Source organism: Athene noctua, chromosome 3, assembly GCF_965140245.1.
Source record: "Athene noctua chromosome 3, bAthNoc1.hap1.1, whole genome shotgun sequence".
In the NCBI taxonomy this organism is placed as follows: Eukaryota; Metazoa; Chordata; class Aves; order Strigiformes; family Strigidae; genus Athene; species Athene noctua.
Genome location: NC_134039.1, coordinates 52,416,064 through 52,560,242, shown reverse-complemented (window position 1 = coordinate 52,560,242; position 144,179 = coordinate 52,416,064). Strand labels below are relative to the sequence as shown.

The 144,179-nt window shown below is 38.8% G+C and overlaps 1 protein-coding gene across 1 annotated transcript; it reads right to left on the bottom strand.

Moving 5' to 3' along the window:
* Positions 1 to 92,089: 92,089 nt before the first annotated feature.
* LRIG3 (leucine rich repeats and immunoglobulin like domains 3) lies at positions 92,090 to 136,209 on the bottom strand. Its single transcript, XM_074901534.1, has 19 exons — positions 136,028 to 136,209; positions 128,671 to 128,742; positions 128,334 to 128,408; positions 113,044 to 113,178; positions 112,268 to 112,411; positions 109,922 to 110,065; positions 109,455 to 109,598; positions 108,898 to 109,041; positions 107,475 to 107,555; positions 106,738 to 106,809; positions 106,297 to 106,368; positions 103,541 to 103,704; positions 99,719 to 100,039; positions 98,905 to 99,186; positions 97,836 to 98,288; positions 97,471 to 97,629; positions 96,239 to 96,382; positions 95,874 to 96,149; positions 92,090 to 92,782 (listed from the first exon to the last, which is right to left on the bottom strand). Exons 1-19 carry the CDS (start codon positions 136,207 to 136,209, stop codon positions 92,538 to 92,540), a joined length of 3,309 nt encoding a protein of 1,102 aa, XP_074757635.1. The 3' UTR covers positions 92,090 to 92,537.
* Between the last annotated feature and the right edge of the window lie 7,970 nt (positions 136,210 to 144,179).

The window sequence follows — 144,179 nt, the reverse complement described above, 5'->3', positions numbered from 1 at the left end:
CATCTAAGACAAAACTAACAAAATCAGAAAAGAGCATATGTTGGTGCAGCTCTGTTTTCTGATGTGAAGTTTTCTACTGAAAATTTTCCAAGCAGCTCTAGATAAGGATCAGACTATGCAAGAGGGTGATCCTACAGAACTACATTTTCTTTAAAAATACCGTCTCTTAAAATACTACCTTTAAATGGTTCAATAAGTTTAATATGAAAGACCAGGTACAGAAAAGAGTGTTCTACTCCTTACATACTTCCTGCTGCTCTGCTCTCAGTTCTCTCTCTCCCTGTTTGCAGGCAACTAAAATGTTCATCTGGACCAACTATGGGCAGAAGCAAACAAACTGAAGAGAAGAAAGCAGCAGAAAAGCCACTAGAGAAATAACTGATCATCAACTAAAGAGCCTGAAAGCAAATATTAACGTCCATAAAGACTGAATTATAAAAAATAAATACATAATAAAGTATTTGTTAAAATTGAAAAGGCAAATTAAAGTTATTTTAGCTTCTTTTGTCCCATAAAACAGATTTTATTACTCTTGTATAGTAAATAAATCTGGATCACATAGCATTATTTACATTCTGAAGAGCCATAAGAAGCATAAGAGCCTAAATGTTAATCTCATAGACTGCTTCTCAGATAACTGGTATTATTTCTAGTGTTCAATTTCCCTGTAAAATGTTCATTCCTTTATTTTTGCCTCACTGATTAATGTATTGCTTCAGAACTTAATAGAATTTCCTAAATCATATAAAAGAACCATAAGCAATTAAGGGTGTTATTTTAAAAAAAACCTGGAGTTTAAAATATGCTTTTCTCAGTATATCTGTAATGGAATAGCATTCAAGAATAAAAATTCTTACTAACCTGCAAACTTTAGTAATTACCTGTCAAAATTCGTTCTAATTTCATAGAATCAAAGAATGGTTTGGGTTAGAAAGGACCTTTAAAGATCGTCTAGCTCACACCCTCTGATAAGAGGCACCTCTCACTAGATCAGCTTGCTCAAAGCCCCATCCAACTTGCATTACCCCCAATGCATTCTCTGCTCTCAGTCCATTCCATGATGATTCCCCCAGTCTATATTGATATCGGGGTTTGCCCCAACCCGGGTGCAGGGGCACTTCCACTTCGCCTTGTTTAAATTCATGAGGTTTGCAAAGGCCCACTTCTCAAGCCTGTCAATTTCATACTATTGATTTAAGTTCTGAATTTGAGAATTTAATGAGTTTTCTGAATGTTAGTTTAGAAAGTAAGGGCATTAATCATGGATTATGGTCTTGAGCTATTCTGGTGATAGTTCACCTGTCTACTATAGCTGCTTAGCTGCCTAACTCATGCAAATTTAGAGGACATAACCCTGCAGGCCCTGTCTAGGAAGAAAACTAGTGCAGGTAGGAAGAAAACTAGTGCAGGTTTACAAAACTGAACTTAGACTCTTGTCTCTTAGACTTTCAGCATTAATATAAGTGCCAAATATACTTGCTTAAACCAGAAGCTTAAGCAGAAAACACACAGAGACAAAATTGTATTCAGAACAGCACAAATAACTTTTTTGACCAACTCTTCTAGCCCTATAAAAATTACAGAAGCCATGTGGGGAGGAATTAGGAACTCCCTAAGGAGAGCTTGGTAGCTGGAGCTGTCTTGGTCTCTGTGAGCCATAATTCCCAATTTCTTTTTTACTCCAGGCATTATCTTAATGACATGCTTTTGCACATGCTATTAAGCCTTGACCAAGCCATTGGCCTTTGCATGTTAATGTCATGCTAGTTTGCACAACTATGTATATGATATGCATATTTAAAACTAGATATTTGAGAGGTGCAAAATCATCTATCACATATAGCCTTCTTCACTTTCCTGGGTTTGAGTCGTACCCACTCCTGACTGATTGGACTGCATGTGACCTTCAGGATACACACAGAATGTGGGAGAGCTGAGCACGCACACGACCAATGTGATCAAGCAATGCCCGTTTATTACAACTAAGAAAGCCCTTTTATAATGTTCTCCCGCACACGTGAGTAACATGCAGTACAAGTCCTCAAGACTGGACAGTTAACTTAGCCCGCGCTTTAAACCTTCTTATGATTGGATAAAAAGTGCCACATCAGCCTTGCCAGGCTTCCTGCCTTGTGGAACTTCCTATTCCGCCCCAACCCCTTCCGGGGGTTTTTTGTCTCGTCGAGTTTCTCCCCCCTCATTCAGGATCACATCCTTATCTCATTCTTGCTCGGCTGAGGCTCTTATCAGTCTTGTTCTCATGCAGGATTGCTCACATGTCCATTCTCTCGCAGAAAGCCCTCTAGAATCCCGACAACAGAAGACTCAAAGTCATGTCTCTAGCTCAACAGCAAGAAGTCCTAGGGCCTCTGTCAACTGCAACATTTGTTCTACTCTCTGTTATTGTAAAATTACCAGACACTCCAGCATGGAGCTCTTTACCTACTGGTTAAGATTCATCCCACCTAACCTTCAGCATCCATCTGAGTGCCCAAAGCTTGGAACACTGTAATCCAAAAGTTACCATCTATTCAGTGAGAAGAGATACTTCTAGGTATGAATTCAACATGCCCAGCTTCTGAGTAGCGGTCTTTAAGAGGCTACCTGCCTGTGTATAGGGAATCACAGCCAGTTACGGTCCTGATTTAAACATTTTAATGGTAGTCCCCAAATTACATGGTATTAATCTGGGCCATTGTAAGAGAATTGACCCATAATAAAATAACTACCAGCTGTTGACATCTGGAGAACCTGTTATGAAACTTTCAAATTGAATTCAGCAATCATGTGAGCTGTATGGCAATGGTAAAGAAAACTTCCACTCTAGTGGCAAATTAGTCTAAGAAAACAGTGGAAGTTCTTGTGAGAGAGGAAAGCAATTGTATTAAGCAACATCTTTAAGCAAGTTGATTTCATAGATGTGCACTCAAATGTTCACAAGCATCAAGACATGTCCAAGCAGCCTGGTCAGGATCACTGTTGTGTGCAACACAAGAGGAAAAGAGACAGCAGTTCCTTTTGATTGGCAACAGTGAACTAGTCTTCACATTATTGATTTCCAAAGACTAAAATAGACTTGTCCAAAGGCAAGTAGTCCATTATGCTGCTGGGAACAGTGTCCTGGAAGCAGTTTTTTTGGAAGGATATTCTTTGTTACCAGTACAGGCCTTTCTTTTAATCCTTTGTTTTACAGTTTCTTCCAGTGCTTACACATTCAATCATAGTATCTCTATTAAAAAGCTCTACAAGTGGCTGTGTATGAAAAGTACATCCCATCCAAAACTCAAACCATTATTTTTCTCCCTTCAGATCAACAATCAAACAATGTTTCCCACCCCCAAAATATCCCCAGCCATGCAGTAGAAGACATTATCTTAAGAAATTAATGTCATATTCTGGCTTCACTGAAACTCAGTGTTTTCCAACTAATCGCAACCATGCCTGAAAGTAAAGAAGGGTCAGTGATTTGACTTCTTCCCTTTGCCTAGAGAAATTTTTCCCAGTCTCCTGTTGCTCTTCCTCTGTGATCTCCAAAAAGGGTCATGAGCTTGTAGGTTCATGAGCTGAGTATGCTGCTCCTATATGGGGATCAAGAAATGTACATTTTTCTCCCAGAAGCAGTATCTGGTGCCTTCTCCAAATTGATCCTGAATGTATCGTCAGTGAGAAAACATAATCAGTGGTTATGGCATCCCAAAATGTATTCACCTGAAATGTAAGCATCCTCCACCTGCTGCTATTCCCATTGCCTTTGTGAAATGGCAACCAAATGGGATGACCAGAGGACCTGGTTTGCATAAGAACCAGTGTTGTGACTCCTGGCAGAAAGGTAAATGGACTCTGTGGGCCACTGAGCTCAGCCTGAGTGCAACCTGTTTGTAAAAGCTGTACGTGTACTCAACGCTGTGCCCTGTCAGGGACCTGGGGGATTCACAGCTCCTTTGGAAGTGGGGTGGGTATTTTTGAAGCTAAAATCTAGGAGCAGTCTTTCTGCTTCATATCCTCACCTGTAAAAAAGCAATACTTACTCTGTCTCAGAAAGACTGCATAGAAAGACACCGCAAACCAAGACCAGGGTACCTCTACTGTAAGTTAGACATTTAAATGGTCAGATCAGTCATTCCCTGGCAGAGCCTATTTCTTTCCACTGAGTATAAAGGGATCATAGCATGACTCACTCAGGCTTATACATCTATCTTTCTGACGTTTAACTTAGGCAAGTGACTCCTGCGCCAAGGATGTTAAAAAATCATGGTAATGAGTCACAGCAAGTAAGTGGGAAAGAGAAATTGCATCCAAGTTCCACCAAAGGGCACATTTTGACCCAAATAATTTATTTCAGATTTGAGCTGCAACTTCTGTTCTGTTTGGTCAGAATAGACCATCATCAGAGTAGAGAAGCAGGCACTGAACAAATGGAGGGAATTAAGAACAGATTCAATGCCATGTTCATTAAAGTCTCTGAATTATGAAAAAGAATATCCATCTCTGTTTGCTTTCCTTTTTTTTTTTTTTCATATATTTTTCTCTTTCCTATACTGTATCTTATAATAAATGTTTTTACTTAGTTACAAGACATTCTGTATTGTTCTTTGAAAAGTAAAGTCAAGAAGCTAATAATAATTGCATTATTCAGAGCAAAACAGTGGTTTGAAAATTCTGTGAGAAAAAACACATGTAAAGGTTATTTGTAGACATAGTATGGATCACTGAAGAACCTGCATGCTTTTCTATATATTATATTTCCCAATAGCACAAACTGAAAAAATTTTACTTACTAATTGTGTAAGTCATAAGTTATTTTGGAAATGTTGTCAGTCATGATGTATTAGATAGCTGAGGTGAAAACTGCACGCTGATTGAGCTCAACATGTTCCTCATCAGACTGTTCTTATTCTTTAATGTTTAATTGCTTTGTATTATGAGAATGAGGAAGCAGCTGTGGAAACAAAATGGGTCACAGAAGTTTTTCAACTGGAGACAAGGGAACATAATGTCTCACATCCAGTGAGAACCTCCAGGCTGTGGGTGGGGAGGTAGTAACATTTTCCTGGATTTTTTTTTTCTTGTGTAGAAGTAGGAGGCCCATTAAACTTCTGCAAAGATTAAAGGAGTGGGGTGTTCAGTGTCTTAAGTGGAAAGAAAGAACCGGGGCAATAAAGACAGAATCTAGTAAAAATTTCATATAATTCCCAAGTACTTCAAGGTTTCATTGAATGGAATGTCCTGTCAAATCCAAACTCTTGATAGGCTTCAATTTAAGGATCACATTCATGATTTAATGTAAAAATGATTTTTAAGTAAAGTACTCCCTATTTTTATCACATATATAAAATGACCAGAGAGGTTTAGTGAAGCTGGGGAAAAAAAAAAAAAAAGCTATTTAAGCTAGAGGACAATGTTGTCACAAAAAAGAAATTGATGTAAACTAGATAGAAATCAATTTAAGCTAAAAATGAGATGGCTTCTATCCATCAAAGTAGTTACACTCTAAGCTAGCCTTCTGGGAGAACAGAGGCGAAATTCCTAGCCAGTTTAAAGATAATGTTTTTTAAAAAGGATTACATGATGCCATTGTCTATGATGGAGATTAGACTAAACGACCCAAGAGGCCCTATACCTCCCCTGTTGTCTGATATTCTTAAATCCAATAGTGCATGCATGCTCAGTTCCAAGTGGAGCTGCTCTTTTTCAACCAGTGGTACAATGAAAATTTTTCTTTTTTTTTCTATTTCCAAGGAAAAGCTAAAGGACTTACTTTGGGGAGCCAAGTGAAACAACAAGGAAAAAGTCTGGTGTGATGATATGATGACATATGCATGTGGTTTCACACAGTAACATATAGTTCTAGGTGGTAGAAGGCTGTAGGTTGTCATGTTAAGTGTGATGGTATTGATTAAAGATAACAAGTGGAAAAATGTACTTCAGACTTCATATGTTCAGGATGCTGGTTTCCTGCTGCTATAAAACAAATGAAAGATTTGGCTAGTTCTTGTAGACCTGAAATATTAGAGAGGAGAGACGTTTTCCAGTGTTAATTGATGGATTCTACCTCTGGACTCCAGTCCCTCTCATTAAGTCATCTATCACTGTATGTCATGGACGTGACTTCCTACAACACTTTAAATGCCAGCCTTGTAATCATTTCCCCTATTCCCCTGACATACCTGATCTGCCAGCTGTAGCTTTCCTTTTGCACTTCACTAAGGTTGTGAACCAGTACTAAGAGGAACATGGCTGGGTCCTGTGAAGCCTTAACTGCCAACTGGAGCACCTTACACATACCATGACTTCAAACCTTACTGATGGTATCCCAAGCAGTATTTGATTGCTGTGCAAAATTTAGCTGGGTTGAGACAGGAAAGCTAATCAAAATAACAGCGTTGGAAGTAAAATGTCTCCTCCCATCTTTGACATTCCCTTGACAGATGATACAAGTGAGCGAATCTGTGCAAACGATGAAAATTCAGAGTGGCTTCTGAACTGCAGAGTAACTCATTAGCAGCCCCAGATGGCATTGTTTGTGTGTACAGTGCTGCATGTTGTGCTGTTTCAGCTTATGGTCTCAGAGTAAAATTCTACACGGAAGGCACATAGTTGTATTGAAAAATATGTAGTGCCCTGACTAAAAGTGTAACAGCTTCTCTCTGAACACTGGATAATTTAGATAATTAATAGGAGTTAAAAGTTAATAAAATTTCTCCTCTAAGAAACAGCATAGCTCCTGGCAGATGATTTATTTTTCTTGAATAATATTTAATAACAGGATAGTGCATATACTTCAACCTTTACTTACAATTAAAACCCACTGACTTGTAGAATACAAGCTACATCTGGACCATATTTTTAGTATTACTTTTTTTTTTTTTCCTGCTACTTTTCATAATAGAAATTTCTGAAATTTTATAATCTTTCCAGCTACTAGGTTGAAAATACTAATACAAATATTAAATTTACAACCTTCATTTTTTTAAGTACTTATCTGGTCATTCTTCTTTCTACCTTTGGATTTTGAAAATGTCATGATTCTTTTTTTCTCTACAAACATGAAGCATGAGAAATATATTTTTTTTAAATGAGAGCACAGATCCTCATAAATTTATAAATACCATTAAATATCATGAGTCTTACTCTAAAATTACTCAGATACACTTCAACTAGTTTGGGAGCAAAACCACTAACACATCTCAGTCACAAACTTATTGCACAAACTTCTTCTACAAGGTGGCCACTAAAATACAGTAAAATAACCTTTCATACAGTTACCAACCTCAGTAGAACTGTATAAGTTTAGTAAGTTATATGTGTAAAATTGCCTCAGTATTTCAACATAGCTAGTGTACAAATCTGTGAAAAATAAATATTCTGAATAAAATTGCAAAACTTAAACACATTCTTGTATTGTAAGGCTATCTTGAGAAGACTTCTATTGAGAAAAGCATTTGATGCAAAGTTGGCTTCCTTCTACATTTTTTTTTAGATTTCTTCATAAGATACAGGACCTCCCCAACACTCTCCCTCTGCTGGTTAGGCACTCATGGCAGTCCAAGCATGGATTTTACAATCTACTTTTCCAACATTATGGGTGCATGATGTAACCAGGAGAATATCTGGATTGCATTTCAGCGTTTTCTCTACCCATAAAAACCCTTCTGAATTCAAATATCCTTTTCAGAACAGTTTCAGACAAAAAATTGATGTTTTCTGATTAAAAAAAAAGTGACAAGCCTGATGTGATTGTTCCACAGACAGCACAAATGTTCTAAATTATGCAGCCATAGAAAATATACTTTTGGTGACATATTTTAATCCAGTTTGTAAGTTGTTAAAAAATTAAAAGGAAAATGTTGATCAGATAATAACTGCTTTAAAAAATATAAAACCCATAAATGCATACAAATGCATTAAATATTATACATTTTTATAGATACAAGTATTCTACTGTAATGTAAATTTAGACTTCCTAGACATCCTACACTGCACAGTTTCCCCACTAGCAAGATGATGCTAAAAAACACATGACAGATTTTTAGACATTATCACTGAGTACATGTAACCTTTCATAGCACTGAAGGAGTCAGTTACAGTGAGGCTGAAAAGTGATATAGAATTTGATACAGAAGTAATTCATTCTCAAGTATCTGTAATTGTAAATTTACCCTCTTGTAATTGCAACTGGGAAATTCAGATTAGCATCACTTATTTAACTATAAATTTCAATAAATATGTCATGTTTGATTTTTTTTTTTTTAGATCTTTTTTACTGTAATGAAAAAAAAGGATATAAACCTTATATTTCCTTATGAATCAAGACATGGAAGAGAGTTTTGCCATGAAAAAAAAAAAATCCATGGATCAGGGTTACATCACTTGCTGATTTACGGTCAGATTTGGTAAACCTAAATTTCTTCTAAGAAAAAGATGCTACTGTGCTAAATTGCAGGTCTTGGCAAATGTATGCTTTTTGCGAAAAAACACCCTGATTTCATATAAATGCTTTGCCTTAAACTTTTACTGTTCCAAGTTTCTAATACTGCTTAGCAAGCAAAAAGCAATTATTTTAATATACAGTTATTAGACTTAATATAAGCACAGTAAGAAAGTACACGATGATAAATATTTTAGCTCTTTGTATTTTCTGTGGAATATTAAATGTTACATTATTTATTGGGGGAAAAAGAAAAGAAGCTCCAGTTGTTTAAATGAAACCTGAGAAAATCCCAAAGATATTTGGTGTGCTTAAGTGCTTTATTTCTTGAAAATGTTCTTGAGTTTGTTTCTATAAATTCTTATCATGAACATCTGCTTCTGTGAAGTTGCAAACTATATTTTAACTTGCAAATGTCTGGCAGTGTGACATCTAATATTTGGGGTGTGGGTGGAAGTGCCCTTGCAGACTTGCAGTGCTCTGAAATATTGATAATAGCTCTTCTGGCCTAGCTAGTAAAAGTATCAATAGCAGCAACTGTGTTTTTAAATGAAGCATTAAAAAATTGGTTCAGTTTAAATCATTCTTACAGCATCTTGAACCCAAAGTACCTATCAGGATTAAACATTCTGAAGGTGAAGATGCACGAGATGGCTAAACCCACCTGAAAGTTTGTCCAACCAAACTTTGTTCATCCTCCCTTCACCTGTGCTCATGTCCCTCCTCTGCCAACTTGTTCCCTCTGTTACACTGGCTTTAGTGGATCAGTGGTCCTTTCTTCACTGAACACATTCAGCTCATTAATCCTAAAGAAAACTGATCCTTTTTATTTTTTTGTGTATCACTGAGGCAGTTTTCTACTGGGTTGCTGAAATGAGAATTAACTGACCACTTAACAGTTAATTTTAAGTCAGGGTCTCCAGGCTATGAAGTGCCCTTATGAGTGCTTCTTATGCTACTTATAAGTGCACTTACGAAGTGCCACAACAATGATATCCTAAATTAGAGCATTATATCTTCAGGTATCTGGGCTAATTGAACCCTTCCCTAAGAGCTGAGATGTTGAGTGAAAGGGTAAACAAGGATGAAACAAACAGCTATCCTTCCCCTCCTCTTCAGGTTACATCTCTCATGTCAAGTAAGTCTGAACCAGTTTAGGTACCAAGTTCTGACCTGAAGCAGTTCACAGGCAAGCAGGTAAACTTTTAATTAAATATGCAAGGCTGCAAGCTGCAGTGGCTCAGGAGCAGCTCCTTCTTCTGTACAATGTTGTTCTTCCAGAGTAGCAGTGAGGAAGATGACTGGGAAATACCCATTTCATCTAATCCAGGTCGGTTCACAAGAATATATCAACTGACACTGTTTGCTCTAAACATATGGTGCTTATTTGCCATCTGGGGTTAAACCACGATAATCTAAGATCCCTTTGTAACATAAAATAATAGTACCTCGTTCTGCTCATCAACAAAGTGATGAAAAATGGAAAATAATTATTGGGAAAACAATACCTAATTTGTCACAAATAGCAGGCTTTTCTTAGAAGAGGCTTTGGAAATAGAATGTCAAAAGCTCTGCAGTAAGCACTGCTATCAGCTTGCATTTGATAGTTATTTCCATTTTACAGCACTCAAAGAACTGTATTTATATATAGTACAAAGGGAACGTGGTAATTGTCTAAAGGTGCTCTACAGTCTCGAGATAGCAATAAAATCATCAAGCAAAATTTAATTAAATTTTACTCTAGTCCTATATTTTGAATTGTGTAGGATGGATTTTTGGGAAGGAGGCATGTCTGCAGACTCTCATTACCACCACTTGTTATATGATGCATATTTTGGGGGGTTGTATGATAAGGGAATTGCCATTGCCTTGAGCAACTCCTTCCCCATTCATATCATTACCTGCCACAAGTGATGTTATGGGAATCACAGACACTTCCTGACCGTGCCTGGCAAACATCATTTGATGCTGAAGAAATAAACACAATGCTGAGTAGCTGCTTTCAGGAGCAAGAAGTACATTTCAAACTGTAAAAGATGAGATGTTATTTTGTTCTGAATATAAAAATCACTATCAGTATTGTTTGTATCACAATGACCGTAAAGAGATCCCTGCAGAGATCTGAATTGCAGAATGTGTGGAGGACAGTGCCTACAAAGGCAAGAACCACCCTACAGAAACACATAAATACATAGGGTAGGTAAAATCCACATTCTCATGAAACACAGAAGAGCAAAGGTGGGATTCATGTCCTTTAGCTATGTAAGAATTAGGTGTCTTCCCTGAGGCAGTTACTTGAATTCTCTTCACAGTCGGGAGAGATGAGTGGAATCCCTCTGAGGGTAAGTTGGTCCATTGTAGAATGGATGTCCAATGCAAGTGAAGTATTTCATCCTAGGGAGGAACCTGCTCTTTGCACTGTTCGTAAAGAAGTCTAGTTTGCTAGTTTAGGCTAGACAATTTCTAGGCAACCAAGTGAGCTGTAAAAATACAAGGTCAGGGAGCAAGTTCCTGCAGGAACACAACCACATGCTGGGCCATGTCCAGTATGTCAGATACATACACAGGAGAGTTTTTCAAAGTAAAAAAAAATAAATATATGTAAAATAAAACATTGCTAGGTACTCTTTCAGCTAACATGATGTGATAAACAACAAAAATAGGTTTTGTAATACAAAGCCATATAAAAAGAAATTTCTAAGCTCTAGTACTTCTGTTGCTGTCTTCACTGAGCTTGCTCATGTTCACTGTTATTATATGCATGAGGAATCTCACCTCGCAATTAAGCCTCCTCAATTGCAAACTATTGATCAGAGTCACTGCAGAATAAATGTGCAAGAGATAATTTCTTTAGCCCTAGTAAATGCCTTTGGGACATTTTTGGTCTGTCTTCCTTTCTCAAGGCATTTTGTGTGTGGATAAGGGCGATGCTGCAGTGCTGATTCACAGTATGGACACTGAATGAAGAACCAGGTAGGTTTGTCCCAAGACTGCCTACAATCAGAGAGAACATGGACCTGGCCCTGAGAATTATGAATGAAATTGATGTAGATGGAACCTTCTGACTTATTCCTCAGCTAAAACTATGTGGATCACTGGCCTTTAATTCCCAAACTTCTTGGAAAAATCTAAAAATCCCACTATGTTTGGTCAAGCTGCTAAATCCATAGCAACTGTTCAGTGAACTGAAAAGGAAAAAAATTCTAGAGTGGATCAAGTCTTTTAATTGTCTCAAGACAAAAAAAAATGAATTGCAGATTCCAATCTTTTTTTACAAAAGATGGCAGGACAAATGGAAGGCCACAGAAAAATGCTGAATCTGCACTCTTCATTGGTGCAGAGGGAAAGCTGTATTCACATCTTCCTGCAGGCTCCCCCGATCCATGGATTGTTGCACTGAAGACTGCACATCCTTTATCTTAACTATGTATGCTATGCAGTTACTAACAGAATGCATTACTGATGCCCACCAAATGTTCTGCACTAAGTTTATCCTTGCGGAAAAAAAAAGAATACAAAGCCAATATCCTTCCTTTCAAGAATCATTAAATTTCTCTATGGAACCGGGTAAAAGAAATACTGTAGGTCTCCAGTCAAAACTCAGCTGAAAGCCACTGATCTATAAAAGGACATCTATGAAGGTGTTCAAGGTTTTAAACTGAATAGACAGAGGACTGACTGTCTGAGGAACAGAATGAAAAAGTACTGTCTCACACAATGAAGTCCCAAAATCCCAACAGTGACAAAGAGACAAAAAAACTGCAAAAAGCATAAGACTGTGTTTGTGAGAAATCAAGACAAAAACTTTAAAGTGCCAACAGAAAGGGGGTTGGAACTGTAAGAAAATATGTTATCCTCTGCTGCAATTTCCTCTTGAGTTCTAGGGAATATAATTTATGTGTTCTTAGTAAATAAAGAAAGATTATGCCCCAAAGAAATAACTATCAATTTTTCCTCCTAGAGGAAATATCTCATAGAACCCTAAATTCTGGCTAACCACATGGGTTAGACAAAACAAACAGAAAAACCTCTGAAGAACTCACATAAAAATGAATTATTATTGTTCTTATGTACATATAATGTAGTAATAATATAGATCCGTACATGTGGGTATCTTTGCTAAAAGACAAGCTGTCAGTGAACTGAAGTATAAGATGTAGAGTGAATAGGATTTAGAAAATTGCTTGCTTTATTCTTGCTCTGTGCTGAAAAGTAGGTAACTGGAGTATTAGAGGACAAAATCCACTTGCTGTGGAAGACAGCGTTTTAAGTAGGAACACTGTGTGGTCCTAAAGGCATTGACAGACAAATCACTGGAAAACACATTTGAAAAACCACCAAAATCTGAAAGAATGAAACCACTATCCCACCAGAAAGCTAAATAATAAATGTTAGTCATGCAAAATACGGGACACTTTTTCAAAACAGGCCATTTTCGCTGTCATAAGACAAAAAGAAAATGGAACCATGACAGTATTATTTCTGATAGTCCTAAAAGTAAAAGAAGCATAACAAATTGAACCGTTGTTATCCAGGGAAAATGGGCATCTGGGCTATCAAACTGTATAACATCTTTCAATGACACTATCATCAAAATTAATCTCTGAATGATCAGCTGCATCTAAGTAATTTTTCCTCTTATATTTGTATTTTAACTCTTTGCAGTATGGGCATGAAATTAGAGGATGCACAATAATTAACTGAAATAATTTGTGTGCCTCTCTAATAAGACAGGAGAGTAGCTGTCTGTATTACAGCAGTTTTGAGTACCAATCCAGTATTTCTGTGAAAAGTTTTCCAGGACATAGGAACCATTTAACAAAGCTTCAATCCAGAGTCTTCAATTTTGGTTATGAACAGACGTGCCACTGGTCTTCTCCAGCACATACTGCTTTCAAACTTATTTCAGGAAGGCTTTATAGTCAATAAAGCAATGTTCTTCTTATTACTGTGAGGTTTGTAGGACGCCTGTCCTTGGTAAGATCTCTAACAGGATAAAGCTGCAAAAAAGGACCATCTGCCTTCAACAGTCCTTCTGATGATAATGCTGGTAAAGTATGCTGTTATCATTAGTGACCAGCTGGCCTCTTACATCATTATATGTTGCAAATGTTTTACACCAAGACAATATAACATCAAATGACATTTTTAAAAAACCATAGCATGCTTTGAATTGTAAAAACATCCTTATAGAGCAGGACTGGCTATGATCCTCAAGGTAGCTTATCCAGGTTCATATTTATTTATGCAAGCCTTTTAATTCTAAATTTGGGTATATATCCTCTTTCCAAAAATGTGATAGTTCCTTTCATGCATGGGAAAAAAATGCTGATGGAAGAAAAATGTCTAACAGAAGTTACATTTTGGATTAGAATATAGAATTACTGCTAACAGAATTTGGCTCTTTGGGTCTTATTTTTGCTTAATGAAATGTGACTCTTTCATTATGTGTCCTGATAGGATAAACCTGTATACAACAAAGAAGAAGTAATCCTTGTGACATGAGAGATTGAGAGACACTGTCTTACACTATCTACTAAAAAAATCACATCTATCTCAAATAAAAAGGAAATATAATGTAATTTTTATTTTTCACTTTATAACACCAGACAGAAAATCTGTAATCACATCAAAGAAAGCCCTATCAGATACGCAATGAAAAACTGGCCTTTGGGAAATTCTATATGGAAACTTTACATAAAAGAAGAAATACAAGGAATATGCTAATTTATCTTCCCCCCCCCCCAAAAAAAAAAACCCAACAAAAAAACACACCCTTTTTTGCTTTTCAACAAAGATATTTTCAAGAAAACAGTGCCTTTGAAATCAGCTGATCTGCAACCATGCCAATAAACTATGAGAGAAAGAAAACTCCATAAAATGAGAGAGATAATTCCCCTCAAAAAGTATAAACAAAAAGTGGTTTTACATTGTTCTGGAAGAAATGATAAATTAATCTTGGGATACTATAATTTCTTTCAAATTTTAGCATTGCTGCCCTAGGGAGAAAAGAAGACAATGGTTAAAGAGACAAAAAAGATAACTGAACTTATTGAATTTATTTTCTAAGTTATTGAATTTATTTTGTAATTATTGACAAAACAGAAAAAAATTGATGTTTCCAAAAAAACCACTTGACTGGAAAACAAACCAAGATTTCTTAATATTCAAGAAAAAAATCCTACTTTGCACTAAAGAAATACTAGATTTGTGCTGAGATGAGACACAGACTTAATATTTTAGCAAAGCCCAGTTTACATTCTGAATAGGTGGCTCATCACACGTTTGTGATCAATGTTATTTTTAATAAAAGACACTCATTTGTGGCTACTCAAACAACTGAGCCATCCTTGAGTGTCCCAGTGTCCCGTAAGTACATGAATCATTATGCTGCCATTTACTTTGGATATCGGAGGCTGCTCTCCCTTTTTAAATGACACTGAAGTGCCTTGAGGAACAGTGTCTATGTAAGATATTCATGGGCAAATAAATACAAACAAACCAATGGGCCTTGATATTATCCACCAGAGGATGTTAAGAGAGCTGGCTGATGTTGTTGCGAGGCCACACTCCATAATTTTCAGAAGTCATAGTGATCAGAGGACATCCCAGAAGATTGGAAGAAGGCTAATGTCAACCCCATCTACAAAAAAGGGTTTAAAGGAGGATCCAGGAAATTATTGACACATCAGTTCAACAACTGATCAACATCAACATCAACATCAACAACTTCAGTTCCTGGGAAAGTCATGAAACAAATCCTCCTGGGGGCTATCACAAGTCAAATGAAGCATCTGACTAGGAAAAGCCAGCACAGATTCACTAAGGGCAAATTGTGCTTGACAAACCTGATCACCCTCTAGGACAAAGTAACCTCATTGGTTGATGTGGGGCAAGCGGCGGACGTTGTCTATCTGGATTTCTCCAAAGCTTTTGATACAGTTCCTCACAGCCTCCTCCTAGAGAAACTGATACATTATGACCTAGACAAGTGGTCTGTGCAGTGGGTGGGGAACTGGTTGATAGGTGGTGGTAAAGAGCTCTTTTTCAAACTGGCAACCTGTCACAAGTGGGGTCCCCCAGGGACCGATACTGGGCCCAACACTGTTTAATATCTTCATAAGTGATCTGCATGATGGGACCAAGTGTACCCTGATGAAGTTTGCTGACTACCAAGCTGAGTGGGGAAGTGGACACTTCGGAAGGAGAGCCATCCTGCACAAAGACCTGGATAGGCTGGAAGAGTGGGCTAACAAGAACCTTATGAAGTTCAACAAAGGCAGGTGTTGGGTCTTGTACCTGAGAAAACATAATCCAGGAGTGCAGCACAGGCTGGGATCTACCTGGCTGGGGAGCAGCTCTGTGGAAAGGGACCTGAGGGTCCTGGTGAACAACAAGCTCAATATGAGCGAAGACTCTGCTGCAGCGGCAAAGAAAGCCAACGGGATGCTGGGTGGCATCAACAAGGGCATCTCCAGCAGAAATAAAGAAGTCATTATCCCACTCTACTCAGCGCTTGTCAGGCCACACCTGGAATACTGTGTTTGATTTTGGTCCCTGATCTACCAAAAAAGATGTGGACAGGCTGGAGAGCATCCAGAGGAGGGCCACAGAGATGATCAAGGGACTGGGAAGGCTGCTTTGTGAAGAAAGGCTGAGAGAACTGGGTTTGTTCAGCCTTGAGAAGAGAAGGCTTAGGGGAGACCTTATCCCCATGCTCCAGTGTTTAAAGGGTGGCTACAAGTAAGATGGAGACTCCATTTTTACAAGGGGTCACATGGAAAAGACAAGGGGTAATGGGTACAAGTTATTCGTGGGGAGATTCTGATTGGGCACAAGAGGAAAATTTTTCACAGTGAAAACAATCAGACATTGGAAAAATCTCCCCAGGGAAGTGGTGGATTCCCCAACATTGGACGCTTCTAAGATTCAGCTGGACAGTGTTGGGCCACCTTGTCTAGACAGTGCTTTTGCCAGCAAGGTTGGATCAGACGATCCTTGAGGTCCCTTCCAACCTGGTATTACATGATTCTGTGACTCTGTGGTATATGCAGCCTCTTTACTCCATTGTGTGGAAGGTAATTGTTATTTATTTATTTTCAGAAGAGCCTATAATGCTGTAGGTACCCTTGAAATTTTTTAAAAGTCACATTCACAGTTTGTTTGGTTTTATATTCTAAAAAATTCTACAGTTCTATGCCTGGAAATAATGGCAGATGTAATGAAGCCAGCTTTACTCTGAAAAAATATTCTGGTTGGGCAGAGATTTCATTTTATTTTTACTTTGTTGTTTAAATATTGCCCTCACTGCTAAAGAGAAAAACAGATGTTGAAACGGAAGGAGGCATACCTCTGATGAGAAGAAATTTACCAAGAAATACTAATATCCCAGATTTTTCCTGAAAAGTCTTCACAACTATTATTTACAGGGGCACAGAAAAATATAGTCCATTAAGAGTCAAACAACTAATTCATACCAAAGTGTTCCGGAAATGCTGTGAAATTAAGGTGGGTTTTTTGCCATTTTTGATACAGTATATCTGATGGGAAATTGAGGACTTACACTATGCTTGCTCCAGACCCTAGAGTGTGGCATGCCAGACAAAACTAGACCCCAAGCCTGGGCTCTGCCACACCCTTGTTGCAGCATCTGTGTAACTTTCTTTTTTAATTGATAATTTTTCAGTCCTTCAGGCATGTGTTTAACCTTACATTCAAAGTAAATGCACTTTTGTTTTGTGGGAAACGTGGAAGACCCATTAAAAGCTATGAAACTGTGGCAATCCTGAGGAAATGCCCCACTTTTGCTTTTTTGTGATCCTAATCAATGGTGATAGGAGTGCAAACTGCTACCTGTGCTCCTGTTGCACTGTAATAGGAAGGGGGTTGAGGATTAATAGTCCCTTGTATGCTTTTGTTCTCCAAAAAGTTTATTTTCATTGGAGTATACGACTAGTGATTCAGTTTCGTAATACATGCACCATGAGAAACTGTCCTCCTCTGATACGTTTTGCTCCTAATCCCCATAATTTGATTTTTTTCTTTTCTAATTTATTTGTTATTACTGAACTGAATCAGCTCACGTATAGGGAACAGAAAAGGTCCAGTGCTGTATGTGAGTAAGCAGACGCAAAGAAGGGGGGTGAGGGGTTGGGATCACTTATTTCTCCTGTTCATATTCATCATTCTACTTATTCTCTAGGTTTCTAGACTTTAAATCAAAGAGGAGTTTGGCCTTTCTTCTGTGTCATACAAACTGCAGATTATAGAAGCTGACCTAAAAGTTTCTGAATCAGGTATTAGTTTCTTACTGATTTGATGCATGTGCAAGTGAAATGTATGCCAAATATATCTAATATTGATTAAAATATATCAAGTGTCAGACTTAAATTATTGTGGCATTAAGTGTATGTTCCCTATTCCTGGTGTGAATTTACCATCAGCTTTCAGCATTAGACTTTAGGTTCTTTGCCTTATTAGATTGTAGTAGTCTATACTTTTCACATAACTATATATCACGCAGTGATGTAGATTTCTGTCTAAAACTGACCTGTTCATGTGAGCATTCAACTATCTGTGGAAAGTTAGTTGTCTTCACATATTTTACAAGGGATATTTTGATACTTTCTGCAGACCTTTAACAAAGATACTCGTTACATTTGAACCAGTTACAGATCCAAACACAACTGATTAGAAAGCTGCCATATTGGTGATTACTTTTTGTGAGATCTCCAGACAGTATAATTTGTCTAAATATGATATTTTCATGTTAATATTCAGTGGAAGGCTGTGTTGTATTAATGAAAATTTCTCACTAGTTTGTTATTTCAAAACAGTTGTCTAGCAACTGAACTCATAATCTCATAAACATATATTTAAAAGCTATTTATAATACAAAAATAAAGAATCCTAATCCTTGTCCAACTTAATTCTGTAAGGTATTCATCCAGTTTATGAGCATGCTAACAGAAAACAGTAAATGCTTTTGATTTCTGGGAAGGCACATAACCATCTCAGATCAGAAGCGTTTAGAAAGCGTGCTTGTTTGCTTATGCTCACATAAGATTCTGCTTGCAAGCTTCTGTGCTGCAAACCAACTCTAAGCATAAATGGTGCATGTGCTTGCCATGCCAAATGGCAACGGTTTGCTGTTTTTTCAATTCTAATGAAAATCTTGCAAATAAATCCAAGGTACCACCAGCAACTCTTAAATAGATCAGAATACATTTCTGCAGGGTTAAATGTCTCTGCAACACACTACAGAAGAAATGGAGGAGAAAAGCTACTTTTCTTGAAGGTAAGAGTGACTTCAGCATAGCTTTTTGCTAAACTTTGGTTTTAGTTACATTTTCAATGACAATGCTGCACTTCAATATGTGTGTATTCCCTTTATACTTGTACCCCTTTATGTCATATAAGAGAAGAGACTGACACAACTTGACAGAAGGACATTCAGCACTATATGGAAACTGAGGTGTTTGTTGTTTTTTTTTTAATTCAGGGAAGCAAAAACAATGTGGAGTGCTGACAAAAATGAAGTAAAAAATAGAAGTACCAGATTCACTCCAGATAATCTATATTCACCAGCTGAAACTTTTTAGATGTGAGTTTGCAATAAGTCATATACCCATCAAAAGCCTGTCTTGAAGCATTTATGAACATATTGGTACAATATGTACCAATATGAACATATTGATACAATATTAAATGTAACTAGACAGATAAGTAGAATATGAAAAATTAAACCCTCCAGATTTAAGAAGCTGTTCTTTCCAGGAGACATGGGTCACCCATTGCAAGTACAGAACAGTAAACCTGGTAAAGTCTCTAAGAAGGGGATGATCTCTTCCACCACTGGAAGACAGCAGGATTTGCAAATTCCCTGGTTTTTCAGAAAATATTGAAATTAATTGATTTCATTGAGAGTCAAAAACTGTCAGAAGCAAGAGAAGAACAGGTACAAGGCAGAAGACATAGAGAAGCATCTATGGAGGAAAAAGAGGAGAAAGAATATCCCATGAAGAGCAATGGCAAATATAGCTGGAGCCTTAAGGTCTAGGAGAAGGCTAGAATTGAAAAGATCCTTTTATTTCAGGACATGTTTTTCCAAAGATAGAAAAGCATCTAGGACATGCTGGATGATTTCATGTGAGCTCTTCAAAGCTCTGGGTTATAACCCTCTGCTTTTTCTCTTACTTTTCACACATGAACACAAACATTTCTTTGCATTTCAGAAGAATACAAAGGCAGATAGTCCCTCAAACGCCTTCCAGACAGCTTGCATCTCAGTCGTTACAGGTTATCAGCCACATCCAGTGCATCACCCCAAGTTTCTTGTTCCACACAGGTATGGTAATTTGCAGTGGTATTCATGCACCACACTTTTATACAAGTTATAATGTAGGTAGGGTAGGTATCTCCTTTATGTGACAGCTTCAGGTACACAGGCACAAACCCAGATCACTAAGCAGTGGATGGGGAAATTATGGCTGATGTCTGTGCTAGTAAATCAAACAAGCTGAGGCAAATTATCATGCCTTCATGACAGCTGCCTCGGCAGGGCTGTTGCCATACAGCCACAATCTCTTACATTTCCCTTGAAAATCTGTAGACATCCAAATGGCCCCACTGTTCCTCAACCCCAAGTTGTGCTGAAAAATTTCTCACTCTAAAACAGTGACAAGGTTTATGCTAACTGGGTCACTGTAAGGATGGTTTGGGGACATTAGTCAGCTCTATCCCTAGCCCTGTTTAGATTAGAGCAGATATGACTGTAGGATACTTTGAGGTCACTCAGGAAAACCCTGAATCAAATTTTAAAACCAAGGTGTCACAGTATTAAAGTGAAAATAAACAGATAAAAGATGAGGCTACTTGTGAGGGAAGAAGAGAGATTTGTACACATCACTTAGTCTGGCTGTTAGCACCACTAGTTTAGATCAATAAAATCTATTCTCCTATTACATCTGGGGCTAGCCTTAGATCTTTCCTTTCCAGAGGAGAAAAAATACACCATCTGTTATACTGTCTGTCAGCTCTCTCTCAGTTCCTAGTCTGGTTTTCTTGCCTTGTAGATCTCTGAAGAGACATAGTTGTAGACTTTGGTTACTCTAGCACTCTAGTCAGTACCTTCCCACAATGTTGTCTGGGTCTGCGACTCCTCTGCAGCCATCGTTTCCTGTCTGCTTCTGGAGGAAGTTCAGGGCATCATCTATTATTTTATCTACAGGATAGCTCTTGTCCGGCCACAACCTTACAGAAAAAATATCATCATTAAAGATGACAATTTTGTTGCCTGTGTTCTGTCATTATGCTTACAGACATTGTTTTGTGACTATGAAGGCACTGAAGTAATGTGATCCTTTATCAGAATATACATTTTGCATTTGCTGTCTCAATTTGTTTACATCAGTTCACACTTGCCTTGTTTTCAGCATGGTGTGCCAGGTCCGCAGGCAGTCCAACTTTCAGTCTCTACTGCTAGCTCCTCTTACCTAATACTGCTTTTGGCACTTGCCTCATCATGATATTTAAGTCAATTTATTAACCTGTCAAGGTATTATCTCTGTTTTTCTTTGTTAGATTAGTTTGCCAATCAGAAGAATGCCAGGTCAGGCACTACAACGGTGGAAGGAGTGTAGATCAGTGAAGAGCAGGGAAGAGAAGAAGGATTAGAAAGGATGGGAGGTGCAAAATAGGAACAAGATCTCCCCCTTTTGGTTGTGGGGAATTGTTAATTCAGTCTTATGTGTTATACTGTGTTATGAAATTGCATTTCTTGGTTTAGGGGAGGACCACTATTCCTTGACTATGAGGTTATTCTGCATTTCTAGGGATCTTTTTGAAAATTTCAACAACTTTTTTTCATAATACCGAAAGACTTTGAGTGTCCTAGGTTCTACATAATATGCCTAAATCACACATTTTTTCAGAATATTTAATCTAGTGGAAATCTAATTGTAACCCTTTACCTGTCATTATCATAATAGCGATGTCATATCTAACAAATACAGATCTTCTGAGATTACGTCAGAGAGTCTTTTTCTGTGATAATGATGTTTCCTGATGGTGAGAATAAGAAGGCAAAAACAATATATATATTTTTTTCTCCAGTGTATAGAAAAAATGTGTGCCAGTCCTGGACAGGAGAATCACAGTTTCATTAAACTTACCTACCTGCATAATACTGGACTAGTATTTTTTTACCATTTCATTCATGTTCTTTAACATGATTCTAATGTTCTAATGTTTTTAGCTTGTAATTTTCTGTATGACACCATTCATCTTCAGGAAATGTTTCTTTTCGTTGTTATGACTTAAGTTGTTTTTTGCTTTAAATTCTATTTTTCTACCTTTTTTCTTTTCATGGTTTCCTCACATCTTACACACGGCACCTCTTTAAGTGACTCAGGGAGGTAAATACACTTTACCCCACTATATCACTATATCTCCAATACAGACATTTTCATCTGAACTGGTCCTCTAGAATCCATTTATAGTTAATAGAGAGAAACAGATATATCCATTAATATAACCTCAGCCTTTGTTATACCTGCAGTGCTAATACCCATATCACAAGTAATCAAGATTTCAGCTGTGTTCCAGTTTGTATCCCAGCTAATGATATACCCGTCAGGTGTTCTTAGAAAAAGTTTCTTTTCTTTCACAAATCTGTTTGTTTGTTTGTTTCTTGAGCATTGTCTAAATTCTGGACAATGCTTAGTATGTGTTTTCTTCCACGCCTGCTGCTGTCTTCCATGTTGCCTCCCCTTGTAGTCTTCTAGTTTGTTTTGTTGACTATTCCTGTGATTTTGCTGTTTGGTAACACAGATGTGTCATACAATCTGCTCTGCCTCTCTTCTGTAGTCTGGCAAACTCTCGTGGGATTTTCTGCTTTTAAGTCATAATTTTCTAACAGTATTTTTTCAGTTGCTGATCTTCATTATACCTGATGGTAGATTCCACAAGACTCTACAGACTGCACATTTGACTTTACAGACAGAAGTCTGTTATAAATATCCTCAGAGTTGCTCTATCATTTTTTACACAAAGCTAAAAGCTTCCAGAATTTCATTATTGTAGGTATGCAATATGCTTTGGATATTACGCCATTTAGTGCCATCCTAGCTTGCTATTTCTGTACGCTTTATTATTGAAGAAGTCTAGAGTATCTGTATCAGCAATATTAAAATAAAGACCTAAAATCTAAAAGCTTCCAAAAGTTCATTGGTTTAGGTGTGCAATATGCTTTGGATATTATGCTATTTAGTGCCACCCTAGGTTGCTATTTGTGTATCCTTTATTATTAAAGAAATCTAAAGTCTCTGTATTAGAAATGTTAAAATAAAAATCTTCTGGCAGCATTCAATTTCCTGAAGAAACAGAGCTCTCTTTTGAATCTCTTTCAGTTTTACAGAAGAGTTTTGTTATTGATACCAGGTGTTCTTGTATCTGGTTAAGAAAAGCTCTGGACTGGCATTAAAACTCTGAGGTATCTTCCTTGCAATGGAAGATAAACAAAGCAGCGATTAAGGAGACAAAGGCAGGGAGAGTGACCTCTGTGTTGTTTAACACCTACCGTCTCAAACTGCAGCTGCTTCAAACCAATATGTTCCATTTCCCCCAGAGAAAACTACTCAGGATACCTTTACCATAGTGGTGTTTCTTACACCAGTTTGGCTACTGTGCAAAATGAGAAAAAAAAAAGACACAAACTCTATCACATCTCCAATACAACGTTCAAATTTCAGTAGTGTTGAAATGGTTGCCTGAGCCAGAATTCATCCATACAGCTTCCTGGAGATGCTGCCTGCTGCCTGTCCTAAATCCCTGTGTTGTGGACATAGTGTATGTACACCACCAAAAGCTCGCAGTTTTGGAAGAGAATAAAAATTTTAGACACCTGCCCAGAATGCCCCACAGGGGTGTCACTGCCCCTTCTCTTTGCAACAAAAAAATGCAACTTGAATATTCTGGTTGACTTACCTGAAGGTCAGATTTTTGAAGGGAGCTAGGAAGAGTAGGGGTCTTGCCACCTAACACCACACATTAGGCCTCTCCTACCCCCTTTCCATTACCCTTTGATCATCCAGCTGTTTTCAGTCTTGGGATGACATCAGACATGTGGCCCTTGAGAGAGGCCAGCTCCAGTGTATCATAGTGTGCAGTAAACTAAATGTGTTCTCTCAATTTGTGTCCTTTCTGTGCTGCAGAGTCCCTGCATGATGTGCTGTCCTTGAAATGCAATGTGAAATTAGCTCTCGATGGTGCAACGTGGCAGAAATCAATAACAGAATTATGCCAGTGCGTAGGACAGGCTGTTAAACCCTGGCAGCCTCAGCAGCATCTCAATGCACTTCATGATGGATGCTGAACCCTTGAAAAGAGAGGTGTCTCTCTTGTTAACTGCTATGGTTCTGGCTGATGTGTTCCCAGAACGGCTGAGATATTGGAAAAGTACTGAAATACATCACTTGGTGATTTCTAGCTTTTATAAATACATTTCCTGACTATGTAAGCAGACTTTAACTCACTGAGAATACAAACCTCTGCTTTATTACTACACTAAAAATGATCAGATAAAAGCTTCCAGAGATAAATATTTTGGAGTATGTTGGCGTGTTCCTTCAAGGAAGCAGAATAATTTGTCACAGTAGATGAAACTTCAATTAGATTTGATGACTTTTACATCAATTTACTAAGTAATCTGATTAAAGCCTCAAAATCTTCTTATTATGACACTTAATGACTTGCCCTGGGAAGAATGTAACACTGTCTAAAAAGATGTGATTAGGACTTCTGGTTCTTTCCAGCTTCAAAATCCTTGATGTGTATGAATAAAGATGAATTTTAGTGATATAGGTAATAGAAAATAATGATTAAATTATTGGATACTTCTGTGTTACTCTAAGAGAGATACAAAACTTAGCAAACAGGTTGTTTTCAGGGGAATGAACTCTCTAAAAAAGAAACAAATATTTAATCATAATGCAGTGGGCTAAATCCTGTCCTGGAAAGAATCCTTTGAGACAGATCCCTTACCCTTCTCCAGTAATTTTGTGCCATAAAAAGTGCACAAATCATTTAAACAAGCCTAGGGGATTTTCAAACTACTGCAAAGATTGCAAAAGTGAAACTGAAGACTAAACTGTTGGAGGGAAGGGGTTGCTTTGAACAAATTACTTCAGTATATTACATTGTCAGATGTTGCACAACTTTAAGAATGTTATTTCTTAAGCTAGTCTTGTCTTCAAGGAGATGAAGACAGACATTTGCATTTTCTCCATTTCTGGTTTCATCAAGGATTCCAGTTTGATAGAGCATTTATTTGTGGGTGATTATATATCTGAGGACCACCTTCAAAGTGTAGTAAAAATAAAACCCTAGGCTGCCTGCAGGAGACTCATTTGTTAACATGTTAAACAGCCATGGTAAGAAGAAGAAAAGGAGAAGATTTCTTCCCCCATTCCCCTGTCTCTTCCCTACCCTCTGTTCCTACACACAGTTCCGTATCACACTTTTGGCTGATGTAGTATAGCCCTACATTGTATTGTAGCAGAAGAAAACACAAGAAAACAAGCAGATTCACCAGCAAATGTCCACTGGAAGGCAGGAGGCCACCTCCTCAGCCTTGTCACCGAAGAGCCGGGATAAAAACTTATCAACACCAATTTGATGCAGATAAGCAGACACTTCTTTATTGGCGGCCAGGTGCACGGGTGAGGGCTCTCACTGACAACGCATACCAGTCACAAGAATCATTCAGTTTATATATTATTCAACCATACATATTCATTAGGTATTCATACATAAGCACAAGAATTCCTGGAAATCATTATCATACTTCCCTCCTACTTCCGATTCTGTGCACTAAAGCTTAGAAATCTCTAGAAATGAGTCTGGGGTGTAATTTGGGTCGGTGGTCCATGAGTCGATGGTTGCGATCTCCCCCTGCTGGAATTACCTATTACCTAGTTTCACTGTTCCTTGGCAGAGGTCTGTAAGCTGTTACAGTTCATTCTCCCCAGTTCTCATTAATTTCAGGTTGTGGTACATCTAAGACCTTATCAAATGTGTTCTAGGTAATAAATTACTTCTGTGTCTAGACATCTCTAATAACTTAAAACAGAATTATTTTCAATTATAAATTTAATTACTTAAGCAGTATCTAGGTGTACCTAGTAAATGATTACTGACCAATTCTTCAGCCTTGTTACAGGGCTATACAGAGGAATTCATAGCAGCATTGGTTTCTGGTTAGATGTACAAAATGCAAGATAAATGTAAAAATGTAACCCTACTAAAATATATCTCATAATTCTGTATTCATACTGGAATCAAACATCATTAATTCTGATTGGTGGCAAATCAGTGACAGCCTGACTTCTGTAGGTGCCAGGTTTCTCGAGTAACATGTCCTGTAAACGTAAAAGATACGAGCAACTTTGTTGGGGTCAGGCAACAGTCAGAAATCCTCTTCAGGAAAAGTATAATATACCCTTACTCCTAATTACAACATTTTTTGGTCAGTTTCCCTGAATACTGTCATGTTAAACTGAGCCCTCCAGTGCTACAATCAACCTTTCTAATCTTCCCTCCCATTTTTCTTCTTCTTCCTGACCTGAGTGCCATAAGGCACTCTGAAATAGTTTCTGATGGGTCTCTGTTCCCTGTTGATTCTCTCCTGCCAAGGCAGTCAGTGGGAGAGAAGGAGGAGAGGAAAGAAGGCAATGTTCCCACGCCTGCAGCCCCATGGCATTGGGGCTAGCCATGGCAAGAGCTCTGCTGGCCTCTGAGACCTGCACTCACACACACACACCTTCCCACAGAGCTGCCAAAATGCTTCAGCACAGAGCCAATGTCTTAGGGAGAAGGCAGGGATTTATCTAAACTATTTCCCTCAGAAAATATACAAGATACTTAACTGCAGCAAATCAATACTGATTGCCACCAGGTGGGTTTCAGATGGAAATTTGCTCAGCTTTGTGCCAGTCTATCCACCCAAGTCAACCCTGCCAGAAATCCCACCTCCTGGGAAGCCTGCCAGGCACATAGCCAAAGAAGCCCCTTTGACTCTGGCTTCCAGATTTTCATGCTCTTCAGTTCCCCAGACATTAAGGCTCCTGTGCCACCCACCAAGAAACCTTTTATTGGCACAAGGGATTCACAGCCCTGTTGGTGGGCCGCCAGGGAGATAAAATTGCTAAATACATTTCAATTTACACTTTTGTATTTTTTTTTCCTCTCCCCTCAATCTTCTTGGTTCAATTTGAATTAAAAAATAGTTGGAAATGCACATTTCCCAGGGCTTGGATATTCCAATTTTTTGCAAAAATTGTTAAAAGCTTAGTTTTGGGATGGCACTTCAAGATATGCATTAGGTTAGTTGCTGATCAGTTTGGCAGGTGGAGTGGTGTGAAATCCCCAGCATTGAGGTTTTCCAGGGAAAGGAAATACTATAGAAGGACTAGAGAGACAGACAAGAAAAACAGAGAATCAGAGACAGGAAGATGAGGAGTTAGAAGGCAGAAGAAAAATTCGAGGTGAGAATGGGGCATAGTTTTCGGAAAGTATTATGAACCTTTGGTTTTGTTCTTATTTTCCTACTATTAGACTTGTTATTTTTTCAGTTAGGAAAAAAAAATCTGAAAAAGAAGCCTAAATACATTTAAGACAGATTTGCAAAAGTTTTACTATATTAAATCAGCTCTAATTAATGTCCCAGGGTGAGTCTGAATGAGCCAATAAAGCCTGAACAATAAAAATAAAAAAGCTATTTCAGCTGCTACTCAAAGACAATGGCCTTGTTTGTTATACAAGGCTCCTTTTGCTATCACTGGGAGAGAAGCAGCAGTAGATTCACTGTATTCTAGCATGTTGAGTTTATATCCTTCCTCCTGGGTAATAATTGAGGCAAGAATCTTGCCTTTATATAAAGTAATTTTGACTTTGCCCACATAAATGAATCAAAGGGAAGAAAAGGCTTTTAAACAGAGACTTTATTTGTGCTTGAAAATGAAAGTGTGAAAAATGAGGCTGTGCTTTAAAAATCTGTCTTTGTGCAGTCTCAGGGCCAAATTACAAATTGATTTACATTCTCTCTTAACCTCGTGTCAGGAAATCACTTATAATTTGTGCAACTCTTTTTTTCTCTCTGAACAGTTCCAAGTGCTGTCTCTGATGATGTCACCCTGATCCCAGTTCTCCAGCTGGAGTTCCAGGCATAAAGAAGCAGATTCAAAATAAATATAAAAAATAAAGTGCTCAGGCTTTTTTCATTCATCAAAAATCAAGGTAGAGTAGGCTTAAGGGGCCAGCAGATGCAAGTGTAAACTATTTCTCTTTGAATATCTTTTAGATCTGGTATATTCTACCTAAATACTTTAAAAATTTGTAGTTCTCAGTACAGAGCTAAGCGGTACTAAATAGGAAATGAATTTAATCAATTAGTTTTAAGGTACTTGCAGCTCTTTGATATGCATTTGAAAATTTGAAAGTTGGCCAGATCCCAAGTTCGACTATTTAAAGGAAGTTTCATTGATTTCAGCAGAGCTGCACACATTTACACCAAATGAAGATTTGAACTATAATTCCTCGTATGTTTTCTGAAAAGTGCTGCAAAGAAAGGTCTGGATTTGTCTAAGTAACTGTTCTCTTTTCTTGGCTTAATATTGCACACATGTTTTCTCACTTAAACTTTGCCTCATTTGGCTTAGTTTTTTTATGTAGCCTTTGAAACCATTTCTAATGGAAAAATGCAGCTGTTAGCAAGATTTCCTAAAATGTACATGGAACTCATTTTCCAGGCATTTCTCTCAAGGACGCTGATATGTCTACAGAAGACATTCCCAAAAAAATATTTTTAATGTAACTAAATGATGAAAAAAAAAAACCAAGAAAAAAAAAAAAGAAAAAACAGTAGAGAAATAACACTCTAATAGTCACTAACAAGAAGGAAAAAATGACTTTTAGTACTTCACATTTACATACCTGGTTTAAAGTAAATCCTGAAATTCTCTCACCAGCAAGGTTATTTTGCAGAAAACCAGTGAATTTTTAGTGTGAATTAAAATAACCGGAGATAAAAGGGTGTAGTAATGTGACGTGATGTAAAATTGGATAAATATCATCACCACAGAATCTGATTTTATACGTTGTCTCTCTGCCTCATGTCTTTAAAGGCACAAATGACACAGACTATGCATTCCTGAGCATATGACTCACTAAGAGTCACAAGCATGTCAAATTGCATCTCAGGTGCAATGGCAACCAGAGAAGTTGGTCTGGGGAGGAACAGGTTCTCAAGATAAGAAGAAATAAGATGCAGCTCATGTATCTTTCCTGTCGCAGTCTCTTCTCTGAGACAGTGTAATAAACTCTTGTAACTAATTTGCTAAGTTAAGCAAGGTGGGTATGATAGGTTTGAATGATCTGTAAATGTTAAACCTCACTATCCTGCTGTCTAAAGTATTGTAAAAATAGAATATGGTACCCTGTGTGGGTTTTGAAATGATTTGCAGTTACTATAACCTATATTACAATAATGTTTGAATATATATGGATAAAATATAAAGTATGCCATTTGGTTGGAAAAATGTAACTACTTCTCGGAAACCTCATCACCTAGAGCTGATAGGTAAACTGCTTCTTGGAAACCCCATCACCTAGAGCTAATATGTAACCGCTTCTCGGAACACCCCCCTCCCCACCTAGAGATAACCTGTAACTGCTGCTTGAAGAAAAGCCCGCCAAAAGATGGAATCATGAGGCTTTTAAAAGATCAATAGGAGAAAAGCACGCCAAGAGACCAAGGCTTCGAGACTTCCAAAAGACCCCATAGGAGGAGGACAAAGACCCAAGCATCTCAAAGGACTCAATGAAGAAAAAGCAGGACAATCATCTGACGAGAGAGGATTGGTTAAAGACGGTGGCACAGAAGTATAAAAAACCTCTGTTTTTTTGGAACTCGGTGTGCGTGTGGCAGAGTTGCGGCTCTCCATGCACCCAGCGCTGCTTTGCCTATTGCTTCCCACCCTAAATAGATTGAACCAAAATAAAAATATATATATTTTTATAAAAATTGGCTTTGTCTGATTATAACAACAGCAATGCTGCAAATTTATCCGTGTCCACCTCCACGAAAATCATAATACGAAACTCAGTTATCACAGATGAACTTAAATAACAAAGTTATTAGCAGAAATAGATATATTTTTAAACAATCCCATAAGAAAGAGACAGCCATGCAGTTAAATTTTAAAACATCAGTTTATTCTTGGCTCTGAACTAGCTCACTACCATTTGGGAATGTCTCTTAAATTCTTTGTGATTGATTCTTTGTTGACCTTAATCTATATGTCATTTATAGCTGCTAAAATTTCCAGCAGTTGCACCATGAAGTACCAAATTTCAGAGTGTCAGAATTTAATTTTTGTATTAATCCCAGCAGTAAAATATATCTAAGGTACTGTCTGACCCCTATAACTGATATATAGATATAGATATAAGCACTTAATGAATTTTAATATGTTTATCCTCATAACAACAGAGAAAGGATTATTCTTCCCATTTTACTGATGAGTAACTGAGAGCAGAGTTTCATGTCAATGGAAAGCCAATTTGATGTGGTCACTGCCAAAAGGTGTGGTCCTACTCTGCCTTCTGCACCAGGTCGCTGTTTCTGCCGCTTCTTTTGAGCAATCCCCTGCCCGCCTTCCGCGCGGGCCGGAGGTAACTCCCGCCGCGGGACACGGGCGGGCGGGCTCTCTCGGGCACGCGCCGCTTTCAGGTTCCGGCCGGTGCCGTGTTGCTGGGGGGGGGGGGGGGGGGGGGGGCGGTCGCCGCTCTCGGTAAGGCACTGCTGCATTTTACCCGTTTCTTTTTGGACTCACTATTGTTACTGTTGTTCTCTTGTTATATTTTGTGGGAGTTTTTTTGTTTGGTTGGGTTTTTTGGGGTTTTTTATTCGACCTACGAATTCTCTCCTTCTGTCCCGCCCCTATTCCACCGGGGCGGGGGAGGTGAAGGGCCGGCCGCGTGGCGTCGGGCCGCCGGCGGACTTCAAACCTCAGCAGTCCTTTATACAGATAAAGCTGCAGGAATCTTGCACAGCAACGTCGGAAGACTGAATCACAGAATCATGTAATACCAGGTTGGAAGGGACCTCAAGGATCATCTGATCCAACCTTGCTGGCAAAAGCACTGTCTAGACAAGGTGGCCCAACACTGTCCAGCTGAATCTTAGAAGCGTCCAATGTTGGGGAATCCACCACTTCCCTGGGGAGATTTTTCCAATGTCTGATTGTTTTCACTGTGAAAAATTTTCCTCTTGTGCCCAATCAGAATCTCCCCACGAATAAATTGTACCCATTACCCCTTGTCTTTTCCATGTGACCCCTTGTAAAAATGGAGTCTCCGTCTTACTTGTAGCCACCCTTTAAACACTGGAGCATGGGGATAAGGTCTCCCCTAAGCCTTCTCTTCTCAAGGCTGAACAAACCCAGTTCTCTCAGCCTTTCTTCACAAAGCAGCCTTCCCAGTCCCTTGATCATCTCTGTGGCCCTCCTCTGGATGCTCTCCAGCCTGTCCACATCTTTTTTGGTAGATCAGGGACCAAAATCAAACACAGTATTCCAGGTGTGGCCTGACAAGCGCTGAGTAGAGTGGGATAATGACTTCTTTATTTCTGCTGGAGATGCCCTTGTTGATGCCACCCAGCATCCCGTTGGCTTTCTTTGCCGCTGCAGCAGAGTCTTCGCTCATATTGAGCTTGTTGTTCACCAGGACCCTCAGGTCCCTTTCCACAGAGCTGCTCCCCAGCCAGGTAGATCCCAGCCTGTGCTGCACTCCTGGATTATGTTTTCTCAGGTACAAGACCCAACACCTGCCTTTGTTGAACTTCATAAGGTTCTTGTTAGCCCACTCTTCCAGCCTATCCAGGTCTTTGTGCAGGATGGCTCTCCTTCCGAAGTGTCCACTTCCCCACTCAGCTTGGTAGTCAGCAAACTTCATCAGGGTACACTTGGTCCCATCATGCAGATCACTTATGAAGATATTAAACAGTGTTGGGCCCAGTATCAGTCCCTGGGGGACCCCACTTGTGACAGGTTGCCAGTTTGAAAAAGAGCTCTTTACCACCACCTATCAACCAGTTCCCCACCCACTGCACAGACCACTTGTCTAGGTCATAATGTATCAGTTTCTCTAGGAGGAGGCTGTGAGGAACTGTATCAAAAGCTTTGGAGAAATCCAGATAGACAACGTCCGCCGCTCACCTGGCATCAACTGTGCAGGTTACCAGGTTTGTCAAGCACTGAAGAAATTCTCCTTTCACCATCATCTTGTCAGTAGATCAGTTTAGCACCATCCTAAATGCACCTCACCCAGTGGCATGAAACTATTTTGAAATTAATGAGCCAATTTCAGCTTGTCTCAAAATGAGTGGGACATATGTGACAGAGCAAAAAATTAAACTTTAGCTTTCATCTTTCATCTTCTATGCCACTTTTTTGTGACTTGGTTCCTTGTGTTTACTATATCTACTTTAGGAATGATATGATGGGCTTAAAGAGAGGACAAAACATGACAGTGAAAATCAGAATTATAATGTTTAATATACTTTGTAACAAGCAGGAACAATTCCACTTACCTCAGGAGTTAGCGATCATAGTTTGATGATACTGGCAGTCAAATTAATAAGACCAGTTCATGGATTTCATGCCTCCTTTCTGCCTCTGTGACCTTTATTCAACAGCTCTTTACTATTCTGTTTTACCACTGCAACTGTTTGAGGGGTCAAGCAGCAAATGGAATCAATGAAGTGATCCTGGTTAAAGACAGACCTTTTTCTATTTTTTAGGTCAGGAAGATGTTACTTTTAAATTACTGCGTTTACTGCGTAGTCCACAGTCATCTGTGTCAAAATAACCTGGAGGTAGGAAGAATAGCAACAGCGATCAGGTTAGTAGTTGGAAGGCAGTGGGGTAGAAACCCTGCAAGTCATATTTCCATTGAAACCAGAATATTGTCAGATGATGTCTTTATACTGTCAGAGGCAGAGGTGGCCAGAAGCATTTTTTGGACTGTTTTAGATGACTGAAAACCTAAATATCAACAGAAATGTTAAATGCATATTATGTGTGAGTGCATATAGTAATAAATCTGAGTGATTATTAGTACTAAAGGTTATTTCCAGAATATAAAAATAAAATGTCAGGAGAATGTCTAAAAGAGGATTGGATAAATAAAAGTGACATAATTATCCAACAACGTAGATGGAGAAAAAAAATATTTGCTGTTAGGTGCTGATTACCTGCTAATAGTGTCTTCCTAGTCATATAATTACCATTCTCCATACAGTCTTTCTAAATTACAACATCTGGATGGCTCGATAAATACAACAGAGAACAAGTCATAACATGTCCCTCTCTTTGCAATATATATAGAGTTCAGGTAGTTAACGTATCAATTGATATTATGTATGTTTGAGGAAAAGTCTGTACTAATTATTTTCATGAGTTAAAGATTGACAATTATTACAAACTAATGATTCAAGGTGATGGAAATAAAATCAGTTAACATTTATTAGAGCACAACCAATCATATTCATCATTAATACAATTCTGACTGAAGAATGAAAAGTTTCAAGAAACTCTGTTTATTGAATGTTTGTCATATGCATTTATTATGTTTAGCACAAACTTAAGCAAAAGAAAGCGCCTGTTCAAGGACTCCATTCCATAAGACAGAGTCTAGAAACATTTCATGGCTGTGTCAGCTCTATAAACAAAGACTACCTCACAGTACCTCAAAAGGCTGAGAACAAATACCGGGTGTGGAAAGTAACATAAAAATTGTTATTGCCAGAAAGCAAATATTTTATTCATACTCATCCCAAAGTTAATTTCTCCTCATTGGAAAAGCAGTGATAAAACCTCTCTGCATCTCATCTCCATAAAATTTTTCATCTTGTTCTCAAACTCTTGTTAGTTGCCTTGCTATAAAAAAAGTATTTATTTTAGGGTAAAGGTTTAGCTTGTATTCACCGAACAAAGAACTGCAGTGATTTAAGATGTTACCACTGTCCAGTTGTTTGTTACTGGTCCACTGGCTGCTACTGACCCATTAGGAAAACAGCGAAAGTGTACTTCTACTGCTTAGATTAACAGTCAGACAAAACGCTCGTTCTTCTGTTCCTCTTCTACTTAAAACTTAATTCAGCCTCTTTGCATTATTATAAATGTTCTATTCATCAAACAGTAGAGCAGAGGATCTTTTTAATACTGTCAAATGAAGGCAAGAGCATCTTGATTCTGAAATAAATTACTTGGAAACAAAAATTTTGCTTTGGTTACACTATACAAAGGTTCATTTATAAATGGGCCAAGGTTATTTATGGCAGGTCTGAGAGGAGTCAGGCATTCAGATGAGGAAAGGATGTCATTTGGAAAAGCGTCATATTTATAGATATGTTTTCTTCTTGCTAGTGTGAATGTAGAGACAGAATTGGCAGAGCTCCTCATTTGACTGTTTAAAACTCACAGATATGAGTGCTTTGTCCATTGGGAAATAAACGTTATGCTCCCTGATTGTTTTTCACAAGGAATAGGAAACAGACATGGCTTCTAATTGCATAGTTTTCAACTGCTTACAGTGATACAAAAGTAGATTAGTGGATGTTTTACATGAAAGCAAAGACCTTTTTAGGGAGACACAACAAACTAAAGAATGAACTGTTGACATGGGATCATTATGTCAAGAATTAGGTATTAGTAATGGAAGACTTCGGAGATGTTGATGGGAATGAATTCTGTAAGGCTTCTTTACCTGGCAGGTAGTTTATCTGGCAAATAATTCCTTAGGTCTATATGATCTCCAGCTTCGTCATTTACTTTCACCATGTCCTGTTTAGGTCTCATGGGGTTTTTTCCAGTGATATACTTTAAGACAGTTGCAATATAGGTTGCACTATTTGATTAAGTCATTTGTGCTCCTTTTGTAATGAAAGAAGAATAGACTTTTACATCAGATGAGTCATCTGACGTATTTTGGATGTCCACTTTGAAATTAGATTAATTCAATGAAATTCAGGTGTCTGCCTTTGGGCAGGTCAATCCTACTCACTGCCTCCAGGTGTTGACTTCAGCTTTCCTTAGGCATACACCAAAGTAGTTTCTGAATTCAATTCAACATAAAGGGAAAGAAACAGAAGGAAAACATAAAGTGAGCATATAAGAAAGTGAGTGAAAACATCAGCAAAGAGATCTAATGCCTTCTCTAAAGCCTTCTCTTTAGAGAAAGACAAATGACATGGATTTATATGCATTTTAAAATACATGCAGCACAAAAAGCAAGACACAAAATGCCAGCAGTTCATGACCTCAAACATTCAGAGCTAGCTGCAATAGAGGACTTCAGTTTTTATGGCTAGATGCCATAATGCTTACCTTGTAGGTTCCCATTTCCTAGATTTAAATAGAAAAAACATAGTGAAGTAATTAAAATCTAATACCTTGAGGCACTTATGCTTACTGTCATCCTACGTTGAATGGGAAGGATTTGGACAGTCTGAAAAAACCCTACAGTTGAACAAGGGAGTAGAAAACACTAAACAGAGGCATGTACCAAAAAAACACATTTTCTAAAGAGCCCATATACACAGATAAGGGTGCAAGAAAGTTTCTTCATCCATTTTCACATCTAGACTTTTAGTCTTCTCTCTCAGAGGTGTCTGATTATTCTCATCTTATTAAGGCCCATCTAATTCTTTTACAGAGTTCCTGGATGAGAAAAAGTATTGGTGGTATCTACAGAATATTGGGACTTGGTTTATCTTGCTATGATAATTTTGGTTTTTTAACCAATGGCTGTTGTATGTACAATGACAGAACATTGCTGGGAGCCAATGCAAGAGCTCAGGTCTCCTCCTTCTGAGATGAAAGTCCCAAAATATTGAATGACAGATTTAGACTTCCTTCTTCAAACTCTCCTTTTCCCTGGCCATGAGTATTAAGTTTTCTTCTATGTAGGGGTGCAGTGCAATAAAAAATGTTCCTAGATATCTTTTTCTGGGTCAATGCTCTAACCATTGAATTTTTAACCAAAAAAACCCACCATTTTCTCTCCTACATATATATTTGGAAGAAGTGTGTGTCTACATTTTGTGTCATCTTCCATTCAGTTACTGATAATAATGGGCACATAAAACTTCTAAACTCCAAGATTTTGTAGAATCCAGGAGTGACGGATTTGAAGATGGTAAAAAATGTGAACCTACACACAAAGATATGGTTTCACCTTCTTAACTGTATACTTAACTGAGGCACACAAGCTCTGATCCCAGTCTTCCAGGCTCCTCTCCCTAGGCAGTGGAAAGAGACATAGGCATCATGAACTATATTGTCCTCTAGATTGGAATATGTCTCTCTACAGATTAAAGATGCTAAATTTAGTGTCTCAGACACAAAATGCCTAAGTAAGGAAGAATGAAGATGCACCCACCCATATCTTAGCTCAGATGACAAAATCCTTATTTTTAGATCACATTAGTTTTTTGGATCCAGCCCTGTCATCTCAAAAGAAAATAGACAAAGTAGAAAGAATGGATTAAGGGGAGCAGCAGCCAACAAGGATTTCATTAGTTTGCATATACCAGGTTAGTTTCTCCTCTGGCATGGCCTGAGGCAGCTCTCCTATTGAATACTACATCAATATGCATCCACTGAGATCCGACCTTATATTTTCAATAGATTATTCTCTTCTTTGAGAAATCTGTGTCTTTAGGCACAACTGCAATAAAAACAAAGATGACAAAAAACCACATTTTTAAATGTAGTCACTTGTATCATTAGAATCGCCCTCTGACAAAGCATGTAGAATGGAAAATCTGGCCTATTGAAACATTGTGTATATACTTGGTTAGAGGATCAGTTACACAGCAAAACAGTAACTCCTTTATCATGTGACTGGATGCATGACTGATTCTGAAGATCAATATGTCCCTGATATGCCCTTTCTCCATAGACACTCTTCTGGACTAAATCAATTTCGCTCTCAGCCTCTATGGAAATTCTGTATAGATAGGTTTGCACAGGGGTTTTTTCCCCTTAGCCTTAAAAGGAAGTAAACTTGTGAAATAAAGGTAGACCATGAGCAATAAAGTGTTCCTGATTTCCAAACAGTTTATCAAAGTTACCTGAAAATCACTTTAAAACTTAAAGAACAAAAACTTGGAACCAGATGACATCTCTGTCAGCCTTAAAAATTAGTTTAATTCATATAATCTCTGTGAATGACGTACTTCTGCACAGCTTTTAAGATGCCATCTGCATTTTTTACTCAAATCTCATCATTCAACAACTTTGTCTTTATTTTTTTAAATGTCCTCCTGATTTTTTCCTACCATATTCCTCAGAATTGTTGCAATCTTCACCAATACTTTCAATATATGTGCACTATAATTTTTCCGGTCAGAAAGATCAGAAAGAATAGACTTTAAATGGTGATTCAGGAAACGCTGAAGGGCTGGGAAAACTAGATAACCTCTTGTAGTTCATCCCAGACCTAGGTTTTTACAACACTGGCCTGTCGCCAAAGATAAACCCATGACAGCATGACATGCCAGGCTTGAGCCTGACAGAATTTACATCCTCTGAAGAAAAACTTCAGCCTTCTCATTTGACAATGCAAGAACTTACTGCTGGTCTTTTGTTCAGTGGGTCTCTGAGCTCTCTGCTGGTTTGCAGATATTGAGAAACCCAGGGGACAAAGTCCAGAAGGAATGTTTATTTGGGCCTAGGGCTGACATGTTCCATTTCAGTCCACATAAAGAAAAATATATATGTCACTGTTGTTCCCTTTCATCCCCCCAAAATGGCATAGTGGAGACTTTGCTTCAAGAAAGCTTCAGATAAGTTTTGCTGTATCTGCTCTATTTTCTCCATGGTATGATAGAGTGCTACCATCCTCCTCAGGAAGTGGCAGCATTTATTTCTCTTCTGTACTTCCAATCTTAAGACTGTAGCTATTTGCTACCCACACACAGACTTGGAGGAAGGAGAGGGAATAGCAGTTTGCTGTCAACACTTTTCTCTCCTCTCTGATGATTTGAGAAGTCCATATAGAGGAAGAAAATGTTACCTTAATCTCCTTACAATTCTCTCCACGTGGCAGCATTCTGTGCATACGGTAGCTCATACATATTTGCAGGCACAAGAAACTATCAGCATGTAGGCCTTTTTCTTTCATTTGTGTTTGCTTTATAAAGCTTGCTACCAGGCTGTTCTCAGCTCTCCAGCCATGCACTGGATTCTCTTGAAGGAGAATTGTAAGGATCTCTCTCCTTTTCTTTTTTTATGCCTGTCTAGAATTAAAGCAAATTGGTGAACATTGACTGTTTTATTTTACATTTTAAATTTAAACTGAGTCATGGGTTAACCACATTTCCACACCTGCAATTTGTTTTTCTTGGATTTAATTTATATCTTTAATAAGTGTTAGAGCAAATGTGCTAAGGAAATACTTTCCAGTTTTACTATTTTTATGTTGTTATACTGAACTTAGTTTCAATTTTTGTTTTGAAGTCAGTTTTATTTTCTTAACAAGTTCCTTTGAAATGAAAGAGCTTCCATTTCAGTTCTGGGTTCTTCTCCCCTTCAAGTTACCTCCTGCCCTCACTTCTTTTAAGTCTGGTGGTAATGAATGAATTCACATGCAGGTGGGTACAGAAAGTTAGCAGATCCCATGGTTTATTTTTAATGTGGTTGGAATGGTGTTCCTTACACTCTCTTCTTGCCAAGGTGAGAGTGAAAGTGTTGGGGTGATCTCATCCCCAGAAAGGTGTGTCTACATGCTCCCTTTCACAGGTGCAGCAATAGAAATCCTACTCTCTCAGTAACTGAAACCCCATCATGTTTCCTCAGTATATTGCAGTCCCACTTATGCTCTTTGGGTGAGTGCTGGAATTGGATCAAAACCAACATCAATTTATTATTGTTGGTTTTTAAGTTCAAAGGCAACCCCAAAATTCTGATTCAGATTTTCATTTAACATCTCAAGGAGGTTCCATGAGGATGACAGTCTTTCTCTTCCCAGAAACAATCTAATTTCCTGTTTATTTTTATGCAATCTAATGCCATGTATTTCGTGTCTGTGACATTTCAGGCGTACTCATGACTATATAGTCAAGAAAATTATTGCGTTATTGCGTGTAATTTAAAATGCACCAAATGCCTCCTCTGGGAGGTGCTTACAATTTACAGATCTTACTCAGATGAAAATTAAATCTTTCTTACTTTAATCTTATCACTTCTAGTTACAACCCTGTTAATTATATTAAATATTTCTTGTTCACTATTGATGTTTACACTCAGCAAGTACATATAGCCCTTTATCCAGCCTATTAAAGTGTTATAGCTGACACAAATTAGCTCATAACTGTTAGGACTGGATAAATAACAGGGGAAATTTTCAAACAATTATTTATACCTCTGTTTGCATGCCATTTGCATAGCACATTTTGCAAACATCAAGGCAAGAAAAGTTCTATCTGCATAAATGTGAACAGCGGTTGAAATTGTTTGGGAGTTTAGAGGCAAAACTCATTTCAGATGGTTGCAGAAGTCAGGTGAGGTCTGGCTCAGCAAGGCTAGGGCAGAAGGAGAGGCAGAGAAGCCACAAACAGTGCACAGCAAATTGCACACAGCATGCATTCTTCGAGAGAACCAAATCTGCTCAAGTATGACTGGAAACAGGGAGGGGACACCAGCACTGGGGCTCGAGTTAGTTACATTTAACGTACATGTTGGTACAACTTTGAGGCTCAAAGTCAACCCAACCAGTTGATGGTCCACAGAGCAAGTGCATTGACTGTAATTCTTGTGTTTTGGTGTCATTCAGCTGCCTCACCTGGCAGGAAGAAGTAGGAAAAGGGTATCTGCTAATTGAGACCTGTCCCTACAAGCAGTATGGACAGAATTGTCACAAAGCATGCCATTGTGGACTTGGGCATGAGATCAGCTGTCAAAGGCAGCATAGATTCACTACCCACTTTCACAAAGGCAGAAAGCCCTCACCAGTTACTGAACTTTGTCCAAACCATTTTGGCCATGCACATAGGCACACATGTCACACTCAGATGGCTTACTTTCTAATTCATGAAAACATGATGCACTACACATACTTTTCCTGTTTGTCTGGGAAAAGCTAGGTTGGAAAATTTTCTTTCCAGTTTTACCTCTAGTCATTTACAAATCTCCTCCCAATATCTTTGGAGAGTATTTTGGAGAGGAACCAAAGGCAGAGTTAGAAAGAGCCAAGTGGAGAAGCCAGACTCAATACTCAGGAGAAGCACAAACCTCACAACCCAGAAAGGCATATCTCTATAATTAAGGCTTCCATGTACTTGCTAGTACTCTCTCTTTCTCTGATCTCCAGCAAAGGCTTTGCCATTGAATTCCATTTCTGAATGCCAAATCGTTGTACCACCTTAGAACTGTATCTGTGAGACACAATATAGTACTTAGCTAATAGCACACAGCCCAAAAGGTCAAAAGAGAATTTATATTAGCTTAATTTCAATTTTTATGCTTTTGCTTAAGGACAAAGGTAATATGATTTTGGCAGAGAGCCATTATCTTAAATCTGCTGGCAAGCTGGAGAGGAAAAAAATCCTTCAACAAATACTACATTTTAAAATGTGAAATAATATGAATAATAGCACATAAATTCGTGTGCCCTGTTTACACAAACAAGTAGGAGGGAGTTAATCAAAGGATATTGTGATCAGCTGAACTTCAGTAAAACATCTACCGTGTGAATGCATTGGCCTACCTGCCCACCTACCTCCTAACTGAAAGTCTATATGCAGTGAAGAGGGGAGAGGAAGAGTAGGGAGAGGAAGTGGAAGGAGAATTTGCAAGATGGAAAATTGTTTCTGCATGAGAATGTATTCGGCTAATACACCTGCATGATGAGCAGATCATCACCCCAGCACTACAGGGAGATTTATGAGACTTTTAAATACAGCTTTGCTCCAGGCCCTTAATTAACACACATCTGTCTGAAAGTAGAACTAAAATCTAATTAAACTTTGCATTTAAAAAAACTTTACATTAAAAGTACCAAGCAACTGCAAGAGCAATTTTATGTATTGCCCTTACAGCAAACACAGCAAGTACATGCTAAAGTAAGGAATGCAGATTCTGTTTTCTTTGTGTAACGCTTCTTTCATCCATGTGCTCATACATAGAGAAGATCCATGTAGGTCCCTCAGTATGACTGTATTCTTGAAATGGGGGAAGGACAGATTCATCTGATCTCTAATTTCAAACATGGCTTCTTATGCCCACCTATTGTTTTATAACACTTCCTTACCACAATTCATTTTATTTAACTTAATCTGTCTGAAAGCTGTCTAGTTTAGTTTCGTTAGGGTTCTCTTTATAATCAATGAAAAGAGGCACCTCTGTATGACAGTTCATCCCCCCTGCATCAGATACCTTTTTGGGATTACAGAAATCTCTCTACGGATGTGCCAGTCTTCTATTCACTGCAGAGTAAATTTAACACAACCAGCTTAGATTAGATATTGCTTTTGAGATGATTAAGGTTAGCTGAGTTGAATCCCCAGGCATGAATTTATTTCCATCTGTACGCTGGGATAATTTGAGGAGAGGCACTATAATGAACAAGTTTGGACATTTCCAAGGCTAGAAATTTTAATCTGGAGGATCTGGCTCGAGATAGCTTGCTTCATACACCAGGGTTTTTCACCCGAATCCAGAAAAATCTTTGCCAGTTTTCACTAAGAGGAAGTGCAAGTTGTGAAGATCTACATGGACAAATAGCAGATCTGGGTAGCAGGGTAGATGCAAATAAAGGCCTGCATTTTGGGGTACTGGAACAAAAGCTTCAGGTGGCAACAGTCTAGGAGGGAAGGAGTTAGAAAAGCAAGCAACTCTGTACATAACTCTGTATATACCTGTGCTTTTTGGTAGTAAATCGCTTTGAAATACATAGGATGATGTATGAAGGCATGAAACAGGTTGATTGCTGCTGCCCAAAGATATTGAAGGCATGGCAATAAAGTATAGCTTTCTTTAGGATAATGAAAATGCACAGGGCACAGCAGAAGAGGCAAGACCCAGCTGATTTCTTGGGCTTTCTGAACACTTTCTTAGGTGACCTAGATATTCTCTGTTATCTAATATAATTTCTGTAAATACTGGTCTAAATTTATATCATAAAAAGGCTGTGTCCTTTATCACCTACGTAAGACAAAAGCAAATCTGTTTTGTCTTTATTTTCCTTAGATGGCAAAACAAGAAAAGGTGAGGGGAAGGCAAGCTGTATATTGTCAGTCAACATTGTTTTCATTTAAATAAGTGATGAAGGAAGGGAAGGCCTTTCAGGCCTTGATGGTACTTGGTTGGATGTTTAAAAAGAAGAAGGAAATTTCAAAAGGAGATAATAATAGTGTATGATCTTACTCTTCCAAAGATAGGCACATATCCATATATGAAATAATAATCCTCTAAATACCTGGAATATATTTTTCAGTGTAAAATTGTACCCAAACTAATTTTTAAAGCTCCTATGGAAACATATAGAGGCATTAGTACAGAAAGTTTTCCATACAAGGATAATTTTGCTTGTAATTGAGAAGTAATTCTTGGAATTAGCTATTTGCTTGCAACAGTGCACTGCCTGTAATAATTAAAAAAAAAAAAAAAATCAATTCCAGCCAAGAAAAACCATTTTCATCACATTAACTGTATGTAGTGATTATTGGGGTAAGACTCACATTAGGACAGCTGGATTCATTATGCTGGAGTTTAGAGACCTGTAAGATAGATGTCTAATTGAAGCTAGTTGTTTAGTCTCTCCCATTACTCCATTGGAGTTCTCTCATTCATCCTTTCCCACTCTGTCCTTCTTTGACTGTAGAAATAACTAATTTAAAACTAAATATTTAACTTACAAGCAGCTAAGGTACATGTAATGTGTTTCTGGATCTATGTATTTCTCTAGTCAACTGTATACAAATTCACAGCCTTAGAAATATAATTAATAAATAACGATAAGGAAAAACACAGTAGTGAACAATTGTCACACTAATTTTCATTATTTTGCATCTTTCTTTTTCCTCTGTATTTCTAAATCCTCTTAAATGCTCTGCAGAAAACATAGAGGTCAGTGGTTTATTATTTTAAATAATACCACTATTTAGAAGTGCCCGTAAGAAGAAAACTTTGTTTTCTTACACCTTTCAGGGTATCCTTTTACATTACATTTTACTTTAGAACAGAATAAAGAAATTTCAGGCATTTTCACAAAATGTAACTGTCAAAATTGGTATTTTATTTCTTTTTAAAAGCATGTATTTCTTTGTTGTTTTCTAACTCTGGTGAAAAATTATTAGATAGTTCTGCACTTCAAAAAGTTTCAGTGACAGGCTTTGCTGAGTCATACATCCTCCCAAAATATTTATGCTTTTCTAAAACAGCCCTCCTTCAAGCACATGTTTTTTATTCCAACCAAATCTACCTATTAACAAATGGTCAGGAAATGTGCTTTATCTGAATAGAATTTGGCAAGAAAAAGAGGGGATTGTGGTCAAAGGTAATAACTAAAGATATGGATGATTTTAATTATATCGGCAAAACTAAGAGGCTTGTGTATCCGTAGATGAGTCCCTAATTCAGATCCATAACAATGTTCAGATGGTATTCCATGGAATAACCCAAAGTCCAAAATGTTGATTTAAAAGGTCTTTGGTGATTTAGGTACTTTTGGAAATGTTTGTAAAACAACACGAAGGTGAGATGATATCGTGTGGTGGCATCTCTTCTTTAGTTTAGACAAACATTGGTTGCAGCAAAAGACCACAGGCTTCAGCACATGAAAACAACCAAAACACATGTCCTGGCCCTGGAGACTGTGTGCTCTAATTGTGAGCTCATTTTAAAACTGTATTGTCCCAGCTTGACTCCTGTTGCTCTCTGATCTAATTAAATGAAGCTTTCACTAAGTATCGACACATCTTCATGGTAAACATATCCCACATCTTCAGCCTTGGGGAAGCATTTCTGACCTGTGCAGATATGGGCCTGCATACATGGTGCGGTGCAGTGAGCCTGAAAGTGCTGACGGCAGTGAACTTGAGGCTTTCAGCAAGGCTATGATAAGGGAAAAGCTCTGGGATCCTTAAGCTGGAGGACATCATAGATAATACCTGACCTTCCTCTCTCTCTCCCTTTTGGCTTAATACTAATTCAGATTGTGTCTTCCCATACTAATGCAGAAGCATGGGGCATGGTTTTTGGTAAGAGTGATAATACCTGTCTTCCCTCCCTTCCCCAGTGCACACTGCCTTCCTCTGGGCAGCACACATGTCCTTTCTACCCAGGAGAAACAAATTATCATTAACAGCCTGGGTCTCAGTTCTTCATCTAAGGGCCTAAAACTCATCTGGCTGGTGGCTTCGCTCTGCAAGATGCATTATATATCTCCAGTGGGTCCAATTGCCCCCGGCAGCATGGCAGCCAGGGCAGAAAGGCTCCTGGGATGGGATCGTGCATTGCAGGGAGGTCGCCAGCTGAACACAAGCTGATCCATGGGTCTCAGGCAGCAGACCATGAAGTATTCTCTTTAGGGGGTGCTCATGTAAATCAGGAAGTGGTAGCACCAGCCTGAATGGAATAAAGTGTATGAAACAGCTTTTATGATTTTGGGCAAATGTCTCTGTATATTAGCTCATTTCCAAGCATCAAGAATGTCTTTCATGGCCATTTACCTCAGGCTTTTACCACAGGGTCCAAGTATTCGCACAGGCAGTTACAGGGGCTATTTGATACACAAACTTATCACACATGGCTACCTACCTGTTCATTTCCCTGTCTTTAGCATAACACCACGATGAAAATTATTCTTATTTCACATGTTTAATATTTATGTTGGATAGCTGCAAGATATAATGAAAATTCATTTTCACAGCTGGTTTGAACCTGCTTATTTCTGCTCTTCTGAAAGGCAAGAAGACAGAGAGATGAGATATCTCACACAGGAAGGTAAAAAGGGAGGGCAACAGAAAATAATGGAAGTGTTCTGCAGATAAAAACTATATGAGAGTAAAGACTGATTTTTTTTTTTTCTCTGAAATAAGACCTCACCAAAGCACATTCATTTATTTATCTAATGGCAGGGTAGGTCCCTTGATACTGCTCCTTTATATGTCACCCATGCATGTCCACAAGGACCTGTCAGCTTGATTAGAAGCCATCAATTAGCTTCAACAGGCTTTGAATCAACCCCTGCTCTGCTTATTGTCTCTCTTTCTCGATCAGATCTGTGTAAAGAAGCCTCCTGCCAGCAGGGGGTGGATCTGGTCTGGAAACAGACAAACCAAAAATGCATCTTAATGCACCAGACACCACCCTGTTTTAATCATTATATTTATTTATAACAGTAGAATAGGGAAAGTGCCAAGACATTATCTAATACACGGATGGTGCCGCAACAGCTTTTCATCTTAGTCTGGGAACCACTATGACATTTTGCTGCATAAATAACACAGTGAATTAAGCCTTCTTGTATCAGCCCCATATGCTAATAACAAACATATTTATAATGTTTATTTGAATAGCTTCAAAAGGGGTATTACAACAGATCAGTTGAACTGTAAATACTATTAAAACACTTTTTAAACTTCGTCGCTAATACTTCTCAGTAGATGGAGAAAATTACTGCCAAGAAATTTCAAAAGTGCTGGGGAAAACACAGCATTTCTACATATGAACTTTGAATTTCTAACTGCCTTTATTAGCTATGTGAATTCACTCCTCTCAGTAACCTGTATGCTTACAATTCTTTTTTAGACAACAGCAAATGCTGGGCTGTGTTACTAGTCTAATTTTTCATCAGTCTAAACTTCTCCTGTTACAGGGAGCTGCAATGCTGACATTTATAAGTTTCTGGGTGATGTATTAGAGTTACCATAAATACAGCTGATAGCAGCAGTTGCTGTGGCCACAAATTAAGCTATTAGATCAAATGTAAGTACTCACATGGCTATTTTTGAGAGAAAGCTTCAAATTAGCAGATTATTCTATGCAAATTCACATCACAGAAAAGTGTTAATGAGTTCGATTCAAGTGACACTAGATTTTTCCATTTTCCTTGTTTGTTAACAGTACTGCCATCAGCATTTTTCTGCCCTTTTTCAAAGAGATTCACTATTCATTTCTGAAGGCAGTATCAAACAGCAGGTTAGCTGCATTTTTTGTGTGTGCTGTTGCCTTTAAATGCATTCTTGAGTGAACCCTGGTAGCTGTTAAGACAGTGATGGGACTACTCAGTGGGAAAGAATATTTAGCCTTCCACAACACAGGGGGATGCTGATTTTTTGTATCTGTATCCAACCAGGTTAGTGAGCAGAAAATCAGGCTGCACAATGGAAACATTTCAAAGGTTTCCACAATGGATTAAAAATTAATGCCAGAGGTTCATGCATCCTGAGTTAGTCCTTTGAAAGAAAGAATCAGTGATGCCAAAGTTTTGATCTAATGTAAGGAAACAAGTAAAATATTACATTGGCTGGGATTGACTTGCCTAAACACTGGCAGCTAGCATCATTTAAAACATGCTAAAATATGTGAGACAGTTGTGTGTGGCTGGTGTATATGATATAGGATCTACAGGGGATTTTTCTACAAAATCAGCTGGAGGTCTGACAGGATACCACAGATCACCTGAAATGGCATTACACTCCTATGCATCAGCAAATGAATCCTAGCCACACTGACAAAACCCCCAGTTACCAGTAAGTAGCACATTTAAATATCTAGGTAGGTTCAACCGTTCCATTCTGCTTACACTCCAGAGACATCCCTCCCTCCTTGGCTATTTCCTGCAATTTCAGTCAGTCTGAGAAACTGAGTTCTTTCTGGATAGTGAAAATCCCTCCACATATGTGACTAGTCTAATTATCTGTCCCAAATCTGAGGAACTACTTTTTTGAATAAGGACTGTTTCTGGCTACAGGACTGCTAGTCTCAACTTTGTAAAGGAATCCAGGAGTGGGTTTATGGGCTAAGTGCTTGCTTGTTTGAAGAAATGAACTCACTAATCATACTGTTTCACCACGCCTCACACAAGTTATATATGTGAAGATCTTTAAAACAGCTGAGCCCTTCTGCAGCTTCCAGTCTTCTACAGTGAAGCTTATGTACCAAAATGGAGAGCCAGTGCTGAAATAATTCAGCTGGACTTGGCAATTTTGAATGTAGTTGCACAACTATGGTGTTTTTCATCTCATGACCTAGACAGAGATGTTCACTGGCTGTTTCAGGATGTGTTGATGGATCAAGGGCATTGGGTTGTACAGACCTGATTCAGTACAAATAACATGGTCTAGAAACCAAACTTTTGAAGTCAGTGCAAACTCCGAATAACAGAAAAGGCATTTTGACATACAAATCTTAAAAAAGTTGTCTGAGGAGCATTGAAAGAATATAATATTTCAAAGCCAAAAACTCCAAAAGTTAGAAAATACCAGAATTGGTCTGGTACTGGCCACATACAACCCTAATTTATTTTTCTTCAGGTATATGTATTATAGCGTGGTGTGTAATTACATTCAAACCTGTCACAGAGCACCAGTTATTTCAGTGCACAGGACAGCAGGAGTTTTAAATAAGAATAAAACCACCAGACAGCTACTTGTGCAATAAGCACTGTCTCTCAGAGACTGAAAAAGACAGAGCAGTGTAAGGCTTTGTTTGATTCTATTGATTTACTCTGTTCCCAGGCCATAGATTTTATGATGTTATATGAACTATGAAGGTGGGATGGAAATGAAGGTAGTCACCAGCTGTAAACTGGATAAGGGATCCCTAATCAATCCTTGCACCTTGTCTCTGAACAACCCCATTATTGTACAGTATGTGTACTCCCTTTTAATACCCATGAAATGTCAGCTGTGTGCTCTTTGTCAAAGATGGCTTAAGATTTGTTGACTGCTTTTCTTGGTATCATAGTTTCAGAGTGTGGCAAGAAAAACTAATACAAAATATTGTGATTACTATTGCATTTCATATGGGCTTCAGTCTATATTTCTCTTGATGCAAAAACTTTGCTGCTTTAAGAATGGTTCATGTCTTGTATCTCTAAACCAACAGAAGGATACTTCAGAATATGCAGATGACAGCAAGTTGTATGGTGCGGTTAATTCACTTGAGGGAAGGGATGCCGTCCAGAAGGACCCAGACAGGTTTGAGCATTGAGCTTATATGAACCTCATGAAGTTCCACAAGACCAAGCACAAGGTCCTGCACCTGGGTCAGGGCAGTCCTCGATATCAATACAGTCTGGGAGATAAATTGATTCAGACCAGCCCTGTGGAGAAGTACTTGGGGGTGCTGGTGAATGAAAAAATGGATGGGAGCTGGGCACTTGCAGCCCAGAAAGCCAATTGTATCCTGGGCTGCATAAAAAGAAGCATGGCCAGCAGGCTTTTGTGAGACCCCACTTGGAGTACTGCATCCAGCTCTGATGTTACCAGTACAAGAAAGACATGGACCTGTTAGAGAGGGTCCAGAAGAGGGACACAAAAATGATCAGAGGGTTGGAACTTCTATGACTATGACTATGAAAGGCTGAGAGAGTTGGGTCTGTTCAGCCTGGAGAAGAGAAGTCTCCAAGAAGACCTTATTGCAGCCTTTCAATATATAAAGGGGGCTTATAAGAAAGACTGAGAGACTTTTTACTGGGACCTATAGTGAAAAGACAAGGAGTAATGGTTTTAGACTAAAAGAGAGTAGATTTAGATTGGATATAAGGAAGATATTTTTTATGATGAGGGTAGTGAGACACAGTAACAGGTTGCCCAGAGAGGTTGTGGATGCCCCATCATTGGAATTGTTCAAGGCCAGGCTGGACGGGGCTTTGAGCAACCTGATCTAGTGGAAGGTGTCCCTGCCCATGGGAGAGGTATTGAACTGGATGATCTTTAATGGTGCCTTCCTACATAAACCATTCTGTGATTCTATAAATATAACAATGTCTAAACTAGCCCCTGATTTCTGTCATTCCTTTCCACTTCCCCTTAGAGCAGCTGGAATACATCTGCAAATGGCATCCTTGCTTCAGGGGTATGCAAGAGGTAGGTCATTTAATGAAACCACAGCAAAACAAGCATCCATATTGGTTCACAATCCGTGAGTCAGCAGACTGAGACCTGACCTTCTGAGCTGTGCTACTTGTGACACCTAGCTATGAAGTCTGTAGTCCTGCTGGACTCTTGGATCATTGGAAAGACCAGGTCAAGCTGAGGGGTATGCAGGGAATGGGGTGTCCATTCCTGAATTTACCTTTTCCCATGCACTGTTGGACAGGAAAGAATTCTGTTGTGAGAAAGAACTCACACTGTTGTGACTACAATGGGATGCCACTTAGTGTGGCAGGATCAAATTACTGTTTTGAAATAACCTTTCCTGTACTAGACATGCTAACATGCAGGAAGGAAGAAATAGCTCATATGAGTACTCATATTATCCTCCAAGATGCAGGAATGGCCCCAATTTTGGCATTTGTTATTTTCTCCAGTCTTATAGTATCTCATGCACTTTTGGTCTGATTACCAGAGTCAAGTTTGAGAGCTTTAGGGAAGTCCACAGGGTACATGGCTAATCTCTACAATGGCAAAATTTATGCTAAATACAGCTCTTAAATATATTATTTTAATATTTTTTTCATTACATTGTTTGAAATGGAGCCACTCTGTCTGCCTTGTGCAGTCTGCCAATTTTTAATCATGAACTGAAATTTGAAATGTTTATTTTATTAAGGAAAAATATGCCGACATTGAAAATATGATTATTAATTTAAAAATAATGTTTTAGTTATTCTGCCTCCAAAAATGCAGTCAAATCTTCTGCTTATGAATTTAAAAATGCATGTAACTTTTGCTTGTTTCTCTAAGAATGTAAGAAATGGTGTTTTGTAGTAAAATCTTTACGTGATTAGAGACAAGTATCCTGTAAACATGTTATACCCACAAACAAGTTGGATGTATGTGTTATTTAACCCATATTAACCCATTATGTCAAAACATTTGACAGCTGTCTGCTCTTCATTTTTGTTCTTCAGTTTAATAGAAATTCTTCCAGCTAAATTCTGTGATATGCAGAAATTTTCCATCACACACTTCTCTGCCATTGCTCTTTAAAAGGATTCTTTTTACCAATGCTTATTGATATTTAATGATGAGCAAGCCACCAAAAGTTGAAGTCTCAGAATGACCTCATTACTTAATTTTGGGAATGACCTTATTACTTAATTTTGGCTTCACTCTGCTTCCATATTTGAGGTTGAAACAAAAGGCAAGTAAAGAACTCAGCTCACCACACTACGGATTGTCATGACCTTGAAAGCTCTATGTTTTCCCTTCATGTCCACTACCCATATTTTTAATGTAAATAGACTGCTTTACTGACTTAGCTTGTTGTTTGCTCAGTAAGACACTTGACTAGGTCTATCTCATTGTCACATTTTCTGCCACGTTTAAGTCTACTGCCGTGACACTATGAATCACATTTCTTCAGTAAATCTCTAATGATTCTGGCAATTATATGATAGGTTATACTACTGACAAAGCATATTCTTTTAAACATCTTAAATATTTTAAGGGATCTCACAGAACTTTTATACTGCCTGAAAACCATTGCTTATCTAACGATATATAGAGTATATATTTACATTATAAACACTTTAAATTTTGACTTACCATGAGAATCTTTTCACTTGGGGTTAAGTGCAACTCATTACCTCAGCTTATTGCTATTCTTAACTCAGGATATGTCTAATGGAAGTCGCAGAAGTGATATACCCTTAGATTTTCTTATGCAATTTCTTCTCAGATTTTGACAAACACACCAAAAAGAAAAGCCAGGTGCAAGGTAGTATTTTTCAATTGATGCAGAAGAGAGAGAAAGATTAATTTATAAGAAAGAACATCCACTTTCATGTGAAAGGTACACCTTTATGAAAAATGTTTGATATTTTCAGTTGTATTCAACGGTGTTTACAATGCCAACACACCTGAGCTATTTCCTAGAGGACTAGGTTTTACACCATACAGAATGACCATACCAGGGCATCCTTCTATTCAAGTCATGTGGAGGGAGAAAAAGAGTGGGGTTGACAGCAGCAAGAGGCAGAGGACACATCCACCAGGAGGAAAACAATAAGGAATGCCGTGCATAGATCTGCATCAGTAAGTGTGTACGCCATCATTTCCCTGAGAATTATCTATATAGGAGACACTTTAGGACTCCCAGTCCAGCATCCTCTTTTGAGGTAAGTCCTTGTGTGCTTCACCCCAGGAAATTAAACAGACACAACTCTTCTCTTTTTAATAATTTTGTGTAATAGCTTAATGGTTATTAACATGGGATATTGGCAATGATTTTGTGAATCCCCTCAACACCTTGAGGAGGTTCTGCCTTACAATTCCCAATGCACCAGAGGTGCCCTTATTATTCTGGTAAGTTGTTCTCTTCTTCCTCCAGTTAAAAGCCTGCTGCTATGCCCTGAAGAACTTAAGAGCTATTGAATTAGAAAGGAGGAATGAGGAGCAGATTGCCCCTAGCTTTCCAAAAGGAAGGGTGTTGGTTCTTCCCCAGGACAGAATAAAACCAGAAATAATACTGATTCCATAGATCAGAAGCCAGGTTTTTCACCTGCCAGCTCAATACTGTTAAACAGCAAAGTGGGAGAAGCAGACTCATATACTGGGAGAAGCGAATCATACTCCACTGTTTTGGTTCTTCATTTGCACTGGCGCAGGACCATAGTTGCTGGCTCCACCACAACCATACTTTACTGAGAGCAAAGAATTGCTTCCCTATCTGGACTACCTTACAGCTTTGTGACAGGATAATTACCTGTGAATAAAGGGAGGGGAATTTATCTGACAAGGGACCTGAATCCAGATGTCTAGCATGGGGTAACAATAACTTCAGGGTCAAAAGTGTGTGGCTCCTTGTCTTATAAGACATACCTTCTATTTCTGTTCCATAAAAACTGTTTTAGAAAACATAAGCCCACATCAACTGACTGTCACTTACAAAAAAGCCTCCATGTTCTGAATTATGAGTGGAGAGCAAAGAGACACAGGTCTGTGCTTGGTATTTCTTAGTGGCTAAGTCTAAACAAGCCTTCAATCTGGATGGAGGCTTTCTGGTTCTTTGAAGTGTCTGATTTTCTCCTATCAGCTATGCAACTTATCAAGGTACTTAGCCTGTTTTAATTGCCTTGACAGGCCTCTACATTTTAGGCTTTGCAGCCTTTTTACACGCGGAACAAAACTTCAGGGGAAGATACCCACATTAGTGAAAATTTACAAGAACTAATATTCTTTGGAAATCTAACCAGCTGAATGTATCTGCTACAGAACTACATATTATATGGAATGTTAGGGTCAAAATCACTTTCAAAGTGCATTTAGTTTGTGAAGCTTGCAATAAATACAATCCACAATTATGATTCCATTTTTTTATCAAACAGACAAGAATAACTTGTCAAAAATATTTTTAAAGGCTTTTGCATGATCTATTATCATATTCTTGACAGCTGAAGGATATAAGGTATTTAAGTAGTCATGGAAATTCAACTAGAAATGAGGAAGATAATTTAGAATTGCAATCACAGTTCCCTTCTGTGGGGAAAATTAAATGTAAACCTGCTGAACCCACAGGTTTTGACTGATTTTAAAAAAAAGGACTATGTGTGTCCTTCCTTGCATGATTGACCCAATTGTTTGTTATTGAATAAGTTTGGGGTTTTGTTTTTTTTTTCACGAAGAAGTTTCTTTTTTTTTTTTCATAAATAATGAATGCTTGGCATTCTTGAGCTGTACTGTAGGCAGTTCAGGCTCATGTAGTAAAATGAGCTGCTAATACACATTGCCAGTATGGCTTGCTCCACTTCTACTGCTTCCCAACCTGGGAACTGAGGAATCCTTCCTTGACTACAGGAGCAGCTCCTTATCTCCCAGTCTGGTCAGGTTCAAACGCAGAATCACATCCTTCAAGAGAATTTGGGGTAATTCTTGCTGCTTCCTCACCTGGAGCCATACACTGACACCATTTCTTGTCAGGAAGAGGCTGGTATTCAAAGGTCAGCATGCTCCTGCCGCCTTCTTCCTTTTGCTTCTATTTCCCATGTTTAAAAAAAATAAACCTTTCTGTTGGTATGAGTTTATGGTGTTGCCTGTGTACAAAGAATTTTGTTAAAATAACTAAGTATGAGTAAGTGTTGAACTTTATGCTAAGGCATGCTTTCTACCTTCCTTGAGCTTGTAACAATCAATAATTTGACCATGCTATAGCGGCCAGTCATTGTAATGATGTAAATAAGCATTTTGTATGTGGAATGAGAAGCAATGAGCCTACAATTTTAACTGTAGGCAAATTCCAAAATTCATGGGTAATGATCTCAAGTATGAAGTACATGGATCACTCCAAACTTGTTACTGGATAGACATTATGCTTTCATGCAAATAACCCAGATGGTTCATTGTTTTTTGTGTAATTGTGAACAGACATTGTTGTCAGACATCGAAAATCTTTTTAAGTGTTCTTTTTTGTCCAAACAATATATCAAGATCAGGAAAATATATTAATGTGAGAGAAGATAATCTATGAAAAACAACAAAGTAAAGGATACTTTACTTGGAAAAGACATTCTCTAATTGCTGAAGAAGCTCTTAAATTGATGTCTACTTAATCATTTAAGTTTCTTATAGATTACATTTTTAAAAGTAATTTTCCCTACTTCAGTCCTTTCAGATAGGTTGGGTTATTTTCACAGATATTCCAGATGCAAACATTGTGACATATCAGCACCCCACAAGAGGGAAATTTTTGCCAGGCTGCAGAAGCCAAAAATACAGGACAAGGAGTAAAGGAGCAAAGCTGGAGTCCATGCCAGACTGGAAAGGCAACAAACTGTGAAACTTAAATCTATACAGAGAAGGCCTTAGGTACCATTTGAAAAGTGAGCATCGCCCCAGAGAGGACAATATACTAAATATATTTCTCTAGCTGAAGTTCTCAACTGAGCTAAAACCCACAATGCATGCAGTTCCCCTCTTCCATATTTTTAATGCTTCAGATAGCTGTTCCAGTTGGGAAGACAATGTGAAGCTTTAGCTTAGTCGAAGTTCTGAAAAGCTTGTAACTTCCCTTAAGTTCTATTCCTTGGAACTTAAATGTATATTTAAATGTTTTGAAACAAATAAATGGAGTCATACCTAAAATTTTCTAGTGACTTGTGGTCTCAATAAAGACGCTTCACAAAATTCTTAACAAACAAATTTTTGTTTTGTGAGAGGACAGTTCTCTTTAATATTGAAGAGGTCATTCTTGCACTGATGATACTGAGTGGTTCTTTTGAAAGGAAGAACACTCCAAGACATTCCAGATTTAAACAAATATTTTGGTTATAAGGGATTGTTTGTGCATTTCTTGACATTCAAGATAAAAAAAATATTATCTTTTGAGCCATTTAGAAACTGCACAAGTTTCTGAAAAAACAGATTACCAGTTGAGGTGGTCAAACTCAAACACAAAAAGGAAGTCTACAGAGGCTAGAAGCAAGGTTAGATAACCTGTGAGGAATACAGGGACATTGTCCAAGTGTCCAGGGATGAAGTTGGGAAAGCTGCAGCCCAAATGGAATTGAACCTGGCCATGGATGTCAAAGACAACATGAAAGGCTTGTGTAAATACATATGTGGCAAAAAGAAGAATAAGGAAGATGCAGGTTCATTGCTGAATCAGACAGGGGATCTGGTTACATGGAACATGGCTGAGGTACTGAAAGTCTTCTTTGCCTTCGTCTTTACTAGCAAGATTGGCCTTCAGGAATCCCAGGTCCCAGAGACCAGCAGGGTAATCTGGAGAAGGAGGATGTACCCTTGATGGAAGAGGATCAAGTCAAGAACTACTTCAGCAAACTGGACACATATAAGTTCATAGGCTCTGATGGAATGTACACACGAGTGCTGAGGAAGATGGCAGGTGTCATTTCAAGGCCATTCTCGATAATATTTGATCAATCATAGAGATTGAGAGAAGTGCTTAAAGATTTGAGGAAAGCAAATGTCACTCCTGTCTTCAAGAAGGGCAAGAAGGATAACCCAGGAAACTACAGGCTGGTTAAGGTCACTTTGATCCCTGGGATGGTGATGGAGAAGCTTATTCTGTAAACGATTTCCAAACACATTAAGGATGAGACAATAATCAGGAGTAGTCAGCATGGATTCACCAAGGGTTAGTCATGCTTGATCAACTTGATGAACTGCTATGATGAAATGACTGGTCTGGTAGATGAAGGGAGAGCAGTGGATATTGCCTACCTGGACTTTACGAAGTCCTTTGATAGTGTCTCCCACATGGTCCCCATAGACAAGCTGTTGATACATGAGCTGGATGAATAGACAGTGAGGTGGAATGAAAACTGACTGAATGACCAGATCCAGAGGGTGTTTAACATCTTTGTTAATGACCTGGATGATGAGGCAGAGTGTACCCTCAGAAAGTTTGCAGACAATACAAAACTGGAAGGAGTGGCTGATATGTGAAAGGGTCATCATGCCATTCAGAGGGACTTCAGCAGTCTGGAAAAATGGACTAACAGGAACCTCATGAAGTTCAACAAGCAGAAATGGAAAGTCCTGCATGTAGGAAAGAACAAACCTATGCACCAGTATATGCTGGGGGCCAGCCAGCTGGAAGCCAGCTTTTCAGAAAAGGACCTGCAGTCCTGGTGAACACCAAGTTCAACATGAGCCAGCAATGTGACTTTGCGGCAAAGAAGGCTAATGGTATCCTGGGCTGCATTAGGCAAAGTATTGCCAGCAGTTCAAGGGAGGTGATCCTTCCCCTCTACTATGCACTGTGAGGCCACACCTGGAGTGCTGTGTCCCCTTTTGGGCTCCCCAGTACAAGAGAGACAAGGACATACTGGTGAGTCCAGCCAAAGGCCTCAAAGACATTTAAGAGACTGAAAAATGGGGAAATGCTGAGAGACCTGGGACCCTTCAGCCTCAAGAAGAGAAGGCTCGGGTGGGGATCTCATATAAATACCCAAGTGGAGGGTGCAAAGACAGAGCCAGCCTTTCTTCAGTGGTGCACAGTGACAGGACAAGAGGCAGTGGACACAAACACCGGAGGTTTCCCTTCAAACAGCAGGAAACACTTTTTCATTGTGAGAGGTGACCAAGGACTGGCACAGGTTGCCCAGAAAGGTTATGGAATATCCATTCTTGGAGACAACTGAAAAGCTGTCTGGATGTGGTCCTGTATAATAGGCTCTAGGCAGCTCCGTTTGATCAGGGGGCATGAACAAGATGACCTTCAGAAGTCCCTTCCAACCTCAGCCATCTCTGATTCTGTGAAATACCAAAACATGACAAAATTTCATGAACACACAATAATTGTTGGATGGGGAGAGATTAATATTTATTGAATTGATTAATTAATTATATATCTATATATCTTATAAAAGACTGCAGTTTTCTCAGTTATTTATCAGAATGACTGCAGCAATCCCAAAAAACATAGTATGGTTTCAGCAGTTTCTGGCAAGTTGCCAGTATTCAAAATTTAAACTGTTTTAGTTCAAACTGGAATTCTTTAATTCAGTTTCTTCAGAAAATCAACCTGTTCCTGCACTGATGAAATACTGCTATGTTCAGTCTTTCAAGAAAGTATAAGGGCCCTTAGAAATCAACTTGGCTATGATAACATCCTGTTGCATGTGCAGAGCTGGTCTTACCTAACGATTATTCACCCATAGGTTTGTCTACACTGGAGTTAAAAGTTTGCACTTCCAACAGCAGCATTCACAAACCTGGACAATGTAGTAAACAGATCTTCACAGGACCATCACCTTCTAAGAGCCAGAACAATAAAAATACAGCCAGAATATTCAGAGAAAGGCAGGTGACATTTTTTCACACACACATGAATATATCATACTGAAGAAAGGGAAATCTAGGAACACAACCAGCAGCTTCTTGACATTGCACTGATGATACTGAGTGGTTCTTTTGAAAGGAAGAACACTCCAAGAAATTCCAGATTTAAACAAATATTTTAGTTATAAAGGACTGATTGTGCATTCTCGACATTCAAGATAAAAAAAAATATATCTTTTGAGCCATTTAGAAATTGCACAAGTTTCTGAAAAAACATCCAGTAAGAGAACATTTCTGTTGCCAAAGAAGGACAATTTATATGTGGGACTGGGACCACTCCTACAGCTCACTAGAAATCCCTGTGTAACAGCAGTCCTTCTTCTTCAAGTGAAAAGACCTAGGGACAAAGGCTCAAATCCCAGTGGATGTACACATTTGATTCACACTAAAATAGTTGTTAGACCTTAACTTTTAGTTAGGCTGATTAACTTGAGGCATCAGGATTACAGTGGAAACCATTTTCACAGTCTACCCATTATGGGGAAATGAAGATACACATGAAGATGTCCACACATTACCATGGACATCACTGAATTATTTATATTTGGGTTTCCTTGGTAATTTTTGTGTGACTACCTTTTGAATTACTATCAGAGCACCGCAAGGCCAGTGGCTCCTGTGGGATGAGGCTGTTCATGGGGTCCATCAAGGCAGGGCCTGGCAGCCTGGCTCTGTCCCACCTTCCCAGCCAGGAGCAGGGCAGCAGGGGGCTCCAGGGCAGACTAAGCTCTGGGCATCAGACACCTCCCAGGGGACAGGCAGAGGTCGGGCCGGAATGTGGGCTCACATGTGGGCCTGGTTCAGCAGGGCCCTTGGCCCGATGGGGTGGGTCCTGGGCTACAGGTTGAGTGAGGGTAGAACACAGGGGAGGGGTTAAGGAAGGTCAGAACTGACTGTGCATAAAACTGATAAAGTTAAATATCACAGCTAGTAAATGAGCTCGCCAGTAATGCCCCAGATACACTCACAGTTCTGCAGTGCTGCAAAACCCAGGTCAGGATCCATAAAAGCACATTCAATGCACATCAAAGGCTCCTGCAATAGCATTACTATCCCTAGACTCCCAAACAATATTTGTAGTGCTGCAGCCACTCCAGCAGCAAACTGGGCTCGGGAGAATAGGTCCTTTTTGCTGGTGGGGTGCACTGTGAAATCAACATGTAGTGCTTGTCACATCCCTGCCGTGACAGAGACCTGTTCCTCTGGTGCTGCCTCTGCAGACACAGTAAATCATTTTCCCCAGCTACTGTTTGTGAGAATGAAGCCAGGAGAAAATTTTGAGTTGTTACAGGGGTGACAATTCCCAGCAAAGATGAGTTATAGTACAGTAAAAAGAGCCACCGAGCTGGTAAATGCATCGTTCTGAACAGTGATGGATATTCTGCACTAAGCTGGGTTTAGGAGCTAAAGGGAAAGAAAGCATTTGCCATTTTCTCCTCTTACTCTTTCTTTGTTTGAAAGTTTCTCCAAATTAAAACTCATGCATAACATGCATGAGATATGTACAGCATCTATGTTGTACTGTATAGAAAATCTTACTTTGCATGTATATTTCTTCTATTAGAATTAGTTGAATATTTCTTTTCTTCTACATTAGCATTTTTTATTTTCAGACTGATGTCAGGCTCCAGAAATATTCATTCAAGTAGCAAAAGTGGACTTGTACATCTTCTTAATACATTACATTTGCACTAGTAGAGGGGCTCTCTGGAGACACAAAACAACACTACACCTATTTTTACCAGACAGTTAAGAGCGGGCTGAAGATCCCTTTTTGTTAGATCTGGCTGTAACTTTTTAAAGCCTGTAGCCTACTTTACTCATGCTAACCATGACAAACTGTACTCACTTAGACCTATTATAGAAGTCCCCTTTCCAGTTCTTGCTCTAGAACTGTTTGTCATTGATTTGACAGTATAGCCTTAATTAAAGTCAGACAGTTAAAAATGGCACCCAAACTGACTTAGGTATGAATGGGCAAGAGGAGAGAAAATGCAGAAAAATGCCAACTTACTTCTCCCACTTTGCAGGCAGGAAGCTAAAGTGCGGTGATTCAGTGGCTCTATTTTCAACCATAATTTCTACCAAGCACCTCCTCTCTTGAGCACCATCCAAAACAAGTGTTCTAACAACCAGCATAGCTTTATTCCTCTGTAGCAGGGCATCTTCCCCTGTTTTGATTTACTGTAGAGTTATAAAATACAGTTGAATCTTGGTTACTTGAAATTCAGTGATGCAAAATCATTCCTTATTTGAAACAGATTTCTGTTGCTTGAATACAGCAGCGAACTACTAAATCTTTGTTTACCTGAAGTTATGAAAATACCTAAGGTTACTGATTATTCTAAGTCTAACAGAAGAAATACCTTGTAAAGTTATCAACAGTAAAAATCCCTAGCAAAATTTTTCCCTAATTCTCTGAAGAAAAATCATGGGACTTTGTTACAGCTAACTCCACACCTTGTCACCCACCACCCACTCTGATGTGAAAGATGAAAAACTCATGGCTCATATTTAAAAACCTCTCTAGCTGGTTATTTTGTGGTGCCACCCACCTTACTGTGTACTTAACATCAACAAGAAGAGTGAATGGACTTTAAAATTTATCCAGCAAGGAATGAAAAATGTGAGGAAAAGTCTTCTAGAGGCTTCAACTTCTTAAAGTAATTTACCTGTCCTTGAACAAACTGACTGTAAACCTTCACTTGGAGATTACATTACACAGATAAATTACCTTACATCACATGCACCCAGGATTTTTGCCTGGTATATGTTTGTGTATTGGTTTTTCTTCTAATAAAATCAATGACTTCTATCTGGTTTCAGAAAATTGTAGCAACCCACCTGTGCTGTGAAACAGCTGTACAGTCCCAAAGGAAGAAAAATGATCAGACAATGTTTTAAGCTACATGCTGACTCAATTAATTACTACTGATATAAAGAAAAACATGTTAGTTTTGTCAGAAAAATCACAACTTTCTTAAGAAAGGTACTCTGTGCTCTTTCACAAGACTTAAAGGAAAAAGTACAAGTGAAAATAATTCCCACAAACACCTGCCAAAATTTGGGATACAAACATGGATTTGAATATTGTAGCTTGAGGGTGTTTCCAGTTTTAAAGATTATTCCCTTTTGGGACTCTTAAATTTTTCTCGTCTTCAGTGTTCTACGATTTGGTATACTACTTATATAGAACTTGTTTATAGAATCATAGAATCATAAAATGGTTTGGGTTGGAAGGGATCTTAAAGATCATCTAGTTCCAACCCCGCTGCCATGGGCAGAGACACCTTCCACTAGATGGGATTGCTCAAGGCCCCGTCCAACCTGGCCTTGAACACTGCCAGGGATAGCATAACTTGCTTAGCATTAGTTACTAAATTTGCTGAAGCTTTAGGGCACAAGCTGTGAACTTTCACCTAGATATGTTGAACTTTACCTAGTCTAGTAAAAGAAGGCCCCAGAGCAAGTTCAAGCCAAGAGATAAGGAATTTACATTCATTAACAGAACTGCAAGACAGTGAAAAGATCCAATGAAGAACAGGAATACCCCAGAGCCTACTATTACTACTGATCTGAACTGTTGCATGAGGGTTGGAGAATTTAGATTGTAAGGGTATAATTGCTGAGGGATTTCTTAGTTTGAGGTCTCTCTTTGGAGGCACCCAGATCAAGATGTAACGCTATGAATAAAAAGGACTTTATAGAAGAGTCTCTTTTCGGCTTATTGATTCAGCAGAATCCTAGAGTCAAACCCTGTTATGGTGGCTGGTATGTGTAATTTCCATAACATCTGCAAGTTAGAGCATTGGTTGTTGGTTTTCTTTACCATGTTGCCTTAAATTTAAAGCGCATTAAGATCATTTCTTTCTTTCCAGTTTGGTTTAATTGAACCCTTCCTAAATTTACAACTGAAAGAGGATTAAAAAGAATGGCAGTTGGTGGGTTTGTGTGTTCTTTTTCTTTCTTTGACTTCACTTGATATTCTGGTGATTCCCTCCCTTGGGTAGTTGCTTCACAAATATCAGAAATGTAATATTCCTTTTTCTTTCCCTTCCATCCTTCGAGAAATTGAGTCAGCAAGCCCCAAATAGTTAATAAGTTTTTGATATCTCTTTCAATCATTTAAAAAACCCCTCATGTTACTGAGAGTTTTCCCACTGATGTCAAAAAAAAGGTAGACTTGACTAACAATTATTTTTTTACTCTTATCCAAAGGTAAATTTTACTTTCTGTTTCTGTCTTAGTCTGTGTTGCATACACTTTCACCAGTTGGGTAAAGAATGCCTACAGATTATTATTTAATTCCCTAACCTCTAGCAAAACGTCTTTATTTTCTTTATATTTGTATCATCAGTAAGATTTTTTTGCAAATATGGAATGAACAGTATGACAAGAACACATGGAACAGAGCAGTTTCTGCATCCCAAAGTGCCTGAAACTTGCTCACTCAATAGGGAGACATTAGCAACAATGAGAACAGTATCAATCTCAACTAATATTTTAATATTTAAGCATATTCTTTAAATTAGTCATCTAGACTAACAAGAAAAATTAACTAGTCAGTGGGGAGAAGCAGGCATTCCCAGAATTTTATTTTTCTTTTTTTTTTTTTCAAATGTATTTATTTTGGTTTGATGAATCATGCTTTGGAGAGAGAAAGGAACTTTCACACAAGTCTAGACAAGCAGACCCCTCATTTTCAGAGGATTAAATGTAGATGACATGGACTCTACCTTGCTAATCTGAGCAACTCCTTGAAGCTTTTCTCATGGGTCCAGAATCATTATAGGGCAAATCATTATATGTAGAGGCAGATGGACAGGGTCATTTTTTCTTTCTCTGTAGCAAGTATCATATTCAACTATTTTCACTTGCTGAATTCTATCTCACAGCAGTGACTTAGAACAGAGTTTATGTCATCAGTCCCTCTTGCTGACTTGTGTTTGAATTTTTTGTTATGACATTGTTTCTAAATGTCTACAAATGCAAGGACCTGACCATGATGGCATAAGTAGTCGTTTTAAGTTTAAAATTTTTAAATTTATGAGACTTTTGGGGTGTTTGAGAATTATGAAAAGGAAGATGTTACAGATCAGTCCCTAGGGACCAAATAAGTGGCCGACCAAATCATGGCATATGCAAAAAATAATTATTTAAGCCTGCTGGTTTTGTTGGCATTATCTCATCAAAAGTGTGTTTTCATAGGTATTTTTTTTCTACAGGGGAACAAGGAAAAGAGAAGAAAAACACAAAATAGGGAAGAGAAAGATAACTATGGTGTGACACATTATGGACACTGTAAGGGGTCATGGTGAAAGAACAGAGACCAGAATCATAATTTATAGGAACCAGAAAGGTGAAATTGTAAGGGACATTAGAGGTTGCATAGGGTGAAATGAAACCTTGAGAAAGGATCAAAGTAGAAGAAAAATGGCTAGAGATGACAAAAAGATGACAATCTTAATGTAAAACCGTATGTGGGTTCCTTAGAAATGAGGTGGTGGTTTTCACCAAGGCCAGGAGTGAACAAGTGGTAGCAATGGACTTGTGAAGAAAGTAGAAAACATTGAGCTTAGTCATTTTATGTGTGGTGAGTCAGAAGAATTTAGTGACAGTCAGAATGTGGGAATGCCCGGCTCAATTACTGGCTTGAATAAACCTAGTACAATTGCTGGGGATTGCAGGATTGCACCCGTAATCACAGGTTTTGCCATCAGGATTACAGTCTAGAAACTGCTTCTCCAAATTAGTCTTGCGTTTGTGTGGTTGTGTTTGTTTTGGCACTGCAATATGCATACAGTGTACTACATATTACTGCCTTTAAGTCTTTTTAACAAATACATTATTCGAGGCTTTTCTGGAACATTATTCTAATTGAGTCTAATCCTTTGTTAAAATGCACACTTCTTTATTACAAGCATATCTAGCTCTGTGATTTATCCATGCTATAATTGTGTTGATGAGTTGTGAAGGACAATGAAATTCTCATTTTGAAGTATTTGATTTATTCCTTTCATTCCTCTAGGCCTTTCAGTCAGACAATATGACATTTGTTGTCTAATTTTGTAGCTCCTGCGTTTCATATTGATGCTCTGAGATGTGTAAAATTGTTGCATTTTAAAATTCTTACTAAATTAAATCATATTTCTTGTTGTTTTATTGTAATCAGCAGTAAGAAAAATATTTGCCATTCTACTTATAGCTAAAGACCAAAAATGAAAACAAGTTAAAAACATGTGTTTAGTACACAACCTGGAGTTCATCTTTAGTCTAATCTGTAGTTAATAAATGATGGTACAGATGCTATTAGAAAAGTAAAATATATATTCAAAATCTGCTAGTATGTTCTTCTGTTTTTCCCCAACCATTCTGCTATAAAACATGATGTTATGGATTATATATTTTTTTAATGGTTGACCTGCATATAACAATTCATCTCCAAATAGAATACTTCTTATTTGTTCTGTTTTGTCATATCTTCATCTTTTCTCCTGCCTTATCTTGGGACCCTCTCCTTCCGTACATTTACTCTTCACCTTGCAATCTTGTTCTGGTCAATGTTATGCCATTTCATTTAGCTGAATTGACTCCCAGTGAAACCAGGTGAGAAGCAGAAATAGCTCATGGAAGCAGCAGATGAAATCCAACAAGAAAGAGCAAGAGTAGGTGATATCAACAAAAATGGGACCTGACAGTTTTAGTCAAGGTTTGACCAATTTTGCTCCAGTTGCAGTGTAAAACCATGTCAGACTGCCCTCACCACCTTCGTCTTCCTGATTTCATAGTGTATATTCTTCAGGATCTTCTGTGCCAATAATCAGATATTTAGAAAACGAATACATATGGCCAAGCCATCATTTGGCCAGGGAGGATCTGGCAAAGGATGTCAGGTTTTCATCAATGTTAACTAATGTATTAAAAATTATTTATGCAAGCATTTACACTGAGCGACCACTAACCAAGAATATCAATAATTCTGAAATTGGAAACTTATGAGACTTTAATTATATTTCTCTTCCTTTGTGTCATCCAAGGTAAGTGTCTTAGCAACATATATCTTCCTTTTTAAAGATGTCAGAATATTGAAGGTTTGTCTTATTAGGAAAGGAGAATGGAATAAAAATATCAGAAAGATCACCTACACTACTCATAGTTTATGCCTCGACACCCCAGGTCTCGTGGGTAAAGTTTTCAAGAGTGTTCATACATTCATGAACTATGACTTAAGCACTATAAAAAATATAAATCCTAAGAGCTGACTGAAAGGGTATTTAAGCTTTAACTGCTGTTTTCAGTAACTGAAGAAAGATTGGAATAATTTCAGAAACTGGAAAAAATTTAATGTTGCACCAGTATTTAAAAGGCTTAAACAAGATGACCTGCCTAAAGTTATTCTGTCAGCCTGATCCTGACCCTAAAAGAAAAAAATAGAACAGATGGTAGATTACATTGATAAATAATAAAATATTATAAGTGCCACTCAAATTAGTCTCCTGGAAAATAGGTTCTGTCAAGCTAACATGATTTTTTTCTTGTGAGATTACGAGTTGAGGTTACAAAGGTAGTAATATTACTATATATAACCAAAGCTCAGTCAAACCTTTGACTGTGTATCTCAGGACATTTTGATTTAAAATATAGGATGCTACAAAGTTAACAGTGATCAGTACATGTAGTATTATCTTTAACTAGATGACAGATGTCAGAGGAATCATCATCAAGCAGGTGTGCTGTTAGTGTGATCCCATAGGTAAGGCATTGGTAATATGTTTTAATGAGTTTTTATCAATAAAAAAGAATATAATTAACAAAGTTATATACTTAGGGTTATCAGAAATAGTTAGAGCTTGGCAAATAATAAAGAAGAAATATTACTGACAAAGCACAATCTTAATTGCTTGATAAGCTAGAAACTTGCAAATAGTATGTGTTTTGATTTGAACAAGCAAACAAAATCGACAGAGAGACACTAAAGAATAAAGGGCATAAATGATACTAACAAGAGAGGACAAGTTAACATGGGAAACAGTTATTCTGGGAAAATCCATGGTGATGGTCCTGCTCTGAATTTAGTAACAATGGGGTACTGAGCAAGCATAAAGAGTCAATAACACTTATGTATTTGTCCCAAAATAAACATTACTGGAATATTCAAGTAAATTCCTGACTGCAGTTCAAGAGGATTGATATTTGGAAAGAGTTCAGAGAAGATTTGTGAGAATAATAAGATTATAAGAAAAACATGATTCATAGCCCAAAAAAAAAAAAAAAATCGGGCAGCCTAATCACTTTATGAAGATAAAATGAAGGTAAGAGGTGATCTTAGTCTACATATACCCATGAGAGGGGGGGAAAAAAAAAAAAAAAAAGGTTATTTGTAATATCTAATTCAGGCTAGCCCAATGTCCTATGTCACAGATCAAGGTAGTTAACCACACTGGTCGTTTCTGAACATGTAATCTATGACTCATGAACAGCTACTTATTTCAAACCAAGTAGAATTACAAGTTGGATTTGAATAATTTGAAGTAAGGTTATATATTGTTATATTGTTGAGACATACTTTTGTAAGAGATCATATCTTAAAAGATTTTTCTTGACTTAGATAGGACCTACCAAGCAGGAATGAAAACTGAAAGATTTCTTAAACTATAGGAATAATGAGACTTAGTTATGGATGATTTACTTCGAATATATAGTGCAAAGGACTAGCTTTTTTTTAGGAAGCAGAAGAATATCTATGAGAGACTGTTCTTTTCTGGGTTTTAATCAAACTGACTTTTTTTTCATTTAAGGTCCAATACTTAATTCTTTAAGATAATTAGGAGTGAGAAAAGCAGTTCAGTTAGAATATGAAATGAAACACCTGTGCCAGATTACAACTAAACATGGATGACCATGTGAAGAATAAGGTCAGGTCAAATGCTCCCTTAAGTTTAAAGGGAACAAGTTTTTCATATTCTTAGCTCTGCTCTGAAAAAATAGAGTAAAGCTAACAATCACAGCTGCTGACTGAACTACAAGTGCAGCTGTATGCAGATATACAGAGGCAGCTTCAGAGAGAAATGCAGCATCACTTCTGCAACAACAGACAATTGGCTAGTCATTACTACTCACTAAGCTGCAATTGCTGTGCCAAAGAGGATACATACTGATGCTAACATTGTTACAGTGCATAAAAGGGAACAATGGGAGGAAGGACAATATCACCATCAACTTCTGCTCACTTGTAAAATGTTGCTTAACTTATCTGTCCTGCCATGCTTTGTTTTATGGTTATAAAAGCTAAATTCAGTTTCTTCAGTTGCCTGACCTAATGGGTGGAGAACCAGATGTGTATGCAGAATAAAGTACCACATCCATGATGAGTTGCTGATGAGTCTGAGTTCTCATTTAGGTGGGGAGAGGCAAAAGGAAGAAGCAGCTGATAAGCATTCAAACTTGAATGCTTTATCCAAGCCTCTCTGGTCTGGAAGCAAGACTGGAAATAGCTAACAGGATTTCTTGAAAGATTTCCAGAAGCACTTGGTTTTGGCTGGGTCAGTAGTACAGCAAGAATAGCCTTTCTGGGATATTTTGGTGTTGCTCTTTCCTGTCTCAGACACAAACAGGACATTTGGTCTTTATCTCCTCCCCTCCTTTCCCTCTCCTCCTCTATATGCTCTCAATTGAATTGGGTGCATATAGACTGGTTTTACTTTATTCTGGTATCTGCATGCACACACACATAGCTGTATTTATTGAGCTGAAAGTGGTCTGGCCATACATATCCTTATAGACAGTTAAGCAAAGGAAAACTGATTTCCAACTCATGATGATAAAAAATAAAATATTTTTAAATTATAAAAATTGGTACTCTTAAGTACTGGGCAAAAATGATATAATGAAAAATCTGTGACATAAAATGAATACATAATAAGTGTTCTGTATTTCTGGGTATTGTACAAGGCCTTAGGAAATACTCACCTGACATAGAAAATAATCTGACATCATACATTGGATTCTAGCCCCACCTTTAGTGTCTTTGACAAAAAACATGCATCTTGGACTGAAAGTGGAAATACAGCAGGTTGAATTTTGCTCTCTGTAATTCTCTAACTACTTGTTTACCTCTTCCTTTGTTTTAATGTACAACAAAAAAAGGTTTATTCTTTGGGTGCATCCCCTTCTTAAAAATAAAGGAAATGTAAATTACTCTTCACCCAAGAATCTGCACCACTGAACAGCAGCTGAAGAATTACTTTGTGACAGTTGTTTTATTTGCCCAATGCTGAACACACCTTTGGAATGTGGAAGACAAGGTGAAAGTTGCCTTTAGGATACAAATAATTAGTTTGGCTGACTTCTTCACAGAAAAATTCAGTCAGAATGACTGACTACATTTTGTCAGCTGGAAATCTTACCCTACAAGGGCAGAAGGGAGTAACACTGCTAGCATTAAGAGGAATGAAACAAGGGGAAACATTGCCACCACAAAAGCATACCACACTGGGGACATCTGCAGCTAATAACAGGTTTTTGGGGTAGTTAATTAAATTTTGCACTGGTTGATTTGGATAATTCTTTTTTTCTTGCTGAAAGTATTTGTATATTTATATTATAAATATTGTTCTTTCTGTATCAGAGATTTACAACATTTTTGATTTATTGATCCTAAGAAATATCCAGTGAATGCAGACTTCACTACAGGAGATTCTGTGGCCCCAGGTTTAAAATGTTGCTCCATTTCGTTAACTAAAAATAAATGATAGCCTCATAATGTGGTACGAAATTTAAAAAAAAAAAAAAAAAAACAAAAAAAGAACAATAATCAGAGAAACAATGGTATTCCAGTAAGAAAATAAGCTGTGTTTTTCACAGCAACAAGCAATACCCAGGGCAATTAAGGTAACAAAGAGAACAATAAAAGAATGGAGGATGTCTATGAAGTACTTACAGCTGAGATATTTCCATTTGTTTGATGTAGACCTTGCATTCCAGATGCTCACTTAGCCCTCACCACCAGGCTTTGCTCTTTCATGGGTGAAAGTCACTTATTCATTTCAGTTGTCTATACTGTTAATGGAAAGAGTCATCCTTTGAACCCGTCTTTCTCTAGCTAAGGTGCTCTATTTTTTTTGCCATCTTAATATAACACTCAGACAGTGATGAGTACACCTAGATGCTTCATCGCTTCACACCTCCTTCATTGTTGTTTAGACAAGGTTTGTCCTTGATTTGAAAAGACAAAAGAGTACAGGAAAAAAAAAAAAAAAGAACAAAATATGCCAAAACACCTTGCTTTTGCTGATTAAATATAATTATAATGTAGACATAATAATATAGAATTATAAATATAATATAGATTTGTTTAAAGAATGTTACTTTTTAAAGATGTATTTCTTAAATATATTTTCTCAGGTATGTCACATCACAGATTCATTAAAGACACATTCCTCAAAATTATAATTTCCAGGATATGAGAGCTTTTGTTCTGAGGCTGTAATCTTTATTAGTAAAAACCTGATAATGAAGTAATGTTTCGTCCCTCCTATAGCTCTGGAAGAAAAAACAAAAATCAGTTGCTGGCATTTTAACAAAACATTTAAAAATATTTAAGTGATGTCTCTTTTTAAGAAAATGGTATTTTGAAACAAAATATGCAAGTATACTGAATGTGTATAGAAATACAGAGAAAATTCACTTTAAAAAGAATGTCATCAAGATTTTCAATTTTGATAGAGGAAGCGAGGTTAAAAATAGCTGAATATTTACAGATAAATTCTTTTTCTTGCCTTTTTGCCTTACTTTTATCCATGGAATATGTTTCTGTTTCAGTGATGTATATAAATACCCTCTGCTGTAGTTTCAATAACTGCTGAAGGCATGGATATGTGTGAGCAGGACAAAACCATAGAAATACCCATATTAACTTTAAATGAACTGACTTAAGACACTTGAGGCAAGAGAGTTTCTTTAGTGGGATCAAACACTGTGAGAAAAAAAACACATCACTGTCTTCCAGTACACAGATTAGCTCATTTAGGACTGGTTCTTACAGCCTAGTTTTGCGCTGCTTACTCTGAGTTTACATTTAGTGAGTTTAATACTTCAGTGGGTAACACTTCAAGGATAACCTATGGCTTCGTCCAAGTCTGCTCTGTTTAGTTTCAGTTCAGAATATGTGAAGTTTGGACTGCATGAAATACCTTGATGCAGAAGACAGCACATACCACTTTTAATCGGACAAAAGGGAGGTTACTGCCTGCCTTGCAACCTGGGCAAGAAGCTGAAGGAACAGATGGCAAAGAGGTTCACTTCACTATCTGCTTTAATCTCACTCCCCACCAGTGATGAGTTCATATTATACTGCTTTATGATTTCATTACCTCAACTGCTCCTTTTATCTAGAAATTCTGCACCTAGATAGACATTAGGGATTTTCAGTTCAATATTTTTAATACTGTTATTTAAATTAAGTGAATTTTAATTCAGCAGTTGAGATGGTCAGGAACAATGCAACAAACCCCCTGACATTTTTGAGCAATTGCCAATCTTCTCACCACCTGCTGAGTCACATACGCAAGTCTCTAAGATATATCCATAAGTTTACATACATAGATACATTAACTATTCATTTTAACTCCATAAGAAAAATAGTATTTTTTCTTTTAAATCATTTCTATGTGTATATTGCTACCTTCATTCATAATCTTCATTGATTCACTTACTTAAATATTTGTTGATTGTACTCAAGAATAAGATTAAATCTCATATCTGCATTGAATTGTAGTCATCAATATTTAATTCTCATTCACTGCAGAATTGTTAAGCATCCTGAACACACCACATATGCACTATTTTCATCATAAAGCATAACATGTTTTGGCATGCCTTATGATGAAAATATCAGAATATCACTATATCAAAAATATCAAAAATTAGTGCAAGACTTTAGCTTCTATAAAATTGTAAATTGGATTAATCTCAGTGAACTGTTAAGCATAGATGCAACAGGCAGGTACATCCGAGTTACTCAGCTAGTCTCTTTTTATTGTTGTTGGAGAGAAAAAGGCATTCCTAAATCACATTTTATCTGGCATTTTAAATCAGTTAATCACGATGAGATGAGGGGCTTTCTAGGGGTAGCCGTTTCTTATAGCAGGCTGCAAAAGCAGACTGGAGTACCCTGTTATGTATAGCACAGATATCTATGCTAGAGACATTTTGAAAGCTATCATTGTTTTCTCTGACAGTAAAGGCGTCTTTTGAAATACAGCTCTTCAGAGAGAGCTATAATGGGCTCTTATGTACATACTTTAGGTTGTTAAGTTTAATTACTGATTTTCCCTGTGATTTATTTCAATTCACCAGACCTACCTCTTGGCCATATATTTTTTCCCTATGAATGATGCAGATCATGTCCCTCTTTCCTCTCCTCATGAAAAAAAACAAACAAACAAACAAAAAACAACAACAACAACCAAAAAAAAAAAAAAAAAAAAAAAAAAACACCACAAAAAAACCAACCCACAATGCACAGTTATATCTCCATATGCTGCAAGGACTAAATGAGAGAAAACGAAATATAGTGAATTTTGAGTAGCAGACATATTCTATTAATGTATGTAGGATAAATAGCAAGATAGATAGATGAATGAAATTTTTGTATCCATTACCCTTCTTCAGCTGTAATCTGTTGCTAGAATAGCATTGACTTGTGATGAGTGTCTGCTGTCCAAGTAAGATAGGAGCTGAAAAAGAAAATAAATGAATTTGATTTATGTTCTCAAGGCCAATTGCCAGCCCAAAGCATGTTATGCCAGTGCCCAATGGTATGTGAAATGGCTCATGTTAATTCAACAGGAACTTAGTTCAAAGACCTTTGCCTGTACCTTTTCCAAGCTGCACTACTAAACCATTCAGATCAAAATAAATAGGAAAATAGATCATAAAAAAATAGATCATAAAGAAATCCCAAAGGTAGTTGACTGAGGCTCAGATGCTCTTGGCAGCACGACAAATGATGTGCATATGATCAACAAAAAGCATGGAAAAGATGCAAAAGGCAATGACATATTTTGCTATTGTGTTTGTTTTTCTTCTATTTTGTTCATTATGTACAAAATTAGAGGTGGAAGCCACATCCAGAAAGCAACAGATCAATACCCCAGCTCAATTTCCCAGCAGTGCTACAGGCTTGGGGAGGAGTGGCTGGAGAGCTGCCAGTCAGAGAGGGACCTGAGGGTGCTGATTGACAGCCGGCTGAACAGGAGCCAGCAGTGTGTCCAGGTGGCCAAGAAGGCCAATGTCATCCTGGCTTGTGTCAGCAATAGCGTGGCCAGCAGGGACAGGGAAGGGATCTCACCCCTGTACTCGGCACTGGTGAGGCCGCCCCTCGATTCCTGTGTTCAGTTTTGGGCCCCTCACTACAAAAAGGACATTGAATGACTCGAGCGTGTCCAGAGAAGGGCAACGGAGCTGGTGCAGGGTCTGGAGCACAGGTTGTACGGGGAGCGGCTGAGGGAACTGGGGGTGTTTAGTCTGGAGAAGAGGAGGCTGAGGGGAGACCTCATCGCCCTCTACAGCTCCCTGAAAGGAGGCTGCAGAGAGCTGGGGATGAGTCTCTTTAACCAAGTAACAAGTGATAGGACAAGAGAAAATGGCCTCAAGTTGTGCCAGGGAAGGTTTAGACTAGATGTCAGGAAGTATTTCTTTATAGAACAGGTTGTTAGGTGTTGGAATGGGCTGCCTAGGGAGGTGGTGGAGTCCCCATCCCTGGAGGTGTTTAAGAGTCGGGTCGACTTAGCGCTTAAGGATATGCTGTAGGTGGGAACCGTCAGTGTTAGGATAATGGTTGGACTGGATGATCTTCAAGGTCCTTTCCAACCTACCTGATTCTGTGATTCTGTAATACAAAGTAAAACATAAAGCTTATCCAAATAGCTGGCTGAAATAAACTGGGGACAGTAAGAAGAGCAGCAGCAACCACACAGAAGAGAGGCTTAAGTAGAGGAAAAAAACTCAAACCCTAAAACCAAACAACAAACCAAAACAAAGAAAACCCTCATCTTTCATGGCTGTCATCGGTGATGAAAAGATTGAGCAAGTAAGTTTAAAAAACAAAATAAACCCCAATCATACTCAGTGGTGTATGATTCAAGACAAATTCCTACCAGAAATCTCTGGGAGAATACTGCAGCTTCTGTGGGGTCATGCTGGTCCCCACCTTCACTTGACTGCTCAGCCACCCTTGATATATCATCACTACCTCCCAAACACAATGAAGTTGTTGGGAAAAAAGAATTTTCTTTCTTAAAAATGCAGCCAACATGAATCCTACAGAATTGCTTTCTATTTTTACAGAAAATGTCTTTATAAAGCAGAAAAAATATAAAAAGTCAGAATCTCTGACAAAAAGTAAATCTAAAGTTTGTTAAAAGATATTCACAGAATCACAGAATCATTCAGGTTGGAAAAGGCCCTTGGGATCATGGAGTCCAAGCACCAGCCCTACTCTACAAAGCTCTCCCCTACACCATATCCCCCAACATCTCATCTAAACGATCCTTAAACACATCCAGGGATGGTGACTCCACCACCTCCCTGGGCAGCCTATTCCACTGTCTGACCACTCTTTCTGTGATTTTTTTTTTCCTAATGTCCAGTCTAAACCTCCCCTGTTGCAGTTTAAAGCCATTCCCTCTTGTTCTGTCACTAACTACCTGTGAGAAGAGACCAGCACCAACCTCTCTACAATGTCCTTTCAGGTAGCTGTAGAGAGTGATGAGGTCTCCCCTCAGCCTTCTCTTTCTCAAACTAAACAGTCCCAGCTCCTTCAATTGCTCCTCACAGGATCTGTTCTCGAGGCCCTTCACCAGCTTCGTTGCCCTCCTCTGCACTCACTCCAGCACCTCGATATCTCTCTCGTATCGAGGTGCCCAGAACTGGACACAATACTCCAGGTGGGGCCTCACCAGTGCAGAGCACAGGGGGACTATCACCTCCCTACTCCTGCTGGTCACACTATTTCTAATACAAGCCAGGATGCCATTGGCTTTCTTGGCCACCTGGGCACACTGCTGGCTCATGTTCAGCTGCTTGTCAGTTAGAACCCCCAGATCCTTCTCTTCCAGACAGCTCTCCAGCCACACCTCCCCAGGCCTGTAGCCATGCATGGGGTTGTTGTGGCCCAAGTGCAGGACCTGGCACTTGGCCTTGTTGAAGCTCATCCCATTGACATTGGCCCACCGATCCAATCTATCCAAGTCTCTCTGTAGAGCCTCCCTATCCTCATGCAGATCAACATTCCCACTTAACTTGATGTCATCTGTGAGTTTACTGATGATACACTCTATGTCCTTATCAAGATCATCAATAAAGATGTTGAACAGAAATGGTCCCAACACCCAGCCCTGAGGAACACCACTTGTGACCGGCCACAAGCTGGATTTAGCTCCTTTGACCACCACTCTCTGGGACCGTCCAACCAGCCAGTGCTTGACCCAGCAGACCTTTGCTCATCCAGACCATGGGCAGCCAGTTTTTGTTTGAGAATTCTATAGGGAACTGTGTCGAATGCTTTCTAAAACTCCAGGTAGACAATATCCACAGCTTTTCCCTCGTCCAATAGTCAGCATATTGTATGCCAAATAAAATTTTAAAGGATAATTTTCCACCAGTTCCAACTTGATGGTTCCATTATCATTTAAATCTGTCTTTACAAGAATGTTTTGCACTGTTTAAATTCACTCAACCTTTTCTGTGGGCCATGCAGGAGGATTTAGTGAGTCCAGGAGCCTCCTGTAGAACTGTTCATGCCAGTAAACTTTTGTGGTTTTATTCCAAGCAGATATCTTTGTAGCTGTACTTCTGAGAGAGTGTCCCTGAAAACTGCATTTTTGCACAAATTAGTTAAGAAAAAGCCAAATACAGTGTTTTCCCTCATTCTTGTGAACCCCTGCAAAGAGAGAGCCTCAAGAGCTATCATTCAGATGAGCCTGGGAAATATACAGCAGGACAAGCATCTCAAGTACCTTTCACCATCTACCCTTCCACTTTATGTTCTGAGTTTCCTTCGTTATTTCAAAGCTTCCTAGTGAGCACCATACAACAGATTAAATAGAGAGTGAAAATAGTGCATGATGCTATCTTTTTTTCCTTTTGCATTTTAAAGGATTGAGTTTTATGCATCTTTGTGTTCTTCATTCCCTCAGCTGGACTAGGTGCCTCTGAATTTTTGTGCACTTCCCTCTGGATTCAAATCCAGCCTAGACCAATGTTAAAAAAAAAAAAAAAAAAAAAAGAGAGAGATTTAGGTTCTTTTTGTCTCTGACTTTCCACATGACCTTGGACAAGTCAGTATACAGTTATCTGATTTAGTTTCCCCACCATCATAACTTTTAAAGACTATTTTCCTTTCTCTCATGTGTTGATATCACAAACTGAAATTACATTATTGCCAGAAAGGTTGTCACAGGAGTCTGGCAAACTAACAGAAATGGATGAGAAACTGAATCCCTATAAAAATCCCTTAAAATAGCATTGGAGCTGTTCCAGTTTAAGGAAGATTGCACTCCTAGTGCTCATGACATCCCTGTTATGCATTCAAGGAGGGAAAATTGCGTTCTAGAACTGACAAAGTCACAAGCTATAAATTCACTACATAAACAGATAAAAGGTTAAAGCATGCTTCTCCTTTTTCAGTCTGGTATGCACTCATAGCTTTCTTTTATCAGCTCAACACTTTACACACACACACACAGAATTAAGGTGATTGTTAAAGACTTATAGGTTAAAACCATAAATAAACTATAGTCAATCAATAGTTGTAATGTATCCCATCTTTTACTTTTATCAGCCAAGTGTGAAACACAGGCATAGCCACTGAACATTGGTTTAATTGAATCACAGTTGCTTAAATGCTCTCAAGACGTGATAAATTTAAAAGTGTTTTATGCATGAAAGAAATAGGTTTCTGCAAGTAGGAGAAGCAATATGGCATGAACCTAGAAATAAATTGTTTGTTATCCACTAACACCAAATTGTTACCAATAAAATTACCTGTGAGCATTTTAAAAAGGGAGGAAGAGTAAACAGAAGATTCTACCACAGACGTGATGTTGTTTTGATTTTTTTGTTCTAAGTTAACTGTAAAGCTGGTCAAATTATTTCTTGAAGGCAATTCTTTCAGTGAACCTAATTTATTTTGTCTTGAATAAATGCTTCCCAGAAGATTGATAGTTAGATAAATTTTGGCAGTTTTCCAAGTTTCGAGACCATGACCTTTTTCTTTTCTGAATTTTTTTTTCCTGAAAAAATTTTTGTAAATTTTAAACAGATTTGTTTTCCCAAATCATATCATACTGGTTATATAAAGTCACTGAATATGGTAAAATGTTTACAGGTTTACCTGTAAAAGTATTTTCTATATTTTAATACAATTTTTTTTTCTTTCTTTAAAGTTCCTGGGTTAAATCCTAACCTGTCTAAAGCTGGTTGATTTCAGCAAGGGCAAGATGTCATATTTCATGTCTTTTAAGTAATATAGAAATACAATGGAATGAAACATGAAAGGCTTAAAAATAAGTAAAAAACGATGGTATAAGGTAAATTTAACAGTATTCCCAAGTATGATCTCATACTGCCTTTTCCCCCTGTACTGCTTTTGGATGGGATAATTTTCTTCATAGTAGCTTTTATGGTGCTACGTTTTCGATTTGTGACCAAAACAGTTGTTAACACACCAGTGTCTGAGCCATTGCAGAGCAGTGCTTTCACATCCTCAAGGCCTTTTCTGCTTCTCATGTTGCCCCACCAGCGATCAGGCTGGGGGTGCACAAGAAGCTGGGAGGGGACACAGCCGGAACAGCTGACCCCAACTGACCAAAGGATATTCCATACCGTATGGAGTCATGCTTAGCAATAAAAGCTGTGGGGAAGAACACAGGTTGTTCAGAGTTATGACATTTGGAGCTCTGCTTTCCTGGAGATGGCTGAACACCTGCCTGCTGATGGGAAGTGGTGAATGAATTTCTTGTTTTGCTTTGCTCATGTGTGGAGCTTTTACTTTACATAATGAACTGTCTTTTTCTCAACCCATGATTTTTCTCAGTTTGACCCTTCTGATTCTCTCCCCCATCCCACTGAGGGGAGTAAGTGAGCAACTGAATGGAGCTTAGCTGCCTAGTGGGGCTAAACGATGACACCCCTCTAAAATATGAAGTATTAAGGCTTCCAGCATATATGGCCAACAGTCAGAGCAAAGTATGAGAGAATATTCAGCACTGATGGAACTGAATGGAAAATCATCCCATGAGCATAACTGTGCTACACTGATATACTGTAGAAATATTGTACAGGGTAGAACAGGATCCTGGTGGAAAACTTCCATCCCTTGTGCCAGAGATTGATTAACTCAGATTCCAGCTCAAAACAGATCAGAATACTTCACCTGCAATCTTATCTGGACATGTTCTTAACAGACTTCATAATTAGGAAAAAAAAAAAAAAAACAAAAAAAACCAAAACCACACCTCCTTCTGTCTTTGCTGTCATGTTGACTTCTGTAGATGTATTTTTCCCTCTTTTTTTTTTTTTTTTTTTTTTCCCAAGAGTGATTTTTCACAACCCTCTCCCTCCCTTTGCTCATTTCACATGTGAATAGAATTCTCTGCCATGGAAACAAAGATCACAGTCACAGCTTTATAAAGTGTAATAATATAGTTTCTTCAGAGGCCTGTTGAATAAGTAAGTGGAAACAGATACAAACACACCCCAAATAATCTCAAGATGATAGATGCTCAGAGCTATTTCTCCCTCTCCCCTGCCTTCACATGGAGACCAGTGCTGTTATATCTTTTAACACAGAGCAGATAGTGAATTAATCCAACCAAAGATCTAAAATGCACTTGTGAGATGCCAGTACTTGTTTCATACCACACAGAGACATCCACCCAAGGGACCAATGCCTGGCTCCAGATCAAGTGACACAGGGTGGCTTGTGTGCATGCTGCTCAGGACAAGCTCTGCTACAAAACCCTGGCAGCAGCCCTGAGGAACAGCTGTTCCTTCCTTCCTTCCTTCTTTCCTTCCTTCCTTCCTTCCTTCCTTCCTTCCTTCCTTCCTTCCTTCCTTCCTTCCTTCCTTCCTTCCTTCCTTCCTTCCTTCCTTCCTCCCTCCCTCCCTCCCTCCCTCCCTCCCTCCACCTTTTTTTCCAGATATAATGCCTTGAAATGATGTAAGAACGGTGTTACAGCTTATAAAGCCAACAATTGTACATCATGATACCAAAGGTGTGTTAAGCCCTGGACCTTGATTTGAAATCATGTGAGAAGGGGAAGAACAGTGGCTATAATCCTTCCCCAGCTGACCACTGGGAACAACCTCGAACAGAGTTGTCCCCAGAAATATATTTGAATTTCATCCCAGAAGGAGCTGATTGACTCATTCATGACATAGGCCTGTTGGAGCAGGTCCAGAGGAGGCCATGAAGATGATCAGGGGGCTGGAGCACCTCTCCTATGAAGACAGGCTGAGAGAGTTGGGGTTGTTCAGCCTGGAGAAGAGAAGGCTCCAGGGAGACCTTATAGCAGTCTTCCAGTACTTAAAGGGAGCTACAGGAAAGCCAGGGAAGGACTTTTTAAAAGGGCATGTAGTGATGGGAAGAAGGGTAGTGGCTTTGAACTCAAAGAGGATAGGTTTAGGTTAGATATAAGGAAGAAATTCTTTACTGCAAGGGTGGTGAGGCACTAGAATATGTTGCCCAGAGAAGTTGTGGATCTGGCAGTGTTCAAGGCCAGGTCAGAATGGGGCTGTGAGCAACCTGATCTAGTGGAAGGTGTCCCTGCCCATGGCAGGGGGTTGGAACTAGATGATCTTTAATGTCCCTTCCAACCCAAACCATTCTATGATTAAAAAAAAAAAAAAAAAAGTCAGGCCTGAATAGGGAAACCGGGTTGTTAAAACAGTCAAGATATTCTCGTATCCCCGCAGACTCCCAACCTGGAAATCTCATTTTGCTGTGCAAGTTGACCAGTGCTAGGAGTGCATCTTTCTGATATATGAAACAGGTTTTCAATGTATCAGAGCATCAGAAATTTCTGTTTCATCAGACAAACTGATAATGATGTTTGGATATTTCTGAAAGCTTGAAGACACTGGGCACCTTAAAATTTCACTAAGGGAAACTAAAATTGAAGTTTCAAACATGAAAAAAACAAAGAAAGTAATATAAAATTGCTTTTGTTCAGTCTTCAGCTATTTCAAAAGGTGAACAATTTCTTCAGGATTTATTTATAGGGAACAATATTTTCTGTGGAAAAAAAAAAAATGTTAATCTCTCTTTCCGTTCTGTATCTTAAGAAACACCTTATCTTTTGTTCATTTATCTGGGTGGTAGTATAGTTATAAAAGTTTCCATCACCAAAATATAATACTCCATCAAACTTACAGAATAAATACCTACATAATGGAACATTTTATAACTAAAACCGTAAATTAAATACAATATCGCTTCATGTTCTTTGGGATCACCTCTCAGGATTCATAATCAGAGTCTATTATTAGGTCTTTGGGGAGTGTGTGGTAAAAACTGTGCCTGTTTTCACATTTCTGTGCTTACACAAAGAGTTCATAGTTCCATCTGATTTAATAATGAAAGCCTAGCTGTTAGAACCTCATACAGGAATACAGTATTTCTCAATGCATGTTAATGATAAAGTGATAGTGATATAGTGATATCTCCATCATGTGTGAGAAGAGCAACACAAAGCAAAAGCCCAGGAAAAATTCTTGCAAACTTGGGATGTTTCCTTGGGTGGCCATCCAGACCTGATGGGCTCAGCCAGCCTCTGCAAGGCAAGAATGACAGTGCTTCCCTTAAAGTGCTCTTCTCAAGTGTTTCAGGAATGATAGAATGAATTTAAAAAAGAAAATAAATAAATTTTCTTTCTCAATCTGTACAATTTCTTGTATCTCTAGGTGCTTTTGTGCTCAGCCGATGAGGGGTTTGAATTATCTTTTCAATTAAGGAAGTATTAATAGGAAACTCAAAGCATTCTGTTGCGAGAAAACTAATTCCCTTTAGATGATGCTGGTTGCACAATACATAGGGACAAAACCCTTTAGCAAATAGACAAAAGCAAAAATCAAACCAAAGCCAAAAGCTAGAAATAAGCACCTATTGCGGTAACACGGATTAATCCCACAGCTGCAGAGCAAAGCCACCTGTCTTATTTGTGAAACCATGACGAGTGTGAGGAAGACAGAAAATAGAAGCATCTGATGCATGGAGCTGAACCTGAGAGGTGAAATAACCTGGAACTAGGGAATGCTCTTCAGGCAGCTGTGCCTCTGCTTGCCAAAGGAGCAACCCTTTCAAAGAATAGCCTGCTTTTACCTGCTTGGCCTTTTATAAATATCAGAGCACGGCAGCATGGCAACTGTTTGCACGTGAGGTTTATAACTCAAGCAATTATAAACTCAGAGAAAAGATAGTATTTCTTTCATATGCATCTCAATTGAAAGCAAAAGGGAGATAAACAAGAAAAAGTTTTGAAGGGACTTGTAACTCTGTGAAAATACATCGAGAAGAAGAATCTCTTCTGTGAAACACAACTAGGATTCAGACTAATGCAGCTCTCAGGCCATATGTGGTATGTGCTATCTTTAGGGCATTTTCAACTGTTTTAGCTGTCTTGGGATTCATTTCACCCAGCTTTACCATGTAGCAGTTACATATCCACCACCTGTGGTCACGGAGGGTCTCTGAGAAGGGAAAGAGCCTAATAATCCTCTGGAAATGTCAGTTCTAGGGAAGTTGCAGGGAAGTACCAGTGGTTTCTTCTCACCATTATCACTGAGGAAAGGCTGGATGGTTACCTAGATGTCTTACATTTAGGCAACAGAAGCACCATGAGGTAAATTCCAACGGCATGCAAGTTTAAAGTAAAAATGTCATCCAGTCATAAACTGTCTGTATGCTGCAGCTTAAATGTTTTGCTGTGTTCTTGAACTTGTATGCAGGAGATACTGCAGCAATAACATTGGACATGTAGGTGGTCTGAATATGACTTTACTTTCTTAGTTACTTTCTCAGGAAAGTTGAAGCTTTGCTTGTTTCCTTTTGCTGCCTTCTGTACATATAATTTCATATTTAAGACTAGAATGTTAAATTGGTATAGTGTAATTAAAATTATTTACATGCTTTAAACAACTAACATTCATTGCGAACTGAATGGAAATCAGACAAGCTATGTAAGAGTATGTTCTTGCTTTTCATTAAAATTCAGGTTTCTGAGAAATGATACATTTTGAATGTGGATCATATTGATTTATTTCCATTAGTTGTATCAATTAATTCCTGGCTGCATTAATGAGAAATTAGATCATTTTAATAAAGATCTAACTCAGTGGCCCATTGTACTGCTACTAGTCCCTCCAGCTGTCCTATACTTAACTGCTAGCACGCTAATAAAATCTTAATGTAAACAGGAATATTACCACTGGCTGCAAATAAGGCCAGCTTGCACCCAGTGTAACATGACCTGTCTCAGAACAAGCCTTTATGCTTTTGTGATTCTGTTCAACCAACAGAAATTAACTTCTTTCTTCCTCCAACTACATCATGTCTTTTTAGGTCTTGCAGAACGTGTTAGGGCTGTATTATAGGTTTGGTGGACCCCACACAGGGGCTTTAATCAAACATAAAGGATACACCGAGATTTGCTGATGCGGAAGTCCCGGACACAAATTAGATTCACCTTTTTTTGTTCTTCTCCTAGGGGGAGTTCAATACTTAATTCAATGTTTAGAATCAAACTAATTTTTCAAATTATTGCCATCGTTGATTTACAGTGATATTTGGTTGAATGTATAAATTTAGAAGAAAGAGAATGCTAAAAAAGGGTATTAAAATGATTAAGGAAAAGGAAAGTCATATTCAAAGGAATGTACAGAAATTTGTCTTCTTTAGCCCAGCAAGAGAAAGGCTGAGAAGGGATATGCTTGGTCTTTATAAAAACATTGGAATCTAAATATTGGATACAGTTCCATCTACTTTCAGCAACTGAAAAATGTTATTACAAAGAGCAAATGCCTGTCCTGAGAAAACTTGGGCTGAAAATCAGAAAGAGATTCCTACCTTTATGAGCAAGCAGGTTGTAGGAGACCTTCCTAAGAGGACTGGAGGAAGAAAACCTAGATGGCTTCTATGAAGCAACATTTTCTGCAATAATTTATTTGTCATAGTATTGGCAAAATGGACAGAATTCTGACTATCTCTAGTCCTCCTCTCTTCCATTCCTATTATGAGCATTTAAAGTCAGCAGGAAATGGTAGCGTGTTAATAATCTTAGCTTCAGGATCAGATGAACCACAGTTTACAATTAAATATCTGTTTTCTTGTTTGCAGCTTTTATAAACCCATTTGAGGTTTTCTGAGGTCAGTTGAACTGTGCTCTCTTTTCTCATTCCTAGTGAGGAACAAATATTGTTACAGCACAAAATTTGCTTACCTACTCCTATATGACCAAAAGTTAGGCTTTTAATTTCATCTGGTTGTCTAAGGCTGTCAGCAGAGTTGTGGGCCACATTGAACAGCAGTGTACCTCCTCCTCAGATGGGTTTCCAAGGCATGTGGGTGAAGCATCTCTTGAGATGTCTATCACTTATCCACTGAGTCCAGAGGAAATGAAGACAGTTAGCAGAGTTCAGATGCTCAGCTTTCCATCAGCTAAAATGAAGCACCTGAAGACGATGAAGAACCTGAGCCCCATCATTTCTACCCACTTGTATGAGTTAAAACCTCCACTAAAGTCACCAGACTGCAGAGTGTGGGCTCTTCACGATGCACATCAAGACGTGGAAGTGTCTTTCAAGTGTGTGGGTTGAGTGGTGCTAATACAAGACCATGTAAGTATTTTCAGATCTTGGCAGAGTCATTTGATTTAACTTTGTTCAAAAGAACTCAAGAAGTGCAGAGTAGGCCCTCCTTGTGGCAGTAAGATGTTCAAATTTCTGTTCTCCTTCCTCCCAGCCCAACCTCAAGCCTACAGGGACAGCTGCAGGGAGGAGCCAGTCAGACTCCTTCTGCTGTTTTGTTCGGACTTTCTCAGGGTTTTTTGATAGCTGATCACCCCTGTTCCTCCCAGTCTGTGCACTTTTGTATGACTCACTCCTTACATTTCTCACATGCACACTCCTCCCTTGTCACTCTCCTCTGTTTTCCTATATTCTCCATACTTATTGAGTCTTACCACCCTAAGCTCCTGAAAAAAACAAACAAGCCACCCCCACACAACACCACATCCATAATTTAGCTGGAGGTCCACAGCAGGAGCCCTGCCAAGTAGAAGCGAGTCTGGTGTGCCTTCTTAGCACTGGCACAAAAGAGGTACCAGGACCAGCAGCAGTAACAAGGAACTACCACTTTACCACTTAAGGGAAATTATACTATTTTTGGTCACCTTTTGGACCAATTGCTTTTAAGTTATACAGGACTTGTTTTAAGTATGCCATTTTGCAACATGAAGGGTAATAAAAATTTTTAAAAGTAGGCTGATTTTGAAGTCTACCGAGAATAGAATTATAAATTTTCCCTTAAATCAAATACCTTGATGGATGAGAGGACATAGGTGTAAGCATGCTCTCTTTGGGAAATGCTGGTATAAATACAAATAACCATAAAACAATAGATAGCAGAAAAAAATAGAATATTTACTGTTTAGTCTTCCAATTAAGTTAGCTGATTTATTCTGAAAATTTTAAAGTCTAATAATTCTTGTCAGTTGATGATCCTGTTGCATATTAGTGAGTAGACTGTATTTGAAATAAATTTAAGAAGTGAAAATACAATATACATACATTACCATATTTAAGGAATTGCTTGTTTCCAAGCAGCCAAAGACGGAAAGTGCCTGAAGACATTGATAAGGTCAAATACTTATTTTTACTTTTAGCAATACCTGATTTTGAAGTCTGTGAAAATAAACATTCTTTTAATGCTAGTTTTGTGTGTAGCTCAATGTTAGTCACTGTATCTATGGACTATAAAAATTACTGTGTGCCATAACTTGGTATTTTGTTCTGAATCATGTTTCTTGATTGATGATTGAAATAATAGCTAAAACAGAGGTTCCTAAGCTGAGCTTATTATTTGGTTGTTTAGCAGTAATAATTCCTAGCATTGATCGTAAGAGGCGATATTCATAAAATCAGTGTTCCCACAGCCCAGCTTTCCTGTCAGGTTGTTCGGCAAAAGCAGCTCATAAAATTCTCCCTAAAACACCTCCAAATGTTTTGCCCTCAGCTATACTGTAACAACTCCTGAGTAGTCCTACATTGATGGATCTAATGGAAACAGCCAGAAACTATTTAATTTTGAGGTAAGGATGGTCTAACTCCTTGCCAGGCTCATCACATGTTCAGCTGAAGGCCAGTTCCTACAGGGGAGGCAGAAAGGAACAGCACATCCAGGCAGGCTGGATGGGGGCCACCTCATCAGAGTGGACCACTCAATTGGATTGGCTGTAATGGTAAACATGACCCTACCTTTAAGGGGCCTAAGGATAAAAGGAAAAAGAAATACCCATTTTGCCTCTTGGAATCAAACTCAAGAGGAAACAGGAAGGCAAAAGATGTTGGGACAATGCACATTCCTGTCCTCTCCCCCAGCACTGTGAAACCTCAGTACTCCAGGTAACTGCTGGTTTCTCCTGAAGATGAGAGGCAGCTCGGCTTAGCCCTCTGAGAAGAAGAAGCTCATGGTGGGTAACTGAAATGGATCTTTTATCGTTATCTGAAGTGCTGCTGTGAAGCTTGGCATGGCTTACAAGGGCCAGATTGCATTCATAGCAGCAACAGCCTACATGCTTCCATTTGCACGTGCACATTCTCTCTCTAAAACTTTGTTAGCAAGATTATTTTGATTTTAATGAAGGGATTTCTTTTTTTAATTCACTTCAAGTAGCTGAATTAAATCATGGAAGAGGTGAACCACCTAGGGGACTCTTTAGGAAGAATAAGTACCTGCAACCTCTGCTGTCCACCCTCTACACACACGTGCAAGCAGCGCGCACACACACACACACATTATTTATGACTTTGTTTCCACCTGTGCTGACGTGGCTGGGAATTTACAACAGCATTGAAAAAGTTACAAGCAGTACCTCAGAAATTCCACATTTTACTGAGCTGCGTTATTATGGCACATTTGTCAGGCAGCCAAATGTGCTATGTCAGCCTCATAATGAATTACAACAACATCTGTAAGAATAATTGAGGAAGAAGAGGAAACCAATGTCCACTTTTTTAATCCAATGTTTCAAAGAATCTAATGGTGGTGGGAGATTCACAAACAGAAAACACAGAAATAAACAACATGTTTAAAGGGATATATGCTAAATATTACAAAGTGGGTGGGGGGCAAAAGGTGCATTACATTTCAGACAGGAGAATAACCACAGCCTTTCCAGGCATGTTTTAGCTTAGCTATATAAAACACCTGGCCCTAAAAAAGCAGACCTCTTTCATTTTGGTTTTTTTTTTTTTTTTTTCCTGAGGAAAATATGAAGCTTAAACAGGAGGGCCACATAAGCTCAAAACTCCTTTGTGAAAGTCCTCATTAAAAAAAAAAAGAACCTACCAAATTTATATAATAGTTACTTTGTAATTGCTATGAACTATATGAATAAATCCATACTTTCCATTTGAGAATCTTCTGTGAGGAGAAAAGAGGTCCAACACTATCAAAGAGCTGGAAAGACTGGGGTGGAGAAAAGAGGTAGGAATGTCTTTCCCAGATCCCTTTCCTCAGCCTCTGCACCTACAATAACTTGCTTTTCAGTTGATAATTGAGCATTTTCTCTGCAAGACAGTAAGATGTTGAAGAAAGCTGGGAAGACAGCTGATGATATTTGGGAATGCTGAATATGATTTCCATCATCCTGCAACACAGTGCTAAGTTGCTGGTTTTTTTAAAAGTAAATGAAGTTGATCAAACATTATAAACTTTAAGAAGTTTCCTCAGCTGCCTTGTTTGAGAGATGACTGTGGGACGCAGGCCTTTTATTTGCACTTCAATTTAATGGGAGTGATGATTTGGGTGGTGCTTACAGAGCCCCGGAATCTGAGGTGCTGATTGAGATCTGCTGGAGCCAGGTGTCCCCGGGGGGGGGGGGGTGTCACCCCGAGACCAGGGCTGACACTGCAGCTCCCTGCCCACAGCACGCACAGCAGTAACTCTGGAGAGTCCACTCCGTGCCTGTTCAGAAGTAAACCACCATGGGTTTTGCAGAAAGTGCAGGGACCAGCTTCCTATGATACTCAAAGTGTACAGAGCGCAAGACATTTCTAATCACACAGAAATATATTAAGCCTGACTCTTTAAGACTACAGAAACTTGTTGAGCAAAAACTGCCAAGAAATCAGGAAGAGAAACATGCTCTGGCATCAGTGAGAATCAATCCACAGGGACCTGCCAAACTCAGATCAAATGGATTTGGGAAGAGGGAAGTGCAGTGGGGAGAGAAAAAGCAAAAGCTCTGCCCACACCAGCCTCTGTGCCTTGTCTGTGTTGCCTTGATAACCCAAAGGGGTCTGCACTCTGTATTCCAGTTCCGAATGGAAAAGCGTTAATTCAAAAACAAATATGAAAACAATTTGCAACAAGTAATTTCAAAGTAAAAAATCAAAGCATTTCAATTTTTTTGATGTTTTGATTTAAGCAATTTAGTAAAATGAGTTCAGTGGCTCAGTGTCACAGTGCCTTTTGATTTAATCTTCCTTTTTTTTAAAACCTATTTTGAGTGAAAATGTTACTTCAGATGAAACTGCTAGAGTGTGCTGGTAGGTGAAATAACACAGTTGTTACAAGTAGAAAGCAATAAACAAACACGTTTTAAAATGAGGCACTTAAGACCCTCAGTTTACATTAAAGCACAATTTTATTCATTAACAATACAGCTTTATGATTAGTCATATTTTCCATCATCGCCATCATTTTATTACTTTACCTACTGTGTGGTCACAGTTACGTGAAATTTAATTCATTCTAAGTACAATTTTACACATAGGTTTTGTCCCCTTGCCAAAATCTGAGAGCAGATTAACTTTTCCCTGCTTACAGCAAATACGTACGAGGCTGCTGTGAGTGCCCCTGTCACTTTCCATTCTTTAGCTTACATGGAAGGCTGTGTAAGCTAATTATGATGGGGGGCCATGTTTCCCCTTTCCTGAGGTAAGGTTAATAGAGAAATAAGTTTATGCTAATAAATAATATGATCAGCATGTGGCAGAAGCCAGGCTCTGGGCAGTTGGCTGCTGTAGCACTGATGCTTTCTTATGCTGCTGGCGTACACGCCCACAGCAGGTAGCAGTACAGGTACAGTTTGTTTTAAGCCAGGAGAGTAGCTAGTTTCAGTTATAAAAGCTGGCTTGTTTATATATGTCTTCTACAACCTAACACAAATAGTAGCTTCTTCATTGCTTTGCTAGTGAGCCACACTTGTTAAAAAACTATTGAAAAAAAGTCTCATTTGGGGATGCGTTACAATTATGTGGTACCAGTAGATCAATTTTTTGTATGAGCTCTCTGGTTTTCATCTGTGAGTCAATAGTTTGCAAAATATTTCTGTGTTCACTAAGGCAGGTCACGAACAGAGTGAGGGAACTCCTGATGTCAAATGAAGGACCAAGTCTGGTTATTTTTAAGAGTCTGGAAGCACAATGACTCTGCAAAGCAGTTTCAAAAACTCCTCTAACACTTCTGGGGAAAATGTGCTCATCTTTTCAGATGCAATTCTCCCTGCCACCTGGAGGGCTCTTTGTCAGTGACAATTCTGCTATATGTAGACTGAGCATCAGACAAGTAGCTCACCACATATCTCCAGCTGAAAACTGCATCTTGCAGGAAATGGCACAGCTGCCCCATTCAAGGGCTGACAGAGTGGCAGCTCTAACACCTTCCTAAGCTTACAGAACTTGAGAAGTGGGCCCATGTGAACTTCATGAGGTTCAACAGGGCCAAGTGCAAGGTCCTGCACATGGGTCAGGGCAACCTCCAGTGTCAGTACAGGCTGGAGGATGAAGGGATTGAGAGCAGCCCTGTGGAGAAGGACTTGGGGATACTGGTGGATGAAAAGCTGGACGTGACCAGTGCTACCAGCCCAGAAAGCCAACTGTATCCCAGGCTGCATGAAAAGAATCTTGGCCAGTAGGTTGAGGGAGGTGATTCTGCCCCTCTGTTTAGCTCTTGTGAGACCCCACCTGGAGTACTGAGTCCAGCGCTGAAGTCCTCAGCACAGGAACTTGTTGGAGCACGTCTGGAGAGACACGAAAATGATCAGAGGGCTGGAGCACTTCTCCTATGAGGAAAGGCTGAGAGAGTTGGGGTTGTTCAGCCTGGAGAAGAGAAGGCTCCAGGAAGACTTTATTGTGGGTTTTCAGTACTTAATGGGGGCTTACAGGAAAGATGGGGACAAATTTGTTAGTAGGGTCTGTCATAATAGGACAAGGAGTAGTGATTTTAAACTAAAAGAGGGTAGATCCAGACTAGATAGAGGAAATTTTTCATGATGAAGATGTGGAACAGGTTGCCCAGAGAGGTGGTAGATGCCCCATCCCCAGAAACTTTCAAGGTCAGGTGGGAGATACCCCTGATCAGTGTTAGGGGGTTGGACTAGATGACCCTTAAAGGTCCATTCCAACCCAAACTATTCTATGATTCTATGAACTGTGTTAGGAGAGAATGGATGTTAGAATATGCACAAGTTATTCCCTTGGAACAAGAGGATTTTTCAAAATCAGTATATGATATAACAGGAACTCCTGCCTTTCTCCCTTATGTTCACTTTACAGTATCTCTGTAGGTATGACTTACAGTAGCTCTGATTACTTCCCTTAGATGTGGCATGCCAGCATGTTAGGAGCAGGACAGAATTATGTATTGCTGTCAAGTGCTGGTACATCTAAGAAAATCAGCATGAAACCCCACCATTTGTTGATGAACAGAGGGCATAGCCCCAAATCTCCATTATAGAAGTGCAGAATGAAAGACAGCAGCATAAACAAAACCTAAGGACATCAATATCCATTCCTTCATAAAATAAGTAGACTGGACACCAGGGTCACAGCCAAAGGTAGTTTCTTAAACTGGATAGGAACTGATATGGTTTTGCATCATTTTGCCAAAAAAGAAGCTGAAGTCTCACCATTCAAGATGGTGTTATTTCACATGGCTGTGAAATCAATACCTGAATTTTGATTATCCAGCAGTGGACCCAAATCTTAAGTCACAGCCTATCCATGCACATCTACAAAGGAAGTGCTAAAAATAAGTAGGATACACACTGCTATGGCAAGTGAGGGAATCTTTAAAACATGCTGCATCTAAGTCTTCCAAAGTAAAGGCCTACAAAATCTCAAAGCCTTAATTTCCAGTTCATATTTGAAATTCACAGGGTTTAAAACTAGTAGCCACTCATTTCAGAACATAGTATATACACTCAGATTGCAAACTCCCGCAGATTGCAAACTCCTGCATTGCGCTTGGTGAATAGCCCCTGGCCAACAGTCAAGTTGAATGGGAATATAACACAAAAGCACTTGTTGATAGCTGAGGAAAAATTAACAGGTTTGAAGGGCTATCAGTAGTCCATAATCTTGAGTAATTTATGGTTCTGTTCTGTGTGAGAAAAATCCTGGACTCAAGTCACAAAGCCTAGATTTGTTTTACAAGCAATGAACTTAAATTACTACTAACTTCACTCTCAGGTCCCGTTGTCCCATGCCATTCTGACACAGTGGACCCCATGGACCACACGACTCTGGGAAACTACACATTACACCAGCAATATTTAATCTTGAACACAAACAGGTCTTGTTTCTTGTCTACCAGAAAGGGAGATTTTAGATGCAGTAAGACATACAACTCTCCAGCTGATGTGCTCTTTGGTACACAGATGCTTTTGGCATTTTAAAGAACAGAGGATAAGTGGTATTATATACCAAAAAGTATTGTGAAAAGCAAGGGAATGCATGTAAGTATTATAAATATTTTAGACTGTCTCCTCAATTATGCATTCACTGCATATTCTTACTACGAGCTTCCTAAAGCTGTGGCTCAGCTGTCTTACCAAGCTTCCCCTCCTCTTCTCCAGCACCGAGCCAACACTGCCTTGCCTTCAACTACATTGTGCTCTGTAAATTGTTTGTCCGAGTCTGTAACCACAGTGACAGGGCAAGCAAAGAAACAGGAAACAGCATAGTGTGGGTTACCAAAAGGTTCCCAAAGGACATGGTAGCAGTATTGAGATACAAGAGAAAAAGCAGCATAGGAAACAGGAGAGGCCTCCTATGCCTTTCAGTAGGTGATAGGATGTGCACGTATGTTATTCCAGTGTAACTACTGACCCCTAATACTTAAGCACACCAAGCATGAGAAGCACTCCTTGCCACAGGTAAGAGAGCAGATACTATGGCTTTTATTCCCTGCTGCATAACATCCCTAAAATACAAAGGTAGGCATCTGGTAAGATCTTAATCTGAGTAAAACTCTATGTACAAGAATTGCACCTTGTTATACATTAGTTTCTTTCCTTCACTAAACAGGCTAAGGCTCTACCCCCTTCTTAATAATTTAACACAGCTACTAAATGAACAACCAGCAAGTCAGACACATTTTCTGTGACAAAGCAATACATGAAGTGAGGGGAAAAAAAAGGGAGAAGACTTCACTGAGAAGAGTTCTCTTGAGATGTGTCACGTTTGCAACAAGTCTCCCAAGCAACAAGTAAAATTTCTGCTTACGTTTATACTTGAAAGGAAAGAGAATCCCCACTTATGGTCCTGGCTAAGGTAGGGACCATGAAGTAAAGTAGGGTCTGATAGTAAGGTTGGTAGAACACAAATGATCCCCAAGACAGAAATAAGAAATGTTTGGTGACACTTTCCTTCTTTGGAAAAGTAGCAGTGTTCTTCAGCAGAAAGTTTGGGCATAATTCTGCCATTGTGGCACTACCAAGCTCTATCTACAGGTAAGGGAAGACTTCTAAATTAAAGTATTTGGTCCTGAAATACTGTAGTGCTCCTTAAGGTTTTGTGCATTTAAAATAGCAACAGCCTTCAGTTAAGAAGCTATGCAGGTATCCCCTGCATCCACATCATTCAGGTTACTCAGGAAATGCTTGCTCCAGAGAGATTCTGGTAAGCAAGTGACTCCATTTCTGTCTAAAATCATTATTCAGAGCTTACCAAAGCTGTACCTCAGCAATTGTTTATGCCAGTTCATTTTGTTGTATAAAGCACTGAGAGCATACTGCCCTTAAAGAACATTTTATAAGTTTTAAGTGAGCTCATGACAAGTTGCTGCTGGTGATAAAACTGCAAAATGTCTGTTTTGTCATTCAGCAACACTTGTTTCTAAGACTCTGAGATGCAGTGTAAGCTTTACTCAAGTGTTGGCCAGTTTTTCCCCATCACATCAACTTAGGATTTAGCTCTCAGCTGTGTAAATATCAAACTATCAGCTCCCTAATGTCTGGATCTTCAGGGAGGGAAAGAAGACCAAAAAAACCAAAACAAAACACAAGGCAAAAAAAAGAGAAAATAAAGGCTTGCAAGTTCTCTTGCCTTCGAAACAGATGCTTGGTTGCATCAGTGATCTTAAAAAGAACTATTAAGATATTGCAAGTATAATTTGCAGATTGCCACTGTATCTAAGCACTCAACTTACATGAAAACGCACCCTAGCAGAAAAGAGAACTCAGAAGTGTTTATTTCCATTTCTGGGTATTTAAGGCATCAAATAAAATTTTAAGTAATTTGTATTTTTAGGATGCTAAATAAAACCTGATGGGAAGAATTTAATATTCAGTCGCTGACCCTGAACATTATTTGGGTACAGAGATCCATGTCCTTGGAAGATTAGGATCTTTATACTAACAGTGAGGCAAAAAAGTATTTAAGGGAAAAGATGAAAAAGTAATAAAATAGTATTGCCACTGTTCCCAACTGTCCCCCACTCAGAAAAATAATATAAAGCTTGCTTTTCATGATGAACTTATAACACACAGTCTTAAGGATAAACATTAATTATGGAGTGAAAGATGTACTTACTGGTTTTAACTTTGGGTTTTTTAGATATGTCAAAAATCTATCATGGTCCCCAGCTCTCCTCCCCCTAAAAAAGCTAGGGTCACGGGGGGGGGGGGGGGGGGGGGGGGGGGAGAAAAAGGAGAGTTATTGAGTGAATAAAATTTAAGAGTTCTTGCCTTATTGACTTATGGCTTTGTGCTTAACCCAGGAAAAATTAATCTCTTTCAAAATGCACTTAATTATAATCAGATACCCATATCAATGTCTGTCACCACATCAGCACATCTGGCAGCAATGAAGACAAATTAACAATAAGAGTCAGAAAATCTGGCAATATGATCAACTAAAGCACGCAAAATCCATTCTCTACACTTAGACCACCAGTGACTAAGGATGGATTAACTTCCTGTCTCTAATACTGGCGCCTAAATTAAAGGGAAATTGCATTGCAATCTGGGTACCAGGTTTCTGGCTACAAACAACAAAAAGCCCTTAGCTCAGCTACACCAGGCAGAGAAACCTTTGCTCTAGCTTTAGTCATGATGTCTGTGATGGCCTATTCTAAACAGCTGCTTTTAATTTAGTTTAAAAGAAGTGATTTGGCAACCATGTAAGTTTGCACCTTCAAAGTAGGCAGATTTAAAAAGCCAATGTCCTGTTTTGTTAACCATTTTGGAGTCTTGCTGTTTTAATGCAGTGAAGACAACAGGATTCACAGGTTTTTAAAATAGTAGGCATCTATACATAAACAAAAGTGTTTTCACTTAGCTACCATTTTATAGTAAGCAATCCTCTTTGTCTGACTTTGTATAGTTAAAAGCATTGGGTTCATTACTGCAAATTTAATCCAGCATGAATTTACAATTGCTCAATTTGACTGAGCAATTGAATAAAGCACAGATCTCATCTATAACCAGAAAAGGGCTGAGTAAGGAACAGAAGCACAAGTTAAACCAAAGAGAACATTATCATGTACTTGGATTACCTTCTCATGTTGGGTACAGAAGTGGTTGCAGAAGCAAAAAGGGGAGAAAGGGTATGGGAAAGCAAAGACTCAGGCATGCACTGTGTATCTGGCAAACACTTAACGCTAAGCCACTTAGAAAAGGATGATGCTACTGGGCAGGTAACCAGTGCCTTTTCTCTTCTTTACTAAATAGCTTGATATGGATTTACGCATCTACTGTGCATGTCCTCCAACAGATGCATGCACACTACCTGCACACAGGCATGGGCAGACTGTTGGTATTACAGCCTCATGTGCAAGAAAACCGAGACCATGTGCACACACATCTGATAGCGGGAATTCACAAAGTGGAAGATTTGCATACTTATTTTGGCACAGCTTCAAGCCACCTTACTCATAGCTGTGGCAGGACTACACCCACTCTTGGAAGCTGAATATATTTAGATTTACTGTGTTAAAGATATAGGTTTTAGTCAAATAAAGGTGCAAACATGACATGGAAGGCACCTACATATGCAATACTATCTACAAACATAATTCACACTTTTCATTCTTCATACACTAAAGGTGGTCAGAGACCAGATGGCAGCATATTTTATTAAAAGTAATGTGCAAATAAGATGCATGATACCTGCAAACAGCATGGAGTTTCCATTTGTAAAAAGGTACAAGTAACAGTACAAAATTAGAATGCTTACTACTCATTTCAGTAAAATGAAGTCTGACATAGAAATACATATGCTGTATTATTTACACCATTAATTTACAAAGATATTATTTGCATAAAACAAAGCTATAAAATAATTAGAAATATAGTATTTTTATAAGGAATGTTTTCCCTGTATAAGTGTAGAGCATTTTGGCAATTATGCTTTATTTGAATACATTTGTTTGTTCTGAATTCATAGCATCACGTGGTTTCTTTCTTCCCTTCCTTTCCTTCTTCCCTTTTTAAATAAAATTCCACACTGAGGTAGTAGTATGTTAAAGTATTTCTTTGTTCCAAAAATCAATGGCAGATCCAAAAGGAGCTATGTATCCAAATCACAGGATTGGAAAGTAGAAGTCCTAAAGTTTTCAAAGGACTGTTTGTAAGTGTAAATGCTATTTTCTCCTCTAGGAACTGTCCTTTCCTTTCCATCTTCATCTGCCTCTGCATCAAAGTCCAGTGAGGCATGAGGATTATTATAGGAGGTTTTTAGCTGACAATTTGCTGGCTGTCTACAACTTGAAAGAGAGTCCAGCTGAGGCCTCCATAAAGACTTCCCAAATGTCCCTGAAAGACAGAAATGAATAAGTACAGAAACATCAATGCTAACAGCGTGTCACTAAGCGCTGCATGTTACAATGCAAGCCAAGAATCAGCACAGGTAAAAGTTCATGAAAGCGATATTCACTTAACTTATTTTACCGCTTAAAAGAAAATATCCCTATGATCACATGCATAAGGCAAGGTTCTGCCACCTGAGACATTAAAAACATTTCCAAAGTAAATGTATAGCCACATACAACTTCATTACTTTTGTTTTCATGCCTACTCCCATGTCCATTTTTCTTTGGGGAGGGTGGCAAGGGGGGGAGGTGTGCACACAGACCAAACTGCAAACATATCACAAGACACTCTCTAATGCAAAAGTCACAACAGTCTCCCTGGTTTGTTCTTCATGAACAAATGGCACATGATTAAATTAAAAAAAACAAAAAACAAAAAAAAAAAAAAAAAAACACAAAAAAAAAAACAACACAACAACATGTACAATAGGGTTATACAACATCCTCCCACTGTTCAGTCTGAATGCTAAAACAATCTTCTTCTGGCTAGCATCTCCCATTAATAATAAAGGTCCCAACAGCCAAATTCTCCATTCACACCTGTTCATCTCTTTGCCCCGAATCGGCTTAGGCCAAAGAGAATTTGGCATTTCAGTTGATCTGGATTCATTTGTCACAAAATAATTACTGTGCCTATCACTCTTGAGTACTGGGAAGGTGTGAGCGTGTTAGTGTCAGAACCTCGGCAAGAAGGGCCTTCTCTTTTTTCACTGAAGAAAGATACAGCCACCGCAAGTCATAGTGTCTGTAACTGACACTCAAAAAATTTATTTTCAGAGGACACTGTGCCACAGGCTGATTTTGAAGAACTCAGTTTTTATCAATAAGTTAACACTACAATCATTAATAAATTCTGCAGTCAAAAAGCCATACTTCTAGTTTTGCTTAGTGGCTTGAAGCAAAGGTTTCAATTAAAACTGCAATCTGAGAAGTTACTAAAAATGGATTTGGACAATGTCCATATTTGCATCAGTGATTTGCACAGCAATTTTGCTCCTAACACAACATGAGAGGACGGTCCTCGTAGTATACCAAAGCTACAAATTAATCCTGTCTTTTAAAAAAAAAAAAAATCCAAGCTGTGAACTTTCTGGCTCATGCATCAACAGTGATGTTAATGTCAGCTGTCTTCATTGTGCTTAGAAGCAAAAGGGGAACTGGATCTGATGACAATGATGCTGAAGAAGCAAATCCACAAGAAATCTATTAAGACTCCTTCCACAGCCACCATCTCACAGGTCTAACATAGGTGCTTTGAGTGAAGAGTAGTAATGATTATGAAGCATCCAACACAATGATGCAACTTGGGTGGAGTAGTAGCTCAAAGAACTGACAAAAGAAGCTGCTCTGCATAGATTTTTAGGGCAGAAAGGGGAATACTAGCTGTCGAGGTTGTATTAACTCCTGGGCATAGTCACATACAGTAGAACTACTTTCTGCAGGAGACATGTGGTAAAGCACTATCTGAACAGTCCCACTACAGCAATAGTGGCAGGCAGCCAGGAAGCCATGTGTAGTCCCAGGGCCTCTGCCAGATGTCATGGCATCTGCAATGTTTTATAGTCCAAACATCTGGCTTTAGAAGGGGAAAAACTTCAGAGCTTGTACCTCCCTCCCCACCCCCTGAGAACAAAGAGCCCAGTGATGCACATTCCCCAAGTCCCCTCACAGAGCCAGCAGACCCAGGCCTTGGATCAACCATGCTGACACACCAGCCAGGAGACAATCCATGGTACCAGGGCTACACTTGGTGTTGAGATATCATGGGATGAAAACAGTATGTGGGATTATATGTATTTTAAACCAACCAACCAAATCAACACCCAAAATTTAGGGAGTTTAAAAGGTAAAGCAACGCTTTTCCCCCCTCCTCCCACCTCTCCCTGCAACTTGGATTAAGATTGTAAACCCTGAACTAAGCTTCAGGAACTCTTGCCATACACACCATAAGAAAAGAAGACAAAGGAGGGGTAGAGAGGGCATTTTTTCCACAGTGCTTTCCTTTGAAGGGTAAATAGTTCTGGCTCACCCTGTTATGCACTATTTCCTCATACACTGGATTTCAAGTCTCCGCAACTGCCCTGAGCCTTCCTGGGACCCTGAATACCTTTAGCATGTCAGGCAAAACTTCTGGTATGCCTTAAGTTTGTTAAGGTGTATTTAAGTAAGCACTCTAACATTTATGGAAATCTCCTAGGTATATTAAGATAAAACACAAGAATCACACCGTTGCTGAAATTTTTATGTTATTTTAAGCTATTAAAATCTCCTGGTAAAGTAAATATGCTCATTACGCAGTTTTACTGTAATCACTTTTCTGTTCCTGAATATCAAGTATTTTGGACACTGTATCTAACGGTCCTTAGAAGTCAGGTTTCCTGAGAAGCAGAAGAGAGCTCACAGTTACACCTGGAGGTGAACTACCTCTCTGGACTACCATGTTTGACCTGAGGACTCCTTTGATGTATGTCAATTCTGCTTCTCACCAAGCCCCAAGTTGCTCCCTTTGCAACAGAGGATAGGGCCCATCTCCTGGCTAACTCCCAGTAGGATCCAGAGGGCACCCTGAGTAATGGAGCATCCAACTGTCCTCATGCACTGCAGTGGAGAGAGAGCGACCCTATGTATACATTTCAGTTGTGTGAGCCTTAAAAATAGATACTGCAGTATTGCAAGTTACTCAGAGAGGAAGAGGGATAAAGAAAACAGAGACAGGAACACATGCAAAACATCAAGGACAACTCTCAAACTGCCTTTCCTCAGCTACTTCCTGTCTCTCCTCTCCTCCTTTGTGAAGTATTTATATTGCACATGCTGTATTATCCTACTAAATTCACGGACACTCAGAAAAAGAAGCCCACACAAAATTGCATAATTACGTTTTTTCACTGTATGACTATCTAAAGATTTACTACAGAATTACTTGTTGTAGGAGTGGGAAAGAAAAAGCTATCAAGTTTTGCTTGGTGTCAGAAGCAGGAAACAAGACAGCAAGGGTACCAGCAGTTGAATAAAAACTAATAGCTAGAACATACCCATGAAAGTGCTGTTACTGATAATAGATGAGGGTTCCAAACTTCTGTTTAAATCAAACGTGTCAGAGTTCAGACTTTTGCTTTTTAGTCCAGTTCCTTCATTTTGAGTATAAATGGAGTTAATCAATTTGTTACTTGTAGCCTGCATTCCAATAATGCCAACACACTGGTCAAAGGGATCTTCCAGTGGAGGTGAGTATTGATAGCATTCCTTTTTCTTTAAATATCCAGACTCATAAGGATCCAGGAATGCTGCTCTTTGGTCAGGGCTGCAACCTAAAGAGAATGGAAAACTGGTTTTATACAGATTTGTCATAGCACAAGATCAAATTAGGACTAAAAACTTTTTTTCCCCTCCAACTTACTTGCATTGTAGGCTTCAAAGGCCTCAGAGCCGTATGTGTTTCCTTTTAAATATGAAGTCCCTGAAGTCCCCAGATAGTGGCATAGGAATGGATCTGCAACACCCTCCAAGTCTGTTTCGCTTCCATTATCTAGATGGCAAATGCCTTAAAAATAAAATTGACATGTCAGCATATGGTCTTTTAAGCTCCAGCTTACAGTTTCTTGAGTAAGTTTTGTTTTTTTAAGAACCCTGTCCAACTAAATTCTGTAGTGCATGTAGAGCTTGCTTAAGTTTAACCTAACTGTTTGATAAGAATTCTAATTCTAGCAAGTGTTCAATTCATTAGCTTGACAGAGAATATGTCACACTTTGCTTCATTATACAGTCCCTGGATAAAAGGACAAACCCAATCACAGGGATCAGAACCAGGGACCTCCTTCTTCCAACACACTGGAAGCAGGCTCATGCTCTCACACAGCCACCCTATGGAGCACAGAGTGCTAACAAGAAAGTACTGGGTGGAAGATTCTCAGGGAGTCACTGTCTGCTTGAACAGCTATACTGACCTTCAGCTCAATGGTTCCTGAAAACTGTGGATGTGGTCTGGTTGTTCTTGCCCCACAAAGAGGCTGCTGCTCTCACTACCCTACAACTGAAAAACTATCTCACCACTGCTCCATTCCCACCTGCCCCAACTCCTGACTGTATCTTGACCCCAATTCCCTTCACAGCAAGGTGGCTTTTCCTCCCTAACCCAGGTATGTTCTGGATTCTCAGGGGCCAGATGTATACACATTACATTAGGTACTGCAGCTTTTAACTTGCAGTCACCTTAAACCCTTTATTAACTCTGACCTCGATGATTTTTCTAACAGGAAACTTTAATCAGTTTTATTAAAGTTACACTGGTATTACCACCCGTGCTTACATTGCATTAAAAACATCCTACAAGCTATAACAGAGGAAGACATGCTGTTGTAATTCCTTTTGCACACTCTTGTTTGAGAAATCTGATCATCAGTTTAAATTTACCCTTGAGACTAGCGAAAAACTTAATAATTTAAGCAAAGCCATAACGTCATTTGGATGAACAAAGTTTCTGTTATTATCTTGTTCAAGCAATAGATTTCATATCCTCTCTTAAACTTCAGTGAAGATGTTTCTTTAGTGCTATTTCTATTAGTTAGAAAGACAATAGCCAAACTGCAGCTACTCAACCAACATGGAAAATCTGCTTAACATTACACCTACCATTACCATCCCTCTGCTGCAAGAAACAGCCTCCCACAGAAGATGTGAGGAACTGATGATGACTGCCATTTTCAGACAAACCATATCCATCTTGCCTTTCAGCCAGTGTCCCTTGGGATGACAGGTAACTTGGTATGTCAGCAGGCAAATTTGTTTCATCTGTGGGGAAGCAAAACACACAGAAGCCATCAGCATATTTCAGAGTTTGTAGAAGCATTTTTAAATGTGTCAGCAAAGTGCTGAAGACAACAAGTAGTTCACTCTTCTGACTGAGTCAAAGCACACAAATGTTCCTACACTAAAGTCATTGCAAAGCAACCACAAATATTTTTTTCCTTTCCAAGGCAAACGTTCAGTTTACACACCTGTATTTGTGATGCTGCAATCTTCATTCCGCCTTCTGGTGTGGTAGATGATGACCACCCACACCAAGGAAGTGCCCACCACACAGCAAACCACAGCTATGATCACAATGCCAACTGTGGCCCATCCATCATCATCAAGTGATGGGGCAATGTTTTGAGGAGAATCACAGGTGGGAGTAGGAATTACATTAAGACGGATGTTGCCTCGTTCCGTTCCAAGCGTATTAGACATTTCACAAGTGTATTTCCCGGCATCTTCTACATCTGTATCCACAATAATCAGTAACTGATTGCCTGCAGCAAAAAAATGTCTTTCCGTTACCACAAGAGGGCTGTCATCCTTAGTCCAGTTCAGTCGGGGTGGAGGGCTACCACCAGCAATACACTGCAAGACTGCAGTTTCACCTTTTGTTACAGTTCGATCCAGCAAAGGCCGCAAAAATGATGGTGTTTCTGAAAAGAAAGCATAAGCCTTATATTCTAAATGACCTCACAAGAATGGGAACATGTCCCTTTCCTTCACAGCTCAAGACGAAAAGTTGAATTAAATGCATCAGTAAGGCCTAATGGAGCTTACTCTCATTCTCAGAAAAAAAACCCACACTCAAAGAATTTGGATTTAGAGCCTACAGTTTACTTGTCAATTGATCAGACCTAGGCGTTTGATTACCTCAGAAGGTAAGAAGGCCATAGCATACACACTCAAGACTGCAGAGAACTCGATTAAAGATGGTTAACAAAATATTAGGAAATTGAAAGTTAAAGAAAATCTCCTGTCTCTAAACAAAAATAACATCCCCTTCCCCCCAGCCTCCTCATATCAGACTTTGTGTACACACTGAGAAACATAACTAGCTTTTATTATTTTGCATCATAGCAGTGACTGTGTGCTGGAGTCCATATTTATAACCTTTAACTACGTATCAATACAAACTGTTTCAGAGTATTTTTATTTCTATACAGCTCTTTCATGACATTGCTATTTTTATAATAAGCTGATATTTTTAAAAGCGTTCAGCAATAGTGTTCTTCAAAGAGATTATGCCATGAAGGATTGCCAATGTCTTACCTAGTACTGTTAATGTTGCGTTAGCCGAAATGCTTCCAGCGGTGTTTTGTGCTGTACAGCTATAAATGCCTGTGTCCTCGATCTTTACATCAACAATAAAGAATACATCATCTTCAGGCATGACATGCATGCGCCTCTTGCGTGCTGCAGGAAAATCTGTTCCGCCATCTTTCTGCCAAGCAATCTGTGGGACAGGATGCCCAACTGCAGCACATTCCAAACGTGCCATTGCTCCAGCTCGAATGGTTAAGTCCATGGGGATCTTTGTAAATGAAGGCAGCACTAAAGAAAAGTTAGTGAAACCAAAATAAATAAATGAAAAGTAATTTTTCCCTTTTGCACAGTATTTTCTTAACATTCTTCTTAGGCCTAAAAACACTGGAGAAGGATACAACCTAAATTTATCAGTAGCCAAGAGAGAGAAAGGGAGGGAGCTGCGGAGACCGCCTAGATGAAAATCTCATTTCTGCTAACAGCCTCCTACATGACCTTTCCATAGTACCTTGAAAGAGAGTATACACTTACCTCCTGTGAAGAAAAGATTAATGTTTTTCCATTTTATTACATAGGTTTTGTCAGATTTACTATTAATTGGGTCTGTTACTTGTTTTTGCTTACACTATGGTTCAGCACAGTGGGGCCAGATGTAAAACTGAATGGTGATCTTGGAAGAAGAAATATTTTAAGAAATAATCTCTGCTTATTAAGGGATCTTTTAAAAGACACAGATGATGAAAATGGAAAGAATTATGTTTACATATCTTGATTAAAATCATTCTAGTTTAAGTCCACAAGCAAAAAGTAACATACTTACTGTTTACTGTAAGTTTGGCTTTGATAGAGTAGGATGAACCAAAATGATTTGAAATAACACACTGGTATTTCCCTTCATTACTGAATTCAACATTGCGTAGTCGAAGGATGGTAGTGTACTCCATCACTTCACCGCCCTGTGCCCGGAGGTGTGCATAATTCTCCATTTCAGCATCTTGTAGTAATTCATTGTCTTTCTTCCATGCAAAAGTCATTGGGGAATCACTGCTGCTGGCTGCCGAACATACAAAACTCAAATTGGAGCCTTTGATTGCTGACTGGGTTTCTGGCTGGACAGTGATCTGTGGTTTAGGAAAATCATCTGCACAGAACAGAAAAGGGAGAAAAAGAAAAAGTAACACTGAGGAAGAGAAAAAAATATATATGTGAGCCCTGAGGACTCTTTACAGAAAAGAGTTTGTAAGCCTTGGTTTTTAGGTTTGAGAGAAGAGTCAGATAAGTACTTATTAAATGGATACACAATACTTTTGTTTTAAATTTCGTTAGCCTTAGAACATTTAAAGATGCCATATTTATGAGTTTACTGTGTTAAGTCATCGGTTACTGAAGAGAAAGCACATTTAAAAGCAGACTGTGTGTACAGTTTGTTCAACAGCAGCACTAAAGAGGAGAAAACTACCCCCTGACATCCGTTAGAACTATTCTGAATGTCAGTCATGAAGCCTACCCTTCATCTTTACAACACCTCAGGCTGCTGTGAGTTTTTCTTTAATCGAAAACATAGTTCTTCTGCCATCAGAAACTGCAAGTTAAAGTCAAGGGTTTTCCCCAAATCCACAAAAACCAATCATATACAGAAGTCACTGTTCAGTGATTTGTGGCTGTTTGGTGCATCTTACCAAAACAGCAGTGCTGAAGACCCCTTAAGCAGGGCAGCATACAAGAATTTCAAGAGATTAGTTTCTGGAAGTCCCTTTACTATTGGAAAGTTACCTTCAAAGTGCCATTTTCTGAGTTTGCAGAATTAGTTGCCTTCTGCTATTTATTCTGTCAATTGTGTGTACACTGCATGTACAAAAGGAGTGAGCAATTAAAGTCTTGATTCCCAAAAGCAAAAGGCTTTAGCGTATTGCCAACTTTCAAGGTATCTCCTACCTCTGACAAAGACACAGGCCCAAACTTCACAGGGACTGCAGGAAAAGTCCTGGGACCCAAATACTCCTTACTACAAACCCTACCTGCACTGCAGAGTCAGGTTTTACATAGCCCCTTTGCCTCCTTATATCTCATTTGTTTGTGAAAAACTTGCCACAGTCAAAGAATTATTTCCTTGAAGAACCTCCACACTGTGTGTTATAAAAGAAAATGAGATGTGCAGATATCCTGAACTTGAGCTGCCCCCAAGAACACCTGCGAATGTGGAGCTGTATTCCAGCAACAGGGCAACATGGATTCTCCACTCCGGGGCCCTAAGCAAGGGCCTTAAGAATCTTCCAGGCTTTCATGCTTCATACCCATGCCTTAAGTTCTTCACAACAAACTATACCATTTGCAAACTGAGTTGATGCTTTCACTGACTTTGCAAAGGGATAACAAAGTAAAATATTCTAAATACTTAGACTGGTGATAGGACAGGAGAACATACTTCAGTTTAGCTGTACTATCAATGAAATAGTAAAATACACTAAAATTTTAATTATTTGGCAGGAAGTGCGAATGAAAAGGTCATTCAAGCAGATACTACAGAATACAGAAGAACACTCAAGAATAAAACTGGCAATGTGTTTTTTCAGAAGAGAATAATTTGGGAGTGTATTTGAATATACATGTCAGAAACGCACTAACAGATATAAACACATATATATACACAGATACATAAACACATATACACACAGATGCATACACTCTCTCTGAGAAATGTGTTTCTCATTTTATAGAAGCCTCTTGACCACTATGTAACAGAAAACAAGCTATTCATCACCTATCTAGTACTCTTAGCATCACTACGTTAACTTGAAGTAATTAATACACGTCAAAAAACCATCTTTTTTCTTCCACAGTTATCTTTAGTACAGAAACATCTCATCATTTGTTTCAGCTTGAAAGACTGATTTTAGGAAGCACAAATTACAAAGATTTATTTAATATTTTTTTTTTAGTTTCACAGATATGGAACCCTTGCCTAACACATGCTTTTCTTTAACAAATTTAGGATGACTCCCTCCTACCTGTTTTTAAAAATGTAACTTGGCTCAATTTGGAGGATTTATACACTTTTATATAATATTTATTACTATTATATAATGTATAAATTATTTCAGACAGGACTTAACACACTCCTCTTGAAAATTCTATAAAAGCAAAAGTGGCCATTGTAAACTTACAAGGCAAGGTGTGTACACCCGAACATCTAGTGATGGCACACTTTAGAGATTCAATAAACAGTGAAACACTCACTGATTGTATTAACAGATTTACATATTAAATAGTTTACTCTTAGTACATCCCTTTTTGCTAACATATCTTTAAAGGGTTTGAAATTAATTCATTTAAAATGGCATTCAGCAGTTAAAAGAAAGATCACAATCCCCTGTGGTTTAACAAACAGAGATATATATCCAAATACCCCAACTTACTTTCTTGCCAGAATGAGTTTCTCATAAATAAGGATGTATACTTCATATATATTCCATTAACCATTGAGTAATCGGCAATTTTCTGCACTATGTCAACTTCTCCTTTACAAAACCTAGATTATGCACCATCTACTCATTAATTAATACATTAAACATTTGACTGCTAATAGGAAAGGAGAAAACATTTTTGTACTGTTTTATATTCTGCGTCTGCTTTCCCACTGAAAAAAGGGTATGATGGCAACAGTAAAAATTAAGCAGTCATATTTGCTTTGAAAGTTATTGAGAAGACAAATATGGTTACTGATTTATCTCCAAAGAAAATAAACTCTGAATTTTCTTTAGTAAGAAAAATAAAATGTATACAACAAAGATGTATGAAATCCAGCTAGCTTTTAATTTCCTGGTATTTTCAAAGTTCCCACTTAATTTATCAGAGTACTCAAACACACATGCTTATTCTGCTTAGCTTCACTTTGCTTTAAACAGAGAACATAACATATAGATGATAATGCTACCAAACATACATAAGACAAATTTCATTTTTAAGGCAGATGCTATCATCTCAAATTTTCAAGTCTTAAAGTAAAAATATTTTAGTGTCATTTACTATCTGGCATAGTGAAATACAAAATACCAGTAGCGTAACTGTGGTAATCTGATGTTTTAAAATACAGTTTACATACAGGCAATAACTTTCATGGTCCAAATAATTTTTAAAGGAGACAACAAGCACACATAAAATAGGCCAGAGCTGAGGCCAGTATGGCTATTTTACCTTCAAATTTTCTCAGCTCTGGAATAATCTCAAGACTAATGAAGTATGAAAATAATTCACAAATAATCAAAACCAAAAACTGCATCTTAAGTTTGCCAAAATATGTCTCTCTCATAAATCATAATTACCTAAACAATATCCATCTTTTAGATCTAGAGGCATACGCATTTACCACCACAAACTATTGAGCTTTCCTTTGCACGCTATGCTATATACTGTGTAAAAGCAAGCTGTATGTGAAGTAAGAGTCAGAAAATTCACTCCCCATCTTATACAAAGCCACAAGCTTTGAGCATTTACATCATAGTTTGGGAACAGAGAAGGAAATGTTAACAGATATTAAATCCTCCCCATTTTATTAGCGAAAACATGTCAAAGAAACCACAACAAAAATCAATGCATTCAGTAAAATTTGTTCTATGGAATGAGAAATAGAGGCTATACTCACCACAGACAAACCCATCCAGGCTGACAGCAAAAATACTTCTCCCCTTTAGAAGCTGAGGATGGGCACAACTGGCATTTACAAAGCTTTGAAAGTTGTTCTCTGACATCCACTGTGGTAGCCATTTTAACTGGCAATCACATAAGAGACTCGATGTGTTTAAGTGCCTAAGAAAAAAGCAATTACATTCAATGCCTGTTTGCTTGGTTTTCTCCATTTGTAATACAGATTTGTATGAACACACACCAGTAACAAAACTAATTTTTTAGGCTAAATACATATATTACAAGAGAAAGACAGCAGTATTATTTAGCTCAGATGTGGTGATACCATGGTCATGACTCCTATATTCAACAAAGCAGACATGTTATCCTGAATTCCCAGCTTCTGCTACTAACATGAGTCCAGGCAGTCTGGCATGTTTGTAATGTCCTGGGTACAAAATGACAGTCAGCAGTAGGACACACAGAATGGAGAAGTAAGAGAACAGTCCAAAAGGGAGGTGCTCTGGAACCTAACATCAAAAAATTCTGAAACAATTTCATTCCCTCATTTCCATCTCGGTCAGAATTTATCTTGGGGAAGATATTTAAAAAGGAGAGTGGAGAGACGAAGACGACTAGTCAAGTGTTAAAATAACTTCAGAACTGGCTATCAAGCTTACATAACCTATGTAAATAGCTACACTCACAGAAGGGGAAAAAAAAAATTAAGAAAGCAAAGGCATATTCTGTGAAGCATCTAGAATCAAGAGTTGAAGTAGGAAGACTTTTCAGTTTTGGCTGAAAACTGAGAATCACCCTTTTTTAAAAAAATGTACTAAAACCCATTAAAATTCCGCTCTTCAAACCTTACCTGTTCTTGGGAGGAAAAGTAAAAATAATTTATGGATCATGGGAGAGAAGACAGCTTTAAAGATAAATTGAGACATACTAATTCCAGATTTTTTCTTGAAGAGTATCAAGACAGTGCCTCTGTGCTCATTTTTCACACTAACGCTGCATGGATAAAACCTAGGGATGCCAGCTCACCAGTTCACATTGAGATGAATCAGGTCATCTTTCACTGAAGTTCTAGGGGCATTCTTGATGTTCTTAGGAGGCAGAGAAACCACAGCATTTTTTGCTATCCCGATGCAATGGCTATCTGTCATATTATTTTCAGATTTACTCTCCAGGGGCCTCAGAATAAAACTACTAGACGGGAATTTATTCTAAATAATCTTACTTCTGGGAAAGTACTTTCTAGCATCTCTCGATACCTTCCTCAGACATAACGAATGTCTACCAGGTGTTTCAAGAAAAGTACAGAAAAACATCCCAACAAATCTTGAATAGTTATTTCATTGAGGTGTTCAGTCTGGTATCTTGTAACATCTTACAGCTCCTGAAGCAGTGTTAGCCTGTCATTCTATCACATTTGATCATGCTTCAAATCATCTATATCAATCCCTAATTGTCAGCACTGTGCTTCCACTGCTTCTCTTATGTCAAATCTAGCAATTGCCCTGCAGCTGCCTGAGTTCAGCAAACTAATCAAGCAACACAACCAGACTGAACTCAAGGAAGAAGAAAGGCAGAAAAACCCTGGCTATGGGTAGAAGGCATGGCTGCCGCTTTCTAGAGCAATTGCAGCTACACCAGGATATGAGTAACATCAAACTGAACTTTGAATGAACTAAATATTTTCTAGATACAAGAAAGAAATATTTTACACTGTGAAGAGTCATACACTGGAACAACCTCCCCAGGGACATGGAATCTCCAGCACTGGAGGTTTTCAAGATACAACTGGACAGGGTGCTAAATAATCTCACCTAGGCTCCCTTTCCCACAGAAAAAACGTTGGACCAGATGACCTTTTGAGGTCACTTCCAAACTGGGCTGTTCTATGATTCTATGAAATGCACAAAGCTGCTCATTACTTTCTCTATGGCACCCAACATGGAGTAATACCATAAGATGAAGTAGAGAGCCAGCTGCTAGGGTTATACTTGATAGGAGTCTGGAGAACACAACTTCAAAGCTCCAGACAAGCTTCAGGCAGTTTCTACCCATCATGAGAGCAGCATCTTTAGTTTGTTGACAGATTATCCACAGAGCAGCTCAGGACAACAGATCTGACTAGAGAAGGCTGACATGAACAGAGGAGACATAAGATATATGCAAGAGGAAGAATTAGCCATGCTCAAAACAAACACAGGGAATGGTGACAGTGTTTTTCTGCATTGATCAACATAAAAAGAGGGTAACAGGACAAAAAAAACCCCAAAACTCACTAGAAGAAAACACTCTTATCAGTGACTGCTTCGTGACTTTTGAAGATCTGCCCCTTTGCTACTACAGGATAGAAGGACCCAGTTACAAGCCCTGACAACCGGGTCTTTACAAAAGAATTACAGCACTGCACTTCACTGGTCGGGTAAGCTTCAGCTCAGTGATAGCACTACTGATCTTATGGCACATTACATGAAAATCTCCCTTATCTAATACCTATTAGAGATCAGCCAATTTAAAATAAGGACTCTAGACACCAAATGCAGCAGAAAATGAACACCTATCCTACACTATCTCACTTAAATACAGTCATTACATAGAAAATAAAAAAACCCAAAACATTGACATACGCTTTTTACAAGACTTCAGAGAGATTACAGTGGGAGTTTATCACTGCATCAGGCAGTCTTACAAGGCTTTTCTTTATATATTTATACAGATATATGTATTTATCAGAGGTGATGTCTTTAGATAGAAACTTACAATTCCTTGAGTTTCTTCATTTGTGAAAATGCATTTCCTTGAACTGACATAATTGCATTGTTACTTAGATCTCTAGGAAGAAAAAAAAGAAAAATAACATTAGAGGAGGAAAGAGTAATTTATTAAATTGAATGTGTTGAAGACTCAAGGAATAGTTTGCTACCTTGGTGATAGACAAAGGATCCCCTACCTCATAACTATAGAGACAGGATTAAGGATTTTTATACCATGCTTAATACATAACACTCTCTGCACTAATTCCAAAAATTCATAATCAGCATAACTCCAAAATAAAAGAACATTCTCAAGATCACAGTAGCAACCAGGATAAAAGCATTTCATTCAAAGTCGTAAGTAAAGCTTGTTAGTCCTATTTATTTCAATTAGTATTAAAATTAATTTTTTCCAATGTTGGGTTATATGTGATTTTTTAGTACTTACAGGTGTTCAAGTGCATCCAAACCAGAAAATGCTTTCTTTGTAATGGATCTAATCCTGTTTCCTTGGAGTATCCTGAAAAATATAAGTACGAGATGCAAAAAGGACGCAATAAAATGAAAGCATTTTTTAAGCTTAACAATTGCAATTTGGGCATTTATTTCTAAACTGTGACTAATATTCACCATTCAACCTATCCCAACGCAGCAAAATGTCTCACCTCTAAAAGATTCATATCCCTTCAGTAAACATCTAGATGTTAGAATGCTTTTAGAAGATGCTTATTCGTACAGTTCAGTGACACGGATTATTCTAAATGTATACACATGAGCATCTTTTTATTTATTTCTTATATGTACATTTGAAAATTTCAATGCAACAAAGACACTTCCATTGGATGCTGCATTACTTTATCAAAGACTATCCCTGTCACTATGCCTTTGTCATATAATGCACTTACTAGTTCCTATTACAGGAAGCCCTTATTCTTTGAGAAATGTTTCCATAAATAGTAGTAATATTTAAATTTCAGATTAGTTAGACTTGAAAAATCTGGGATTTCTTTTATAGAAAAAGCATATTTTATAGAGAACAAAATGGTTCTCTAGGAAGAAAAAAAAAATCATCTAAGCTATGGAAAACGTAACATCATTAAGTGTTGGATGTGTCCCTTGAAACACACGTAATCTAAGCTGATTTTTTAAGAGATGTTGAGGCACAAATATTGTAGCAATACTTACAGCTTCCTAAGTTTATCTAGGCCAGAGAATGCACCATTCATATCTTCAATAGTCCATGATATTTCATTGTTTTTCAGATCCCTGTTTAAGGGGTGAGGGAAAAATCAAACCACAAGAGCTATTAAAAAGAACAGGGTATATACTTCTTCAACAGCATCTATTATTTAAAACCATTTCTAAAATAACCTTCTGGTAGGTTGTTTTTTGTTTGGGGTTTTGTTTTTTAAGAGAAGCTTTTCTTGATTAGCTATTTCATTTCAACTGAGAGACTTTCAAGACTGTTAGTACTTATTTCCACTGGTAATTAAAAAGACCACAAACTTAACAATTTTAAGAATCATTAGAAAACAAACCCACATTCCCCTACAAGGATATTCAGATATAGGACTATCATACGAGAAGGAACGTCATAGGAAGGGAAGGGATCAACTATTGCCCCTTCAAAACAAAATACACTCGTGCCTTTGTAAGGTCGTAATATTAACACACAGAGAACACAAAGAAATTTATTAATTAAGTGACTCATTTTTACATCTTACAGCTTCCATAACACTATCTTAATTATCTGTGAAGCATAAAGAGCTTAAGAGATTTGTGAAAAGGACAGTGTGTCAACAAAGCATCAGCAGGGTAGGGCTAGAGGAGAAAAAAAAAAGAGACAAAATCTAGGAGCAGAAGTCTAACACTCAATTCCTAGACAGCTCACATCTCTGACTTCCTCTCTTTACTATCTATATACTTTAAAAATATAGCATACACACCTCTGAATTGCATCTTTGCTAGATGCCCAAGTGTAAGTATGTGAGCAAACCCCTGAAAGCAGTGTTAGCACCCTTTTTAAAGCCTAAAGGGAAAGACAGCCATTTCATTCATCCAACTAACAGGTGGGTCAATGGTACACAACTGGAAGACTTTAATGAAATGGAATGTGTTTAGATTAGTTTGCTTCTTTCTTCCTCTTCCTTTAAGAAATGCTAGTTCAAAAAATGCTCAAATGCTTAAAGCAATTGCCCAGTCACAACAAGCATAAGAATCCATAGTAATACGGTTTTGAATTTTGTCTTCTTATTTCTACCATGAGGGAAAACGTTGATTCACTTAAGACAAAACTATGATCCAAATCCCTAAAGCTGTGAGTAGCAGTGCTGCTTGCTGCCTTCAAATGGAGACATGCCTTTCCCATAATAATGATACTGAAAGTTCGTATCATAATTACCAACTCCATTGTGCACAGCCTTAACTAAAGGGGAAGTCCTCCCTCTCCTAATTATTCTGAAAAAACCCTACCGTAAGAAAAACACATGCTGATCTGAGAAAGTTAACAAAATGTTCTTGTATATTTCATAAGAAAAAAAAAAAAAAAAAAAAGATCTATAAACACTGAGGGTTTTTGACCTTAAAAAATTGGAGTTCGTCAACTTACAAAGTCTGCAGACTGGAAAGTCCCCGGAAGGCACAATCAGCAATGTAATTTACTTTGTTGTTTCCAATGTACAGTCCAACCAGCACACTTAAACCAATGAAGCTTGAATCATCTAACCTTGCTAAGTGATTGAACGTCAAATCTCTGCAAATTCAAGGAAAAAGTATATTTTAATGTTTATGCTGTGGTGCTTATTACTCAGTTCAATCCAGGTGAACTTTCAGGGCGAGGAGAAACTTTTTTCCCTTACAAATACTATACCATTTTTGATCACACAGCTTGTGTATCATTTCTAACAATTCACAAATTACTGCAGAATGAATTTTTTTTTTTATTTGAAAATAACTGTGTTACAGCTCTAGCTCAACTGCCACAGTGAAATGAAGCAGTCATGGTTGCCCTCAAGTTCTTTCAACAAAATATAACTGTCTCATATACAAAAAAGTTGTTGTCACCTTGGAAACTTTGTTATGAGAAATTCACAGATCAGTGGTAAGAAGCTCATGCTTTGGCATGTACCCGGCTTTCAAAACTGGAATAGAATAAAAGCTACTCACAGCTCACTGAGTTTTTGGCAAAATTCCCAGGCATCAGGACTGATCCTGCTGATGGCATTTTGGCTGAGATGGAGTTGCTGCAGCATCAGCAAGCCATAAAGCCAGCCTTTGGTTACCTCTGTTAAGTTGTTATGGTCTAGCTGCCTACAAACACACACAAACACATATGAACAGATAAAAGACTTAAGGTTCAGAAACTCAGCAGCGTCCATGCTTTGCCACGTGTCCACATCTGACTTCACGATACTGGCTGGATAGCTGCACCTTCTATTTACATTTAGAGTTGTATGCATGCATTCAGAATGCGCTGTCCTACACATTTGGTGAATACTTGCTGCTTTTCAAACCACACTAGAACAAATTAATTCAAAAACATCTTTAAACTTTATCAAGCTATTCTATTCATTTTGTGCAATTCTACTTAATGTGTTAAGAGCATAATCTATTAGCAAAAAGTTGATACTTACAAGACTTCCATGTTGGTCAATCCCCAGAAAGCGCCATCCATGAGCCTAGTAACACCATTTCTCTGCAGTTTTAATGATTTCAAAGCTGGAAGACCTTGGAAAGTCAGCCCATCTATTTTTTTAATTTTGTTGCGATTCAGCTCCCTGCATCAATAAAATTCAGTTACAGCAGAGTAAGTTCACCTGCATGCCAAAAACATTTCTTCCCTCTGGAAACAAACCTTATTAAATGCTTTTCTTGCACATAAAAGATGTAGCAAACTTCAAACATTTTACTATAATACATTATGTTTAACCATGCTACTAATACTGTTCTGCCTTTCTGATACTGAAGGTAAGTACTTGGTAGTTCCTCGATATTCAGATTTAAAGAATCCTTGTAACCTAGAATGTCATGGTTAATCCTGTTTGCCAATTCAAAATTTAAGGCAAGTTCCTAGTGTTTATATCCAGCAGTAGAGGTGTTAGGTTTAGCTTATAATTGCAAACAATAATCAATCAAAAAGAAAAAGGTAAAAGTTTTAGTTGAGATAACTAGGCAAAATTAAATATCCTGAGTGATCCCTGTCTGCCTTAATCTGGAGCCAAGCTTTCATTACACATTCCTCCCTCATTCTCCATAACTAGTTATGAGTAGTTCCTTCCCTCCTTCTAAAGCAATTTTAGTATTCACCCTTCTGCCACTACACACCCCCCTGTAGGTCAGAAGCTGCATGTGTGTGTCCTGGAAGGGAGTTATAAAGCTGGAGATCAAGCTGCAGTGACAGCAGTACTCAGTATTTTCTATTTCACTTCTCTCCGTAACACTTTCTTGGCTTTGGTCCTTTATAACTCCAAACCATGTACCAACCCCAAGCAGCTTTCTGACTTTCTGAGCTCAGTGAAAAGGAAAGTCTTGCCTCACACAGGCACAAAGAACAATGTTAACTGTTTTTATAACAATAAATTTTAAACTAGACATCATTTGCTAAATTATATAAAGAGACAGCATTAGACAATACTAAGAAAAGGCCCTCATACAACAATTAGTGATCATTTGCCCTTCAAGAAGGTCTTAGATGTATCAACCTGCATCCTACCAAACCAAGAAGAATCCCCTACTTCCAAAATTTACTTCCCCGTGGGAAGTAAAGGCCTAAATAGTTCTCTCTCCATAGTCACACCAGAATTATTTTTCAGATTCTCAGTCTTGTAAGAATGGTCTGGTAAATCTTGTAAGAATTCAGCTTTCCTCTGTGGCATCTTGATACAAACCCTACCTGATAACAGATACCCAACAGAGAACCCTTCCTCCTCCTGTGTTTAAATGTGCATAAGCAGTGAAGAACTTTCAGTAAGGAGAACCTTCAGTTCTTCCCCACTCCTCTTCTGAATACTTCTTTCAGGTCATAACACAAATTTTTGGCCTTCATTGCAGATTAGCTACCTAACTTAACTAGGTCAGCCTACCAATTAAAATGTAAGTAGAACTATTTTTAGACAAGAATATCACTAACTTCCAAAATACCAGTTGCATCTGAAAATCAGAAAGTCTACTAAGATCATTAACAAATCCTGACTTTGCAGAACTGCTCTCACACTTTTCTGCTGAGGCTTGAGTCAATCTCTTCCTGAATTTGTACACAGAAAAGACAGTCACTGTTTCCAGATGTATCAAGCATCCTAACACCTCACTGTTCTTATGACCTTTCACTTTCAAGATTAACCTAAGAGAGCTCTCATTTTTTAACTCTTAACTATCTAATACGGAAAATAATTATTCAGGATTTGACAAAGTGCAGTGCCAGTCCATCCTCTTCTCAAATTCCTGCACTCAAAGTTTCAAAAACAAAAACAAACAAACAAACAAAAAAATCTTTCTCCAGCCTCATCCATATTAAATAACTTTTCTATTATTTATTCAGTAAAACATTTATAGACAACATTGTATCAGTGAAGCTGATGGATGTCTATTTGTTCAAGCATGTTGCTTATTGTTATACCTTCTGAAAGCAAAATAATTCCCTTCATTTCATCATGAAAGCACAAAATAAGAGACTACTTACTGTAGTGAACTATATAAGTTTACTTCACTTCGTATTTTTCCAATGCTTTCTTACAGGAATACTGCTATTACCCTTTCATCAGCCTTTTTTTCTTTTAATAGGCAAACATGATTTTAAACACAAAGATTATTCACATTTTGCCAATATATAACTAGTTTTGTCCAGTACAAAGCTTCAGTTAGTAGTAATGTTTTCTGTGTCTGTCTCACTCCCCCTCTAGTTAAATTAAAGGCTAAAGTTCAAGCACTGCCAATGCTTTGGAAAACCTGAAAACAGTTAGTCAATTGTAGGTTGCACTTACAGGTGCTGCAGATGGGAAAGTTTAAACATCTTTTGAGGGATTGCTGAGATTCTGTTCCTGTTCAGCTTCAATACTTGAAGTGTGGTAGACAAATTGTCAAATGTACCAGGCTCCATGGAGGTTATTCGGTTACTGTTAATGTACCTGTTGAAACAATGTCTAGAAGGTTAAATTTACAGTTATTTAATAAATTCTTAATACCAAGTAGTAAAACACAAAGCTCTTGCACTGCCTCCTCCCTGATAAATGGAATTTCATTTATCATATTAATTAGAGCTCTTGACAGCTAAGTCTATGGTCAAATAGTATTTCATCACCAACATTTTGCTCTACTCTGCAGGAGTGTATTACTGGCAGAAGACAGCATATTGCAACCCCATTATTTTTTTGTCACTCTGTATAGCTCTGGCATTGCAGTATTACTGAATGAGGATTAAGGTAGATTCAAAATGGACCACCAAACTCCATGCAACTCAAGGCTGGCGCAGCCAGGATATTAATTTAATTTTGTTACATAATTATTTCTCTCAAGAGACACATCTGTTTCACCTCAGATAATGACCTTCACTTTTTATAAACTAAAACATCTCGTTGTTGCAACTCATGTATTCAAATTAGCACATGTTAAACTCAACAGGTGAAAGCAGAAATAAGTATTTAATGGATGTCAAATTGAAAGAAGTTTCAGTACCTTAAACAGCTGCCAATCTAAGTTTTCAAATAAGTTTTTTTGAAAGTAGTATGAAAGAAAAAAAGCAATACTAAGTTTTACTTACAAATACTTGAGCGGTAACAATGGAATTGATGATATTTTTAGCTCTGATATGTTGTTGTTGCTCAAGTCCAAAGTTTCTAGACTCTGAAATGGCTTCAGATGTTCAGGGAAGATGTTAGCAATCTTGTTACTGGTCCTGAAATTTAAGGACAGTAGTGTCATTTCCAGAGTAAACACTTGTTAGCTACACATGACTAACAAAAATTAATTCTTAATTCCCCCACTTGAAATTAATTTCTAGTCAAAGAAAACCAATAAAGTATGTTCTCTAGACATAACATTCATTTCTAGGCATCCCAAATCTCAAATTGGAATGTTCTAAATAAATGCGTTCATCAACATGTCTTAAAACATACTCCCAGCAAAGAAGATCTAAGAAGTTGCATTATAATCCAATTACTGCAATTCATAGCTTTTAAAACAAGATATAAAACTCTATGATCATCTATTTCTGAACAGTGAAAATATCTGGTATTTGCACTGAACAGTATGTCACAGCACTGTAATAAAATTAGAGACATTTTCTATTTTAACCAAATTAGCATCATAGTAGCTAGACAGGGTTTTGGTTTTTTGAAAACTCCTACAGCATGAAAATCAGACTGAATTTCCAGAAAAAGTTAAGATTAGAAAAGATGGATTACAGTGTGCCCCTCAGAACCTTCTATAATATTCAAGTTAGACCTCGTATTTCATCCTATAGATTTTTCTAGTGAGTTAGCAAAGAATAAAATTTCTGCTTATTAAAGCTCCTTACAGAGCTTCTGGACCTCATGTCTGACCAAACTTCATCTAAGCATCACAACCAATTCCACAACAAAAACTCTGCAACTCTTTAAAGACATAAGTATCCTCGTTTACTATAAGGAACACCCTTTCTGTTACTTCCAATTAAATGTACTTTCCCCAGCGATCATATTTCATGTCCATACCCAGCAACCTACTAGTTTTTCCATCCCAGTTGCATAATATACAGAATCATACACGCACATCAGCAACATTAATAGGGTTATTCATTTGGGGCTAATGGCACATAGGGGAAAACGGATCACAACCAATTAAACGAATATAACCCAAAATGATCCTTGTTACCTTGGGAAGTTCAAGTCAGTTCTGGCTGTGGTACATTCTGTACCTAGTATGAAGAATGATTAAAATTAGGAGCTCTCCCCAGCTCCTAGGGACTGCAGGCAAGGCAATTTCAGTAAAACTATCAACAAGAATGTTGATTCTGGAAGGTGTTTGCCTTTATTGGAAATACTTGCTCTGAATCAAATAGTAAGCCATACATTTAGGATAGCATGGACAACCCTCACATATTCAAGGGGTGTGGGGGGATTACTGCTCAAGACAAAAAAGTCCTGACTCAAAAACTGAACCAGAAGTTAGATTAATGGGCCTTCTGACCACATGTGGGAATGGGTAAGTGATCCTGCAGCCCCTCCAACACTGCGCTTGTATCATATTTCATTCCTCAGGCTGTCTGGTTGAGGTACACTGCATTTTTTTAACTCTTAGCTGAAAGTATTTATAATAAATGGAAACAAATTACTTTAATAAAAAACAACAACAAACACTACCACCATGTGTCAGTTCCACTGGCCAAATAAGACTGAGTTAGATAACAGGTCATAGAGCCTTGCTTTTATGCATTAGTTTGTTTATCAAGTAATTACTAACAAGGTATTAAAACTGCCAATTACTTGAGTGACGAATAAAATTTTCCTTGCAGTAAAAGTGTGCTCCAGCAGAAGCCAGCAATTTCCTGAACTGCACGCCTCCTAAATTGCAGTGTGAAAGTGTTCAGTTATAGAGACGGCTTGCACAGTGCTGTCTTTGTCAGCATTGCTCCATAAAACAGAAATTCCCCAAAACTGGCAGGATAATAGCCCCTGTATTACAAAGTTTAGTTGGACCTAATGGAACTGAATAAAACTCTTACACAGCCTTCAGATTAGCACTTAAACTAACTGGTAAATTACCTGACACAGACCAGGTTACAACAAAAACAAACAAACAAAAAACCCCAGCTTGTTTGTTTCAGGGAACATTTTTCTTTTTTGGAGATGGTGAGGTCATAATGTGGGGAGAAAGCAACTTCTTTTGTTCAGTGAAACAGACCTAAGCATCAAAGTCCTAGTCCATCTCACAATGAAAAACAAACCAGCCCTCACTGTACCTTCCTGCTTACTTGTAGTTGTAGAAGCTACTCAAATGCAACATAACTGAATGGTTCACTCCTTACTGCTCCAACCTCCTAGGCCAGTTTTCTCTTCCAAAAAATTTAAGTTCAAAAATTAAGCCATAATTCAGACATGGAAAGAGATTATCCAGGGCTGAACATACCCAAATAGTTCTACTTTAAGGCCTAACTTCGATTTGATTTTTTCTCACAATCATCACTGAAGGAAAACAAAGACAACATATTGGCTTCCTCATAACTGACAAATCACCATCAAAATCAGTCAAGAAGGACGTGTTTGAAAATGCAAGCCTATCTAATTGTCAAGACAGAACCAAACAGTATCCTCTGTGTCGACACAATGACATACAAGTTTGTTCACTGTGAAAAAAAAACACAACAAAACCAAAAAAACCCCAACTTTCCAGAGGAGTCCTGTTATTACTGTGCTCAGACAAAAGGAGCTGCACATTGGTTTCACAGATCCTGAAGGGGAGATCAGAGCAAGAGATCCCCTGCAACAAGAGAATCAGTGCATCAAGTTTTTAGAGAAGCGGACCTGCAGTATTTGATCACAATTTGTTCATGTACAAGGAACAGCAACACACTGCAGCTTCCTTACAACTTCTCCTGTTACAACTAAAGCATGCACACTGAGGAACACAGATAAAACCACCAAAAATAACTGCACGAATTTGAACATGCTTTTTGCAATTTGAGTGCTTACACCCTGACTTGCAGCAAAAAAAACCCTCAACAATCCAAGAGTGCATGCAGACTGATTTAATTATTTTTACATAAGCCTCTGTGAATACCAGCTTAAAACAGAGTATTGGTTTTTCATTACAGGTATGAGAAACCTTAGCTTTCCCTCTCAGCATTCATGACTAACCACACCACTAGGCCAAAACATCTGTAACAACCCTATCAATCACAATCTCAAGATTCATTCTATATAAATAACAGCTACAACATATCTGACATATTGACTTGTACTTTCCTTGCGTCTGGGGAAATATAAAGCAGGACAGCAACTTCTGTATCCATTTTGTTAAAGATCTACTTAATACCATTTAGACATAATAGTTCTTATGTGCTGGAAAAAAAAAAGAACAATTTTTAAAGATCTGAGATAGTATGACTAAGTATCTCTTGATAAAGATTGTCAGTTTGTAAAGTTTTCTACCTAAGAAGTATCTATGCAAGCTTCATTACTCTGAACCTGTAACATGGAAACCCCAACTCAGAAACAGATTAAGACCTGAAGTCCTATCTTTGTTTCTATTCAAAATCTCAGCACAAAAAAATACTCTTGTACTTCCTTCTTTAGCATAACTCTTTCTTCCAGTATATCTTGATCTGCTGTGTTTTGAGAACCTCTTAGTCTTATCTTACACCATGATCCTGACAAGGAGCATGTATAGGACACTGGAGGTAGCACAATCTGGTAAAAAACAAGTTGTCTAAGAAGGACAGTTTTGGAGAGCTGTGTCTGTGCAGGCTGTTCTCCAAAGTTGTTAGATGTAAATAACTGTTTTAACACCTGTGTGATTCTGGAATAATATGGTATCTCCTGTTCTTCAACTAAGCCCTGAGAAGCAGGATATATTGAATTTGCCTCACAAACAGGCAAATGAAATCATAGCAGAGTCTCTTGCTAGAGACTACAAGGATATGTGTGCTGGGTTTGTGTGTGTGGCAGGGGTTTTTGGTAGCAGGGAAGGGTGCTACAGGGGGGTTCCTGTGAGAAGCTTCTTGAAGCTCCCCCAGCTCCAAGCTGGACCCACCTCTGGCCAAGGTTGAGCCAATTAGCAATGGTGGCTGCACCTCTGTGATAACATAGTTAAGAAGGGGAAATTGGAAGGAGAAGGGGTTGTGAGGGAGACACCTGTACAAACACCGAGGTCAGTGGAAGAAAGAAGGATGAGGAGGGCAGAAGGTGCATCAGAGCAGAGACTCCCCCGCAGCCCGCAGTGAGAGGGCAAGCTGTGCCCCTGCAGCCCATCGAGGTCCACAGTGGAGCAGACGCTGACCTGCAGCCCATGGAGGACCCCACGCCAGAGCAGGTGGCTGCACCCGAAGAACACCAGGACTCTGAGGGAAAACCACGCCATAACAGTCCATCACTGAGAGGACTGCGAGCCACGGCAGAGACCCATGCTGGAGCAGTTCAGGAAGCGCTGCAGTCCATGGGAAGGACTCATGTCAGAGAAAAGTTCATGGAGGACTGCCTCTGGACAGGAGCAGGGGAAGAGTGCAAGGAGTCTCCCCCTGAGGAGGAAGAAGCAGCAGAAACAACGGGTGATGAATTGACCATACCTCCTATTCCCTGCCTCCTGCACTGCTGAGGAAAGGAGGTAGAGAAATACAGAGCAAAGCTGAGCCAGGAAAGAAGGGAGGGGTGGGGAAAAGGTGCTTTTAAGATGTGGTTATACTTTTCACTGTTCTACTCTGTTTGTTAAATGAAACGGTGGTAGTGGCGGTATTTAAATTGAATTGATCTTCTTTTTCTTCCCCTAACAAGTCTGTCTTTTGCCAATTAATTTAATGGGTGAGTCATCCCTCCCTGTACTTATTTTGATTCCTGAGGCTTTTGTTTTATTTCCTCCTTCCCATTCCTGAGGGGAAAGGAGTGAGCAAGTGGCTGCGTGGTGCTTAGTTGCCCTCTGGGCTCAAACTAGGACAACATATAAAGAGAAAAAAGCACTCATGCTAGGGCTAGATATATCTTTCTGAGCAGTGCTGAAGCCAAGACACAGGGTTCATAGATGTTTAGTTTGACCATCTTGTGTTTACATGGCTTCCAGATTAGAGCTGGCTTGGAGGCAGCCATATTCGAGCACAAGCAAAGCAGATGTGACTGTCCACATCTGAGCATGTACCAAGTAGTCTTCATTACGTGCCTCTACAGCTCACAGACTCCTTTTTCACATTTTCTCAAATCTTAGTGGTGGCTTCACCTGTTCGTCCCTCCACTCACCCACTGACATCATAAGACTCCTGGCATATCATCTATTGTTTCTTGCACTTCCACTCCTGCCCTCCCAAACTCCTTTGGACTTTTGGAGCTCTTGTAGGAAACAATGATGTCAATACACTGAGTGGAAGAAAATTTAAGAAAAAAAAAATAGTAAAGTTGAAAGATCAAGACTGTAATAAATTTCTTCAGAAACTGATAGAAGACACAGGCTTTATGGCTTTAAGGATAAGGCTGGACAACTTTAAGGAGCACATAGCAAAAGAAAGTCAGTAACTCCTACAAGAAGAAAGAGAGAAAAAAGACTTTTTTCTTCAATTTCTACTCATTTGACTACTGAAATTAGCCAGGCTGTAATGAACAATTACATCATTTAAAATATTGTAATTACAGTTTCAAGCTGAATGTTACACTTATAAAAAAATCCCCTTATATGAATGGGACTGTGCTTTTCTCACCATTAAACACCCAACTGCACTGAATTAAGAACATCCATTTTTTTTGAACCTTTGCAACTGTTAGATACAGAAATATTTCAAGTGAAACTGTTTTTCTCCAAGATGAAGACACCAGAAATAGAGTCAGGTTTCTGGTTCACTTCCAGTCCTACTGGTCTATGTGTCTGATGCCTCCTTCAAACACAGGCTTCTCACCTTCCTTACGGCAAGGAGCGGTTCTTTCTTTTGAACGTCTCCTTCAATCCATGACTGTCATTGCTCTTTCAAGCCAGATGTCAGCATCTCTGCTCTTGTTTTTTGTGGTGTTCAGGCATAAAGTAGAAAAAGAAAACTCAGAACTCTGTAGGCTACTTATACCCTGTCCAAAACTTGAGATCAAAGGTTTTTTTGATTCCCAAACCAAACATAAACTGGGAAAAGGGAAAAAGAAAGATGCAGAATGAAACAACTCTGGGACCAGAGATGTTTTCATCATCAAAAAGAAGACAGAGACAAATCCGAACTTTCAAACACATGATACTTCCATAGCAATTCTCTCCTGATTCCAGTCATAGTATCAATATGTAATTAATTAAACTTTTCTTCTGAACTCTCTTCATGATACCCTGGAGTTTGTTTCCCATTCCACTTTCTGGCCTTTACAAAATAACACAAGTTAGTTTGAATGTGTAAACTCAACGCTTTAACGACAGTAAACAAAAGCAATGCAGGCATAACTATTTCAGCATGAGTTGACGACAGGAATAATAACCCAGTGCAGACACGGTGTACTCTGAGACTGTTAGTTAATGCTAAAAATGCTAAAATCTTGGACAATTTTAAGTATAACCTATATTAAACCCAGAATACTGCCCTCCAGTATTATAAATCATCTTTCTAATCTGATGTATGGGCTCGTCAAGAAAAAACATCTATCCTTTACTGTTACAGAGCCAATCCCAACTTTTGGAGCATGCAGACTGCACACCCTTCTAGATCTACTCCTAATCTTAACCCCTCAATACAAGTTGAGGGATGTTCTCCTAACCACTTCCATTTGACTTAAGGCACCAAGTCATTACATTTCATTGCCCTATTGCAATACCCACTTACCACTTCTCTAAGACTTAGGCCTGACCTCTCAACTTCATTCTGACTTCCCCCATTCTCCATACTGTATGCCCTATGACTTGGCACCTATTCCTTGGTAAAATTTCCTACCATTCTTCCATTTTGTCACACAGGAAGAATGTTTACTATTTTTCTGATCCATTATTATTGTTTTTAATCCATCTTTAACACTGTTGATTAGAAAGTCATGCTAGTTTTTCCCACTGCAAATAGCTCATAAATTTGCATTCTTTTCCATTCTCACTGAAAAAGCATTCATCTAGACTCACACTGCTTCATTTTTTTTACTACAACAAACTCTGGGTTTCTACATACTTCTTACCCTTCCCATCATTCAGCCTAAATTGCTGCCATAAAAGTCTAGTTTCCATGTCTGCAAGTCTGACTACGACAGGTTTCTTTTCAAATTCTTTCATCTACTTCCTCTTAGTCTCCACACCAAATGTCAAAGACTGCAAGAACTAATTCCAGTAAGTTTTTTCGCTCTAGCTTTTTGCTTGCAACTTCAGCTCAAGTCACACATGGTTTACCACCACTCTCATTTTTGGGACTTCCTCCAAGTAGCCTTATGCCTGAAGCCCAGTCTGGCATTCCTCTATCCTTTCTTTCAATCCTTCTTCAAAACAAACTCTTCCATCCAGGCAGCATCCAAATCTTAATCCTTCCCATAATAAAGTGGTAGCTGAAGAGATGACAAGGATGTAAAATATTTGACCAACATTTTCTTAATATTGGGAGCCAGACTTCAGTTTAGTATGCTAGCTTTATAAACACACAATACCACTTTCTCTGGCAAGCATAGAAGTGAAAGGCATCCACTCCTACTGAATGTAAGCTTTCATTTTCAGGAGTTGTGTCTAAACTTCTTTCTTGTGACTGTAGCGTTCTAAATGCAAACTGAGACAGCATTCTCCTGGATTTTACACAGACCTTCCACTGCCAGCGTACTGTGAGATGACAAAGAGGCAGATTTCTCATGCCTACTCCTATTCCAAATAATTTTGAAAACAAGGATTATGAAAAAAACTTCTATCTTTACAGAAGACCCTTCACAGGAACTTTCTTCAGTAAGATACTGTCACACAGTGCAAACTATCACTCTTATTGCCACATTGCCAGCTGATACAAATTTATAATCTATTTCACATGTTTGCTTCAATTAATTGAATTATACTTCTCAATATGACTATCTGTAGCATGATCTGGTACGTCCATTATCACAAAACATACTTAAATATACTTTCCATATTTTAAAGAGAAATGGACACACAATACTAAAATAAAATCCCTTCTAAACAGTACAAGGGATTAACCACCACATTTCTTCAGTAACTACATTTGTGCATAAAGTTACACGGCATTTAAGCTGTATGTTGGTTATTCAAAGCCAGGATGTGACAGTGCATGCTCAGATTTTGGAAGAGTATACTTTTGGCAGCAAAGACACTTTTTTTTTAATCAAGAATGAAAATCAGTGACCAGTATATGCTGTATTATTCCCCCCCAGATGAAGAAGGTAAAACTATGTTATTCTTCCTGGTAAGGAGAATGGAAGCAAGCACGAAGCTGTCTGAAATACAAATGAATTTACAATTCTTTACTAAATAAGATGCTGAGCTTGTGACTAAAGACCTATAATAAGCCACTTCAATTTAAAAGTTAGTTCACCTAGTTTTAAGAGCTATAAAGAAAAATATGTAATCTGAAAAAGGATTTAAGTTAGGTAGCATGAACAATCCCATGCACCCTGAAATCCCTGTAAGTAAAGATACTGACAGTGCAGTATCATAAGCTCCACATACTGGAGGTTTGTATCACATCCGAGTTAGCTCTATCTCTACTGCCTGATACTTTACCAATCTCAAGAAACTACCATGTTGTAACCAGCTCTTTCATCAATGGAATTTTATTCAAATTGGACCAAAGTGTGCTATCCACTGAAGAAATTTTACTGATGACTGAAATCAGGATTAATGAGCAATTAAGCAAGGGAGCAGGACACAAAGCTAAATCAGGCTCTTCTGATAACTTAATTTTAACATTTCAGACCTTATTTCGACAACTCTACACAAAAACTTGCAAGATCTTCTCCAGTAAATTCCCTGCTACAGCTATGTGGGTTAGATGAGCAACAAGTAGAACCTCCAATTCAGACCACAGACTACTGTCTGGGCCTGAAAAAACTTTTTAGGCATTCCCTCAGGTTTTTTTGTTTTCAGTGATCAAAATAATATTTTTTTTTAACAAATTATTATTGATGGCTTAGGTAATTTTGATATTATTTTTTCCTTTGAAGAGAATGTCTCTATTTTTCAGTATAGCAATTCACTTCTAGCTTTTAGGTTTGCTTGTCAGAAGTCTTTGATGAATACCAAAGGCCTGAGATTAATAATCAAGTAATCAAAACCAAGTAGTCAGAGTAATTTTATAGTGGCCGATCAGAAAGCTGTATTTAAAGCTGAAACCATTTTGCTTCCTATGAAAACTTGTGACCTCTACAATCACCTAAGACCGGCTGCTTTACAGTTCTTTTGTCCTGCTTTTATCTCCTGATCCATCTTTTTTGTTAATGTTTTTTGTTCATTTACCTTTTTAAACATCCAGGACACAATATATGTGTCTTCAAAGATGATGCATTTAAACTCCCTATATATGGACAGAAAGACATTACAAAATGAAGGCTGTAGAAAGCCTTCAGAAAAGTGACTTGTGGATTTAGTTCATCAGCTAACAAACTAGTGGGCACATTTCAAGACACCTCCTCAATACTGGCAACATTTTTCATCATTCCAGAATTCCAAAGTGAATGGCCACGTGATTCCTTGTTTTAACTGCCTCAAAGGCTTTCCATATAGATGGAGTTGGAGGGTCTCCTCAGCATAGCAAAGGAAAACCTGTACCATGTTGCATATTCTATATATCTCTTATAAACAGATTTTACATTCTGTAAAAAGTCAAGTGGGAATCTAATAAAAAACACACATTAATGTAAAACATTACTGAACTGTGAATCATCCATGCTCCTTTTACTTCTGCACCATGAACTTTGTATCTTCCACTCTGGCTTTAGGAAGACCAAGTATTTGTGTTCTGGATTAGCATGATCAGCCTTTACAGCATAAGCTACAAGGGTATTACCATCTAAATCATCTGTACCATATGTACTAGTGTTTCTAAATGAGATCATTTCTATTCAATAAAATGTAAAATCACAAGTGTATTTAAAACACTCCTTCATTTAAAGCTAGCCTAACATCAGAATTTCACTATACATACTAGAGACTTTGGCACGTACAGCTTTTCTAGTCCCTACAGACAGCAATATGATTACTATATAACATATCCTGGATGTGGGTAATAAGAAACATGCTTTTTTTTTTTAATATTAATTCTAGTTCTACACATACATTTTGATAAGAACAGTAAAATTCAGTTGGGGAGGAAGGATACTTTAGTACTCGAAACTGTTCTGTCTCTTTAAAGTCACTGCTGCCTTCCACAGTGCTCACGGATATAGTGCACTGATGATGTTGGATGGTGTCTACAATTATGCACTTTTTAAAATTCTGCAAGTAGCATGGGTTTCTTATTTAAACTGTATATCCTTAAACAAAAATTATGTTGTAGCATTTGCAAATCCACTGCCTTCCTTACAAAGCACTAATCGCACTAAAAGTAATTAATATTTTACGTAGAGTTTTAAAGTAATGTATGCAAACTATGCAAACAGTAGTTGGTAGTTAAACACCACACAGGACTTCTACACAAGGCTACTGTACTTATATTACTTGGTTTCAATCTATTTCTGGATTCAACCTAGGTACAAAACTTTACAGGAATGACAGACCTAAAAGCCACTACTTTTCTTCTCATGTATTAACAGTACAGGCTCTAGCAGATTTTCAGGATAAATAGGACAGGACTGGTACATGTTGGATAAGAAATGCCATTAGCATATGAACCAAATTCAGAACCTTTGCTTGCTCTCCAGGAACAAGGACATTAGTGCCCATTTCTCTACCTTACACAAAAGTGATCCACCTATCTAGAAACAATGAAAAAATAACTTGTTCATTTTCCCAGAACTGAAGAATTTTCTACCACAACCATTTAAATCAATTCTACATTAATTTAACTGTTTTGACGAGCACTTCAGGAATGCAAGTTAGGAAACATCTAACATTTTTCTTCTAGGGATAGGTAAATACACCTACATTACTGTGTGCAGCATCTGTACATTATATATTTGTGGTAAAAAGTTGTTAAATCCAGTATTCTCCCCAAAAGCTTATGTTGTCTGCTACCTGGGGAAACCGGGCCTCCTGACTAGAGCTACTGTGCTGACTGGAGAGCTGGCAATCTCTGGCAAATGGCTGCATTGATGAACTGCTGTTTTCCTGCCTTCTCTCACAGAAGACAGAGAGAAGGGCTGGCTGGCAGATCAAAAAAAGAACACGCTGCAATTTCAATTTCAAGTAATTGACTTAGATGGTCAACCATGCTGAAAGATGCAATCAGACCTTTGCAAGTAACATCACTGTAAGACAGGCATGCCCAAGTACAATGGCTAGACATTTCAAAGATAACCTAACTCTAGACATGTAGAAGTTAGTTTAAAATAGACATCTGATATGGACTGCAGTAGGAAAGTCATCTGAATTATATTTGGGAAGACAAATCACCTCAGAGAGAGCCTTTTCTTCTCCACTCACCCTGAGGAGGATCTACAGTTAGGAACTCATACTTACTATGTCAAACTGTCAAGAAATTAGGGTAGGGAAGATAAATCCTACTCTTTGCTCTGTCCAGAATGTATTACATCTGTTAGTGTCAGGCAAGCCATCACAGCTTCACAACCTAAGGCCTCCTGACCAGATTTAGCCCGAAGTACCACCCATTTAGTTCACAGCAGTTTCCAGGTTCCCAGGAGGCTCAGAAGCTCTCCTATGCCATGTGGCAAGATACATACTCATCACATGAATAAAAATCACATATGCATCTCCAGCCATGTAATTAGAGTGTGCCTGCATGTGCTTGTATACTCCTTCACACATACATAAGGTCTTCCCAGGGTGGTAGGGGTGTGTGCCTGCCTGATACTTTTCTCTCCCATGGTGTTCAACTCTCAACTATCATCCATAAAAACAGAATGTTGGCATTGTTGTTTCACATTACAGACAGACCATGAGCGTGAGACTGGGAACATCTATTGTTCACCCTGCTTAATTTAACAGTATGTAAATATCTATGCTAGATAAGTATCAATTAGATAGCTAGAAATGAAGTAGCTCCAGAAATGGAAACTACACTAACACGATAATCCACCCATGCTTGTTTACACTATTCAAAGAACTTAGACATACAGTGCTGTATGGAGATACCTGCACTATTATTCATACACATACCAGCAGTATAATTTCCTTTGCAGGGTAAGAAAATTCTTTCAGAACAGGTAAAATTCTAAGGCTCCACATCTGACTGACAAGCACTAAGTGAAAAAAAATTCTTGCAAGAACATAGTTTCTTCAACAATTAAGATTTTAGCAAGAAAGGAGGGCACCACTTCCACAGCATTCCTTGAAGACTCCTTGGAAAAAAAGACGGACTTTTCAACTGACAGTATTAAACCAATGTATATGTATCTCATAAGCAATGTAATCAAATCAAGTTCCAGAAGACTAGCACCCTCTTTTTTGCTATTATTTGAAAGTCAGAACAAAGACTCAACAAAGAGACAGTGGTTTCTTTTGGAAAGGTTCCATAAGCTCCTTTCATATGAAAGTTTAAAATCCTGAAGAAAGTCATCAGATGTTTCAAGTACAATGATTCTTTGAAGAGCTGTTCTAAAAATTATATTCTAATTGTTCCATATGTGTTTTCTTCACGTGACTTAGATATGTTAACTCGGTTTGATTCAACCCCTCCAAATAACATCCAACACAGAAAAAATAAGTGAATATATTTTTTCACTTCTAAAAGAAAAAGTATCATTAGAGTGAATATTCGTCCATTTACAATATCACTATATTACATATAGTTTTATTCCAGACAACTGCTGTATATTTATTCCTCTATTTATATTATTTTCTGTAAAATGAGATTTAACACCTTCACATAAATAACTTCCAACCTGTAAGAAAAGAAGGCCCAGGGGAGACCTTATTGCTCTCTACAACTACCTGAAAAGAGGTTGCAGTGAGGCAGGTGTCGATCTCTTCTCCTAAGTAACAAGTGATAGGACAAGAGGAAACAGACTCAAGTTGCACCAGAGGAGCTTTAGATGGGGTATTAGTAAAAATTTCTTCACCAAAAGGGTTGTCAAGCATTGGAACAGGCTGCCCAGGAGAGTGTTGGAGTCACCATCCCTGGAGGTCGTTAAGTGCTACATCTACACGTTTTTAAGGGACATGGTTTAGTGGTGGACTTGGCAGTGTTAGGTTAACAGTTGGACTTGATGATCTTAAAGGGCCCTTCCAACCTAAATGATTCTATTATTGTATACTATGTTTTAAAGAGAAACCTTTGCAAAAGAAACAAGATGTTTTATTTTTGAACAATGCAGTAACACTCTAATTTTATGTTCCATATCAAAACAGATCTACATAAAACAAACAATTGTCTTAACTATTATACCCTGACATTCGTAAGTTAATGTAAAACCTTTAAAGTACTTAGTGAATTATTTCTACTACAGTAATCTCAAGGATTCTCTACTGTGGTCATAGAATAGGTATTAAATCTCAGCTGGAGCATGCTTACATTCAATAATCTCCCGACACCACACAGAAGTAATAGAAATTAGAACAAGATCAAGCTAGCACCTAACCAGACCAACTTTAACTGCATTAGTAGTACGATAACAGCTTTTCACAATACTTTTTTTTTTTTCCTCCTTTTAAGTGTCAGTATATACAGTGCAGAGCACAGATCTAACAAAGGTTTTTCCATGTTTGACCACCTGAGTAAATGAATCAAGCTAGTGACCTAAGGATATGGAACGACTAATCCAGAAAGGATTCATTTTCATTTATTGTCTCAAAGGAATACAAAAATCTTTCCATAGCTGCAGAAGGATGATTTTAAGTTAATCCAAACTAGTTAAGCTTCCATGAGAAAGACTGGAGGAGATGCTAAGACAAATTCTCAACTTTGTTCATCAGAAGTGAGGCAGGAGGAAATAAACCACTTTATTATGTTAATATTTCCAACCTTGTGGTATTAAGAACCTTACCAATGTGGCTAACAAAAAAAAAATTCTATAGTTGAATAGGTGCTTAAACTACAGAATGCTATGCCAGTGTAAAAATAACATCAACACTAATAATAAACAGAAGAAATGCTTAAATTAAACAGTTATTTGTCAGACACCATCTGCTTTTTCTTTCATTCTTTTCTGACTCTGATCTGTAAGAAACCACATCAGTATCAAATGTCACTTAGTTCTTATTCAAACAGAGCAGTCCAGACACAGCGGCTGCACCAGCTGACTTAACTGACCTGGACCTAGAGTAAAAACAAACCCCTATAAATCACCAGATGCAAGCAATTGAATAGTGATCAGTTTAATTAACTGAACAGCTTTCCAAAGTTTACTGTATTGTTTTAACCCTTTACGCTTCTTCAAGAAAGGTAACTTGCAATTTGTATTCAAGGGCAGGATTTGACCAGAGGGCTACATATTACTAGCTTTGGATTCCCATTGATAAAACACAAATCTCACACATGAAAAACGTGTCTCTTCTTTTTTCCAATTAACAGTATGATAGCAACTATTTTTGTTAGGAGTTCCTTCAACATTTTAGAGAAATTAGATCACAGTAAAAAAAAAAAAAAATCAAACTGATTTCAAGTGAAAACCTCTGGAATAAAGTTTCCTTTAAAATCAGCTGGTTTGGTTATGAGCCCTATATGCCTTTTACAACTTTATACTTTTATTACAGATGCAACATCAAGTAACCTACTAATTTCTCCCAAACAAAACAATGAACATAATTGTGTGTCACAATTATATGTATTAACTGCAGCCATAAAAAAAAAAAAAAAAAGTCGACACATTAGAATGGGCTCAAAAAGACATTCTAAAGATATTGGTAAAACATCTAACCTAGATACTTGTCCTGAAGCTACATCTCGAGGGGATTTCCCCACACTGCCCACTGAAATTAATGGAATTCTGCCATGATTTAACGCAAGTGGGATTTCAGCCAAGATGCATAATGATAGAGTGTAACTCTTGTTTTAAAGTCCACATTGTACAAGTTTGTGTAACATTTACTGATGTTTGTACAGTGCCTAGCACAACAGGGCTGAGGCTTCTGGGCACCACCACAACATAAATTAATTCTAATGCAGTCTTTGTATCTGAAGGAAACATAAAAACTACAAGGATTAAACTCAATTATACACGTTTTAAACAACCTGCTAAACAATATGACATAATCAACTTCATAACCACAAGCTGTTCTATATCCAATTATTTCACTTTAATCTCTGTAATGCATGTATTTCTATGAACCCTGCAGAGTTAGTTCCACTAACTAGGGACAAGAGTAGGATCTACTTACAAAGACAGAAGAGTTATATTTGCAGAGACTGGTCCCAGATCTGGAATGATCTCCAGTTCATTGCTGTTCAACTTCCTATTAATATTAAAAAAGGGAAAGTCAGCTTTGATGTTAAATCAAAAGTATGTACATTGGACTTGCTAAACTGCTGAACAGTGTCACACCAGAATTAAAAAATAATTCCAGTTTCACTTAACATAAAATATCAGAACAGCAAACATCTTTGTTGTTCAACCGATCATCCCTAGAGAAATAGCTATACAATTAGCATACACAAACACTGGTTGGGTTTTTTTGATTTTATTTTCTTTTCTTTAATTAAGACAAATTAACTTACACTTCCTGAAGACTATGAAGGTGATCCAAGAGACTGGTCTTGATTGAAGATAGTTTGTTGTGACTTAAGTCCCTATGAGGTTACAAAAATAAAGAGCCTGTCAGCTTTGCCATAAAATATGGGGTAAAGCAATGCAGTCTAAATCCAAATTATGTGATCATTTGTTTCCAAGCACATAAAAAGAGGGGTTTTTTTAATATTAGTAGAATTAGAATAGAAACCCATTTGAGTATACTAGGTATAAATAAGTGTATAAATACCTGATCACTGCCAGCAGTGCCAAATAATTTCCTATACCTCTGAATGATTTAGAACTGTTCACTGGGATGTGTGCAAGACCCATGTTCAAAATCTTAAGATTTTGGCTCATATACACCAACAACAACTCCTTTCCCCCACCTCTTCACAACAAAATATCTGGCTAAAGCAACCTTTAGGTTACAAGGAAAATTCATAAACCAATACTCACAGCAGTCTCATTCTTTGAGTCAACCATAATATTTGTAACATTTACTCTTCTCACTTTTCTAAAGCAATGCACAGATTCTAACTACACGATGAGGACTGTCCATAAAAGTCAGTTCTGGTTTTATGCTTTCACACAATTCAGGACTCAATTCCTACATAACCAAATTTAATGGGGAAAACAAGCAATATCAGAAGAAAACACATAGAATGGCCTTATTCTATTGAGTTTTAAAATGTCTATATACTAGTCACATTAATACTGCACTTAATCACACTTGAAGTAGTTTGAGCACTCAGCTCTGTACTGCCACTCTGTACTGAAGATCCCAAATATATACTGATGTTGTTTATAAAAAATTTTGTTAGCACCTTTGCAGTGTTTACTACACACAAGCTAGGGTACTAAGAATGCCACACATTTTCTTGATTAATGTCAAGAAATTCTTTTCCCTACAGACACCGTGCATCTATACTATACATCCTCTTAAACATTTGACACCAGAGTCCTAAGAAACTTCTGCTGTAGCCTCAAAAGTACTGAAAACATCACAGAAATAGAAGAATAACCATACAATAGAAGTCAGAGAAGCTAATTACAGAAACTCAGACTCACACATCTGTAGAGATCTGCACAAGTGGTAGACTCACAACTGTTATTTTAACCGTGTTGAAAACCTCCCACTTCTTAGTCACTCATCCACCACAACACGCACCTTTCTGCTCCCATACTACAGCCTGTCACTATCTTGCCTGTACCAATTCCGCCATCTGCGAAGTGCTCGCTGGACACTGTTACACAGAGTTTATCCAAGTCAGCAAACAAAAATGGCACTATTTTTAAGGAGTTCTTAAACTCGCTCCAGTGAGAGTCTGCAATGCAGACACAAAGCAGGCATCAGCAAGATTCAACAGTGAGCTGCTGTAGCATCAGATTAGCAAATAAATTTCTCACACTTCATGACACTTTTACTCATGCTAATTAAGCACTGAACCCAACATGCCTGGGGTCATCACCACGACATGTGAGCATGAAGTGTATTATTTCACGCTGAATCTATGAAGGAACCCCAGGATTCCTTACTTTTTCTGGATAACATGACTCAGTACAGTCACCTATACTGAGCATGTCAAACAGTCCTGACTGCCATGGACAGGTCTACTCTCCATCTACAGTTCTGGAAGCGAAGAAACCTGATGATTAGCATGTCCTTGCTGCACATTGACCAGAACTGGCTTAAATCAAAGCAGGGGCAGGGTCTGTGCTAGGTGTTCTGCTCTGTGACTAAGCCCTGAACAAGTGCACATATAGAGAGCTCTGCTTTCTCTGCACCCACCACTGCATATCCTCAGACACAGGTGTAATGCTGCAACCCAGCCAGGCACCTGAGTTTCTTCAACAGCACAGGGGACAGTAAAACCATGTTTTAGACTCCCCCAACTGTTTGGCATTTTATCCAGTACTTGTTCCAATGTTGCCAGGACAATTCCATCATCCCTTTTGTCCTCCCCTGGAGTCAGTGGTTAAAAAAATTAATAAATAAAATCAAACATTAAAAGTAATCTCAGGCACATAACAGGCATTGCAAGGGGTACCATCAGTACCCGGTTACGAGGTGTGCTCTGAGCCAGCCAACTGGATCAGGCCCAGCAGGCTGCGGAGCTGCAGCACCAGCGCCTGGCTCACAGCCACGGGCAGGGAGGAGATCTGCGCTGTGTTTCTCAAGCCAGGGTTGCACAGGAGTGTTCAAAGGGCAGACTCACAGGTGCAAAAGGCATTTTCCAGCCAAAAAAAGTGGTGTTGAGGACTGGCCATCTAGAGAAGGGGAACACCCTCCACCACCTTCAGGTGGCCACAGAGGGGATGTTTTCAGAAACTCATCTCTGGGCTCAAGCACCTAATATATACCTGGCACCTTTTTCCAGGTGTCTAAATGCCTACAGATTTTCCTCTTAAAAACGGAAAACCAATACGGCGTTAACATTTTTAAAAATCCACAAATGTTGGCTTCATCATTATGATTTTGAGTTCTCCTGTAAATGAGGTTAACCAACTTGAGTTAGAGGACTGCCACTGCCTAAAAATCTAGTACAAACATTCATCTGGCCATAGACTGAAGAGAAACCTCTGTTTAACATCTGAAAACATTAGCTGCATAGATTTGAAATTCTCATACTGCATTCTTAAATTCTGAAAAAATATGCTGTTACAAAGATCTAGATGGGAATCTAACCCGATCCTTTAAAGCAGACAGAGTAGAGACAATTTTTACCCTTAAACTCAATTCAGCATTTGGCTTTGCTCTGTAGGGATTGTAAGAACTATGAAAATAAACAGCCGAAAATTCAGTGAAGTTATGGCTGTTAGTGCCTAATATGTTACTGTTCTTCATGCTTCAGACGAGACCTAGGAATCAGTAATTATTTCAACAAAGAGCTTTCAACATGCTAAAAACCTGCATTTCTTCATTTCATCTAAAAACCGTGTAACAGGTTTATTTAAAATATGTTTGCCTAAAGGACCTACCAGACAGTAACAGACATGAGTAGATTTGTTCTGTTGGAGTTGTAACATGTTAAAAAAATATATATATCTGGCAGAGTCCTTAAACTATAAAAATCCTGCAATTACAACCACTGCTGTGCATGATCACCACACTGGAGCCAGACACTTTCACTCACAGCTCAAGCTCACATCCATCTGGAGTCTATCAAGGCAACCGTGAGCGTTAACAACTTAAGTTAGGTTTCCAGCTATGGTTTTTGTGTTTGTTGTTTAACACTAAAGATACACTCATATTTTCCACATAGCACCCACTTTAAAAAATACATACATACAAATTCCTCATTCCTGGTTTACTTACAGCAGGTTGTCCAACAAGTTAAAAAAAACCCCTCAAAGCAAAACAAAAAAACCAACCTCCAGACAATACTGACTTGACTGTTTCACACAGATGCATACATGCTTGTCTACCAATTGTTGGATAAAATACAAATTACAAGTATTTTACTAAACATTATTTCACTACTAGTGGCATGAGAAACTTCAGGAAAAAAAGCCTTGCAAGTTACATTTTTAAGTCAGAGTGGTTGGAAGTGAACCAAGATTTTAAATATTTGTCTTTTACCATAAGTGAAGCTTAAGCCTACAGAAGTTCCTCAAACTTAGATTTTTCGATGTTAAAAATGCCTCAGATCCATTGCTTCTATCAACCCTGGTGCAAAGCTGCATTTCAGTCCAATGCACTTCTCAAGATATCTTAAAACATGTATGACAAAAAGGTTTGAAAACAAATCAGTATTTTTCCCTCACAGAAATGGAACTGACAATGTTGAAACACTAAGATTATTACTGTGCATTTTCCATTTCTGAATTCTCCTTGTCTGATAAAAATCACATTACAGGTGGGGAGAAAATCTCTCCTCTGTAATTACTTTTGCTACTAGAATTTCAAAAGCCATGAAAGACATAACAGTGAATGCACTCAGAAACTTCAGAAACCAGATTTATATTAAGAAATTTATAACAATAAAAAGTATATATACCTGTTCTTCACCTCAGATTTCTAATAAAAGTGATTGAACATTTAAGTAGAATTGCCCCCACTTGAAAAAGCATGCCATAGTTTTTGAGGCCCTTTTTAGAACACCATTTTATGAAAGAACCTATTTTCAATATTTCATTACGTTTGTATGACCATCTTTCATAACTCACACATCTGTGTTAGAAAGCTGAAACGTAACTCTGAACATCAATGTTTGTCTGATAAAAAAATTGAAAGGAAGGCCTAATGAATAATGGGAGAGGGCGAGTGTTTCTCCACACATTTTATAAATATAACTTTTAACTTAATTTACAACACTTAGTCACAATTATCATCTTCTTCCTTAGAGAACTCAGAAACCTGAGCCCCAAGTCAAATTTTAAAATGCAAATCCAGCAACAGCTTCTTAATCAGTCCCACTGGGGCCTATAGAGCTGCTAATTCAGCAGAAATCAGGAGAGCTGAAAAACAAAAAGCCAGGCTGTAGCTGTTTTAAGACACTGATCCAAAGTGACTCATAAATCAGCTTGCTATGTTCAAGTTTTAGTCTGGAAAATATTGAAAAACAGCTGTGAAAACCATACAGCCCTTTTTTTTTTTTTTTCTGGCAACTCTGGTAGAGAACTAGAGGATTTATAAAATGTAAATACTAAAGACGTAATACAAACACAAGCGAAAACCATCTTTCAGACTTTCCCTCCTGCCCCACCAACAGTTTTAGCATTGCTCGGTGAACCTGGCGAGGAGTATGGCAGTGCCACCGGGAGTTTGCATGCACGGAGGACACTGGCCAATGCTCAAACACTCCTCCTCTCTCCCTCCACCTCTGCTACACCAGCTCTAACGAAACCACATTCTTGCAAGCGCAGGACACGCATCCTGGAAGTAAATGGAAACCTAACTTCAAAACTGTACACAAAGCCATTACAAACGTTTATCAGTTTTCAGTGAACTGTTATCTTCTACTAAGGCAGGGTTATAGAAGATGGCGGTTTGGGCTAAAATCACAGTAAAGCTGGCAATTATATTCCGTTTACACCCCATCTTGTGAAGCCACTTCCGTAGAAAGCAGTAGTTTCACGCCACCAAAATGAAAGGGGAAAAAAAAAAAAAAAAAGCTCGAGTTATTTCCCTCCTTGTCCACTCTGAGGTCACACAGCCTTTCCACATTAGACACCCTCATTTTATTTCACTGAGAGATTTGAACACAAAGAGCATGAAAGAGTCAAAAAACCAACTTCCTCTGACCCACCCTCCATCTGGGTAAGTAGATGGATGGGCAGGGGAAGGTGCAGAGCCTAAAGCAGGCCTAGACCTTCTCTGGCACAAGAGCTTTCACTCTCCTGCTTGGGAGTTCTTGCGATCATATACTGAGAACATGGTGTAATAGCTCTTGTTTTCTAAAGAGGATTGGAAAGCTTGCAATTAAACTACTACTAGCCTTTGGCTATACCTGCTATGGACTTCCATGGAAAACACAGTAAACATATACCAATAAAATTCATAAACAGTCTTTTACAATTTGTAAATGCACAGTTTGTTGCAACAGTAATCCAGGCTAGTCAAACCTTTTTTTCGTATGCAAAACTGGAACGCATTATAAACTTGGAGACTGCGCAATCCCAGCTCCAAGTAGTGGGGTAGCTGGAAGTAACCGCCGAGGCAGCACTCTTCCTTGTTCTCTTACTAAGAGGGGAAGGAAGAAAGCGCGGGGTACTTCTAAGGCGTTTGACACAAACAAAAGAAATATTTACACAAAAGGGGCCAGATCACATGGTTTGGTGACACCTACAAAGATGTAGGTACTCCTGTGAGTTTAAGAGCAAGTGACACAGCTGTCCAATGAGTAACCACAGCAGGGTTTCTTACAACAGACCAAAGCTTATTTATACAAGTGGAACTTATTTTCTCACACTTTTAAAGGAATGTGAACTTACATAAGGACAATTTACACTACCAAGGGAATTCTAATTAGAAAAACCTCTCTTGTGCTAACAAAAAAGCCCTGCAATATGTTTTATTCTCTCAGTAACCTAAGTGGAACAGACAAATTTGGATTACTGCTAATGCAAAATGCTTTTTAAAGCAACTCTAAAAATGAAAGTTGTGTGATTCGTCCCCTTGGGTTTCTTTTTAGCATGCTGAAACACCTGAATTTTAACTTAACTGTGCTAAAGTAAGCTAAACTAAGAAATTAAGCTGTGAAGCCTACCTTAGTATCAAAAAAGCTTTAGGTTTTGTCAGAAAACTTACGTCAGCGTACTGAAATAGTTCAAAAGAACAGGAGGGCTGAAATTTAATAGGAAGCAAAACCAGTTGTTGAATGTAAAGCAGATCCGGTATTTGATTCGTATGCTTCAATCACATAAACCGAAAGGGATAAAAAAAAAAAAAAAAAGGTTCTTTCCCCTCACACTTTCCTACGCCACTCCTGGAAATACTCAACTCCCATAGCCATTCCTATGCTCAGTTCCATATGGTGTCAATAGAGCCATCCACATTTCATGAGTAAAGCAGCATGACCTCCAGACGAGGCAATTGAACAGAATTAGCCACAACTAATTGAAAGTCTTCCTGTTTACTTTTAAAGTTCTTATCTCAATCTGCTTTGGAAATGTAATAGAAAATTAATACGAATAATACAGATCTTTGAGTGACAAGAGATTAAAAACAAATGTGAAAAGTCCCTCAGCTATTCTCAGGCTTTTAGAAAGCTCCCGTAATTTATACTTTGTCCATAAAAGTTTGTCACTGAAAGTAAATTTTCCACAGATGGCATTTCAGTACGCGCTATTGCGGGTTCAGTGAATCCGCGCCACCGGACCGAACGGGGCAAGCTCCCGTGTCAGTACAATCATTAAAGCCAAAACCATCAGGGAACGCAAATGAAGAACTACACAAATAAAACCGAGACCAGTTTTCCCAACGCACAAATTAGTATCAACTTGATGATAACTGCACGTTTTCCAAGAAAGTCGGCACAACTTTTTTCCTCCCCACTCTCAAACCACCGCGAAGCGCTCCCGGGCCCGGTTCCAGCCCGGGCGCCTATCGCCACCGCCGCCCGGGGGTCGCTGTCCGGGGGACGCTGTCCCGCCGCCCCCGCTGACACCTCGGCCGCCGGCGCTACCCCCGCCCGCACGTCGCACCTCGCTGCCGGCACCTCCCGCTTCGCTCCCGCCACGAACCCCGCGCTGCCCTCCCCGAAGCCCGCCCGCCCGCCGACGCGACCGCGGGCCCCGCCGGGCACCTCGGGCCCCGGGGACAGAAGATGGCGGGCGGGCGGAGGGACGGCACCCCCAGCCCCCTGCCCACCCATCGGCGGTGCCCGCCGCCCCGGTACTCACAGCTGCACCGCCCCCCGCGGCAGCCGCTCGGGCAGCCGGCTCAGCTCCAGGCGGCTGCAGGCGACGAGGTGCCCGGCGCAGCGGCAGGGCGCGGGGCAGCGGGCGGCGCGGCCCCCCAGCAGCAACGGCGGCAGCAGCAGCGCCAGGAGGGCGGCGGGCGCCGCGCGGGGCCGGCGGGGCATGGCGGGCTCACAGCCGCTGCCCGCGCTCCCGGCCCTGGCGCTCCCTCCCTGACAGAGCCGGGCGCGGCGCGACCTCCCGCCTCTCAGCGCGGGTGGCGGCTCCCGCTCATGCCCCGGAGCCGCCGCCGAGGGGGGAAGGCGGTGGGATGGCGGGGCGGGGGGCGTGGAATAGAAGTAAAGGGAGAAGCGGGACAGGGGTCCGCAGCGCCGCCGGCCGCCAGCCCCTCCGCAAACTTTCCGCCGCCTCAGACCGCCTCCGCGCGGCCGGGGGAGCCCCGAGCGCGGCCCGCCCCGCCGCAGCCCCCTCCCCCTGCCATGTGACAGCCGCAACCCCCGCCCGCCCCGCCGCGGCCGGGGGCGCCCGGCCCGGCCCCGCGGGGATGGCGGGGCGGGCGTGTGGGCTGGCGGGCAGGGGCGCGGGTGGGCTGGCGTCGCGCCCCGCCGCTGCCAGGCGGTGGCGGGGCACCACCGGCACCCCGGGCCCGCCGCCCGCCCGGGGGCGCAGGCGAGGGCCGGCCTCGCAGCACGGCGGGCGCACGTGCGGGCCCTGGCTGCCTTCCGCGGCCCCTCTGGCGGCGGGCGGCAGCGGGCAGCGGGCCCGGGTGCCCTGCGCCTCGCCCACCGCGGAGGGATGGTGAGGGTGCCGCGGCCCTGCCGTGCAGGATTTCCTTTCGCTGTCGCGCAGATTAGCGCGAGTCGGGGCAATCCAGAAGCTGCTCCAGAGGCCCCAGCAGGTTCCCAGCCAAGCCTGGGGTCACCGGCATGTAAAAGGTGAGGCGAGGTTAACTCCTGCCTTCCGGGTCCTGCGCGGCTAGTCCAGACACCGTAATTAAGCCCATTATGTTCCCCACAGGATCCCAGCTCCAGAGGTTAAGGAAAGTGGGCAGGGCATACAGATTCCACATCTCTGAGGTAATCTATGTAATTTAAGCAAATACCTATTGTTCAGCTTCCATATGTAAGCCCGGACCCTGCCATGGATTCAATTACTGTAGGCTTCACACACCCCTACTCGGCAGCAGCAGACATCACACTCCTCACGAACACTCTGCTTTCGCTCGCACCTTTATACGGTTCACCTGGAAGATTGTAGACATCTTAAGACACTTGGAACCTGAGGCCTCCAAAGCCTGACAGCTCCGGTACCTGAAACTTTGTCGCTCTTTTTATTGTTCCCATCTGTATCTCAGAACACGGGTTAAATTAAAGAAACAAAACCACATTTTTGTCAGGAATCATGAATTTGCAAGCCAAGCGGGCAAGCCCTGAGTAACGACAAACATTCATGTGCTACTGTCAACTTGGCTGTTCCAGGTGCTTAGGGTGTGCAGAGCTGTGCAGTGTTTTGTCAGCTTGTGCTTCATCAACCACTGCTGCTCCTTAAGGAAATGACTGTAGGAAAACAAACACTGCAGGAACACACATTTTTTCTACACATCAAAGCAAGCAAAGAAGCAATACAGGATAAAAAATAATTAGTATATATTTACTAGTTACTTCATATTTGTTGTAAATGAAAACTGACGGCAGCATTGGCATGTCATAGCTGTTCAGTTTCTTTGCAGCCTCCTTCTTTTCAAAAATGTTAGGATGATAGATCGAGAAAGTTTGTGAAACACTGAGCTGTTCTAAACAGCCAGTAGGACAGTGCCAAATTCAGATTGTCAAAGCTATCCATCATTAGCCTGTACCTGTCCCCACTGAAGTCGGTAGGAAAACTTCCTTCTGTTTCAAAAATGCCAGCATTTGTTCTAGCTGTCCAGTTGTTTTGCACCGTTGTACCAAGATACAGACACTTAAACACACTGTGTTTAGGTAAAATATGCTATACTTGCTACTTTTGAGAAGTAATCAAAAATTCAAGGGGAAGACCTTCATGTTTATGTTGCTCCAGAGAATTATGGAGCACCTTACTAAAATTAAAATGGATTTAAAGTAACTAAGCCTTGTACTACAGCTCCCAGAGTGCACAGGAAAGGGCCTCTTATTTGGGAAAAGCGAGCTTGTCTTATCATGAGTGTTGGCAAGGGCTGTGATTTACTAGTAAGTGGCATCAGGATCATTCAGCTGTCCAAGGGAAAGAAAAAATAGAAACAAAGCATTTTGAACTTATTTTATCATGGCAGTCAATAATATACATCATGCATATGTGAATTATGGAACAAGAGAATCCGAGAAAAGAAAGCTGAAAAAAAAGATGAAAATGTTGAAAATGTTGAAAAGGGCAAGGACTTCTGTTTTTGTCATTTTGAAAACCACTCATGCAGTAATGTAATACTGTGCCCGTAGAAAAACCTACTGCATATTTAGTGCTAATAACATATGAAGCTCTTCTAAAATAAGCAAGGTAAATCAATTCAGAAAATTAATCCATTTGTCTTTGCAGCTTCTTTTCTCAAAATAATAAAACACTTTAAAACTGATTATGAATTCTAAAATGTTTATATGTTGTACTTTGGGGTACATGACAGAAAGTCGTACTTGCCACAGGAAGATCTGCTCTCTTCAGAAGTCTCGGGGACCGATTCTGCACCTGATATGAATGCTGCAAGCACTGGCAGCCCCCAAGTCCAGGGGTCTCCTCATCATTACTTTTAGGTTTAGGGTGCACCATGACTCTACAAAGGCAAAGACAAATGTCTTCTTCACAGGTTTGGCTGGACTGTATCTTAGACTGGATATTAGGAAGCATTTCTTTACAGAATGGGTTGTTAGGTGTGGGAATGGGCTGACCAGGGCAGTGGTGGAGTCCCCATCCCTGGAGGTGTTTAAGAGTTGGGTCGACATAGTGCTTAGGGATACGGTGTAGTTGGGAACTGTCAGTGTTAGGTTAATGGTTGGACTGGATGATCTTCAGGGTCTTTTCCAACCTAGATGATTCTGTGATATCTGCCCTAAGTAAGCTGATATAAAAATGAGAGGTCTCACATTCCTCTACCCCGTTATCTCTACATGTAGCAAGGCATTTCTGCCAACTCTTGTTTGGCATCAGCATTACCGATTTGACTGAAACCCCATCAAAAATAATAACACCCCCTCAGCTTTAGTTCTGAGTTGGGATAATTCCCTAGTCCTGTTTTCCATGTAGCTGCACAAGGAAGAGGACTTGCTCATGGTGGTTACAGGAAGATGGGCCCTTTCCATGGCAGCCTGAATATAGGTCAGCCTGAAGGGATGATGCTGAGGAAGGGGAAGCACAGCTGCAGAGAAAAACTCTTGTAAAACTAGACCCCTCAAGCTCTCTGGCTGATGAGATTTTTTTCCTCCAGGACACTACCAAGCATAGTAGTCTGGGTGAATTGGGGGTGGAGGAAAGGAGGTTACATACTGAACTGTAGACTCTTTATTGGGGTGTTATGGGTTGACTCTAATGGTGTTTTTCAGTCCCTGATTATTTTAAATCAGATAAACATGGGCTTACAGATTCAAGTCCAAACATACGTTGCTTAAAATATGTTTAAAATATGCATTCACTTCAGGCAAAAGACACACCCAGAAGCTAAGTATGATTTTTTTTACATATCATTAATGCATTGAAATCAGGCATTGCTTTCAAGTAACTTGCCTCCAGAAAAGGGCAACCTTAAATCAGGCTGGTTTTAGCAGATTATTAAAAGCAATTTACCTATTGCTAAATTAAGCAAAACCAGATTAAGATGCTATACATTTTCTGTTCTGAGTTAAAATTAGGACATCTTTTATAACATTAGTAACTTTAACAGGTTAATTAATCTAAATTCAGGGTTTTTAGCCAGTTTTCAAAAGAGTCTCAAGCCACCTCAAGAGGCAATTACATATAGTTTATGTGTTTATATGTAGTTAAATCTGGATTTGTGTCAGAAGGTGTGAACAGTTGCATCTACTAAATTATTATGTCCATTAAGGCCAGCATGGGAATTAAGAGTCTCCCCATGTACTCCTGGATCACCAGGTAATCCAAATCTGTGTCTAGTATTCATTGCAGATTTTCTGCTTTTCATGGCTAAATAAAGTGATTTAGATAGTGTTCAGCAGCAAAAAGCTGAAGCAAAGCGGAACAACATTGCTTATGCTCTGACACATCTCAGTTCTGATAGAGTGTGATAGAAATCAGTGGCCCACATTCCTATCAGCAAATGTCCCTGCAGTAGTATTGGCAGAATTAATGTTCAAATGTCTATTTATTCCAGAACTTTCCTAGTTCCATTTTATTTCTAGTCAAAGACAACGTGTAGGACTATCTGGGAGAAGGAAATAAAGACTTCATCCTCTTAAAATCATTACTCCATATTGCACGTTCCTCAATACTTTTTTTTTTTTAAATAATCTTAAGGCTAACAAAACTTTTTCTAAAGCCACAGCTGGAGAGAGAGATGAACCAGTGAGACCCATCCTGCTTAAAAAACAGAAGTGGAGCAGGACATACTTTTTGCAGAGGCTGCTTGCATGCACCAAATAGCTTGCAATTGGCAATAGAAGTTTTTGCCTCAGGGTACCTGTCTGGAAGTTACTAGAGGGACCCACGAAAACTCCTTCCTGGATGCAGAAGACCCTTTTTGCTTCTTCACTCTGTGTGTGTAAACAAGAATCTCATCCGATATCATGGAATATTTTTACTGAAAATTACTCTAAATACCAAGGTTTCCCACCCTCCGGTTCTTCTGCGAATTGATCCTACTTTTAGTTCATAATAGCATTAAGACTTCATAACCATTTATTTCAACTTCTGTGATTAACCATTGCAATTTCACTTGCATTTGAGGAAAATAATAAAATGTTCTTAAATAATTTCCTCATAATTGTGAATTTCCTACTAGTGTGTCATAAGCCCACAGGTGCATACAGAAATTTATTTTTGGTAGTAATTATACTTGACTTTATGTGATCCAACACTGAAACCATGAAAACCAAATTATGCATAATTTGAATGCACTGATTACAACCAGCAAAACCATATGAATTCTTTCTGAAAACTTTGCCTAGGGCAGAAAATGTTCAGCTTTTACAGAATTCATCCAGACTGTGAGTGTTTGCCTCCATTACAAATAAACTTAAACATCCTAAGGCAATCCACATCAGTGACGATTGTTAATGTCTTCAAGTCATGTCCTGCATGGGGCTAAGTGAGAAGTTAAGTGCATGATTGGAAGGACAATTAAACAATCAACATCTACAATGCTATAGCTTCAAAGAGGAAGGAAGAGGAGTTAGTTTTATGTCATTAAGGAATAGTCAAGTTGAAATGTTGTCAATTTAAATAAAAATAAGTAGATGTAATTTCAGGATGGTGCTACTGTAATAAAACACCTGCCAGGGCTGTTCTACTCGTTATTTTAGTTTGCTGGTTTTTTTGAAATAATCTTTAAAATAAGTAAACACTTTGTGGTAAGAAAAATCAAGAAGTGGCCAAAAAGGGAATCCTGAAAGAGATGCTCTGTCAAACCTGGCAGTGGCTCTCCTAGACAGTAACATCTACAGGTCTTCCATCCTCCCCTTCCTTGGGGTGGGGTGTTACTACACCTGAAGCAGGAACACATGTTCCCTTCTGCAACTGGGATGGAAGGCTCTGACAGAGAGGCACGGGTGCTTGAAGGCTATATCTGCTTATGTCATCACGGGCAGATTTGATGAGGTTTTTGTCAGTATTTTGCAGTCCCTGATGTTAAGTATTCACTGTGTTTAGGTGTGCAGCTGTCATTGAAGTCAACAGCTAAAAGAATTTCACAGTAAGAAATCAGTGGGAGTTAGGGCCTATATCTTTGAAGAATTCAGGTCTTGATTGTTCTAGGGGGAAGGGGAGAACAAGCTGCAGCTGAGACTCATCTTGTGTAATTTTAGCAATTTGGAAGTTTGGTATCTACTCTAAAGCAGTTGTCTTGGCTTCTTCCTTAGTCAGTGGAGAAAGACACATTCAGAGTGTGATTACTACCTTTCTAAAATAAGCTGCTAAGGCATTTGGAATGAATCAGCCTCCGGAGGGTTATCTTCTTCTCCATTGACTAGAAAGAGCCTTATGACTAGTTCAGACTAGACCATGGATTGTCAAATGATTCCCACTCTGTGCCTTCAAACATACATATTAAATAGCTAAATAGACTCACATGTAAGCATATTTCTCAATCTTTTTCTATTATAGGTACCTTAAATGTCATTGTAACAGTAATAAGCAAAATTTCTCACAATTATGAATTGTAGTTTTTAATTTTATTATACCTCTGTAATAGTTTGCTTTGTTGTCTGCTGATGTAACAAGTTGTATTAAGAATTTATTAACATTAAATCTTACACGATTTAGTAAAACAAAGGGGAAGTGCTATGCTTAAGTGAAGTATCATGTACAAATACAAAATGAGGACCCTCTGTAAAAGGATCTAGTAGTGCATCACAAACTAAATATTTAAGTATGGGTCAACAAAGAAACATCAAAGAAGGCATTTGGGGGTATATCAGTTGGAGTTTTCTATGTGAGAGAAAGAAATAATATTCTGATGAGGGCTGAGATTAATATATCCCATTTGGGGGTCAGATATAAAAGGAGAAAGTTGAGAGGAATGGAGTGGAGTGGACAGGAAAGGGCTACAGAAGGCTAGTAAGAAGCTCCACAGTTTAACAGCTCTCACAAAATGAATACCCAGTGTTGCAGTGAAGCAAGCAGCACTTGAGATTTTGCACAAAGCTATCCCATTGCCATCATTGGGAAACCAGTGAGTCTGATGCCTGTTGCTTTCCCAATTATTATATAAAACAAAATAAGCATGTACTGTCCTGGTAAGAAGTTGGCCAAACACACATTGCACCACTTCCACAGCTGCTCAAACGGTTACTTGCAATGGACGTGTTTGCCAATAAGGTCTGACTTTCTGAGCGGGAGCATCAAAGAGCAGGCTGGATCAGAAAGCAGCAAACACAGCCTGCTGATCTGGGTGGGCTGGGCGCCAGCTATAGGAGTTGCAGCAAACACCAGCACTGTGCGCCAGCTGGCCAGACTGGTGAATAATGGTCTGCAACATGCTCTTTGCGTTGATCTGTTGATATGGAGTTGGGAGAAACTGGAAGGGATACTGGTATGGATCCTGTTCATGGGCTCTGACATTTTGTGAGAATCTTATACAAGAAAAACTTTTCATGGCCTCTCACATTCAGACAACATGGTTTGGGAAGCCTCTGAAATGCAGATGTCACCTTCCAAATAGCCCTGTTAGCTGCCAGCTAACACTAGGGCACTCAGCTTTTGTGCACTTCCTAATGGCCATGGCACTTCTCTTGGCCCTCAGTGACTTTGTCAAGTGGGTTTTCTGCTAGGGTAAGCTAACAGAACTGTCAGCACAGATTTCTGTGAATGTTGTCTGTTGTGAAGTTTTTCTTTTGTTGTTTTCCCTCCCAGGTTTGCAGCCTAGTTATCTCCTCTCAGTCATTGCTCGCTTTCACTGGCCTCTCTACTCTCTCCAATCTATCAAAGACAATATTTAGCAGTGCAGAGAGCTGCACATGTTGAATCTTGAAATACTTTTCTGGTTGTGTGCTGTCATCTCCAAACAAAAGTCTTCCAGTTCGGGGACTCTCCTTGCAGTTGTGTTCTCTGTTGCTGTTGCAGTTTATGGAGAGGAAATAAATAGGATAAAAGGCTGCAATGCTTTTGTGTTGCTACAAGGCAAATAGCTCAGTGTACAGCTCTCTTTGGACTATATTGCCCTTAGAAGTAGAAAAAACAACCTTCTAGAGAGACACCGACAAAAATGTGAGCATCCTACCACATCCTAGGTGGGTAAGAAGACACGGTACCACAATGTGGGTTGTTAGGTGCTTTGGCCCACATGTACAGTGTCAAAATCAAAGCAGTAGTACCACAGGCGTGGTCAGACTGGGCACAAGTCCAGTAGCAGTGATTAAGAAACCATGACTTTCATTGAATTGCAGACACTCAATAACTGAGTTATCCTTTGAGTGATTTATAATCAGAAAAGTCTCCATAAGGTTGGCTAAGCTACTTC

Excerpts from the sequence above, each read along its gene's own strand:
- LRIG3 (XM_074901534.1), bottom strand. The coding sequence starts at position 136,209 with ATGCCCCGCCGGCCCCGCGCGGCGCCCGCCGCCCTCCTGGCGCTGCTG. Across the intron at positions 106,810-107,474 it reads CTAGATAAACTTAGGAAGCT|GATACTCCAAGGAAACAGGA; the intron begins GTAAGTATTGCT and ends TATATTTTTCAG. Across the intron at positions 106,369-106,737 it reads TTGGATGCACTTGAACACCT|AGATCTAAGTAACAATGCAA; the intron begins GTAAGTACTAAA and ends TTTTCTTCCTAG.